Source organism: Podarcis pityusensis (genome assembly GCF_964106645.2).
Source record: "Podarcis pityusensis genome assembly, chromosome: 1".
NCBI classification, from domain to species: domain Eukaryota; kingdom Metazoa; phylum Chordata; class Lepidosauria; order Squamata; family Lacertidae; genus Podarcis; species Podarcis pityusensis.
Window position 1 is genome coordinate 120,002,523 of NC_138028.1, and position 136,780 is coordinate 120,139,302.

General features: G+C 43.2%; 3 protein-coding genes across 3 annotated transcripts; 1 reads left to right on the forward strand and 2 right to left on the reverse strand.

The window, feature by feature from the left end:
* Window positions 1-8,699: 8,699 nt before the first annotated feature.
* On the reverse strand, window positions 8,700-99,209 carry UBR3 (ubiquitin protein ligase E3 component n-recognin 3). Its single transcript, XM_080973305.1, is given in 39 exon segments — window positions 8,700-11,407; window positions 12,538-12,677; window positions 14,601-14,810; window positions 15,430-15,606; window positions 16,316-16,441; window positions 16,650-16,757; window positions 18,756-18,880; window positions 22,166-22,266; window positions 24,164-24,272; window positions 32,592-32,677; window positions 38,852-38,988; window positions 39,867-40,067; window positions 41,638-41,748; window positions 44,345-44,478; window positions 45,292-45,441; window positions 51,488-51,576; window positions 55,867-56,327; window positions 58,599-58,772; window positions 60,456-60,560; window positions 61,227-61,368; window positions 63,710-63,806; window positions 65,870-66,002; window positions 68,613-68,710; window positions 69,437-69,570; window positions 72,419-72,471; window positions 72,573-72,701; window positions 73,612-73,701; window positions 73,807-73,872; window positions 74,215-74,301; window positions 75,088-75,221; window positions 75,800-75,979; window positions 76,630-76,858; window positions 78,716-78,846; window positions 81,958-82,024; window positions 86,942-86,991; window positions 87,571-87,717; window positions 89,058-89,216; window positions 89,962-90,101; window positions 98,671-99,209. Coding segments are annotated over 39 exon segments (5,592 nt in total). The 5' UTR covers window positions 99,135-99,209; the 3' UTR covers window positions 8,700-11,289.
* A 5,484-nt stretch (window positions 99,210-104,693) lies between these two features.
* On the forward strand, window positions 104,694-115,190 carry METTL5 (methyltransferase 5, N6-adenosine). The gene is made up of 7 exons (XM_080972763.1): window positions 104,694-104,814; window positions 105,607-105,721; window positions 109,423-109,604; window positions 110,890-110,972; window positions 111,241-111,292; window positions 112,527-112,576; window positions 114,885-115,190. The coding sequence occupies exons 1-7, from the start codon at window positions 104,706-104,708 to the stop codon at window positions 114,948-114,950; spliced, it is 657 nt and encodes a 218-aa protein (XP_080828889.1). The 5' UTR covers window positions 104,694-104,705; the 3' UTR covers window positions 114,951-115,190.
* On the reverse strand, window positions 114,238-135,615 carry SSB (small RNA binding exonuclease protection factor La). The gene is made up of 12 exons (XM_080972051.1): window positions 135,467-135,615; window positions 129,148-129,222; window positions 127,829-127,932; window positions 126,185-126,359; window positions 124,382-124,489; window positions 124,182-124,282; window positions 122,810-122,881; window positions 122,662-122,704; window positions 120,174-120,314; window positions 116,883-117,069; window positions 115,828-115,956; window positions 114,238-115,104 (listed from the first exon to the last, which is right to left on the reverse strand). Exons 2-12 carry the CDS (start codon window positions 129,211-129,213, stop codon window positions 115,004-115,006), a joined length of 1,227 nt encoding a protein of 408 aa, XP_080828177.1. The 5' UTR covers window positions 129,214-129,222; window positions 135,467-135,615; the 3' UTR covers window positions 114,238-115,003.
* Window positions 135,616-136,780: the final 1,165 nt, after the last annotated feature.

Below are 136,780 nucleotides of genomic sequence, written 5' to 3' on the forward strand. Positions count from 1 at the left end.
ATTACCCGGCATTTTCAGAAGGTAAAATTAACATTCTTTGGTTTTCCAAAAGGAGTTTATGTGCATCCAACGTAGACTTGCCAAGCTAAATGTTGTCCAATCACAAAAATAACAGCAGATTTGAATTCCCCACACCCAAAAACATATTTTAAAGACCCCTCACTGAAGAAATTTGTGTAAATTAAGTTTTAACCCCCTAAAATGGAACACCCTGCTAACCCATATAAGGTGGACATTTTGATCTTTATTGACCTTGGTTCTCAAACACCTTGGTTCTCAAACGCTTTGGTTCTCAAGCTCCTAAAACCCGGAAGTGTTCCAGTTTATGAACATTTTTCGGAAGCCGAACATCTGATGTGGCTGTCGGCTATTGTTTCCGGGGCACCTTCACCAATCAGAAGCTGTGCCTTGGTTTTTGAACATTTCGGAAGTCAAATGGATAAGGATCCTGCAATCGACCACAATCATCCAGGGATCGAACTGTCGATCGCGGCTGGTTGGACACCCCTGCAGTACATTAAGAGAAATGCACACAAACATGTCCATATGATGAATGGACATGTGGATGGGGGGGAGTGTCACAAGGCCTAGCTGCGTGATGCCTGATTATCGTCTTCCAAAGCAACTATTCTCTTCCAAACTTAAAAATGGAAAGCATAATGCTGGTGGTCAACAAAAGAGGTTTAAAGACTCTCTCAAAGTAAATCTAAAAAAAAAATAGTAGTATAAACACAGACAACTGGGAAACACTGGCCTGCGAGCGCTCCAGTAGGACAACAGCCTTTACCAAAGGTTTCATGGGCTTTGAAGATGCTCGAAAGGGAGAAACGTGCTAAGAGGAAGGCATGCTTGGCAAACCTTCACAGTGATCAACTCCTGCCCGGAAACCAATGTCCCCACTGTGGAAGGATGTGTGGATCCAGAATCGGCCTCCACAGTCACTTATGGAGTCACTGTTAAAACCGTGTTCATGGAAGACCATCTTACTTGGCTACGAGTGATTGCCAAAGAAGGAAGGTGTTATGTACTGAAGTTCTCACCCTGGGCCAGCAGGGGGATACTGTAGATAGTTATGCAAATAAGGGATCGAAAGTGACGCTCAGTGATTGGATAGTTTTAGAAAATTGTTACAGTTACATTGTACTGGAGCTCTATATAAGCAGGCTGACTGAACCCTTCAGTTCAGTTCTGTCCTGGCCTGTGAATAAACAAGAGCTGTTTGTAGAATCGCTGTGTCGTCTGATATGTTCACCCACAACTTAACAGAAGGTATTCCCAAAAGCTTCTGCATGCACATAGAGTTCCTCCATGCAAGAAGGGACCCTAACTGGGCAGTGACCTCCCTCTACTCAAGGAGGGGTGGCAGCGTTCACACATACCTCTCCACACGTTGAAATAATGTGCAGACTTGGTTGGCACGCCTGGTGTAGCCACATTCACTCCACCGGCACGCGCAAGATCAACATAGATCCGTAGATGTATGCAGGTAGAGCTTTACCATGTGAGAAAGGATCCTACCAAACTGAGGTCCCTCCTTGCATAGAGGATTTCTACCTTCAAAAACCTGTGCATGCATATAAGCTCTTTCGACATGGAAATTATACATGGAAATGACAGGGAAATGTGTCAGTGTATGGAATCGATGCACAGTCCTGCAACCCACCCCCACCTCTGTTTGCTCAGTCTTTCCATGCACCAGGTGTGCATAACCCCTGTACATGTGCATAACCCCTTCTGAAATCTATTGAATGCACTAGTATTAAGAGAGATCAGCAGTGGGTGAGGCTGGATCAGTGCTGGATTTACGTATAAGCTAAACAAGCTATAGCTTAAGGCCCCACTCTCTTGGGGCCCCCAAAAAAATACAAGGGGGAAAACTGGATGTACAATTCCAAAATATAAGATAAAAAACAAATAAAATAAAACCTACATCCAGCAACAGTGTTTTGTGTTGTGTAGGCTCCTATGATGTAAGTCATGGGCCCCGCCTGCTAGCCTGCTCCCTAAAATATCACTGCTTTGCTCATTTCTATATACAGTGGTACCTCAGGTTAAGTACTTAATTCGTTCCGGAGGTCCATTCTTAAGCTGAAGCTGTTCTTAACCTGAAGCACCACTTTAGCTAATGGGGCCTCCTGCTGCCACTGTGCCTCCGGAGCACGATTTCTGTTCTCATCCTGAAGCAAAGTTCTTAGCCCAAGGTAATATTTCTGGGTTAGTGGAGTCTGTAATCTGAAGCATCTGTAACTCGAAGCGTATGTAACCCGAGGTACCACTGTATAGGGTGCCTACATTCTGCTATTCATAATTATTAGTATTTTGCATCATATATGTACACCTGTTATTATTTCATGTTATAGCAAGTTTCTAGAGACTAGATTATGAGTCTTTGTAAATTGTGTTTCGAAAGGAACTTTTGTTATTGCCAAATACCAATGTGTTTGCATTGTTAAGTTTTCTATGAATAAAAATCATTTGAAGTTAGATCTTAATAATTATTTCACTATTAATATACTTCTTCTTGATTGTATTTCACTATTAATATACTTCTTAATTGTATTTCAGTTCAATTACTTTGATAAAATACATATTTTGTTATGTGCAAATGGTTTAGATACCTCTTAGGTCCATAAATTTCCATATAGCATATATTCAACACAAAAAACAGAGACAATTTGTTGTTGACAAAGGACAACTGGACATATAAAGGGCCCCATTGCCTTCAGTAGCTTAGGGCCTCATCAAACCTAAATCCGGCCCTGGGCTAGACCATGCATTCTGCCAGTGCATGGATAGGTTTGTGTGTGAGAGATACACTCCCTTTGTAGCTGCTTAAACTAAAAACATGCAGTCATGTCAAGCGAGCCTGAGGATGTTGCACTGGCTCAGCAATTGTACTCTTAGCACTCATTAACCTGCATGGCAGTTTACAGGAATAGGTTATCCGATGACAGCACTTAATTGAAAAGGTCTTTCCTTCGATTTATCTATGTGAACGTGAGGCGCCTGTTGCAAGCTAGGGAAGACAGTACTTTGCGAATAATTGAAGACATGGGGCTGTTTCTCCTCTCAGAGCCAGTAGGGTTATTTCCATGAAACTTATCTGCACATTGAAAGCACGTTTTTACCATTTTCAACAGTCACGGCTTCCCCCAAAGTATCATGGGGGGAGGTAGCTTGTTGTGGGTGCTTAGAGAAGTTAGGAGATCCCTTTCCCCCTCATGGAATCAAAGAATTGTAGAGACCCTGAGAGTCATCTAGTCCAACCCTCTGCAATGCAGGAATCTCAGCTAGGACATCCATGACAGATGGCCATCCAACTTCTGCTTAAAAACCTCCAAGGAAGGAGAGTCTGTTCCACTGTTGAACACCTCTTACAGTCAGAAAAGTCTTCATGACGTTGAGTCGCAATCTCCTTTCTTGTAACTTGAAGCCATTGGTTCAAGTCCTACGCTCCGGAGCAGGAGAAAACAGGCTTGCTCTATCTTCCATGTGACAGCCCATAAAATATTTGAAGATGGTGGTCATATCTCCTCTCCTCTTTTCCAGGCTAAATATACCCAGCTCCTTCAACCATTCATCGTAATGTTTCCCCTCACCAGAGCTACAATTCCTAGAGCCCCCTAGAAAGAGGGATTGTTAAACTTCTCTGAAAATTGCAGCTCTGTGAGGGGAATAGGGGTCTTCTAACAACTTTCAGCGCCCTTAGCAAAGGCCAGGATTCTTTGGGAACAGCTATGCCTGTTTAAAGTGGCATACTGCTGCTTTAAAGGCATAGTGGGGACTTTGGTTGAGAATGTTGCGTAAAAAGAAACATCGACGCGTCTCGTGCCCCTTTTCGTTCCAGAATCGCGTCCCTCAGCCGTACGGAAGTTACATGCAGAACTTGGCGTTCTGAAACAGCGCGTGAAATGCGCACTCACCTCAGCCAAATCAGCAAGGATGGCTGTATACTAAAGATAAAGGTAAAGGGACCCGTGACCATTAGGTCCAGTCGTGACCGACTCTGGGGTTGCAGCGCTCATCTCACTTTATTGGCTGAGGGAGCCGGTGTACAGCTTACCGGGTAAACGCTGTTTACCTTCCCGCCGGAGCGGTACATATTTATCTACTTGCACTTTGATGTGCTTTCAAACTGCTAGGTTGGCAGGAGCAGGGACCGAGCAACGGGAGCTCACCCTGTCATGGGATTCGAACTGCCAATCTTCCAATCGGCAAGTCCTAGGCTCTGTGGTTTAACCCACAGCACCACCCGCGTCCTGGCTGTATAGTAAGGGGGTGGGAAAAAATAAGTTTTGGTATGGGATTCATTCCCTCCATTGAGGGGAAGACCAGACAGAGCAATAGCTGTGGACTCTTACCTTTGTAGAGAAGGAGCCCAGCCACACGAGGGTCAGAGGTTTCCGCACAGCTCCATCCTTCCTGGAAAGGAGGATACCATCATAGTTCAAGGACATACCCCATCCAGGCCAAATCACCACAGAGGGCCTGAGCATGGGTCTCCAGAGCCTGATAAAGAGGGCCTGGAGAGCTTCATTTCACCTCTGGGCCTGAGGCTCCCCACATCTGCTGCAAGGTGTGGAAATGGTGGAAAATGCACAGCTGGACCTTGATGAGAGGAAGAGGCAGTGTCAGTGAGCAAAGAAGGCCCAGTTTCTCCTCCTTTCAGGCCTCTTGCTGTATGATAATGACATACACTCCAACGTACCTCTGATGAACATAGGGACCCCCTGCTCAACAACAACAATTTTACTATTTATACCCCAGCCATGTGACTGGATTTCCCCAGCCACTCTGGGCAGCTTCCAACATATGTAAAAACATTAAAATATATATATTAATCACACACACAGCTTCCCTATTATACAGGGCGACCTTCAGATGTCTTCTAAAGGTTACACAGTGGTACCTCAGGTTAAGTACTTAATTCGTTCCGGAGGTCCGTTCTTAACCTGAAACTGTTCTTAACCTGAAGCACCACTTTAGCTAATGGGGCCTCCTGCTGCCGCCGCGCCGCCAGAGCACAATTTCTGTTCTCATCCTGAAGCAAAGTTTTTAACCCGAGGTACTATTTCTGGGTTAGTGGAGTCTGTAACCTGAAGCGTATGTAACCTGAAGCGTATGTAACCCGAGGTACCACTGTAGTTACTTATCTCCTTGGCTTGGGCATTAGAGAACGCCATACCCTCCAACATTTCTCCGATGAAAATAGGGAAGCAAAAGGACACTCCGGGTTCAAATCAGAATCCCAGATGCCTTCTGTAAATCCTGGACTGTCCCTGGAAAATAGGGACACTTAGAGTATCTGTAATGGGAGCATTCCTCAGCTTGCCTTCTCTTCGGCTGAGGCCTAGGAGCTGGCTGGGGTTCCAGTATGGTGGAAGCTATAAACAGGCTTCTTTCCCATCTCTGCAGTGTCTTCCTGAGCCCAGGAGATGATGGAAGGAGGGCCATAGTGATCACACCGATTCCTTTCAATTGATGGGTTGATTTGTCCCCCTCCCCCGGTTTTTTGTTTATTCTGTATCTATGGGAGTATCTCCCATCTCCCTCACCCGTCCCTCAAGTAGCAAGAGTACCCATAGCTATCGACAGAGCAAATGCAGAGATATTTTAAGAGGCAGAATTTAACACCTCCGGAATTTATTAGGAACAAATGAGGTGTGTTGGGAGACACCGGACTGAACCGGCAGGTTCTGTTGTTACAAGGTGACTTATGTATTAGAATTATTCTGAGATATCCAAGAATATTCAGTCGGGGTGGGGCAGTTCATGTTTGTCAATACAACCCGTTCCAATAACTTACTTAGTGTTCAGGTCCATATGTGATGCTCAGAGGACTCAGAAAGGTAAATCACCTAAATTGGGCTAGCTTTCTCCCGTTTATTGTTGCCATGACAACCGCTTTTTGGTATTCAGGGCTGCAGCGTGTCTGTTCCTGTTGCATTTTTGGCACACACACACACAGTAGCAAACTGAACAACTAACTGATATGCAGAATTGGAAGAGTTAAGGGCACAATATCAACAAAAAGGCATTTGTAGAACATAAACAAGAGCTCATACATCTAAATTACCCCTACCACCCATTTTGTCTGCAAATTTGCCTCGTTCAGTATTGATTTTGGTCACAGAATCCTGCATGTATTTCCTAACCTTTGCTTCAGCGCTTTAAGGTATGCAAATTGTTAAAACCACTTCTTCACTCGGTTGACGGGAGAATGTATAGTGCTGATTTCTCACCTTCCACCCGCTTTTGTGTTTGTCTAGGCTACTCTGGCTTGAAGTGTCATGAAGGTCATTACAGCGACGATACGTTATGCCCAGACACAAATATTTGTGTTATTTTAGCATCTGATCCCAGGAAGTTGTGATCTGACTTGTTTCTTGTAGCAAGTGACTTAACACATACTACTTCGAGGCTTGAAAAATGACGAGCGCAGACTTATTAGAAAGACTCACAATTAAGTCATTTCTGCATGTACAGGGCAAATTCTAAGCAAATCTGACAAAGACTGAGGCTTTGGCCAGATTTTAGGGTAAAGTATGCCACAATTAATGGAATCCATGAAGATCCCTTTTCTGTCAATCTTCCAACCTCCATGCCTCTCTAAATCTGGCCATTGGGACTCCCCTCAGGTCACACCATCTGCACAGGCCTGCCTTGCACCTTCCTTGTGTTTTTGCCTGGCTGGAATGTGTGCTTGAACTCAGATAATGCTGCTTGCTAATAATAATAATAATAATAATAATAATAATAATAATTTTTATTTATACCCCGCCCTCCCCAGCCAAGGCCGGGCTCAGGGCCGCTAACAAGCAATAATAAAAATAAGTTGAATGAATACAACTTAAAAACAAAATTAAAATACAACATTAAAATATTGAAACATTAAAATATTAAAATGTAGCCTAATCGCAGGAGGAGAAAGGAAAAGAAAAAAGAAAGAGAGGGAGGGAGGGAATCAAACTGGCTCCAAGCCAAAGGCCAGGCGGAACAACTCTGTCTTACAGGCCCTGCGGAAAGAAATCAGATCCTGCAGGGCCCTGGTCTCATGAGGCAGAGCGTTCCACCAGGCCGGAGCCAGTGTTGAAAAGGCCCTGGCTCTGGTTGAAGCTAATCTAACTTCCTTAGGGCCCGGCACCACTAGGGTGTTGCTATTTATGGACATTGAGGCTCTCCATGGGGCATACCGGGAGAGGTGGTCCCGTAGGTACGAAGGTCCTAGGCCGTGAAGGAGGGCGATAGCATGGATGGCGGATGCAGAGAGGCAGGTGTTAAAACTAGCCTTTCGCTGGGTGAACCACTTTTGCTTCCGGATCCACTCATCACTGGCATGATGTCATGGACTGGTTGGTCACAGAGGAACAGTGAGAGGCACCCGCTGGGGAACCCCCAGGGGACGAAGACTCAGAGACCCAGGGGCTGGTGGTGACACAACGGTGAGTGGTCAGAGGGAGAAGATTGGGAAGAGGTGGTGTCGGAAGCTGAAGAGGTCACAGGGCTTTGTGGGCAGGGAGAGTCTGTGGCAGAGAGAAGTCCAGAATCAGCAGCAGAGGCGGGAACAGGAGAGGAGGGAGGCCAAGAGGCAGAGATGAGCCAGTGTGGTGTAGTGGTAAAGAGCGGTGGACTTGTAATCTGGGGAACTGGGTTCGTGTCTCCGCTCCTCCACATGCAGCTGCTGGGTGACCTTGGGCTAGTCACACTTCTTTGAAGTCTCTCAGCCCCACTGACCTCACAGAGTGTTTGTTGTGGGAGAGGAAGGGAAAGGAGAATGTTAGGCGCTTTGAGACTCCTTTGGATAGTGATAAAGTGGGATATCAACTCCAAACTCTTCTTCTTCCGGTTGGTTAAAGAAGCCAGGGTGTCTCCCCTCCTGCGGCAACCAGCTCCACTCCCCCTTTTCTCCCAGGGCCAGGGAGAGGCATGAAGAGGGAGGAACAAAAGCAAGCATGTGTGGCAGTCTCAGATTGCTTGGGAAATACCTGGGAGAGGAGGAGTTAGGCAGCTGTGAGAAGGCTTTTAGCCTCCACAACTGCCTCATGAGGCAAAGACCTACTGAAGAGTGTTGCTGTGCTTCTTAGACCTGTCACTCCTTTGCCAAGCCCGTTTTTCGAATAAGGAGTCAACTTCACCCATTCGTGTGATTTACTGTGGGCTCGCTTCTGACACGCATGGTCCCCTGGCAGGCTGCCTAGAAAGGAATGCAGCCCTCAAGGCTGAAAAAGTTGTCCTCCTCCTGCCTTAAAGGTAAAGGTAAAGGGACCCCTGACTATTAGGTCCAGTTGTGACCGACTCTGGGGTTGTGGCGCTCATCTCACTTTATTGGCCGAGGGAGCCGGCGTACAGCTTCCGGGTCATGCGGCCAGCATGACTAAGCCACTTCTGGCGAACCAGAGCAGCGCACGGAAACGCCGTTTACCTTCCCGCCGGAGCGGTACCTATTTATCTACTTGCACTTTGATGTGCTTTCGAACTGCTAGGTTGGCAGGAGCAGGGACCAAGCAACAGGAGCCCACCCCGTCGCGGGGATTCAAACCGCCGACCTTCTGATCGACAAGTCCTAGGCTCTTTGGTTTAACCCACAGTGCCACCCGCGTCCCCCTGCCTTAACTGAATGCAAAACACATGTTTGGTGCTTTTTCATGTAAACTTAATATCATAATATAATACAACAAAAGGAGCCCATACACACATAATGACAGTAGACTTTTTATTAACATATTTTACAATGTTGATTACGGTATTTTTAGTTTTGCATTTTGATGTGTCAAAGACTGATTCTGTTTCCACAGTAATGTACTGTACTTAAAATGATCGTTCATACAAGATACCACACCAGTACGTCGGAGGAATAGCAGCAGCAGCAGCAGCAGCACACACACACACACCCATTCTAGTTGGACCTGTTATTTTTCAAAGTAAGCTTAACAAAGCAGGTTTTCAAAAAGTTATAGGAGTAATCAAAGTTCTAGTTCAGCAGCATGCAGGTATATTTCAAGTAGGATTTCCAAACAAGTGCCTTTTCTTTTTCTTAAAAACTGACCAGTGACTAATTCACCAGTATAAAAATGAACGCCATGAAATCCGAAGATTTTAAGGTTAAGGCTAATAATTTTACTTCACACTCATATACACAGTCATAAAACATTCCATTTTAAATAGCACATCTCATTCAGTTTCTGGAGGCTCTTGTTTCCTTTGACATCATCTCTTGTGAGGTTTCAAAACCACACAGAGCAAATCCAAGACTCCTGTAATCGCGTTATGCTGGGAAATTTCAGCAGCTTTTCTGTCTGTCCGGTGTGCTTACAAAATGGCTGGGTACTCATAAATGAGCAATGCAAAAATATTATAGGCAGAATATACAATATTAAAAATGTAGCAATGTTTTGGAAAAGACCATATTTCAGTTGGTGGATGAAATGCAGGCTCCTAGGTAGAACCCAAATATGTTTGCGTGTGCTTATATATAAATATTCACACGGATAAATTTATATAAATAAAACAGCAAACCATTGCGATGTGTTTTTCTTAAGGTTTTGTAAAAACTTGGTGGCCTATAAGGCTCATCTTGTGAACATCCCCACTTCCTTATTATTTCCTATCCGAATTTCAGCAGCTGATTTCCTATCAGACGTTTGAAAAGAGAGCAGCTTTCAACTGAATACATGGTTATATGGCTACAACTCTTTCTTTCTTTTTTTAATGGTAGTTTACATATATAAACTTCACTTTACAGAAAAAAGCTATGTTAAGTCAAAGGATGCAAGTGTCAGAAATGACCAACAGAAGTGTTAGAAAGAGTCCAACAGCTGTTTTGACTATTCTGTGAAAAAGACGAAAAAGGTTTTGGCAGCAAGATACTATCAATCTGTTTTTCCCCCTGCCTGGTTAAGTGTGGTATGTGGTGTGTTCCCCACCCATCTTTCCGCAATGATGCCCATTCTTGTGGATTTCAAAGCCATCTAAATAAATATAAGTGTCCTACGGTCCACTATGAGTGGAAGCACATATAAATATATATATCTCCAGCTTGAAGGACAGCCGCACAGGTGATTCTCCTCTGTGATCCAGTATGATGATCAGCTGTTTCTGAGAGGAGGGCTCGATTCAGGCTGCTCCTTGATTCCCCTCACCCTTCCATGGCAAGCAACTGGATCCTCAGGATTTCCGCTTTTTAAAAAGGGTTCTCTGTGTACAGCCTTGACTGCTCCATGCTGACTGGAGGATAGTTGTAAATATGCCCCAACCCCCATTCAGAGGAGGTGCAATTCTTTTTAACCACTGCCACCTCACAATTTAACTCTCCTACCAAATTCCCATATTAAGGGAAGTCAAGCAGAAAGGGCAGTGCTTGCTCTGTGAATATAATACAAAGATGCTTCTTGAAACTCATTGGAAAGTCCTCAACTTACGCTTCATTTGCAAATAACTCAGCAGGACTTTCGCCTTCCCCTTACTGAAACCTACGGCTAGGTGGGAACGAGACAGCCATGATGTGCTCGGCTGGGATTGTGAGCTACCATTTGGGGGCATCTTACAAAAGTCGTATGTACACAGACCATAAAATGGATGCGTTAGTAGTTACCAGTAAATAAAGCTAACTGAAATGGCAGAGACAGAATACTGTATATGTACTGTATTACATTAAGAGCGGCAAGCTAACTATTTTACAGCTAATTTCACTAATCTCTCTGGAGTATATCTATGAAATTCCTGAGAATGAGTAAGGTTTTCAGTATTGCCTGAAGCTTATTTCCATAGCTTCGCGGCAGTAAGTGAAATATTCTCTAAAAATCCTTTAGACCAATTTCTATACAATTTCACAAATCAGAAGTGTTACAGCTTTTGTATACTTACAAATACATTATCAATCAAAATCTTAAAGCAACACAAAGAAGGGTAAAGGAGGGGAGCAGTATGTTTAGCAGGTGTGTACTACACATAAACAGTGCCTCAGCATACACAACCCCAACCTGGGGCAAAACAAAACGCTCATCCGCCATTTAGTGGCATTTTTAAAGTACAATTTGTGCTTGTTTATTAGTGGATTATACAGCAACAACTATCAAATGAATTTAGATTCCATACTCAGATTAGGAGGACTAATTGCTTTGTGTTTTTAATTACTGCACGTCTTATTACCAAGACCTGGATAACGCAGGGCTTCGTGTAAAGGTGCCGATTCACACCTTCCCCAGGGAAGTGACTGAACTTCCATTCACTTAAAGCTCATGCCGGTAGCGCTGATAATAACGGTGATGTTACAGCGGGGTGGTTAGTGACCTACAAACCATTATAATGCGGCCCCCATCTTTTGTTGATGTGGTCAAAGGTGTGCGAAACCCACTGCTGCTCAAGGACTTTGTATCTTTCTTTACATATATAGAGAGGTTTGCCACGCCTGCAGGAAAGAATAAAATAAAAATTAAGATCAATAATCGGTTGAACAGCGGGAGCCCAATGCAATTTGCTACCTTAAGCACCTGCGTGATGTGATGCAGGAGATGCCCCCAACCAGTCTTTGTGACGCTGCAAGGGACCCTGAGTGCTGCCCCTTTGGACACCCTTAAGTTACCGTATTGGCCCGAATATAAGCCGCACCCGAATATAAGCCAAACACTTAAAATTGGGGGGGGGGGAGAGGGGGGAAAGCCACTCCCTTAAAATTCCACAGGCACTCACACCCGTTCCGTTTTACCATATGTCTGTTTCAGCAGCGATATTGCAAAAGCCAATTTTTGTAAGGACATGAATTTAAACCGCAGTTTAGCTTTTCACTGTCGGAAATTTGGGGGGGGGGGGGAAGAGTGCGGCTTATATTCAGGCCAATACGGTATGCTGCCTCAAGCAGCTACAGTTAGGTTGACACTGAGAATAGCTTAAATCCTCCTTTTTCAGACCGAGGGGCATGCAGCACCATCCACGTGTGAGTTTTCTTCTTAGCAGGTGCCCTCATATTAGCCCCCCAAAGCCTATTTAACCCCCAGTTTTTTAAAAAGCTTGGTGATTTGGCCTGGGAGCTTCTGAAGGGGAGGTGTGATATTATTATGTGAAATTATTTCCCCTGATTTGCCAAACACCTTGGTTACGAGAACAAAACAGTTCAAAAGGGGGGTAAAGGTAAAGGACCATTACGTCCAGTCGTGATTGAGTCTGGGGTTGCAGCGCTCATCTCGCTCTATGGGCCGAGGGAGCCGGCGTTTGTCCGCAGACAGCTTCCAGGTCATGTGGCCAGCATGACTAAGCCGCTTCTGGTCAACCAGAGCAGCGCACGGAAACGCCGTTTACCTTCCCGCCGGAGTGGTACCTATTAATCTACTTGCACTTTGACATGCTTTTGAACTGCTAGGTTGGCAGGAGCTGGGACTGAGCAACAGGAGCTCACCCTGTCACGGGGATTCGAACTGCCAACCTTCTGATCAGCAAGTCCTAGGCTCTGTGGTTTAACCCACAGCGCCACCCGCATCCCTAAAAGGGGGGTAGCCCTATGTTAAAAACAGTGCAAATTATCCCCTATTATAAAAAGCTTACCTGAGATCTCTGTCTTCTTCACCATGTGCATCCAGGTAAACGGAACCCCAAAGGCAAAAGCGATGACCACGAATGATGATGATGACGGATGCGTTGATCAAGAGGAATATGCCTGTTCCAGCACCGCAATTTTGCGAGTGCTGAGGTTTTGTTTTGGGAAAGAGGGAAGAGTTCTTTGTCAGTGGCTTTATAACAAATGTAATGATCGGCATCAAAATAGAGTGGACCCTCCAGATATGAATTGAATTCGTTCCAGGGGTCCGTTCACAACCCGAAAGGTCTGTAGGCAGAGGCGACGCTTCTGCACATGTGTGCAAAGTGCACAGAGCGCTTCTGCGCATGGTAAAACTCAGAAGCATACACTTCCGGGTTTGCCGCGTTTGTAACCCGAAAGTTACATATCCAGAGTGGTACTTAACTAGCAGGTCCACTGTATAACAAAAATGAGCTCAAAAGATTATAAAGGCTCAGGTTCACCTAATGAATCCTTACCTCTCTCACCCTGACCTAGCCACTGTGATCCATGCGACGGTCACCTCCAGACTTGATTATTGTAACTCACTCTAAGTGGGGCTGCCCTTGAAACTGACCCAGAAACTCCAGCAGGTCCTAATGGGGTCCTCGCCATGGGATCACTTTCATCCGGTGCTATACCAGCTGCACTGGCTCCCGGTGGAGTACAGGATCAGGTTTAAGGTGCTGGTTTTAACCTTCAAAGCCCTATACGGCCTAGGACTCTCGTACCTATGGGACCTCTTCTCCTGGTATGTCCCACAGAGGACATTCTTCAAACAAAAACATCTTGGAGGTCTCGGACCACAGGGAGATTAGGCTGGCCAGGGCTTTTTCGGCTGTGGCCCCAACCTGGTGGAATGCTCTGTCACAAGAGACTAGGGCCCTGCGGGACTTGACATCTTTCCGCAGGGCCTGCAAGACAGAGCAGTTCCATCAGGCCTTTGGCCAAGGCACAGTCTGACCCCCTCCTTTGGTAATCCTCATAGAACTCTAGCCCAATGGTTGCCATTAATTTGATTCTAAACTGATTTTAGAATGTATTTCAATTAATTGATTGTGATTTTATGTAAATTGTGCTACTTTTACTGTTGTTAACCGCTCTGAGCCTGGCTTTGGCTGGGGAGGGCGGGATATAAATAAATTATTATTATTATTATTATTATTATTATTATTATTATCAGCAGAAGCTCACACATGGACTTGTGCAATGGGAGTTTCCACCCTTTCTTCCCCTCCGAGTCCCTTAAAATTGGCTCTGGTGGGATTGAGAGAACCCTCAAAACAGGGGGACAAATGGGGGATAATTCCATCTGGCAAGCTGAAATGCTTCTCTTGTTGGAACAACTGACATAGTGCAACATTTCACTCCTCCCATAGCTTTCCCCTGGGTCCACAGTCCTCCCTACTCAAGAGTTTCTGCATGGCCAGGGGTGCTTCATTCATTTCAGTGGGGAGGGCAGTTCTGCACAGAGCCACACTTAGAAAAATCTCTACTCTTATATAAATCTATAGGTAAAAAGGTAAAGGGATCACTGACCATTAGGTCCAGTCGTGGCCGACTCTGGGGTTGCGGTGCTCATTCCATTTATTTGCTGAGGGAGCTAGCATACAGCTTCCGGGTCATGTGGCCAGCATGACTAGGCCACTTCTGGCGAACCAGAGCAGCGCATGGAAACGCCGTTTACCTTCCCGCCAGAGCGGTACCTATTTATCTACTTGCACTTTGACGTGCTTTCGAACTGCTAGGTTGGCAGGAGCAGGGACCGAGCAACGGGAGCTCACCCCATCGCAGGGATTTGAACTGCTGACCTTCTGACTGACAAGTCCTAGGCTCTGTGGTTTAACCCACAGCGCCACCCGCGTCCCATAATCTATAGGACACAACCATTAATGTGAATGGGGAAACCTTGCAAGAGGCATTCTGTGTGCACTCTAGGCCATCTGCAAGAGATCCCAGGATCACAAAAACCAAGTGGAAGCATTATTAGGCGTGCTTCCTTTCCAAATCGCTTTTGGGAAACAGGTAATGTTTATTACTAATTTCTTACCAAGACACATTCACAGTAGCTCTGTTGCTTGCAGCAAAGTCCTTTCAAACACACAAAAGTGCCACAGACTAGACAAACGGCGGGGTCTTTAGGAACTTTGGAACAGACTGAACAACTTTTTCTGTGATAGTATTGGAAAATGGTATTATAATTTTCAGGCAGTTGTAGGAGACGTGGCAAGTCCCATTTAGCTTCTTGTATAAGTAAAATCTGGAAGTGATCATAGGGAAATGTGAAAATGTTTCTCCAGAAGTGCAGAAGTTAAATTTCATAAATCTTAGTTTTCCAAAAAGTTCCCAGATAAGCAAAACCTTAAGAGAAACTGACGGGCAAACACACCAATTCTCAGAATTATAATACATCAGAGAGATTACGATATTATCTCTGCAAACCTTTCAGTTTCTGAAATCACTCTTTCAGTTTCCTGTAGCTCCATCTGTAATAATGCCCTTATAGAATCATAGAATCACAGAGTTGGAAGAGACCACAAGGGCCATCGAGTCCAACCCCCTGCCAAGCAGGAAACACCATCAGAGCACTCCTGAAAATGTTTCTTTTCAGAAAATGTTTATGATAAGTTATTCTTTTTGCTTATGGTGGCCATTTCCAATTCAATTAAAATGATTTATTTAAACCATCTATAAAGTTTATTAGCTTCTAGAGAACAATTTGGCAGTACTGTCCAATCAAAAATTTGCTAAAAAGGAAGCTGCTGTGTTGCTACTTTGCAACAAGTAAGTTTTAAAAATGATTTTTAAGTAGGGTTAAATTTGAAAGCGAAAGCAGAGTACCGTATTAAGCCGCAGCAATTTTTATTTATTTCACCTACCTTTACTTGGCTTGGATGCTTGCCTGCAAATGAAACCAATTCTGAGCACCATTGGGATATTATGTCAAAGGCTGGCACAGGCCAGTCAAGACAAGAGGCACTGGAGAACTCTGACGACTGGAAAGATGGTGGTAATAAACCCAGGCAGTTAGCAAGCACGGTAAATTCTTCGTCTTCCTGTTAAACATAAAAGGAAGAAGAGCCAGATGCGTCAGATCCAGTGGTACCTCGGGTTAAGTACTTAATTCGTTCCGGAGGTCCATTCTTAACCTGAAACTGTTCTTAACCTGAAGCACCACTTTAGCTAATGGGGCCTCCTGCTGCTGCTGCTGCACCGCCGGAGCCCAATTTCTGTTCTTATCCTGAAGCAAAGTTCTTAACCTGAAGCACTATTTCTGGGTTAGCGGAGTATGTAACCTGAAGCGTATGTAACCTGAAGCGTATGTAACCCGAGGTACCACTGTATTTATAAAAAAAAAACGGAAGCCCAAAGAACAATGCTGTCAGCTTGAGCGCATAAATTCAACTTCATCAGTGGTGTCCAAACTTTTTTCAAAGAGGGCCAGATTTGATGAAGTGAAGGGCTGTGAGGGCCAACCAAAGTTGTTGACCTTTTTTGAGGATTGAATGAATAAACCGACCGGTGGACTGCATTAGGCCCGTGAAGAAGACTTTGGACATGCCTGAACTTCATGATACAAATTCATACTGTGCCATTATGATAAATACACACACACACACACACACACACACACACACTTGCATCTTGGAAATATCGTCAGTATTTTCTCTATACAAGCGCATTTCCTAGATAACGCAGGATGCTTTGTTAGAGTGACGTCAAAGATTATTAGAACAGATTAAATGAACCAGTTTTTCATAGTACCTGACAGCTAGGTAGCTCTGCTCCAAAGAGATGGTGCTGAAGAAGGCTGGTAATCCTGAGGAAAGGCAGACAGAACTGCTGCAAATAAGTCTCTATGGAGTGTGGGCACCAAGCGCTTGTGCTGTCCTAAATTAGAGTTTTGAAAAAGAAGAAGAAAATCCAGATTGATTTAACTCCTGAAGAATCAACGGCGCTCTTTGGTAATTCTATTGATAGTTTGTAAACTTAGTAGCGCTGCGAATAGTTTGCAAACTAATGCTGATTTCACCCTCATGTATTTAGTAAGCGTCAAATTGAGCTACGGTTGACAAACCAAAAAATATATAAACCGTACCATGGCTAGGTCTTCAGTTTCCTCTTGCTCATAGATCTTCCCGTTATAGAGTTCACTGATCACGTGACTCAGTAATACTTCCCAAGACTTTTTTGCATTTGACATACTCTGTGATTAAGAAGAAATTTATTAGACAATTAGGAAAATAAGTAAATGCTGTCACCCCGATCCAACAATAGTTCAAATACATGTACGAAATCCCATGTAAATATGGGTTTCCATATTCTGGTATTATTATTATTATTGAAAATGAATATAAAACAGTATGAAAAAGGGAATTATAAAACAGTACAAGGGAATATACTAAAGCAGCTTAGCAAGTGATTTAGAGAACTATACTTCCTTAATATATTGCTGTTATAAACATTTAAAGCCAAACCAGATACTTCTAATTTGCTATAACCCTACCTTTTCAGATAGTACATGTCTTTCAGAAGGGCATGAAATAAATTCCTATCCCTAAAATTCCTAACTGGGTTAGTTAGCATACCCATTTGCAAAAAATTTGTTTAATTGCCTTAGTTACCATACTCCAGGATATTTCCATCATAAAACCAACACTGGCCATTTACCCTGTTATTTCACTTTTTCAAGGCGTCCAATGCCACCCCATTTCCATCTTAACACAGTTTTCCTTTAGGTTACAGTGAAAGTTGTTTTACATATCTTTATTCCATTTTTCTCTAAGGTAAGGCTTTCCTTGAGAATGCTCTTTAACAGATCGAAAACTCAATAAAGATTATTTTTAATAATAATAATAATAATAATAATTCTGCATTTAATAAGATTTTAGAATAATACAATAGATTGGATGTTATCCAAGGTAAATAATAGCAGGCTATTATTTATCAAATTGACTGTGAAAGAACACAGTAGCTGTAGTTGTATCAACGGCAATTTTACTGTATCTAGTATATAACAACAGAGATGTCTATCTCATGTAGAGAAACAAACTGTGGACATGACACAGAAGTGACTTGGGTTTCATGACATTCTGACAGCTTCTGTAATGTAAAACCTGCAGTAATAATAGTACATGATGTAGTAGTCATAGAAGTTGCGGCAGTAGATTAGTGCTGAAGGCTACATATCACAGCCCAATGCCCTAATTCTTGGTGATGCCAGAATCGGGCAAGCATAGAGTTCTGATGATGCAGATGCAAAGAGCTTTTCATGCATCCCGATTGTGCCATTTCTTCTCATTAGGGTGAGAAGGATTGGAACAAAAGGAGAGAAGCACAATCCCTTCGGATCTGTGAAAAGACCAGTTAACTTTAGGAATAAAGGAAAGGGCAATTCTAAACACTGTTTCTTGTTGACCACTGTTGACAGTTCCATGTTGACTCAAAGGGTATCAAATTCTGAGTTCCTATATGGGTGGATGGAATCCTCAACCAGAAATGTTATTTTGAGGGTCAGATCCCCAATCAAAGAAGAAGCTCAAGGATACATATAGTCAGATGTTGAAAAACAGATTTGCCCCACCCTCCAAAGACCATTGTAGAGGCCTCCGGAGAAAGTTCCAAAATGGCGTTAACTTCTGCTCTCTTCAAGTTAAAATGACCCAAATGAGGGCAAATTGTCTAATTCTTAATCCTCAATGTTCTACCTGGATAATCAAGGCTATGTAAAAAACAAACCAACCCAGGAGCAGGAGAAAGGCCAAAGGGCTAAACTTTGTATTGGATATGCCTTGTAAATCATCATAAAGCACCACTGTTGGTTCAATAACTTGCTAAGATTGGTCTCCACAGTGCTCTGCGTGTTTGTCATGGTGGTGAAGTCAGGCAGAGGCAAACCTGTTCTCAAAATACCTGGTTAGCTATCTCAGGCAGAGGAAACCTGACACTTAATATGCTTTGCTGGAAAACATTTCAAAAACTCATCACCATCAAAGCAGGTCTGGGATGGTGAGGAGCTCTTCGTCCTGGTAGACTGACACTGTCTTTCAATCGAGATGTAAAAAATCTGAACACTTGGGAGAAAATGCAGTATAAAGGTTGCACAGATCTGTATTCCAAAGAGACTAACAGGGCTTAAATGTGCTCAGCTGGATATAGAGTTGCATCATTAGCAGTCTACTTAGCTTTTCATAAACCAACACACCTTTTTCAGAGCTCCTGAGTTCATCCACGTCATCCTGTCTTCAGCACTGCATTTAACCGAAAGTGCGACAAGAGCTTGTATATACAACAATGTGAAGAGCACCTTTATGATACAGGTAAAGTGTTCTACAAAAGTATGAAAACAGACAATGTCAGTCAAGCATTCTAAATTAGATCTCAATTTTGTATACAGCAATTCTACACTCTACAAATTTGTATTTTCCCCCCAAAGGAGCCATCCAAAACTTGAAACGCATCAAGTTATATTTTGTAAGGAGCTAAACATACACCAATACATTAAAACCTAAAAGATGCAAGTATTACATTTATCCCTGCTGGTCTGAATCAGTGTTTTATTGCAGCTGTAATGGTTCATTTTATTTATTTTTATGTGTGGTTTTATTGCTTTGTTTTTACTGATGTTAGGTTTCGGACTGTGAGCCACTTTGAGCAAACTGAATAAGATGGGATTTAAATGAATATGTACATTTTCAGAAATGATAGCTTCTGCACTGGACAATTTAACAGGTCTCAAAACAACTATCAAAATCAGGAGGTCATGTTTAAAGAAAGAAAATGAAAACAAGGCCTTCCACAGTAAACCAGTTATCAGCTTTAACTGGAGCACTTAACAATGTGCGCAAACAGAGATTAATGCAACAATATTTAAAATAAATTGAACAAGGGTTTTCTTTTCCTTATCAGGAGTGTTGATAGTACATGCAATAGGAATACAAGTAAAATGCAATAGGAAACAAGAATAATAATTTGGGGCTAGCATTTACTGCACTGGTACAGCTCTACAAACAACCTTGTAGAGAAATGGTCTTTTGCAATATATCCCTCAGGAACTCCACAAACTTTACCAATGCTCTGAAGGCTTTCACTTTCAGCTAAAGCCACTTTTTACAACTCAGCATATCCTGCCTGCCTGCCATTAAATGCCACATTAAATGTCATCTGCAGAAAGGCTACAGCTTCGGGAAAGCAGTTTGTCTAGTAAGCAAAACAGGTAAAAAACCCCGGCTATTTCACAGTTAATCTGGAAATTGACTGCCAATATTCCACTAAAGCTTTATTTGCTCCCCCAAAGAGAAAAAAAAGAATGAAAGCCAGCAACTTCAGAACAACTCAGGAAACCTGTACGTTTCCGTTTCCACAATGGAAAGTAAACACAATGGGCGAACATGGACCAGAACTTCAGGTATTAACCAACTGCTTAATGGTGCCACATCTGCACACAGAACCACATTCAGAGAACAGGTGCTTTTATTTGTAACAGTTGGGTGACTGCATACAATTGTGACTGACTGGCCACTTGATGTTTTTAAGAGTGCTTATTCCTGTACTTTACACTTTAATGTTAGCCATCAATAAATTAGTCTGATCTCCAGGCTGCACACAATTAATGAATCACAACCACCCTCTCTTAAGCTCAGCACACACATCCCCTCTCAAAGATCCCATCTTCTAAAATGTCTCATGCTCCTACGAATCCTTTCGAATGTGTCAAAAATATTTCTTACCCCTGGGATGCACAGCTGAACTCCCAAGTAAAGCCTTACTGGTCTTACTAAATGCTGAACAGAGCCACGTGGCAACTGCTATGTTCTTTAAAATTACTTCCCTGGCGGTGGTACATGCCGAAAAGGCAGTGGCTTTCTCTTCTACACAGATCCAAAGCAGACATCATGCTGACTCCAGGTTAACCATAATTAATTTAGAAGTTAGCCTTGGGAACATGGCAGTTCAATGGGCAACAAATATTATTATCAAGTTTAACCAGCACCACCACCACACAAAAAATCTCTTTTTTACATTTTAAACATGCACCCATTTCCCCCATCTTAATATTCTGAACAAAATTCAGCCAACTAAATATCTTCAACACTGTGCTTAATTCCTTAGGTCACACGAAATGTGTACACAACAAAGAAAACTTATAGCCTCTTACTCTTTGAGCCCTCCATGTATAAAACGATGGAACTATTGACTGCACTGACCTCTAACATGATGTTCTCAAAGGCTTAATTTGTGTTTTCTCTTTAGAGGTGGATTCGGATCAAATTTTCCTTTCAGAACGAACAGCCTGAATGCTGTAATGGCATTTACTTTGCTTTAATCAATGCCGGATTGAAAAAAGATAGCCAAGGCCATTCAACAGTTAATAAGTTAGTTAACAGAATTCCCATGGCCTTGCTTGAAGGACAGGAGATGCTATTAGGACACTGCTTATTAAATGCTAATTTTCTCAGAGAATACCATGTAGGTATTTTTAAACAACAAGGAGCTTTGTACAAATAACCACCTGACAGACTACATTCCAAAAAAAGGGAAGGGTATAAAACCACCCAAGAAATATCAATCAGATGTGCCTTCCAGGACTAGCAACAGACCTATGTTGTACTTGTAATAGTTAAAATTGGCTTTGCTGCCACATATAAAATGTGCTATTAGGCGCACATTAAAGTACGAAAGATTCTTTCTGTCTGTACCTTGCCAATAAATTCTTTAAGCAGCTAAAGACAACCTATGATTCTCTTCCGATTTAAGACACAGTTCTGTTAGAAGGCCCAAACAACTGGTTTCTTGGGAATTTTATTTACAAAGGTGCAGCTATATATGAAAAGGCTGCTTTCATGGCTGATTATACCTTTATATGGAACGTCCCTGATATAAAAAATATCACAGATGAAGCCAATACCATGTCAACAAATTATAAAACTGTTAAAGAGAGGAATTCTATTCTATAATGCCCATAGTAACACTTTTATAAAAATGTACCTGTATCACTACGGGGGGGGGGGGAGAATTGGGTTAGTATTTTCAAATAGTAAAATTAATGGTTTTAAAAACCTGACAAAATAAGCAGTGATAAATCATTTCTGCTTCAAAAGTATCTTGGGATTCCAGTAACTTATGCTTGGATTTATATATGCAGCGACCATTACAGATACTGTATTATAGCAATTATCTTTGTCGGGTGTGACACAATTGCCACAATTTGAGCAGTTAAATTGAAACGAATTATTCTCTTTCACCCTTAGGCATTCGCAGTTCAATGTGAAATATTAAGCAGCCCCACTGCAGTAAAGGAATGAAGGTCAAACGAAAGGACCCAAGCTCTCTCTCTCTCTCTCCCCCCCCCATCTCAAGGAACTTAATAGTCATTCTCAGGCCTCCTGGTTTTACTGTACAGTTGTCTGATAAAGGTGAGAAGACAGGAGTCACAGATAAGCCTGTCAAACCACAACAAAAATTTCTGTTTGATGCCAACTTCTAGAGATAACGCAAAGTCATTATTTGAGCACACACAGCAGACAAGGTTTATTTGCTGTGCTGCTTTAAAAGCCACTGACAAGGGAAACACACCAAGACTTATTATTTATGCATTTTTCCCCCGAAACATACCTTTGCGCAATGGCTGTGGCATTGTTAAAATCTGGATGAGCAAAAGGGACGAGGCATCTCTATAAAGTACTGGGACTTCTGGCTGTTCCTCACTGCAAATCCTGGAAATTATGGAAATAATTATATTTGGCATAATAACCCCATTTCCTTAGGAATTTATGCAAGTTTCTGGAAGCGATACTGTTATAGACTGTAAACATATAAGGACACAGTATATTTGTGGAAAGGGACGCGGGTGGCGCTGTGGTCTAAACCACAGAGCCTAGGGCTTGCCGATCGGAAGGTCGGCAGTTCGAATCCCCGCGATGGGGTAAGCTCCTGTTGCTCTGTCCCAGCTCCTGCCAACTTAGCAGTTCGAAAGCACGTGAAAGTGCAAGTAGATAAATAGGTACCGCTCTGGCGGGAAGGTAAACGGCGTTTCCGTGCGGTGCTCTGGTTCGCCAGAAGTGGCTTAGTCATGCTGGCCACATGACCTGGAAGCTGTACACAGACTCCATTGGCCAATAAAGCGAGATGAGCGCCGCAACCCCAGAGTCGGTCACGACTGGACCTAATAGTCAGGGGTCCCTTTACCTTTATATTTGTGGAAGCAGAAATCTATGCTTTAAAACCAAAAATTGGGTGTTCAGATACCCACTGAAAGTTCACCTCCAAGCTCGTGGAGGGCAGTAGAGCAATGGAGAATGGAACTCACTCTTGGGTTACTTTTACATGCAAGATCACCTGAAGAGAACATGTCTGTCTATCCAATATAGAACTAGAGATGCAATGGTGAATGTGCAGGTCAATTATTATAAAATGTTCTGCCCAATTATTTTAGTGAATTAATAAAACTGCCCCAAGATGCTGTATTTAATTGTTGCAATCTTACTTTGCTTTTGGAAAATTCAGGACCGTTCCTGATGCATTTCAATACATTAACAAACATACAACAAGTATACTGAGTCATTTTTATACAAATAACTTTTAAAACGTATGCTCAATTTTCAAGTGGAATAAAGTGATAGCAATAATTTTGTTTTATAGGATGCAGGTCAAATAATAATGTTTGCACAATCAAACCTTTAAATTTATATGGTTTATAGGATGCTTGGCAACATTACAAAAATAGGGAAGGCTTGCAGGAGCAAGTGAAACATCTGACTAAATATATTCATTTTGCTAGAACGGAAGAAGTGAAATGATATAAAATGCCAAGAGATAAGCTCCTTTAGTTTACGTCAAGCACCAGAGCACATTAAGCTCTTAAAAATTGCTCTGTCATTTATTAAAAGCCTTAGCAACTTGTTCACCGTGACACTGAAAACTGTCTTTTATAAAGTCTGTTTGGAATATGGAAATGAACCACCCTGCTAATCCCTTCAACGCATATGAGGAAGGCAGATAAGTGTGGCTTCCCAAAACACTGCTACAGAAGTAGTTAAGAAAAGCAACCTAATGTAAAGTCTGATAGTGATAAAGCAAAATTATTGAAAAGAGAATCAAACTGCACCATGCTGCAGGCATAAGCAATCTATAACTATAAACTGTATTATATTCCAAGATACTGACAAATTAGTTACCCGATGTGTGTGTTTGCATGTTTCTCTCTCCCCCTCTCTCTCTCTCTCTCTCTCTCTCTCTCTCTCACACACACACACACTCACACTCACACTCTGAACCCCCATTGAGCATAAAGGGACTTTTCTTTTGAGCAAAATGCATAGGATTTTGCTGCACAATGTAGTTTTAAAAGAGAAGAGAAAGTAAACATGAATAAATGCATGGCTTAAAAAATGAATATGGTCTCCAAATCTTTACTAGTTGAAAAAATGGATGGAATAATTGTTTGGGTATAAAAGGTCTTTGGATGGGGTAGGTGAAGTGAGCTCTGTGTTTCTAAGACTGCAGCAAATTCAGTCCCTTAAAACGGTATGTTCAGCAGAGATACACTGCTCCACTTGGTGCCTCACAAGGTTAAAACGCTACAGAGAAATTGGTCTATAGAACTGTACTTACTGCAAACTCTCGTCATTCTGCATCAACTGGGTTAGTTTCTTCCACGGGTTGTAAGCAGAATCAATGCTGTAGAGTCGCATGTGCATAGCCAACACATGAAACAGCTGATCTGAATGGATAAAGGGAAACAACTAATGAGTTAATTATTTGGTTGAATGAAATTAAAATATTTCATAGTCCTTTGCAACTGATTGTTTCATTTTCTAGATTACTGTGGCTCCCTAACTCATTACCAGCTGTTAATATTTGACAACCCAATCCGCTATAGCTGGCTTTAGCATGCACCAAGAGCCAGGTAATAGATAGCGTGGTGGATTTAGAACAGGAAGACCCGAATTCATATCCTACATGAGCTACACAATTTACTGGACGACCTCAGACAAGTCACCATCTCTTAAACTTAATGTCCCTCACAGGATGCTGCAAAGATAAAAATGGGACGAGTGCTACGTAAGCCACCCCGAGCACTTTGGAGAGAGGGTCAGGATACAAATATAATAAATCAAAAGTTTTACATTGCAATTGCTTGAGTCACATCCATGCAAGAAAAGGAAATGAGGCTGAACCACGGTGTTCAGCAGCTTCCCAAAGGTTTCTGCAGGTGAGACACAGTGGCTTAATAAGGGCCTTCTCTAGAGCACTGCCATTACACAGCAAATCACCATTTCTATGTCCATTCAAGAGGCAAATTCTATTATCTGTTTTCAGTGTGGGGTTCTCTTTCGGATGGAGTCTTAAGCACTGTCTCTTTACAGTAACACTGAATAAAGCAATACAGTAATAAAACTGCAACCGATAATAAAGTAGGAGAAATGCAACAGAATGTCACACACCACTTTTCTTGGTGTATATATAGCTAATCTGGTATCTAATACAGAGGTGGCTGTATTTTGGCGCAGAGAACAGTTTATTTCCCCTTGGGGATCATTTGTAACCAAATGAGCCAGTTTAAAGAGAGACATTTCCTAAATTACACGACTGCCCAGTCTTAGATCTTGTCTAGATCTACAGAACCAGACTGATGAGAGGAGAGTACTGCAAAATTAATCCAGATAAGGAAATCTACGACTCATAATTGCTCTCTTCTATTTGAGCCAGGCTGCCACAATGCAGGCATAATTATGGGATCCCCTGCCATGTTTTGAATTTCTTTTTGCATGCTTCTTCACAACTGAATCTATAATGGGAAAATACACATTTTTACACAATTTTTAATTCCTTCAAAGAGCAGTTGGTTTTTGTTGATTATTTCATGATACCATCATTTTAGTTGACAGTCAGCTCATAGTCAATCTACCATTTCCACACCCAAAGAAGTTTTCGTATCTATTTCCTTTGCAAAATATAAATCCTTTATTGCTCACACTTTCTTTTATTTACTATCTCTCATTTCTGTTCTTCTATCCCTGGCTACCAGCTGAACAGACCAGGAGATATCACATTTAAATATAAATCACAAGAGGAATTAATTTATTTTCCACAAATAGACAATTATTCATAGGCACTTGGGAGGCCAAAACAGCCTCATGCTTATGTCAGCTGATTTTAGCAGAGCTTGAGGGTTGTAATTAGTTCCTGGGGTTTGGGAAATAATTGAAGGCACAGATGACATTGGAACTGATTGCCGTCACCTGTTTTCTGAATCAGATGCAGTGAATGAGGGCAAAACAAGTTTCCTGGCAAAAGACTGGCATTTTATTTATTTATACTGACAGCATTATCCTACATATGTCTATTTTGAAGCCTATGAGGGAAAAATACTGAATTATGTTGAAAAAATTGTATTGAAGCTGCAGTAAAAACATTCCCTTCCCTAGTTCTAAATACACACACACACACACACACACACACACACACTTTATACCATTCATGTTGTTGTTATGGAAACAGAAAGCACTAGCTAGCAGAAAGGAGTTCAGCAAAGGTTTACATGTTGTGTACACTAAACCATGGTTTGACAGTACATGCCATGCCCAAAAGGCTTCAGCTTGTGGGTTGTACACTATTTTCTCCCTCTCCTTCCATGCGATGCAATTTCTGCACCTTCATCCAGGGCCTTAGCAAACCACAGCTTGCATTTTCATCCAAATCAAGGAAACAGCGGTTTGCTCAAACATAGGTTGCCTACTTAGAGCTGCAGTGAGACAAGATACTCTTATTTTAAAAGTTGTTCAGGGAGTAAAAGGTTCACTGGACATCTGAGGGCTTATGCTGTTGTCCCAACTTCATGTACCAGGATGCACCCAAACATTTCATTAGGCAGGACATACACCTATTTCAGGTGAAGAAAAGAGGACAGGTGATACGTTAGCTCATCAGGACCTAAGAAAAGAGGAACTTCGTCAGCTTCATAGCATCTCCCCACCCCCCAAAAAAAGAATCGCTATGCCCTCTGGGTAGGGGGTTTGACCTAGCTGTCCCATGTATTTGTGGTGACCACTGAGTGCAATTGACAATTCCTAGTGTATAAAGGAACAGAGGTAAGACCAAGCAGGCATCTTCACAACTACATGTCCTGGGTTGGGTCCCGTAATTGTTTGCTGTTTTGCATTTGTCAGTATGTTTATTAGTCTATTGCCTGCTAACCTTTAGCTCTCTATTTCTATATCAGGGATTATTTGTTATTGAATTTTTATAACGTATTTCTGGCGTCTGGTGACATAAGTGACAATCCAGGAACTCTCTCTACAAGCCCAGCCCTGCTTAAGAGTTGAGGGAGTTTTCTGCAGGCAGCTGTTATAAAATGGACTGGAGTTCTCAACTCTGAAGAGGTGCCTCTAATTAGTCACTAAATTAAATCCCTACACACAAACAACAATAAAAGCATTCCATGTGGAAAAACCAAGGTTTGAACAAACCATAGTTTCCTTGGTATGGATGAAAAGGCAAGCTTTGGTTTCCTGAAAATTCAGGTGCAAAGTAAAAATTGTGTGTAGAAGGTGAGGAAGTAGGTCAGACCTGAGACTTGTGTATGTAACACCAAATCATAGGAACACAGGGAACTGCCTATGTCAGATCACTGTCCCTCTGTCTCAGTACTGTGAAACTGATGGCTCGACTTCCCAGGGTTTCAGATGACATTCCCACTCCTACCTAGAACAAAGTTGTCCAAATAAGCCTTTTCTCAGCTTAGTTAAGTAGAGCTACTTCCACCAAAGATAACTGTCAATTTAAACATGGAGACAGCAGTCCTAGATTCATTTACCTGGGAACAGCTCCCATTGCACTCAATGGGGCTTACATCTGAATATATGTGCATAGAATTGCACTGTTCAGTCAGAGAGATATTAAATCCTGGCACCTCACAATGTGGATGCCAACCAAATAGCGCCATTCCTGTACAGTCTCTATTTATTCCAGTGCTGCTTCTGCAAAATTCCCTTTACTTGTACATTATCCTTGTAAATTGTAGCTTTTCTCTTTTAGATAGTGAAGAATTTGCACAGGTGCATTTTGGTTCCCTGGCAGCATAACAAAAGAAAGAAACATTGCTTCTCTGGGCCTAGCAAATGCAATCTTATTCATGCTAAGATCATTTCAGTATTAAATTAGCTTTATTCAGGTCACCCTCTAAGACTAACAACCATAAAAGCTAGCTAAACTGAAGACACAGTTACCTTGCTTCTAGAGAAAATTTATATATTCTATAATTGTTGCAAAACAAAAATGATTCTCTATATTAGAATTTAGTTCTGCTGTTCTATCACTGGACAGAAACAAAAAGACTAACATTGCCCCCTAATGGGAACACAGCAGCAAAGAAAAAGGATCAGAACTGGACCTTTAACAGTGTTCATAGTTCCCCCAAAAAACCATTTATGTTTTCACAAATCAGAGATGGCTAGCTGTTTGTTTCTACTCTGCAAACTTTTTTTTTTTTTTGCTTACTCTAATGTTAAGGTGCTTAGCATTCACTTATATGAGCATTATATACTGTATACACAATACAGAGCAGAAAGTCACTATACTTTAGCAGTGCAGATGGTAGTCCGATATTGACCAAAGGACAATTAGTACCCCCAAAATACTCTACTGCCACAGTAAACCCTTCCCACCCCCCCAAAAAAACCACAAGATGCATATCAATAACAAGCACCAGCACACTGCTCATTCATATTAAACCACAGTTCATTTTAAACTATGGTTTAATTTGATCTGGGCCGTACCATGGGTAAATGGAAAGCAAGATATATAAACAGAAACGCTTGACAGTACAGTCCAAAGCATGCTTTCTCAAAAGTTCATCTGACTAAGAGCAATTGGGCTTTAGTCTCTAGTAAGAATGCCTAGGACAGGCTTCCTCAACCTTGGCCCTCCAGTTGTTTTTGGCCTATAAATCCCATGATCCCTAGCTAGTAGGTCAGGGATGATGGGAATTGTAGTCTCAAAACATCTGGAGGGCGAGTTTCAGGAAGGCTGGCCTAGGATTACAGCTTGGGTTGCAAATTTTGTATTTGTGGTTGTTGTTTTCACAGCCCAATCCCTTACACACAAAGTTCCAAGTATGTAAAGCCTATATCACATGTAAACTCCTTTTCAAGGATAAATGAACCCCTGACACCAGCCTAATGGCGCATTCACACATGACACAGAGGCGGCATTCATACATAAAGCTAAAGCATAGTTTAGCACTATATAGCTCAGTAGAAAGAAGCCCACACTAAGAACTGGAGGAACAAGCTGAGGCTTCAGAAGCTGAAACAGCCAATAACTTTCTTTGAAACACCAGCATTCCGGCCTCTGAGTACTAGGGGAAACTTAAACCCAGCCAAGGACATCTTGCATCTAAGGGAGAGCTATAGTTCATATTTGTTTTAAAATATAAAGGATCCTAGCTATCCTAGCTAACTAAGTTATACCCAGAGCAAACCAGAATTCATGTCCATTGAATTCAACAAGCTTCAAGTATGACAAATGTTGGATATCACCCAAAACTAATAGAAAATTTATAAACAGCTCTATTGGAAGACAATGAGACTCTTAATTTCAAAGTTGTGGGTTTGTGCCCCACATTGGGCAAAAGATTGTGCTTGAAGACTTGTAAAAGGAAAGTGCTTGAAGACTTGCAAAATTCAAAAAGCAATTGCAAGCTTTCCTATAACAGCTGACAATAATGGAGATTATAGTCACTCTTTCTGGCTTTCCTGAAACCAATAAAGACCAGCAGATTATGTAGTATTAGACTACCAGCTTGCTGTGTACTATGTCTAAAACACACCTGAAGATCTAGGCCTTAAAAAGGAGCCATTTAAATAGCTAGATTTAGTTCAATGTTCTTGTCACCCTGTCTAAGCCAACGGCATGAACAGCTACATTAATCATTCCTAATTTTACTTCTCAGCGTACAGCTGCCCCCTCCGCGCAATCTTCTAAAACAGCACTTGACCTATTTGCTCCCACATCTTCACTGACACTCGCAGCTGTAAGAGCTCACCTGGGACACCATATTCCATATCTAATCAACAAACTTTACAATTGTTACAAGACTCGTGCAGAACACTGTACTCAATCACAAGGGAGATAGAGAAAGAGAGAAAGAGAGAGAGAGACCTCATTACGTAAAATTCAAGAAAATGACTGAAAGATCTATGGGAGTAAAGATCTGCAAGGATTTTCATTGGGCTATACTTGAACAGAAGCATGTTGTCGAGAGTGTAACAAAATGGCCCTATCCTAGTCAATACAAGAAGTGTATCATGGATTTGAATCTAAACAGGGAGAAAGCAAATGGGGGGGGGGGAGAGAGAGAACCCCCCCATTAAAAAAATTCAAAATTAAGCTTCTGATCAATTCTATTACTTAAATATATAGTTGATATAAACAGCTACAATGGAAGTTATCATAACTGGCAGAGCTGCAAAGAGATTGAAAACGTCCATTTCCTTTTTAAAACCATCCCAGAGTTTATTTGCAAATCTTTATCCATATATCAGAACTGGCAAAACTCTAGTTAGTTTAAAGTGTGGCTCATGATCCTGGCTTGTTACAGCAACCACAGTTTGAACTAACCAGAACCGCCACCACCAGTTCAGATGTAACAATGAAGTCCAGGAAGTCGATGCTTCCAATCTCCTTGCAGCTGTACTGGAAGAGGATGGGTGTGCAAGCCTGAAGCTCACTTTTGTTCATACATGCCGTATCAAAGCATGGTTTAGCATTACATCTGACGTGGACCATTATGTGTGGTATCTTCAAAGAAGCCCACCCTGACAACTTTGCTTTGTATTGTAGTTAGTGGTACCAAGTTATATTTCTTTTTCTGCCAGCCTTTCTAGCTTTAACCCAGCTGGAACATCTACCTTTTCAACCCTGCGGCCTGCTTTGCAGCCTGTTTACGGCTCAGCTTTTTGGCTGAAAGGAGTTGATACTTTTAGCTCCTGGTTGGATATTTCTGTTAATAGAGGATACATAACCTTCTCCCTTCCCCATATGGTGGGAATCCTCACAAGCGTGCAGCTAAGCCCCACACATACAATGCATGATGTAAAGTCTTCTGGCCATTCTCAACCCAAGGACATCCCACACTTTTTGTAATCTAATAGCCTCTATAGGTGTACAGTACAAGTACAGTGGTGCCTCGCAAGACGAAAAGAATCCGTTCCGCGAGTCTCTTCGTCTTGCGGGTTTTTTCGTCTTGCGAAGCAAGCCCATTAGCGGTTTAGCGGATTAGCGCTACAGTATTAGCGGCTTAGCGGGCTTAGCGGATCAGCTGATAAGCGGCTTAGCGATCAGCTGTTAAGCGGCTTAAGGATCAGCTGATAAGCGGCTTAACGATCAGCTGATAAGCGGCTTAGCGATCAGCTGTTAAGCGGCTTAGCCGATCAGCTGATAAGCGGTTTAGCGGCTTGGGAAAAAGGGGGGGGGAAGGAAAAAAACCCCGCAGGAACTCGCAAGACATTTTCGTCTTGCGAAGCAAGCACATAGGAAATTCGTTTTGCGAAGCACCTCCAAAACGGAAAACCCTTTCGTCTAGCGGGTTTTCCGTCTTGCGAGGCATTTGTCTTGCGGGGCACCACTGTACAAAGTGTGTAAAGGTGGGGGAGGTGAGCTCTTAATTTGTTATTATATCTGCACTTCAAGTCCGATTTGGCAACTCTCCCCTGGAAAGGCTAATGTTTGATGCAACCGGTCTGGGAAAATTAATGAGCAAATGCCTAGATTTGATTTCATCGGAACTGAGAGAAGATGGCGTCTGCCAGCAGTGAAATGACTTTTGGATTGATTCGGCATAAACACCAGCATGTGAGGAGATACTGCAACAATAGGAGAGTGAAGCATACAAAATTCACACAGAAGCACATCATTGCTTACTTCAACTCGCCTGTGGGAACAACTCACGAGGCCGTGAAAGAAGGAAGGTTAACAACAGGAAGATTTAAAGGAACTATAAGAAACTCAAGGCAGTAGAGATATAAGATGATCAGAGCCCCCCCCCCCCGAACTTGAAGCATGGGAAGTCCCAATAAAGATTTATAATTTGGCAGAATATTCGGACTATATGGTATGTAGTTGTATAATTTGGAATATTTAATATGATTGGATTGGATTGTTAAAATGGAAAAATTAATAAAAATTATTAAAAAACAACAACAAAGTGTGGAAAGGTGTACATCCCACTAGATGGCGGAAAGGGAGGTCCTTGTGTTTACATGTGTTCTTCAAAAGTTATCCACTTCATAAACACGGTCAGTCTATACAGCCCTAGGTTGTACTACCAAACCCAAATACGGTCATACCTTGGAAGTCAAACGGAATCCGTTCTGGAAGTCCGTTTGACTTCCAAAACGTTTGGAAACCAAAGTGTGGCTACTGATTGGCTGCAGGAACCTCGTGCTGCCAATCGGAAGCCGTGGAAGCCCCGCCGGACGTTCGGCTTCCAAAAGTAGTCACTTCTGGGCTTGCAGTGTTTGGGAGCCAAAACATTCGAGAACTAAGCTGTTCGAAAACCAAGGTACGACTGTACCAAATAAACCAAATGAATTAAACAATGAAGCTGTCTAATACGCCGTCCGCCGTAACGTTAGAAACATTGCCACACACATCAGTGTAATTTGAGTTGACATCATGGATCTTTAGGGCATATCGGTTCATATTCCTATATGAACTGAACCGGACCCTGGGAACATAATATTGAATGCGCTCCCCAGAGAAACTCACCTGCCGCCTTCATTACATATATTTAGACACCAGGTGAAAACATTTCTCTCCAACCAGGCATTTAGCTGATTGACACTCTTGTGGCCTTTTAAATGTGTTTGTGGGAGGGGGGTTATCAGTTTGTTTTACTACGTATTTTGTGTTCTCATTTTGTATGTTTATGTTGTGAACTGCCCTGCGATCTTTGGATGAAGGGCGGTATACAAATTTAATAAATAAAAAATAAATATTTAAATCAATCTAAATCAAATTGAGACAACTTTATACATACGTAAACACGATCTCTTCCCAGCTGTGCTTGCACCTCCTAGGCACAGATTGCCTCCCCGGTGAACCAGTTCAAGTTCCAAGTTGGTCCTGAATAAAAAGAATACAGTAGGTTATATGTAAATTATCTAGAGATTGTAAAGAAATGAAACTGCCCCTGTACGTTTCCCTTCACTTTGATCAAGGCTGGTGCATCTATTCTATCCCCCCTCTTTAATGTTTTGCAACCAGAAGATTTGGTAGAAAGAGGGTCTCTCGACCTATACACCCCCAGTGCATAATCCAACAATAACTCTGCAAATATTGTCATTTATGCAACTTTCAAAAGTAGCTTACCACGGAGTATGGGTGTGACTACTGCAAACATATTTCTGTAAATGTATATTTGTGACACCAGCCACCAGCTATTGCATTACTAGGAGAAGTCTCAGCCCCAAATACGCACAGAATCCTCCCCACGAAATATGGGCAGGACAGTATTTGACAAAGTCTCTCCAGAGCCACCTGATTTCAAGCTGCCTAGATTTTCCAGAGCTATTCAGGAAGCTGAGCAGAAACCTGATTTCTCCCAGTGCTTTAAATTTCTAGCCAACAGCTCAATCAATTGTTATTTCCTTCCCACAGTGAGGAGGAGTAAGAGGGAGAAGAGAGGGAAGAGGTTTTGTCACTTTAACAGACCCCCTTAGGTGGGCTCTGTTAGCCACTAAACTGCGGCATTACACTGAGTACAGCTAATCAGAAGAATGCAGGGAAGCTGGAAGTATTTCATTCAAAGCAAAATATTTTGCAAAGATTCCAGCTGCATCAGTCAGAAGATGACTTTCTTTACAGAATGTTTGTTAAAATATATTAGCACATTACTAAAATAGTAACGTTTCAAAATATTAATATCCCTAAGTTTGCAGTGGCTCATGTCACCCATTTTTGAAGGAACGCTTTAATCCTCCCTATTCCAGGAAAAAGCAATTTAACATTGATAATGTTTGGGCTCTGAGCTCCATCTGGCTGCTGCTGATAAGGCCATCCACGTGACAAGGGAATTTTCCACTCTTCGGGCAATTTGCAGCGCTTGCTGAACTTCTAAAAAGCTACCAGCAAAGAAGCTGGGACACGAATTTCGTATTAGTGGACAGAACAGGAAACACAGATCACAGGTTAATTCACTGTGGAATATTAATGAGACAAGTGTTTATTTGCACACCTTTTTCATTTTTCTAATTTACTGCCTCGAGTAAAATCGCCTGCACTTACTGTAGGAAAAATATTTGCTTAACGGTTATTGGAAATCTTTTAAGCAGTCCATTTTGTCAGATGTCAAAGGTTTCTCACCTTTGCTTCTCAGCAAATTATGCATGTCCAGTGTGAAAACAGACACTAATACCCAAGACAACTTCAAGAATTGCTCTAAATGAACAAGACATACTTGATGTGGCAAAAATGCCTTCCACAGCTATGTAGGAGGTGGCCACTGAAATTGCGTGTCTCGTTCTATAGCAGTTGAAAGTCACTCATTTCCAAAGGGTTTAGTCTTCACTGCAGCAAGGACACAAGTCCTCTGCTGTGAGATGTCACTCTCACAGTGAGAGAGAGAGAGAGAGAGAAAAAAAAGCTCAACAACTCTGACAATGGGTAGATCACTGCCAGTTTTTTAATACTGTGAGTAGATCACAGACTCTTGGAAGTTGGATGCCCCTGACTTAGTCTAATGCAAATAAATTCATTTTGGATGTGTTTCCAAACATTCTCCTCCATATGGCTCCAGAGCTTTACTGGACAGTTTTCCCCTGACAGAATATTCAGACCTCACAAAAGCCTGTCTGAATTTTTTATCTCTCTCTGATTTAAGCATGACTTTCATCTGAACCCTCAAATGCCTAAAAGCATGGGTCAGCAACCTTTTTCAGCCGTGGGCTGGTCCACCGTCCTTCAGACCATGTGGTGGGCCAGACTTTTTTTGGGGGGGGGAATGAAAGAATTCCTTTGCCCCACAAATAACCCAGAAATGCATTTTAAATAAAAGGACACATTCTACTCATGTAAAAACTAGCTGATTCCCAGACCGCCCGCGAGCCAGATTGAGAAGCTAATTGGGTCACATCCGCCCCCCGGGCCTTAGGTTGCCTACCCCTGCCTAAAAGTGATCCCACATGAGTGCAGGACAAACATTTCCCTCAAACACATTGTTTCCCCTGCAGTGATCCATTCACATGCAGAGAACACAGCACAAAAGGGTTCTCTTAGTAACCAGCTTTTATTGTACTCTCTGCCAGCAATTACATAACTGGATTCCTGTCAAGCATTCATGTCATGCCCTCCTTGAGAAACACTTGGGGACAAGAGGGAATCAAGCCTCCTTTTTCTTAATGTTACATTTCTTAAAATGCTGCTGAAAAACTTATGGAATGACAATTATATAAATAAACTTAAAATATGTTTTTAATGAGAAACACATGACCAAAGGGTCATAATCAATGTTATGTGAAGACTAATTCTTTTAAAGCTACCCACTCTTAGCAGGCTTTTTTTTTTAATGAAATGATGTTGATTATCTCTATTATGAATCTCACAAAAGTTTCCCAAAAAAGGTGTTTGAGAGTTGGAGGAAAATCTTCTTTGATATGTATCTAAATGACCAGAGTAGATAGAAAACTCTCACAACAGCATATAACAATAACTGTAAGCTTAACTGTTTAGTTCACATGTTCTCTAATATTTATTACTAAAAACTTATAGTTTTGTGAACAAGCCACAGTGAGTCTCGGACTTGTATACTTTATTTTTTCCCCCGTTTGCTGCTACTAGGCAGCAAACAGAAGCAACTGCTTCCACTTTTAAACAGATTTCCCTAATTCTAGGGTCTCAGCAGTGGTTAAGTCAAATACAGAGAACTTGGTTTGTTTAAACTCTGTTTAGTAAGAACCAGTCAGATCCAAACCATAGTTTCAGGAACTGGCTCATTCATGGACTTCTGGCCACTAGACTCCTGCTATAGGAGTAAAAGGGCTGAGGCCCAAAGTTAGCTCTCTTGTCCCAACAAAAACCTGAAGCCGGTCCTACAATGACGGGAGAATCAAAACCTGCATGTGATATGATATGAGAAAAATCGTTCAAGGGAGACATCCCCATTAGTCCCTGGCACAAACTTACGCAGTTTTTTTTTTTAAAAAAATCAATGTACTTTTAATTTAGGGACGCGGGTGGCGCTGTGGTCTAAACCACTGAGCCTAGGGCTTGATGATCGGAAGGATCGCAGTTCGAATCCCTGCAACGGGGTGAGCTCCTGTTGCTCGATCCCTGCTCCTGCCAACCTAGCAATTCAAAAGCATGTCAAGTGCAAGTAGATAAATAGGTACCGCTCCGGCGGGGAGGTAAATGGCGTTTCCGTGTGCTGCTCTGGTTTCGCCAGAAGTGGCTTAGTCATGCTGGCCACATGACCCGGAAAAATTGCCTGTGGACAGACGTCGGTTCCCTTGGCCAGTAAAGCAAGATGAGCGCAGCAACCCCAGAGTCGTTCGCGACTGGATTTAACTGTCAGAGGTCCTTTACCTTTTTTTTTTACTTTTAAGTTACCAACTTAGGAAGCAAATTAAAAATGCTCTTTTCAAAGCTACTTCAGCTAGATCTTACTCTCCACAAACATTGATTACGACTGGTACTGTACAGTGATTTTTTCTTCTCTGCAAAGGGTTTCACCGTATGACCTTTAACGACCTCTAAAGTCCACTGATGAAAGCCAGAGTCCTGAAATTCTCTGCTTAACAAAAATGCCCGCTTATGAGTAAGAGGCAAGAGGTTTGAGGACTGCAGTATGCGTTTTCCAATCACATTCCGTTCCTAATATTTTTTTATAAAGGTCAGGGTATAAAACCATTCATCAATCTTGGGGGCGGGGGGAGGAATCCCTGTTCTTTATAGCTTCACTGGATTTCTGAAGGTTCAAGAAAATGCTGCACAAACTTCTGTTGAAAGACCCACATGCACCAATAATTTTGATGTATTATGCTTAAAAAATGAGATAGGGGGTGGAGGATGCCTTGGGGCACCTCCACTGACTTGTAAAGCAGCTGGTGATGTGTACTGGTGGGGTAGGGGGAGCACTAGGTCAAGAGAAGCTTGCAGACGAATGATTAAATTATCGAAGGTGAATGAGTACATGTGTACAACAGCAACTTAATTCAAAACAGGCAAACTAGAAAGAGCTTATTATGGGGGAGGAAGAGGTAGGCAATAGCCTGGATGGTGGTGGCACTAGAAGAAATCTGGAAGTGACAGTATCTCTGTAACAAAGCAAGGAATTGGAATACTAGTGGTAATCAGTAGGTTGGCTTACAGGGTGAATTAGTTGCTTGCATGGTTTTACAGAAAATAGACTAAGTTATAAATGAAATGAAAATCTGGGGAAACCTTTCCACCATAATCAGCACTCTTATCTGTCAGCTACTCTCCTTCCCACATTTTAAACACTTTGAAGATGGGGGAAGGGAATAAGGAAAACCGCACTCAAGAAGGCTGATCTCATGTTTTCAGCTTTCTGCAATGAAGGCTTCTGAATGTGCTCAAATGTCTTATCAATGGGAATTCTTTCTTTAAAAGTTCTTCCCAATGTGTTAATTAGGAAGTATTATAAATATGTATTTTCTGGAGTCAGCAATTTAAGTTTCAAGTATTCCTGCTGATGAGTGAGGAACAGCTGACAAAACAGCTCTCATCTTAACTCTACAAAAACTGCAGTCTTTTATTCTCTCTGGTCTATATGTTACATAAAGGTAAAGGGACCCCTGACCATTAGGTCCAGTCGTGACCGACTCTGGGGTTGCGGCGCTCATCTCGCTTTATTGGGCGGCGTTTGTCCACAGACAGCTTCCGGATCATGTGGCCAGCATGACTAAATCGCTTTTGGCAAACCAGAGCAGCACACGGAAACGCCGTTTACCTTCCTGTTGGAGCGGTACCTATTTATCTACTTGCACTTTGATGTGCTTTCGAACTGCTAGGTTGGCAGGAGCTGGGACCAAACAACGGGAGCTTACCCCGTCGTGGGGATTCAAACCGCCGACCTTCTGATCGGCAAGTCCTAGGCTCTGTGGTTTAACCCACAGCACCACCTGCGTCCCATATGTTACATAGAGCAATACAAATATACCCATTTGGGCTTGGTCTCAGGGATTTCTCCCACTACCCTCATTTCCAGAACTGCTCTCTGTTCCTACAACAAGGAAGGAGAACCTGAAGATAAATACAGGCCAGCCAGGGGAGTCAATGTGGTCAATGTGCTGTTAGCCGCCCTGAGCCCGGCTTCGGCTGGGGAGGGTGGGATATAAATAAAATTTATTATTATTATTATTATTATTATTATTATTATTTGGCTGTTTTCCCCAAACTATGCCCATGGATGATGTCACAGCTGAAGGGCAGGGTGACAGGGTTTATTCTGCATAGGCTGATAAACAGAGATTCCAGCCCTTTCCCTGCTCCTTTTAAGTTTCAAATTTGTCCTGCAAGGCCATTCCTGATAAGGATCTTGCCCAAGGAAGCAAAAAAGGTTCCAGACTCCTGCCCTAAAATTAAGTATAAAATATCTTGTAAGAAGTGCCTGTATTACCTTAAGCAATAAATTGAAAGTTACAGGTCTAAAGTAGTTAAGCACTCTCCGCTGCCTTACATTAAAAATCCAAACATCCAACTATCCAAATTGCATTATCATGTTTATGTGTGCACATGTTCATGCATGACCCCATAGTCAAAGTTTTTAATGTTAATGCAGAAAAGATAAGAATTAGAAGGAAAAGAGATGAATGAAATAGACTCTGCAAGCAACACTTGTGGCTGTAGGTAATAAAGCAGAACTGAGAGCTGTAAAAACCACTTACTTCAGTGTACATGGACTGGACGCCATGCAGACGTCCAGCACCTTTTTGCAACATAGAAGCTGCAATCAAACCCTGAGCCCCCAAAACACAGGATGGCACCCCACTTTCACTCCAAGGAAAAGTGGAATGTATGTGTATTTGAGCATTGAAGAGAATGGAAAAAATTGCTCAAGTACAAGTGCAAACATTTATCTCAAGGGGAATGGGTGTAACATTCGTTATGAAGAATCTCTGACTCTATGCATGACACTGCCAGAGTCCTCTTCAAAACTCGGTTAGTCAAGGGAGCTTTGCCACGATATAGGAAAAATATCAAGCATGCAGTTTATTTAACCAAAGAGGTAACAAGTAGTTGACAAACAGGAAGGGACTGTAAAACAGATGTCTTACCCACCTAGCTACAGAATACATGAAAAGAAAGTCATTGTCTGGTGATCCAGGAGACTTGCTATAGTCAGTATATTTCTTCTGGGTAGTACTTTTGATATCCTTCATCACAGACTCCATTTCTTTACTTAAATTGGTTTCTGACTGTAAAAAAGAAAGATGGCTGACTTCACTTAGCTACAGTAAGAGGTGATTACAGAATTAAGACACCCTCAGAAAGTTAAGAATTACTTTTACGAATTACGTAACAGTCATACATCAACAGCGGAAATACCGAATTCTACAGAATGAAACTAAATCTAAACAATTATGGAGATGGACGAAGCACTCTTAAAATCCTACAATTATTTCTTGTATACAACCGCCTTTAAGGAGTTTGCCCTCAAAGGCACCATATGCATTTTATATTAAACATATTCAACTAGGCATACATTGGAATAAGTCAATATGAACACAGAATTTTAAAACACTAATACATCTCAAGAAAAAGTACTGTTTTAACGTATCTATAACTAAGACTGGAGCACAGTAAAACTTATAATTTTAACAGCACCTTTTTGAATGTCACTGTGAAACTTCAAAATGCATTAAAGTCCTAGTAAAAGGAATAATCTGCACTCTTGATTGACACACGTCAAATGGTTTCTAGTTACAAGTGATTGATGCTTTGTACCATAAAGAAATTATGAGTTCCATGTAATACAATTCAGTTCTGTATAAGATGAGAAGCTGGAAAGAATGCCTTTTAACGACCAATAAATACATAGACTGAAATGCGGGAGCAAAATGCTCACATAATCATCTCCTGTTTTAAAGGTGATGTAACAGAGCTTAACTGTTAAAACGTTAACGTTATTTAAGCTCTTAAGTGCTTAACAGATAGATGGGAGAGGATATTCAGCTTTAAAATTCTATAAAATGCAAATGAGTTTGGGGAAGAAGAGAGAAACAGAGAATGAAAAGGAATGTTGAAAGATGGAGACAAATTAACAAGGATCTTTCTGCCTTACACTGATGCTTACTGGGAAAGTTCCCAGCTGCTCTTGAAGATCTTCCACTTCCTTTATGAGATCTTGCATAGTCTTGTTACTGTGACATTGCCAAAGGCTCCTCTCCACATTGTTGCCAGGATAACATGGAAGAACGCTGTTAGCAAACTGCCTGCACAGAGGACAAGTAAATTCTCCTTTGTCCACTGAAAAGCCCTGGAGAACCTGGTCGTTCTAAAGGAAATAAAAATACAAATGAATTCGTGAAGCGACACTGTTGAGTTCTAGTGACAGCAAGGCCAGAAATAAAAGAACAATTGCTCAGCTACAAGTTAAAGTGTAGTTATTTTTGCAACCAAGCAATTTAATGAATAAATGCTTAATGTTAAGACTTCTAATTATTCAGACAACCTTTTCATCACTGTAATGCAAACACAGAATGCCAGTGCAAGGTCCATTTGCAGCAGAAAATCAACAAGCAGGAGAAGGATATTAAAGGAACAGCATGTTGGGGGTGGGCTGGGGGGGACTTTCTTTTTTAAAGGGTCCTTAATGATAAGTACTCTCTACTTGTAAATTATAGCAGCAAACATTCAATTCTCTGTAGACATGGCAACAGAGATTCTCTAGGAAAAGAGAACTGAATGATCATTTTCTTATCCTCGGTACCTGTAACAACCTCAACAAAACACTTGAAAGACTATGGACCGGGTTCAACTAATGTTTGCACTGATGGGTGGCACTGTGGGTTAAACCACAGAGCCTAGGACTTGCCAATCAGAAGGTCGGAGGTTCGAATCCCCACGACGGGGTGAGCTCCCGTTGCTCAGTCCCTGCTCCTGCCAACCTAGCATTTCAAAAGCACGTCAAAGTGCAAGTAGATAAATAGGTACCGCTTCGGCGGGAAGGTAAACAGTGTTTCTGTGCGCTGCTCTGGTTCACCAGAGGTGGCTTAGTCATGCTGGACACATGCCCCGGAAGCTGTACGCCGGCTCCCTCGGCCAGTAAAGTGAGATGAGCACCACAACCCGAGAGTCATCCGCGAATTGACCTAACAGTCAGGGGTCCCTTTACCCTTTTAGGGAGGGGGGACTCTGTCACAAGCAATGGAGGGCAACACTGGTGGCTAGAAAAAATTGTTACTTTCACAGATTGTCTGTGACTACACTTCCTTTCACAGAACCAATGAGAGCTCAGGTGAGTGAGGTTTTCATCGTGATAAGCACAAAGCAGTTGTTTGTCAGGGACCCCTCTTTTAATTTCTAAGACCACTGAACATACCTTGTCCAGGTTGTGGATTGTGATCACTTTTTTAAACAGTTAGATCCCACACCCCATTCCCCATTGGCATAGAGTGGTTGCTGCAAGCCATTTTGATTCAAGTATGGAAGTTATCTTATTTGAATCAGTGAGATGAGGCCTGGGAAGCAATAATTTAAGCTCCATTTCTGCATCACCTGTACAGACCATAGTCAGATGTTTCTAACATAGCAGATCAGCAAAGTCAAATGTTGCCAAATACAACAGGGGCCATGTACTGTGAAGCCCATCCAACTTCAATGAAATAGTACAGCATTGAAAACTTCTTTTTCATGACCAATACCATAATGCATTATATATGAGAATATTTAGGGGGGGGCATAAAGCACTGCATTGTATTTCAAAAGATGGATTTTGCACCTTGTTTAAAAAATCCAGATGGTACATAAAGGCATCACTGGGATTCTATCGAGGTCAACAGCAAAGCCTATAGTACTTAATGAGTAAAAAAGCTCAATATCCAGAAATGTCCATTTTAACTTACCCGCAATGATTCCATGTAGGATTTATGGCAATCTATGTGTAACGTGTGGCCACAGGTTTGTACATACACACCTCCTTCCCAGCCAATTGATACCGATTGCAGACAGGAACTCTTTTAAAAAGGTAAAAAAGGGGGGTAAAAAAATTTCATATATATCTCCACCACCAATTAAAATGTAAATTAATCACAATTAAAATAAATTACATGTAATTAATTGTCTAATTTAAACATAGAATGTTATTCATAAAGTGAAGACCAACAAAGAGCCAGGGCCAAGAAAGTCAGTTTTTTTGTTTAATCCCTAATCATCTATGTGTTTATCAAAAAGTCTTCGAATAAGGTTCCTGTTCAACTTCCAATGTATGATGCATATATTTCTGTTACACCTAAGCCTGGTAAAGACCATGACAAATTCTGCAAGTTATAGGCCAATTTCTTTAACTGGAATAGATGTTAGGGTATGAACAGAGATTCTGGCTAATAAGAGTTAAGGCAGTGGTATTAACCGTACTGCATGTGAATCAAGCAAGTTTTATTCAGCATAGACAGGGAGCTAATCACCCAAGATTGGTGACCCAACTGGCTGCTTTAAACAGTCTTAGAACTGATCCAGCTGCACTTATTTCCTTAGATGCTGAAAAGGTCCCGTTAGCACTCACCTGAAAAGTGATTCACAGCAGATGCTAGGATACCACCAAGGCACTTTATGTTTGCTACTTTGGACAAATTTAGATTTTCTAAAGAATTTATAACGTGGGTTAAAATTTTATACCTCTCACCTAAATCGCAAATAAGCCTGGAAGGATTCGATGGTCTGTGGACCATACTGCCTGGCTACATTTGAACATATTTATTACAGATATCAATTTCATGAGGATACCTATTTGGACATATGAGAGCTTATATGAATTTATGTTTATTTTAAAATGAATGAACTGATTGTTAATGTGTAATAGATGTGAACTGCTGCTGTTTTTTCTATTATTATTATTATTGTTGTTATTATCATACACAGTACTATTATTCTAGAAAAAGAGGGGACGTGAACTTCTCCCTTGTTCTCTTAGAATGGCAATGGCGCACACCTGAGAGGTGCTGCAACTGAGCTCCATTGAGATCCAGCTGAATAAAAGTTGTGTGTGTGTGTGTGTGTGTGTGTGTGTGTGTGTCTCTGTGTGTGTGTTTAAAAAACTGGAAAAAAGTAACTTTAGAAAAACAGGATTTGTTCCCCTATTCCTTAGCTGAGGTGAACAAACTATTCAAGGGCCTTAACAGAGGTTTCTGTTTCTGTGCCAAGAGAAATTTAAGGATTAATTCTTTCCTACTGTGACCATTTTAGCACAATAATGATCTGGAAAGCTGAAAGAAAGCAAAAACATTTGATCCAAGTAATATCTGAGTTGGACTATACTTTTTTTTAAAATCAAAGAGTAATCCAGTTTCCTAAGTGGGAGGATTGCCAGTGCACAAGATGCTGTATTTCAGAAAGATCTAGAATTGCTAATAAAGTGCTCTGCTAATAGGTACCAAGGCACTTCAGATCTTTTCACACAATCAAATGCATGTGGCCCCCTTTAACTAAACAGTAAAAATGACTAAAACGTTTGAAATGTATGAAAATGTTCTTTGTGTGCAGTGGGTTATGCATGCACCCCAAACTATTCATTCATCGGTTGGCTAGAAAGGAAGCAATGCTTTTAGATTTTAGATTACAATTTAAGTAAATTCTGGTTTTATGGGAATATTTTAACTTGATGTAGAAACAAGGTCTACCTGCTAGAGTTGTTGAAAAGCCATGTTTCGTGCTTCCCATTTGCTCTAAGGAAAGGGCATAAGGATGTGAAATTATTGTGTTTCCCCTCTACAGAAGGAAATGTTCTTGCATGTAGCTTTGCTCCTTTCAGGAAACAATGTAAATGAGAGGTAGAAGATATGGCAACAAAGTGAAGCAGAAAATGACACCTGATTTCTTAGTGCGACACTCCAAACATTTTAAAAAATTCCTTCAGTTGTATACTCATTTCACAAACAAGGAGTTGTAATCAGGACCCAGCCAAATTCTCCATTCCATTTGTAGGTGACAAATGATGTGGAACAATTTCAGTATTTTTTGTTCTGAACTACAACTACTGGGCCCTGAAACAGTTTGCCAGGACAACAGTGGAGTCCTCTCTCCTTTTTTTGTGCAAACATGCTTGTATAGTTCAAGAGACATTCTTAGGAGGAAATGTGATGAAGGTCAGGGCTCTGTTCCATCACTGCTGATCCCAGTACCAGAGTCAATAGTTTTTAAACGGGGTTTTGTTTTTTGGAAGGAGAAGAAGAGGAAGAATGGAGATGAAATCACTGGCATAAAGAAGTGCTCTCTCTCTTTCAAATTGCACTCCTCTTCTGGGAGACAAAATGCCCTTAAAACTGCTGGTTTGCCACAGTCCTAATTGTGACACTGATAAACAACTATTTTCACTGCCGAACAAGCATTTTAATATACATGTCCTAAACTGAACAGTGTGCACAATCAGAGACACAGGTTCTCCCAGATGCTAATCCCTGTGGAACACTCTCAGAGATCATTTGAAGTAATTCGTAGTTGCTATTAGAATTCAAAGAAGTCATAAGAAGAATTATAGCAGTTAACATAGCTAAATATTTAAACGAAGCGCAAGAAACAGAACACCATCGCAACATGCTGCTGCAGAAAACTTACATCTTTAAAGAAGTGCTGTAAAGTGGCGAGGCGGGCTTCATACACTGCCGCACACGTATCCCAAGGATAAATCTGCTCCTTTTCAGAGGTTGGCAGCTTCTTGGGCTCAGTAGTATTGCGGCACTGCCCCAAAACTGCAGGGAGAAATAATGTCGTCATCAGCAGAGCGGGAAACGAAGCGCAACTGAAGTAGTTCGACTTTTTAGCCACAGGTCACAGCCGCACACCATATTCTCCCAGCAGGACACGCACTCTTGCCTGGCTAGGTCCATGGCTTCCTAACCAGAGATTTTTGCCGGCAGAAACGTGTTTGCAAAGTGTGCGAATGCACCTTGCTTTCCTGGAGAGGGTGTGTGCATGGATAGAAACCTCTGGCTTCTGCATGGTCTAGAACACAGCGTACAGTGCAAAGGTAAGAATCATGTCTGTTGCCCCACCCACCTGTGTCTCTGACTCTGTTCACAAGGGGCATGCGGAGGTTGCCATGATGGGACACACAACCCTTAGGGCGAAAATGGTTCCTCGCTTTGGTTTTATACAACAAAAAGCTCAAGAATACAGTCATACCTCGGGCTGAAGTAGCTTCGGGATAAGTATTTTTGGGTTGCACGCTGCGGCGACCCGGAAGTAACGGAGTGTGTTACTTCCGGGTTTCGCCACTCGCACATGCGCAGAGGGTCAAAAGGACGTCGCGCGCATGTGCAGAAATGTCGAATCACGACTCACGCACGCGCAGATGCGGGTTGCATTTGCTTCTGGATGAGAACGGGGCTCTGGAACAGATCCCGTTCACATCCAGAGGTACCACTGTATGACCATGTGAGATGGCCGTATGTACACTTTTCTTGCAGTTCCTTTGAAGTGCAGCAAAATCTAGCTGCCATTAAAACATTCTCAGATATCTACCTATCTTCTTCCAACTCAGTAAGCTGTTTCTTCAGTCCTACCTGAAGAGGCCTGTAAGAGCACAACTAATCCAGCCGGTCGCTCCTCAGTGGAAGGGCCGCTCTGTCCACAAATAACGCAATCATACACAGCTTCAGGGACATGCTGTTCTGCTGTTGCTATCTCCATTGCAATTTCTGCGTCTGGTGACTCTAAGGATCAGAGGAAGGAAACTGTATTAGTGAAGAACTGACACTCTCGTAAGTAAATGGGTAAAATGCAAGGTAGGCCTGTCAGTTGGATCATTATACCAATTACAAAATGCAGCGTGTTGCTATTTTCCACCTAAGGATGGCACATATATTTAATTTTGTTCACACTGAGCTGTATCTCCATGCTACTATAAATTATGTTTATGTTATATGTGTGTGTGTGTGTGTATATATATATATATATACACACACACACAGAGAGAGAGAGAGAGAGAGAGAGAGAGAGAGAGAAAAGCATGTTCCTTGCAATATTTGGGTGGTAGGACAAGCTTGTCCCCACCTCCACTACAGGTAGAGACTGAGAAGCTCCTGCATCGGCCAGTTTTGCAAGCCATATAGCTGCAGCCAACTTATGTACACAAAAAGAAAAGAAAAATGCACATCAAATAAAACCACCACCACCATCACTGATTTAGTAATTAATGTGGAGGCATTGGAATGTTCCGTGTGTTTCATCTCAATAGCCCCTAATCTATCTAACTCCTGTTTTTTCAAACTTTGAAAAGTTGGGACCTGGCATGAGACAACGGATGACAAAAACCAGAAGAACATTTGGAAAGCATCATGCGGGACGTTTCTCTCACTGAGGGACTAGAACAGGGGTGGCGAACACTTCTGGCCTGGTGGGCCAGATCATTATCTGTCCCCACCCACTTGGACCAACTTTGGCAGGGGAATGAGACAACCCACCGGCCAATAAACTGATGTAATCAGATAAATTATAGGTGGGTTGTTCTGCCCACCTGTCAAAGTCCCTTGCAAGGTGCTTCTGAAGCTAGTTGCCAGGAACCACAGCACAAGGAGCTTTCCAGCTCTATGGTGAGCAAAACCCCAAGCATTGGGCTGGCAAAACTGCTTTCTGCAGAGATTGGCTGCACATTCAAGTCCCTGACGGGGAATTCCATTATCACAGGCAAGGAGAAAAGTGTAACCTTGGTCACAGGGAAGATGCTGTTTTCCTTTAGTTTCTTAAAACTAAAAATCTAGGGGGGAAACCAGGGAGCAGGAAGAAAAAGAAGCATATTGTCTTTTGACACTTAAGATTATTGTTTTTGACACTATATGCACTTTTACCACCACCCAGTGGCAATTGGAAGAACAACAGATGAAATGAATACGGTAGTTTTCATGTTTAAAAACCAATTCATTTCTATATTAATTTCTCTAGTTATGCACTATAGAAGTGATCCCTGAAAGTATAGTCTTTCCATATTAATTTCTCTCAGGGAAGCTAGACATTATGTAAACAGGAAATAGGAAAACAACATTTCTCCTGTATGTTTTCAACCTATAAAGGAATTCAGGTCACCGTTTCCAAAGATAAAAAAGAATCCATTAGGAAAGCTTTCCTAATAAATCACTTTTTAAAAAGCTTTTTAATGGCTTGGAAATATAATGGCAAGTATTTTCAATTGAGTATTGAATATAAAAACATTCAAATGTTAAGGCTTGCTGTGATAAGAGAAGTCAACCACACTATACAAATCAATCGTCAATCTACAGAATCATAGGATATATCTCTGTATAGAAAACAATTCATTATTGTTTTAACCATTACATCTGGTTACCCCTCCAGCCACAGGCTGCACAGCCATGCGGAAGGAACATCCTGCACTGAGTATTCCTGTACTTTGACAGATTATTAAAATGTGTGCTTCAACTTTTCCTGCTAAAATCAATAGGATTTGAATACGCAATGTTTCAATTACTAACTACATAGCAGCAGGACCAAAGCAACAATAAGGAAGTCACCTCTGTTGTTCAGTATAGGAAAGGAGAAAGCATCTTCAATAATATCACTGATTTATTAGGCAATTGCTATAGCTGCATAAAACTGATTAAATCAACCACTTAACTAAAGACAGCATATCTTGTTAAAGTGTCCTTATTGCTGTAGTGCATGAAAACAGCACACGGTGAGCTACTTTAGATTTTGGCACAAAATCCGTGTGCTGTTTAATAACAGTTAAAAAAAAAAAAAAGTTTTCCAAACCAGATTTCAAAGCCACTGCAGTACCGGCCTAAATTAAGAACTTGAATATATTACTTTAAATATAGCAAATGCATAGTTCATAGTTATGCAGTTAGATCATACAGGCTGGAGAACATTACATGTAGGTCTAGCTAAAAGGCTACAGCAGTTCAAAAACAGTATGTGCAAGCGTTATTATTAATTAGAATTTGTGGAATCATGCTCACAGCTTTATTATAAGAGAAGGGAAAATTCTCAATGGTTCAGAAATAGCCATTATTTTCCATTATGACCTTTAAAACGGCCTCGGTCCAGTATACCTGAAGGAGCATCTCTACTGCCAACGTTCAACCTGGACACTGAGGTCCAGCGCCAAGGGCCTTCTGGCAGTTTCCTCACTGTGATAAGTGAGGTTACAGGGAACTAGGCAGAGGGCCTTCTTGGTAGTGGCGCCCGCCCTGTGGAACACCTTCCCATCAGATGTCAAAGAAATAAACAACTATCTGATGTTTAGAAGACATCTGAAGGCAGTCCTGTTTAGGGAAGCTTTTAATGACTGATGTTTTAATGTATTTTTAATCTTTTGTTGGAAGCCGCCCAGAGAGGCTGGGGAAACCCAGCCAGATGGGTGGGGTATAAATAATAAGTTGTTATTATTATTATTATTATTATTAGTAGTAGTAGTAGTAGTAGTAGTAGTAGCAGCAGCAGCAGTAGTAGTAGCAGCAGCAGTAGTGGGTCATATTGAAATTACCTAGGCATTTGTAAGCAACTGGGAAAATAAATGTATACCAGGCTTCCTCAACCTCGGCCCTCCCGATGTTTTTTGGCCTACAACTCCCATGATCCCTAGCTAGCAGGACCAGTGGTCAGGGATGCTGGGAATTGTAGTCTCAAAACATCTGGAGGGCCGAGGTGGAGGAAGCCTGATGTATCCTATTACCACTACACTAGGGCAATTGCAATTGCTACCACTAGCCACAACTGGTTTTTTAACCAGCTAATAGTAGATTACTGTGAATAAAGGAACTGGGGATAAAATGTATGGTTGGTACTCCTAATTGCCCATAGACAGCTTTCAACAATGTCAAATGTATAAATCTTTAAAAACAAAACAGAGCAAAACCCTCAAATCAAATATCAAGTAGCACTAGCTTACTGAAATTATCTTGATCCATGAGAATAATGCAGAACTTGACACTAAATATTGTATGTTTCTGCAACGCCTTAGCTTAAGCACTGGAAACCCCACATGCTAAGTGTGGTTTTTACAATCTGTTAACTGGAAGCAACATTGCACTTGCAAAGCACTGTGTGTCAAGGTGGTCTCCAAGCACGGAAGCAACTCTCAGAATGTTAATATATTTTGCCCTAACACAGCATGTGTATTCCCAGATGACGAGTAGAAGCTAATCTATTGTCCTATAAAATCCAGAAGGAGAGGTGCTGGGAAAACCTGTGTCACCTTGCTATTAAAATGAGTATGTACCTTCCCTACCCGCAACTCCTCAAAAATAATTTGCTCCAGGAATTGAAAGCTGGGCTACAGAATCACGCTGAGTTAATAAGAGACTAGAAAAAGAGTATTACCCACTTGTCAAAAGGATGTTCCATATGAATTCTCTGGATTAACATTAAATCACAACACATTAAGTTCTGTATAATTTTTTTAAAAATCACAAGTGATAAAATTCTAAAATGAGGTGATTCCACTTGCAAGTCAGACAGTTTTGAAAGTCAGCCATCTGCTGCAATATGGACTGAATGTGTCTTTCTCCACTGACAATAGCAGCGTCACAAAATCCAACCGCTTATACCAGGAATGGGGACCAATGGGTTTTCCAACAGGTCCTGCTATCCCTGACTCACACCATTGGTTGGCCACTCATGAGTTCTTATGTATGTATTGCATTTTTATTCTGCCTTTCCCCCAAGGAACTGGGGAAACCCAGCCAGATGGGCAGGGTATAAAAAAATTAAATTATTATCAGTAATATTACTATAAGGAACTCAAGGTGGCATACACAGTTTTCTCAGGTAGCTTCCCAACCATGCAGCAACCAGACTGCTTAGACAAAAGCTATAGAGATGGCAGATGAATCTGCTGCTATTCTAGCCCTTACACAGAATTGTTTCAGGTCAACACAGAAAATGTCCTACTTCTTGGCTTGTCTTCTCACTCCCCAAATCACTTCTGTTTGGCATCAGACACTGCATCTACCAGTTTATCTGCTGAGCCAGAACCTGGGTCTTGGGGAGCACATTTTTTCTTGATTATTTGATGATGATGATGATGATGATGATGATGATGATAATAATAATAATTATAACCTGCCCATCTGGCTGGGTTTCTCCAGTCACTCTGGGTGGCTTCCAGCAAAATATTAAAAGCACAATAAAACATCAAACCTTAAAAGCTTCCCTAAACAGGGCTGCCTTCAGATATCTTCTAAACATCAGATAGTTGTTTATTTCCTTGACATCTGATGGGAGGGCATTCCATAGGGTGGGCACCACTACCGAGAAGACCCTATGCCTGGTTCCCTGTAGCTTTGCTTCTTGCAGCGAGGGAGGCGCCAGAAGGCCCTTGGAACTGGACCTCAGTGTCCGGGTAGAATGATGGGGGTGGAGATGCTCCTTCAGGTATACTGGGCCGAGGCTGTTTAGGGCTTGAAAGGTCAGCACAAACACTTTGAATTGTGCCCGGAAATGTACCATCCACCAATACTGCCCACCAAAGTACTCACATCCTGCCCTTTAAAGATTTCTCGGGGTGGCTTATGAAATGCTCAATCAAGCGATGTGGGAAGTATCTCCAGAATGGACTGGCAAATCCACCCTGGCTGGCAAAGTCTGGCTAGAGGAAGTGGAAATGATACAAAGGTTGACTGGGTAGTGCTTGATCAAAAAGCCACTTCCTGAACTCCCTTGCTTAGCTAGAACCCAATCTCCCCCCTCTCTTTTTTGAGAAGTGGTTTGGGTAGTAGCCCTGAAGCTTCAGACACACTCTATGTGGATAGGGTGCTGATAACTCCTGTGTTTCTAATGGATGCTTAGGAGAGATCAGAGAAAACAGTATCCTATCAGTCCTACAAAATCATCCAGCCATATTTGGTAGTAGTGATGTATGGAAGTGAGAGCTGGGCCACAAAGAAGGCTGATCGCCGCAGAATCGATGCTTTTGAATTGCAGTGCTGGAGGAGAGTCCCATGGACGGCAAGAAGTTCAAACCTATTCATTCTGAAGGAAATTAACCCTGAGTGCTCACTGGAAGGACAGATCCTGAAGCTGAGGCTCCAATACTTTGGCCACCTCATGAGAAGAGAAGACTCCCTGGAAAAGACCCTGATGCTGGGAAAGATGGAGGGCACAAGAAGAAGAGGACGAGATGGTTGGACAGTGTTATAGAAGTGACCAACATGAATTTGACGAAACTCCAGGAGGTAGTGGAAGACAGGAGAGCCTGGTGTGCTCTGGCCCATGGGGTCACAAAGAGTCGGAAACGACTAATCAACTAAACAACAACAACATCTTGAGTGCTAATAATATAACTGAGGTCCCTGCCAGGTATTTGTGGAGCTATCCTTCAGGAGTTCCATTCACTCTTGGTAGGAGCACTGGGAGATGGCATTTGCACATCATCTCCCCGAACCTTCAGTGAGCTTGGGGGGGCTCCTTTTACCCTCCCCTACCATTTCAACCCCATGCAAAAAAGCTGCTGGGCAAGTTTATATGCAGGATTTGAATAGATCTGAGTGAAGGGCCATCACTACAGTTATGTGGCTAAACCAGAAGACTGAGCCACTTCTTTTATGGCAACAGCAAGAACTCTCCTTGATGGTTCTACGATGAACTCCAGTGGGGAAGCTGTTTCTCACTCCCTTCAGTCTAAATATCCTGTTTCTTATCATTAAATGTGCCCTAGGAAACAATACTCCTTTAGCCTCATTTGCAAAGTTCTTGAGACCTGAAGAAAAAAAAACACATTAAGAAAAATGGAGAATAAAACCTTACCAACATCCATGGCTGTTTCCATAAAGCTTTTCTGCCTTGATGCAAATTCAGCCAACAACTTTTGTTGCCTCTCCCTGGCCTTCTGTCGCCTAGGTGAAAGAGAAAGAAGGTGGACAATTGTGAACAAATGCCAAGACAGCTCAATTCATAAGCTCTGTTTTTAGGTTGGTAGAGTACAAGAAGATCTTAAACGTTATATAAAACCTGAAACTATCATTTTTGCCAGATGTTATTGCATGTCAATCTCCCAAGACCCCAAAGCTTTAATGACCAAATATACCAGAAGCCCTTGATGTATGCTTGCCCTCTACCTCTTCCTTCTCTTCTTAGTTGAACTCCAGACATGTCTAAGACAGGAGCAGAACATGCTCCACCCACACTGCAGAGAGGGCTTTATTGACCACACTTTATTAATTGATTAAAATATATCCTCCATCCAAGCATTTCAGAGTGGGACACAGTAGTAATTAAAACAACAACTCCCAACTGCAGATCAGGAATGGATGCACAATGAAACAGTAAAGAATCTTTAAAACAAGCAATGGCCATTACAAATGGCTAAATAACCCGGTTTTAGCCTGACACCCAAAAAAAGAAGAAGATTGGTGCCAGAGTGGAGGACATTCTGCAAGTAGGGCACCACTACAGAGGAGACCCTCTCCCACATAACGGCATGTTGTGTAACACATCAAGACAGTATGCTAAGGAGCTTTGGCCTTCCCTGGAAAATCTCAATGCTTGGTCAAGACAGGGTGGAGAGAAGTGTGATTGCAGGTATTGAGGTCTGAAGTTGTCCAGGGCTTTATAGATCTCTTGTGAAAAGATGGCAGATTATTATTATTATTATTATCAATTAAATTTGTATACCGCCTTCTGTCCATGGATCTCGTGGTTCACAACATAAAAATACAATATTTATTTTTTTAAAAAAAACATTTGCAGCAGGATGAAATGTATGCAGAAAATGAATGTTGATGTTATTAGGAACCTGACTAAGTTAAAACGCTGGGGTTTTGCACAACCAAAAACCATGCTTTTACTGTCTCAGAGAAGGATTTGAGCTTCCCTAAAAACTCTAGAGAAACAGCACAAAAGCCTACAGAAAACGTAATTACACAGCTAGTGGAATTTTTAACTTGACAGCACAAACCTCTTGTCAAGAACAAATCAGAATTCTTCTGCCCTAGATACAATGCTTTTTTGCCATTATCCTGTCACAATAATGGACTAATTAGCTGCCGATATACGCAAAGGACATGGCACCAAATATTTTTCATAGCTTTAACAAGCGAGTAAATCCTCTCATCCAAATTGTGGCTTTCGATGAGAGGAATACACACAAGCAAGTTTTTATTCCCATTTTTAAAAAATTACGTAACTTATGCAGTTAACCTTCTAGATCTTCAAGGATACCAAAGATTTAGCCTATGCAATTTAAAATCACCGTCACATCGTCACCACCACTTATTATATGACAAGTGCAACTGAGTACCCAGTTAAGCACAATTTAGTCCCATTTAAGGAGGGTGTATCAAGAACATGAGGCAGCTTTCATAATACTGAGCCCCATCGCAGCCCCCTGGGAATTCCTCTCAGCGCATGCTATGCCTTTGCTAAACAGACTAACTGTAAATAGAGACCCTTAATAAGGAGGCCATAGCAAACTGACAAATTCAGGACAGCTCAGTGATTTTCTACCATGGCCCAGGGGGCTCCACACTGTGATTGAAAAAATATTGCAACGCAGCACTGCTGAATTCTTCTTCAGCTCCATGCCTTAGTTTCTATGGCAACAACTTATGTGGGTGATGTCAAGTTTGTCTTTGCAGGACGAAGAAACCAGAAAATAGGTCATCATTGACTGCTCACAGCCTGCTCCGTCTTCATTATGGCAAACTGGACTCTGTATTCCTACCGACTTCCTTCCACACACTGAGGTCACACAAAACAGCTTAATTGCCTGTGGAGATTCACCTCCGTTTTGGATTTACACAAAAGCATATGTACGCAGCTCCCCGCTCCCCTCCCCGTCCTCTCCTGTCAAGGCTTTTTGCAAGCATCATTTCCTCTATTTCCAGGAGTGAGCTATTGCCGTATGTAGCTAAAACAGCTGCATGACCTATACAAACGTATGAAAAGGATCTGCAGAACTGAGGGAGCCCCAAGGTTTGTGCAAGTGCTAAAGGGGGGGGGGCAAACCCTAAATATCAACAGCAAAAAATGTTGCAGTGCGAGGAGTGCTCCTTGTTCCGGGTTCCAGCCACTCAGTTCCATATTCCCTCCTCCCCAAAACAGTCCTTCAGAATTCTGTAGCCACCAGGCACACTCAATGCTCATTAGGCCAATTTGGATTCTTAATTAATTGCCCACCCTTCACCTTAAGGTCGCAGGGTGAATTACGACAATGAAAACACAATATGGGGGGGGGGATTAAGCAATTTGAAATCACGGCGATAAGGCGATTCCTAAAAAAATTTACATTTCACGGCAGGTCCCACGCTTTCCCAATATTTAAGAGTCTGCGGAGCGGAATGGCAGCACGAAACGGATCGTCTGGTTAAGAGACGACCGTTCCGGGCTATTTTGGACCTGTAGGGGAAGCGCTAGGGCTACGCGCACCCCTGAAAAAGCCCCACGGAAGAGTGCGGTCTTGAGGAGACCAGCCAAACGGGGAGTAACTCGCCGCAGCTTCCCTGCTACATTGCCGCTGCGTTAGCAGCGAGTGGGGGGGTGGGGGAGAACAAGAAGCGGCTTGAGTCCATTCAAAAGGGAGGGGGGAAACTAGAAAATGAATGCTAAGTGGTGATACTGAATGTTTGTTATGAGAAAAGAGCATCAATAAAAAATATTTTAAAAAATATATATTTAAGAGTCACACAGTATGTTTGCGGCATGGAGTAGCTGTAGCACAACTCTGTACAAATACAATCAATCAATCAAACCACCATGAGCATTGTTTTCAGAAGCCCCATGGCAGACAGGAGTGGGGAGGGGAGGAGAGGAGTTTTCCACATACCAACATTGCCCCAAATGGTCACGGAAAATCAATGCTGGTTTGGGGAGGAACTGCCAGCATAGGTCCTTCCACATGCCCCATGACTTTTGATGTTCTCTCCTCCGCAAAGAGGGACACGGGTGGCGCTGTGGTCTAAACCACTAAGCCTAGGACTTGCTGATCAGAAGGTTGGTGGTTCGAATCCCCGCGATGGGGTGAACTCCCGTTGCTCGGTCCCAGCTCCTGCCAACCTAGCAGTTCGAAAGCACCCCCCAAAAGTGAAAGTAGATAAATAGGTACCGCTCCGGCGGGAAGGGAAACGGCGTTTCCGTGTGCTGCTCTGGTTTCGCCAGAAGCGGCTTAGTCATGCTGGCCACATGACCGGGAAAAACTGCCTGTGGACAAACGTCGGCTCCCTCGGCCAGTAAAGTGAGATGAGTGCCGCAACCCCAGAATCATTCGTGATTGGACTTAACTGTCAGGGGTCCTTTACCTCCGCAACGAAATACTGCAATGGCTCCCAAGCAACTTGGTGATTTGACCATCAGGTGGAGTGAGAAGCCACATGAAAGGTGTGGAGGGAGGGGCCTGGCCCCCATTTCACCACACACTGGGGGTGGGGATTCACAAAAAGAGTTAGGATGACACGCAGTCTTGCCTGCTCAGGTTATTCTATCAGGTAACTGCTAGCGCAGGAATGTTCAAACAAACACAACAGTATAGGTCGCAAAGTGACTCTTGTATTATGAAAGCTCATGTGAGGGTATCACACTGAGCAAATACTGCCAGTAAGGTTTAGAGGGGAAAATGTGTTTTATACAAATACAGTGGTACCTTGGTTTGCAAACAGTCTGGTTTGCATATGTTTTGGATTATAAACACGTCAAACCCGGAAGTGCGTGTCCCAGTTTGCAAACTTTTTTTTGGATTACAAACAAATTTTTTTGGGAGGCCCCATTGCTGAAAGCGCGCCTTGGGTTACAACCTGTTTTGGTTTGCAAACAGACCTCCGGAACAGATTATGGTTGTAAACCAAGGTACCCCGGTAGAATCAATGCATGCACGTGAACGCCCTTAGAAATGCAGCCCTGTTAAAACAGTGGAGGGCAGATTATGATAACATTTTCCCTCTTGAGACATGGGTACAAGGGGAAAGGAAATGCAGCAAGCACCCATTTCCCTAGCTCTTCCTGCCAGTCTGTTTTCTTCCAGCATCAACAATAGTTGGCATTAGTCCAGTAGTCAAGTCTACTGCCAATCAGTGCCCTAAATTCATAAAGGTCTCAAATGAAGAACTAGAAGCCTGTTAACACAGAATACTGTCAAAATTCCTAATTGGTTCAAACACTGAAATAACCCCCCCGCCACCGACGCCACCAATTACCTTTCTTCTTTGTCCAAAATTTTCTTCTCTGCCGGACTAATCTTTTTTGGTGGTACAGGTGGAGTCACTTTTCTACATATTTCTTCAATGATACGTTTGTTCAATCTGCTTTGAAGTGCAGCTTTCAATAAAATCCTTTCCACCGCAGTCATTCCATCCCCGTGTAAGTACTTAGGGTTTTCGCACTGAATTAATGTTTCCATGTCATCCAGCCAGGGTGGGTAATAAGAGTTCTGCTTTCCTGACAGTTTATGGTGAAGCTTCACTAGCAAAGACAATATGCTTTCCTTGATTTCCAAGATAGCTGTTGTCAGCTGGGGAGTTGCACCTGGAGCAGACCACTTCATTGAAGTCTTGGGTCGAACAGCCTGATTGGCTTCAGTAGTATTCCGATTGATGATTTCCTGAAACTTCTTTCTGCGCTCTGCAACCAGACTGAACACTTGTGCTGTTCCTGAATTCTTAAGGGGGAAAAATAAGAAAAGGGCATTAGATATAGTAATCAGTAAGTATGACAACTACAAGCTAAACTAAAATTATGTTTAAAATCATTTCAATTTGTTACTTAGCTGTTTAAAACAAAAACTGCCACACCTTAAAAGTACATTCACATTTAAAATATACTTCACAATCTCCCGAGGCTGGTGCACACATACAACTCCCAAATGCTTAACGAAGTAATGCAATTAAAAGCGGGCCACAGGATCGTCTGCCTCTCCAGTTTCCCTTCTGAAGCAGCCACCCTGCCCCCCACCAATCTTACCCACAATTAACTACAGTCGTACCTTGGTTTTTGAACACCTTAGTTCTCGATCGTTTTGGCTCCCAAACGCTGAAAACCAGAAGTGACTGTTCTGGTTTGTGAACTATTTTTGGAAGCCAAATGTCTGACGGGGCTTCTGATTGGCTGCAGGAGCTTCCTGCAGCCAATCAGAAGCCGCACTTTGGTTTCCAAATGTTTTGGCAGAGGCATGGACTAGGATTAAGCCACGATACTGAGTTTTGATATAACATATCACAGTTAACACAAGCCAACGTAAAACCATAATTTCAGGCAGTAGTTTGTTGACCTCACACAAACCATAATTAGTTGGCTTGGGTGGGTTAAAACTGAACAAGCTATGGTTTAGAGTTGTATCCAAACCCAAATATGATCAGCAGTTAAGTGTAACCAAGGTTCTCTCAGATTTCCAGTCTTGGTTAGCCTTAATCATAACCAAATGTAGTTGCAGATGTTAAGTTCAGTCACGGTTAAGGCCAGCAGAGGAAGGACTGGGGAAATTAGCACTTCCAAAGGCAGGGGAAAAGTAATCCCACAGCCTGTTCCAAACTGCTTAACACTTTTGAACATTCCCAATATGTATGCAGTAAAACAACCCCCCCCCCCAATACACAAAGTTTACAGCTAAAAAGCTTTATGATTAAAAAGGCTCCAGTCCCTTTTCAAAAGTTTGGAATACCACTGTGTACGTTTTACTATGAGAATTGTTATAAATTTGAGATATGTATGTAAAAAAAAGAGCACGTTGAATTATTTAAAGAGGGACTGGGGGTGTTATCGGCTCTGCAGGTGGGTCAAAAAAACCATGTGCGTTTTACAGCTGCAATTTTTGTTAAAATTTGTTCTATACCACAGGGGTGGCCAACTCCCAAGAGACTGCGATCTACTCACAGTTAAAAACTGGCAGTGATCTACCCCCTTTTGGGGGGTTCAGGTCAAAGTTAGGGGAGCCAGAGTTGTTCAGCTTCTTTGGGGGGAGCCAATGATCTACCAGTGATCTACTGCAGACGTCCAGTGATCTACCGGTAGATCACGATCTACCTGTTGGACATACCTGCTATACCAGGACACATGTGATTATTTTACAGAGTTGCTGCTCTGTCCTTAAAAAATAACTGTGACGCTTGCCTTCCATTAAGCATTTTCCTTTTAGCATAGCCTTGCTGCTAATGAAATATGTAGTAGTGTATACTTGATTTACTATAAGAAAATGAGCCATGGCTCTGTTCTTCACCATCCCTCCACCCGAAAAGGTGGCAACCCCATTATGAATTGGCTATAAATCATTCAAACAAGTTAATCATGTGTTCACAAAGATGAATCAACTAACCATTTATCATTTCAAGTAATTTCTAACAAGATTGAGGGCCAGGCTTATTGAAAATGGGAAGCTAAAGAGCAGCAGCATTATTAAATGTTAGCAAGAACCGCAGCAGAAATTCACACACGCTCAAAGCAGCCAGTATTTATTCCAACAGGCTAGCAATTCTCTCCCCCCCCCCTTTTTTAAAAAAAAGGTTATCTCCAGCAGATGGCACAATTAATTTGGAACCAAAAAGGATTGCCATGTTCTAGGCCAATGCACTTTTCTTTTAACACAATCGTTAGAAATATGCATTGGCGGCTATTTCTTAATAACATTCTTGAAAAGACTGTGGAATTGCAGGGAAGTTAGGATCAGCACAGCTAAAGCCATCTTGCCATTAGAACGCAAGATACACAGAATTCTACCTCTCTCTGAAGTCCTTTAGGCCGCCTGGGATTCTGGGAAGTTGGAGGAAAAGGATGACATTAAAACACCCTAAGAAATGTGATTATTACATACCAGGTCTTGAAGTATCAAATATGGACAGCTATAAATTCAGCAAAGCTTAAGTCAACCACATAAAGGCAAAAGGCCTTGAGGTCAGCACTGAACCGTAATAATAAATCTGCAAGATCTCATCCTTACCTGAGAAGCTGCTGAGCCATCGGCACTTGTACTTGCAGGTGGTTCTCTTTTCACCTCTGGGGCCGTCTCTGGGACTCTGACACGCACGTAATTAATGAAGTGGCGCATGTTAGACACCAAGTTATTCCCTGGGAACCAACTATCGTGGCAGCGCTCTTGTCCTCCTATGGAATCCTGGCACATCAAAAACAAAGCAGGCCATCAGCACCAGATGTGGTCAGTGCAACCCATCCAATCCGCACATGGAGGAAAATTATTCCTGAATAACTGGGGCTGCCACCTTAGTATTTACAGAGCACTTTAAGTGCTGGGGAAAATACTCTCAAAATACTAAGGTGGCAGTACTAGGCAATGTTACGCGCCATACACATTCTCCCAATATTACTATTTATTGAATTTCTATACCGCCCTATACCCGGGGGTCTCAGGGCGGTTCACATAATAAAATCAAGATATAAAACCACAAAATACATAATAAAAATAAAAACAACAACCCAATAGTACCCTCCACCACATAAAACCACATTTTAAAAGGGCATAGGATGTAAATCAAATTAACCAATGGCCTGGTTAAAAAGGAATGCTTTTGCCTGGCGCCTAAAGGTGTATAATGAAGGCGCCAGGCGAACTTCCCTGGGGAAAGCATTCCACAGACAGGGAGCAACTGCAGAGAAAGCCCTGTTCTCGTGTTGCCATGATAGCCTTGTGAAGTATTGCTATCCCTGTATGGCACCTGGTGAGCTGAGGCTGTTTAGCTTGCCTAAAGCCACCTGGTGGGCTCATGACTGAGTTGGGATTTTCAGGCTCTGAGCTCACTGCACTAGAGGTCTTTGAGTTATTCCTAGGGGCCAACCTCCACCCACAATGAGCAGCCCACCATTAAAATAAGGCTCTGAAAAGATAGTGGATTGGATCCAAAATGTCCTTCCACCAACAGAGGGACTCATTCTGCCTGTGGAAGGGTCTAAGGCAGTCTTCTCCAACCCCGAGTTCCCAGATGGGAGTGTAGTCCATCTGAGGACCCAAGGCTGGAGAAGGACGGTCTGGGGCCTTCTTTAATGAGCTCACTTTTCATGTAAGGAGTTCAAGGTGGCGAACATGCAACCCTGTGAGGTAGGCTAGGCTGAGAGTGAGTAGCTGCCCCCGGTGAGCTTCATGGCTGAGTGGGGATTTGAACCCTGGTGCGCGGGTGGCGCTGTGGGTTAAACCACAGAGCCTAGAACTTGCCGATCAGAAGGTCGGCGGTTCAAATCCCCACAATGGGGTAAGCTCCCATTGTTTGGTCCCTGCTCCTGCCAACCTAGCAGTTTGAAAGCACGTCAAAGTGCAAGTAGATAAATAGGTACTGCTCCGGCGGGAAGGTAAACGCCATTTCCGTGCGCTGCTCTGGTTCGCCAGAAGCGGCTTAGTCATGCTGGCCACATGACCCGGAAGCTGTACGCTAGCTCCCTCGGCCAATAAAGCGAGATGAGCGCTGCAACCCCAAAGTCGGCCACGACTAGACCTAATGGTCAGGGGTCCCTTTACCTTTACACCCATGGCCAAAGGCAGCACTCTAACCACTACGCCATGCTAACAGAGGCGCCAACTGCAGGAAAGGGGCAATTTTCAGTAATGTCCCCCTCCTCCTACAGTCCACAGTGCCACCTCCCATGCTCTTCTGTAGGGTCCCCTAGCCCACTCAAGTAACTTTCCAGGGGACACAGGAGGGAGGGAGGAAGGAAAATTGCCTTACCCCCACCCCTCCATTCCAGTAAAAGTTTGCTGCGAGCAGAGCAAATATATTGTCTATAAAATAAAAATGTAGTTATAGATACAAACACAACACCAAAAAGGTACAGAAATGTGAGCACTTACTTCTTCATCAGATTCCTGCTCCGATGAGTTCTCTAGTCCCAACTCAATCAAATATAAAACCATGCAAAGGACATGTTCCGACAGATTTTGATGATCCATTAATATCTAAAGCAAAAGTAAATGTTACTTTCCTTTTTCCCTTTCAAAATTTTTCCACTTCAGAATTTGGTGGGAGGGGAAGGGCAACAGAAAGAAATAATATATAGCTACATCAGTTCCACGTGATTCAGTATTCAGTACAGGAAAACCTCTCAGAATGACAGCTGCTAACGATTTACCAAGAGAAAAATGGTGGTCACAATTCACAAACACACAGCACCACCTTCCCAAGCACAACTAGAAAATGTTTGTGTTGTGGAAATATGCAAGCTTTAATTTTAAGGAACAAATTAAAGAAGTACACAGAGAGAGAGGGAGAGGAAGAGGGAGAGGGAGAGATGAGCCCAAGGTGAGGTTTCAAAAATTCTAGTCTGGCCACCTAATTTAGCTTGAGCCTGTATAGCTGAGAAAATGTGCAGAATGTTTCAGGACAGGAGCAAACAAGAGGGTTTGGTGGCACTATTTTCTCTTAACAATAATCTTAAAATGTATTCAGTTATGTTCCATTTCTCCTTGGAAAATCAAGTTTTATTAACTTTTTATTTTATTTTTAAATCACTGTTTCAAAATTGTACCCACAGCAAACATCCTCCAGAAACCAAAATTATGTGAAGTCTGAAGTAGCTTTGTGTCCCTTGGTTCCCCCTCCCTACTCCAACAATTCAGTAGTACCTTGTAGAGCAGAGTGAATAACACAATGTGTAAAGTTTTGCAGTGCAACAGCTTCATGAGTCCTTTGTAGCTTGGGTGTAAATGTGTCCGTTTCTTGTAAGGAGGCCAGGGGTTTCCATGCACTTTCCCACTTTGTTTTAAGCTGTAAGAGAACCAGAAAATAACCTGCTCAAAGTTAATGCTACAGAAGATACAACTGAGAACTGTGATACTCAACGAATGCCCATTTGACTGCATGCCCTTTTCAGCATTTCTGGTAGTAAATGAAAAATTAAAAATGCTTGCACCGAACATTTTGAAAGCCAGGTGCCACTTATAAAATAGGCTCAAATGCATTATGGGTTTTCGCCATAATCCAGGAACAGATTTGAGGGGCTAGGGAGAGATGGGAAGCAGAAATCCTTGCACTAACAGGGTGCCTTCATTGGATACAACCCTGGATAAAGGGCTCTGGCTCTTCTAATACTAAAGCCAACAGCAAATCAGATAGAATGGTGAAAGCTGAGAACTTTCTTTCTTTTCTTTTTTTTAAAGCGTTTATTAATTTTCCAATAAAAACATCTAATTAACATATCAAATCAAATCTAATAAAAAAAATTAAAAAGTCCAATTGTCTTCCAAATTGTAATAATTTTTGTTTTGGCTTCCCACGGTCTGAATTCTGAAGCGCTTTCAACATCATAGTCCTGCCTCTCTCCTGCTGATAACTTTCATTATGATCACAAAAAGAGTGAGGCAAGCACCACCTTCATATCTCAACAGATGTACTAAGTATGTAAAAGGTAAAGGTAAAGGGACCCCTGACCATTAGGTCCAGTCGTGACTGACTCTGCGGTTGTGGCGCTCATCTTGCTTTATTGGCCGAGGGAGCCGGCGTACAGCTTCCGGGTCATGTGGCCAGCATGACTAAGCCGCTTCTGGCGAACCAGAGCAGCGCACGGAAATGCCATTTACCTTCCCGCCGGAGCGGTACCTATTTATCTACTTGCACTTTGACGTGCTTTCAAACTGCTAGGTGGGCAGGAGCTGGGACCAAACAACGGGAGCTCACACCGTCGCGGGGATTCAAACTGCCAACTTTCTGATCAGCAAGTCCTAGGCTCTGTGGTTTAGACCACAGCACCATGTACTCGAAAGTAAATCTTGAGTTTTCTCTCTTTTAAGTGTACATATGATTGTGGTCTTAGATTTTACCAGCACAACTGATACTACCCATTCCTCCTTCCACAGGGACTCTACACTCCTGTCCTTGTCAGTGTTAACCTAAGTACAGCAAGATAAAGTATGCAACAACAGTGCTACCATGGTAAAAACTAATGGAAGGGGAGGAGAAATTCAAAAGGTTTGCAAGCCAGTTTCTAAGCCTAGGTTTACAATTAACATTAATACTGGTGCTGATGTTCTGGTGCACCATGGTTAATACCAACAAAGAAAAGTGGCCTGCTTCCAATCTCTTAACTCTGATTAAGACAGTTAAGCATAACATCTGTACTGAGCTCAAGTCCAGATGTGCGGGAGGAGGGCAAAATCTTTTCAGGTAACAGGCTGTTCCCATTTTTGCCAGAGTGCGATTCAGCTCAAAGAATTTCTCACAGCTGACAAAAGGAAAGCAGAAACAAGGAAGTGAAGAGACTTGAAAACAAAAATGTTTCTTTGTTTTCTGACCAGGTTTCCCAATGACAAATCATCATTTTAATAATATGGGTAGTAAACGTAGTTGTACCACACAGATGGGAATGAAGAACAACTACAAATCTCTAGATGGGTAACATTTCCAGTTAGTATATCTAGAACAGTTCTTCAAGATGCAAATATTGGGTAGGAGGGGAGGAGATGGGAAGGAAAGAGAAATCCAAAAGGTTGACTTCCAATTTGTTTTTACTTGGCTTCAAGGAACATATTATTCAGTTCACTAAAAATTGAAAAGGTTATGTATTTCTTCAAAATGGCAGGTAATACATCATTTTGACATGCCACTTCACAAAACGAAGGTTTTTTTAAAAAAACTTAAAAGGTACATGTTTCACAGAATTGCACCAGTGAAAAGCACAAAATTATACTTGTAAGGACTTCAGCCGTATACCGACCCAAGCCAGCTGAATAATAATTTGTTTCAAGTGAGTGGCAACAATATGTAATTGGAATGATTTTGCCCTTGCTAACTACGGCAGCAGATTGAGTCTCAATCTACTTTTAAGGATGTACTCAGACAAGTCATAGTATGGAACGTTTTTGTATTCACACAAACCACAAGCGGTAAGCAAGAAATAAAGTCAGTAACAAAACTGGGCTTACTTCTGTCTTATTTCTCATGGCTTGTTTGAAGCGAACAAACAATTCACAATTAAGAATCACGATTAAGCCACGATTTAAAACAAACTGGCTTTGCATGACATGCCAACGGGTTCACTGCCTAAGAATAAAAGGCACTGTATATTACTATTACATAATATAGTATTCATTTTAGAATAAATTCAACTTACAATGCTGTATATCTGTCCATCGCAGATTGCACATCTCTACGGTAAACAGTTCGGAGAATTACCATGACTGGGTCAAACTCCTTATCCCAGACTTCAGCTATTGTTAAAGAGATAGAACATGTTTGACATTAAGTTCTGAAATCTATTCAAGATTTTTTTTTTAAAAGATAAATACAAATTACTTCACACACAAAGAATCACTTACAAACATACCATACCTTCACCTGATCATATAAACATCTAAAAACACTAGACAATGAAATCCAATTAACAACCATTAAAACCCTGAGTTTATACTGGTGTGCTTGAAAAATACTGAATGATTAAGAACTAAAGTAGCTGACTGATTATTTTGTTTATTCATGTACAGTGGTACCTCAGGTTAAGTACTTAATTTGTTCTGGAGGTCTGTTCTTAACCTGAAACTGTTCTTAACCTGAAGCACCACTTTAGCTAATGAGGCCTCCTGCTGTCGCTGCACTGCCGCAGCACGATTTCTGTTCTCATCCTGAAGCAAAGTTCTTAACCCGAGGTACTATTTCTGGGTTAGCGGAGTCTGTAACCTGAAGCGTATGTAACCTGAAGCATATGTAACCCAAGGTACCACTGTACTTCAAATAACAACACGAAGAAGAAGGACACATTAATGAGAAGGAACTCATCGTTTTATCCAAAAGGTGTTTCTAAGTGGGCACTACCAAACCACCAAGTGGGACTGTACTTCTCCAGTTCCAAGAGGCAGGAAAACATTGTCACTCTACAAGAAGCTCTCTTTTACCTCTCCCTTGGAGTATAAAATGCCCATTTGCTTTCTAATCAAGCATGAAAATAACCTAAAACTGAGTCAAACCACTCTCATACCACAACTGATAAGAAATACAGTGGTACCTCGGGTTACATATGCTTCAGGTTACATATGCTTCAGGTTACAGACTCCACTAACCCAGAAATAGTACCTCGGGTTAAGAACTTTGCTTCAGGATGAGAACAGAAATCATGCGGTGGCGGCACGGCGGCAGCAGGAGGCCCCATTAGCTAAAGCGGTGCTTCAGGTTAAGAACAGTTTCAGGTTAAGAACGGACCTCCGGAACGAATTAAGTACTTAAGCCGAGGTACGACTGTAATGTAATACACAGAACGTATGCACACACAAGACTACTCAATGGACAGTCCACTCCTCAAATCCAATCTTAAGTATGGCCACACTTAGGTTGGATCTTGGAGGTGTTCTAGGGCTCACTCTGAAACACCTTTCGGATAAGAATAATGGTCCCATATCTGGTAGGCACAAGAGCACCATCAAACGGGATGCTCTAAAGCTGGCCCTGAGGTTTACGCTTTAAAACTTTGCTCTAGACACAACTGTTGGTTTGTCTAAAACAAGACAAACCGTGAGGGATCACACATAATGCTAAGCCAAATTGCAGCTTAGCACTGGGTAGCATGGCAGCAGCAGGACCGGGGAAGGAGTAGCACAGTCACAATTATTTTTCCCCTCAGTGCCCACATGCTTGTCTATGTTTAGATAAGGTTTGGCTTAACCTACGTGCATGCTGAACCACAATGAAGGTTTTCAGCAACTAAGTGTTTCAGTTTTGTGCCAACATCCTCAAACACATATCTTTATTATCATTACTCAACATACACAATTACAATGTATCCTGTTCGCCGATCAACTATTTTGGTTCTTGTACATATCATGATGGTGTTCAAAGTGTGAAAAACAACCACTTGTTTAAACAGAGGAATTAGGGAAGGAAAAGCAAAAAAGTTGAAAGCATGTAACAACACTGAAATTCTGAAAAATTTTATTAATCCACCAAAATTCACATAATACGCAGCTGAAGTCAACTATCTCTAAGCTGTTTACATCTTAGAGATACCCTCCCATCAGATGTCAAGGAAATAAACAACTACCTGACTTTTAGAAGACATCTGAAAGCAGCCCTGTTTAGGGAAGTTTTTAATGTTAGATGTTTTATTGTGTTTTTAATATTCTATTGGAAGCTGCCCAGAGTGGCTGGGGAGACCCGGCCAGATGGGCGGGGTATAAATAAATAACAATAATTAATTTCTAGAGTTGTAATTAATACCAGCTCATTAAGAACCCATACATATATTGCAGATTCCCACTAAAACACCCATAAAAACTGAACATACCTTTAGGTGTATACATTCCTTGCTGCATAGAGCCCCCGGGTTCAAACACAGGAGCCTTAAAATCAGCTACAGCTGACAGCATTGATTCAAAGCTTAGGCTTCCAGGAATAATGCCACTTTTCGGATTTGGGTTTTCTGGAATGTGATCCTCGTGTTAAGGTAAACAACAACTGCCCAATTTTTCAACACAAAGGTGTTCGTTCCCATGAGCGTTGCATATATTAACTTTATTCGGGTTGTATACAATGGTGGCCCCGAACTAGTAAGAAAACACTTCTGCAAGATGGGGCAGCATATTGTTTTTCAACTCTCCCTAGTCACTCTAGCTGTACTTGAGGGTTGGTTGATCCTATGCAACAGTATACTTATATGGGACACTGTGGAGGCCTGCCAGTGCGCATGTGTGGGGTGGTGGGGGTCGGCAGAAATTGCATGCCTTGCCTTGTGTGAGGAGGAGTGCTTTCCGTTACAAAAAGTCACCACTGCATTGTGGGATGTAAAACTGCAGTCAAGTACAGTCATACCTTGGGTTATAGACGCTTCGGATTGCATGATTTCGGGTTGCGCACCGCGCCGAACCCAGAAGTACCGGAATGGGTTACTTCCGGGTTTCGGCGCTTGCGCACGCGCAGAAGCACTAAATAGAGCTTTGCGCATGCGCAGAAGCGCCAAATGGCGACCCGCGCGTGCGCAGACGCGCAGGTTGTGAACGCTGCGAGTTGCGAAAGTGCCTCCCGCACGGATCGCGTTCACAACCCGAGCGTCCCCTGTACAACTTTCCTACAGTGGACATGTTAGGGGATGTTTTGCACCACTCAGGAGAAGACTTCCTGAGCTGGGATAGACTTGAAGAGGGTGTGGTCTGTTGTACTAGCATGGAGGAGAACACGGCCTCCATGTTCTGATCAGTGTGTGTTCTCCATTTTGTATGTTGCTGTGTGTTTGGAGAAGTGACTGCTTAGTTGCAGTCACTTGGGACTAACTTCTTTATGGAATAGTTCTAGTTGTTATGCAACCTAAGCCTGCCTTCAGGGATATGTCTGTGAACCTGAATCAATCTGTGAGTAAACTACTTTTATATTAACGTTAAATCAGATTCTATTGTTTATTCTTTTTAAGAGGGATTAGACGGGATTTTACCAGGAAGGAATCTTTAATAGTAAGACTCAGATGAGTCAGCAACAAACTGATCGCTGTGTAATTTAAAAAGGGGGATGTTTGGAACTCTGCTAGAATATGGAAATTGCTAGCGCAAGTTAGGAAGGATATCATTAAAGAATATATCCTCTCCTGCCTCCCTAATCATCCCCACATGCATACCAAACTTCATCTAGAAATACACAGCCATTTTTTAATAGCTCAGTCGGTAGAGCATGAGACTTTTAATCTCAGGGTTGTGGGTCGATCAAGGTTCCTGCATTGAAGAGGGTTGGATTAGATGACCCTCATAGTCCCTTCCTTCCATGATTCTACAGTGGTACCTTGGTTCTCAAACTTAATCTGTTTGGCTCCCAAAACCGTTCGAAAACCAAGGCGTAGCTTCCAATTGGCTGCAGGAGCTTCCTGTACTCAAGCGGAAGCCGCATCAGACGTTCGGCTTCTGAAAAACGTTTGGAAACCGGAACACATACTTCCAGTTTTTCGGCAATCGGGAGCCAATTTGTTCGAGAACTAAGGTACCACTGTGTAAGCATGTCTTTTGGTGGGCAGAAGCAACAGGGATTTCTGCAGTTGCTTCACTTCACCAGAAGAGGTCTATATTGCACAATTAAATGGTGTTCGATCCATCATCTTAAGTGTTAATGTTGAAAGTTTTCTTGGAGGCGGCACATAGATTTCAAATACATGTTTGTACAATTCAGACTAAGAGAATGGTTAGATACATAACTAAATGCTTATTCCAGAGGTGCTAGGAAGCTGTAACAAAAAAACCAAAGAATGAACATCATTCTGAAAAACGGCCCCATCACAGTTGCAAAATGTTAATTGGTTTAAGGACATAATTGCATGAATATAGTGGTATTACTAATCCATCTTAATCCACATTACACTAGATTAAGGATATGCACATCGGTAAGAAAAAGAAAGCTATGCAACGACACTAAAGCCTTGGCTAGTTGTGGTTTTTTTGAAATCTCACCCTTTGGTTGCTAACAGGGGAGGAAGACAGATTTCCCATGTTTAAATATGGAAGATTATCTCACCAGAAGGAGAACACTATACTGCACCCTTCTGGGTCTTCGTGTACATTACAGTTTTTTAAAAGACTGAAATTTGGATTTCAAACAAACCAGGTAACACTAGTATTTATTTATTTTTGTCCTGGCATATTGCCCAATTACTCCCTGGAGTGCAAGAACCCAATCTGGGGAAGGCAGTTTAATTCAATGGAAAGGCAAACACAGTTGTAAATCCCAAATCTATCCTTTTGAATCAGAAGGTTGGAAGAAAGGTGATGATTTATATTCCTAGACCAGAGTTAGAAAGACTAGAGTGCTTATGGTGTGTGTGTGTGTGTGTGTGTGTGTAATATATATATATATATATGATCTATATCTCCAGCTCAGTACAACATCAAATTTCATTGCAAGCTCAACATGCAACTTTTCATATGAAAATTATATGCTAATATTGTTTCAAGGCATTCAAAATTGCTTCTAATAGTCTTACTTGTTGTACACCAAAGAGAAGAACAATACATGAATCCTGTTAATTAGTCACAGAAAAAATGCATTTAACAACATTCCAAGGATATGAGGTCCAGTAGAGAACTATGAGTCCTGTCATTCATGCAGAGCTGAGCTACCATCTCTGCCCGAAGAATCTCATCATCAGTCATTCCTAGGAGAAATTGAAAAGTAAATTAACATAACCATATAATACATACCATAAGATAGGAAGCGGAGGTGGAGTTATTACTACCTAGAAGTGCATTCAGTTTTACAGTAAAAGAGTTTTTAAAAAGTACTATGACTGATTTAAAAAAAAAATTGGGCTGTTAATCCACAGAGTATCAATAAGAAACAAGGATTTAGAGCAGGCATAGGCAAACTCGGCCCTCCAGATGTTTTGGGACTACAACTCCTATCATCCCTGGCCACTGGTCATGTTAGCTAGGGATGATGGGAGTTGTGGTCCCAAAACATCTGGAGGGCCGAGTTTGCCTATGCCTGATTTAGAGCCTTATTAGGGATGGTTGAGGGAACTGGGCATGTATAGCCTAGTAAAGAGGAGACTGAAAAGAGATAGGATAGCCAGCTTCAAATATCTAAAGGTCTGTCACAAGGAGGATCAAGCAAGCTAGGACCCAAACCAATGGATTCAAGTTATAAGAATGGAGACTGACTAAATAAACACAACTTAGTGGGCAACCACAACTTTTGGCTTTCACCAAGAGGGACTAACAAAGGCGAAGGCTCCGAGAAACAATTCAATAACATTAAGAACTAGCAAGTGCTTTTGGCTGAGGTTTCCATCACCATTCCTACCTAAACACTGGTGCCTGTGACCATTCCTACCCCGACATAGATATTACTAGGAGTAAAGCAGAAAGCCAATTAATCTTACCCAAGTGTAAACGGAGACTTAAAAGAATGACAAGAAATGTTAAGGCGCCTTCTAACATCGATCTCTCATGCTCTGAATCTAGCACTGTATTCTGATGTTGGGAAGCCATTGTTAAGAGGTCAACCACCTTGAACCTACAGGTGAGGAAAATATGAGTTTTAGAAAATCTAGTACGGTTAATAATTTGAGAACATTTCCTGTTGCTCCTCCAGGAAGCTCACAAGGCTCCCAGGCATTTGCCCATCCAGACATGATCAAATGGAGACCCCTTAACTTCACACAGCGCAGCAGCAGCGAATATTGAAGTGCAACTTGCTTACTTGCCCAGATATTTTGATGTTCGCTATCATTTAGCCTGCTTGTTTTTGGTTGCCTCTAACTGTTTTTATGAGGATGACTATTACTCTATTGTGGTTTTGGCACAATATATTTTTACTCATGCCTAGTGTATACCACCATGAGATCTGTGAGGATAAACGACTGTCTATTTTTTTAAAAAAAGAAGTAACAAATTTCTCTCTATGCCATTACACTCTGCAACATCTGGCACACAGTAAAAGATTCAACCTTCCATTGAAATTTGGATTTATTTTTTTTAATGGGTTATCGCACACTTTGTGTTGTTTGCCTACAGATAGCTCTACTTTTCTCCTTCCCTACATGCCTCAGAGCTGCCATGCAGCATCTGCTCCCAATTCAGTCTGTCAGCCTTTTCCCAAACCTTAACACAGAGGGAGCAGGTCGGAGGGTGCTTAGATACATTTGACACCGAGTTTCCAATGAAATGCAGTACAGTGGTATCTCGGGTTAAAAACTTAATTCGTTCCAGAGGTCTGTTCTTAACCTGAAGCACCACTTTAGCTAATGGGGCCTCCCGCTGCCGTCGCACGGCCAGCACACGGTTTTTGTTCTCATCCTGAGGTAAAGTTCTTAACCCAAGGTACTATTTCTGGGTTAGAGGATCCTGTAACCTGAAGCATCTGTATGGTTTACAACCATAATCCGTTCCGGAGGTCTGTAACAGGTTGTAACCCAAGGCGCACTTTGGCCAATGGGGCCTCCCAAAATTTTTTGTTCATAATCCAAAAAAAGAAAAAGAAAAAAGGGTGGGGTGTAATCCAAAATGTATGCAAACCAAGACGTATGCAAACCAAGGTACAGTGGTATCTCACTTCAGATTACAGACTCTGCTAACCCATAAATACTACCTCAGGTAAAGAACTTTGCTTCAGGATGAGAACAGAAATCACGTGGCGGTGGTGCAGGAGGCCCCATTAGCTAAAGTGGTGCTTCAGATTAAGAACAGTTTCAGGTTAAGAACGGACCTCCGGAACGAATAAAGTACGTAACCAGAGGTACCACTGTACTGTGAAATGCCTGCTGCCCGTCTCTATTCCCTAAGCCATAAACAAAGGATGGGGAGGAGGGAGCACACTGTCTCCATAGCGCCGGAATGTATTTCATCAGCCCCTTCTTCAGAAACACAACAGCGCTACAATACCAAGGCCAGAAAAGAGAGGATGCAGACGTGCGAATATGGGCACATTAAGGCAGATGGGCTGTCGTCTGGCCCTCGCATCTTCAGGATAAACATCAGAGCACAAGTGCTGCTGCATTTTAGCCAGGAAACTCAGCATTGCCCTGAGAGAAGCTGGAGTGAAGGCACCATTTTGCAATTAGCTCATCACCCAAGGGCAACCGATATCCAGGCAAACAGAAATGTGCATGTTTACTTTTAAACATTAAAAATGTCTTTCCAATTAGTATTACATGCTTTGTTTGTTTGTTTGTTTGGTAACCCAGTTTGAACTAGAACCATGGCACACAGCGGGTGGGGTTAACCCACTGACGCACCCCATGGATAAAAGCCATCCGCTCAAAGTTGCCACTTTCTCCAATGAGGGGATCCACTGCTGGTGTCCAAAACTACTCCCCTTCAACGGCAACCCAAACTGTTTTACAAATATTCCACTTTCCATTCCATGTCTCCAGACATCAAGATAATCAAAACAATTACCGTATTTTTTGCTCTATAGGACGCACCAGACCATAGGACGCACCGGATCATAGGAGGGGGAGAACAGGAAAAAAAATTCTCCCCCTCTCTGCGCAGCGCCCCTTCAGTGAAGCGGGAGGAGAAACGGAGCCCCTTCCATTTCTCCTCCCGCTTCGCTGAAGGGGCGCTGCGCAGAGAGGGAAAACTTTGCAGCGCCTCTCCAGCGAAGCGAAGCCTGGAGAGCAAGAGGGATTGGTGTGCACCAACCCCTCTCACTCTCCAGGAATCAGGCGGCTATCCGCAAGCCTTCGGAGCGCAGCGGGAACTCCGGGGGCTTCAGGCGGCTATTCCTCTGCATGTGCACAAGCTGTTTCCGGTGCTCCTCCGACCTGGAAGTGGGTCCCCACGCCGCACCGCACTGGTAAGAGTGGGTGGCAGGGGCCTGGATAAACGAGGGTCTCGGGCCTTATCCGGCCCCCGGGCCGGACGTTGGTGAGCCCTGCTTTATTGTGTCTGCTGCTGACGACTACAGATTTATCCCTGCTTGTAGATTTATCTTAATACCACTTCCTTTTAAACACTCTTCCAATTGTTCCCACTCACTTGTTACTATCTTCCCATCATTATTTCTTCTTTTGGCTGCCGTACATACTAGTTCGATGTATTCTATTAGTTTAAGCAGCCATTGGTCCTTTGTTGGAATAGCCTTCTCTTTCCGCATTTTTGCGTACACTATTCTTGCAGCTGCTGTTCCGTATAGAAGTAAGTTTTTAACTTTGTTTCCTGACCTACTATTGCTAACTGGAATGCTTCTGGTTTTTTGGGGGAAAGTGCACTTTTTAAATTTGTCATATACCATTACCCAGATTTTTTTTTTTGCAAATTTGCACTGCCACCACATGTGAATTAAAGAGCCCCCCTATGGTGTATTTAAACCACAAGGCAGACATTGCTTAGACGGTGTGTTCTTTTCAACAGTATCTTACCTTTCAAAAACTGAGGAAATGAAATAATCTGGGTCAAGTCTTGAAGCGCAAACCTGTTTTCGGGGGGGGGGGGGAGAAAATATATATGTTAGTTATTACTGTTTAGCTATCTAATAACATAGAGCAGATGAGGTTACAAAAAGTACTGACCTACCTGTAACAGATAAATGTCAGGATCAATCATGGAATTACAGAAGTGGGACTGCACATAAGTCATGGCTTGTCCTTTAATCTGCAGGCCGTTCCTTACCCACATATTACTATGGATTTCAGAGAGGCTTGCCTATCAGAAAGAGCAAAAAGAAAGCTGTTTCAGCTCAACATGCTACCTGTTGCTTAGGCATACTATTTTGCAGTGTTAAGAACTTGAAAAGCTGAGAATATATTTTTGTAGCTGATCACACAGCTTTTTGCAGAATATTTCAATCCGTGGTGGCACACTAGACTTCGGAGGCACTGCAAAACCAACATAGCAAACATAGCAATCTTTTTCCCCTGTGACTTTCACTAATACATAGGATGCCATCCAGACACAATGTCAGCCACAACCAAGGATGTAATCACATTTTTAACTGCAACCACTGAGCAGTTGTTCCACAGGATCTGAATATTTTCCCTGCTTATTTATACCGTCTAACTTTTTTCTGTGTTGTTCTCAGATACACTCCCGCTTTTGGCCTTCACTTTACCTCTTGCTAATTCAATAGAATCACCCAAAAATTTCTCACTCATTATTGTGATCCATATGTGGAAAACAAAGAGTGCTGTACATACAATGTGGGAATGAACTTGCAGTTATTCAGATATCCATGCCCTTAGCACTCAGTTACATTCAGCCACAAATCAATGGCCTCTAGTGGTGAAAAACTGTCTGAGGCAATGAACCATGAGTGAAATCCAATGTAGATACAATGGGGCATCTCCTTCCTTTTCTCTCCCTTGCATCCCCACCCCCCGCCCCCAATTTGCTTTGGAGGATTCGGAGAGCCACCAAAGCATCTTCTGAGGCCACACAAGAGGCTGGAGGGGGGAGAGGAGAAACCAAAAATTCCCATTGTGCAAGCAAATTTCTGTATTGACTGTGGATGTACGTAATTGGATGTTACCCTCTGTATCTGCTCGCTATTTGCGATTACCGCTTGACACATCACAGAGGTGATACATGCAGAGAGAAAAATACTTGGCCAACTTACCTGAATCTGAAGTGGGTGAACCATGAGCTTCATCAACATCTCCTGGTCTGGAAGGAGGGAATCGAGATCTAGCTCTTGGCATTTAACAGCCTACAAACAAAATATGTACATATTTGATCTGGACGTGTCTACCTAAATAATGCCTCTTCCCCCCCCCCCAAAAAAAACCTATTCTGCAAAAAACCATTCATTTACCTTACTTAGAAACATGGCATAGTAACGATGCAGAGGCAGATGAAAAGTGACCTGATTAGGAGTAGGCTGCAATGGAAACAAAGGTCGCTTACAATTCAAAGGAATAAACAATTCCATTTTGCACACTATTAAATCACTCATTATTTCCTCTCGTCTGGTAAAACCCAAAACTTTGACACACGCACATACACTTCTGCTTTTACTCCAGAAATTGTGACGCTGCACTCTTTTATTGCTACAGACACAAAAGCAACCCTCCACCGGGTAGCTTGGCTCAGGGAAATCTCTTGCAATAAGAGAGGGTGGAATGGAGGTGCGTGCAATATAGGTTTGAAGGGAAGATGCTTCCAAATTTTAAAAGAAGACCCTACTCCGTAATGCAAAGTCAAATACATTAGACACACAAACCTCATCCACAAAGTTGATAGCATCAAACCAATCCTGGAGTGCTTCTAGGCAGTATCTAACAACGTTTCGTGTGTATTCCTGCGTCTCCTGAAGCGGGATACAAAGGTTGCACAAATGGAAAAATGAACTCTCTGAAGTTAAACGACACAGCAAAATTTGCTAGAGGGTGCAAGCAACCCTTCCCTTTCCTCTCCTCTCCCAATGTATAATTTGGAACCTGAGTCCTGTTTCTAGTCTCACCTCATGTACACCCTCAGGGTCGAGAACCAATATTTACTTATGGATATGATCGGCAATCTGATATCTGGGGGAGGGGGATGTTTCAACCTACTGATAACAATTATACAATACTGTGCGATCAAAGTAAAAGAAACAGAAACCAAAACGAAACCATGGTCTCTGACAACAATTCTTCAGGAATGTTAACTCATTCTGTGCTCTTGGCAGTGGGGGCTGAGAGAATAAATGTACTTTCAAACTGGAGTCACTGGACCTGCATTTCTCTGTTTGATAAAAAGGCACATTTCTGAAGGACTTCCATCAAAAACATGAAAGCATTCTATTTATTATTCGCACAACATAACTAATAAAGCACCTGAACACATTTTCAGTAACAGGACAACAGATTAACGAGCATACCCTCAAAAGGAGTTTTACTGCTCACCTTGACGAATATAGTTGATTAAATAAAAATTTAAGGGTGTTAAGCTAAGAGCACAATGCTATCATATTAACTGCAAGGTACACAACAGGCACGGGGGTGTGTGTACCAACTTAACACAAGGAGAGTGTACAACTTTCTAAAACTGCATATTTCACATTTAAAATATTTAATCACTAGAGAACCAAAGGGGGAGGTAGTGCTCAGCTTACCCTGATTTTGCAGTGTGATAGTAGCCCCCACATTGGCTGGGCACAGGCCTCAAGCTCAGCGGCAAAAGCAGCATAGTAGGTCTGAGATTCAAACTCAACATGCTCATTAAGTTCTCTCTTGTTTAAATTCATTCCTTAAAAGATCAAGACAAAGTTGCACAAAGTTACAGCTAACCAGTACACCATCTTTTCCGCACCGTATACAATTCAAACACCCAGAAAATGAAAGTTAGTCATCAAACCCCTATCTAAGGTAAAAAGTAAAGGACCCCTGGATGGTTAAGTCCAGTCAAAGGCTGGGGTTGTGGCACTCATCTCGCTTTTCAGGCCGAGGGAGCCGGCATTTGTCCACAGACAGCTTTCTGGGCCATGTGGTCAGCATGACTAAACCGCTTCTGGTGCAATGGGACACCGTAACAAGTGCCAGAGCGTACGGAAACACCGTTTACTTTCCCGCCACAGCGGTACCTGTTTATCTACTTGGACTGGTGTGTTTTCGAACTGCTAGGTAGACAGGAGCTGGGACAGAGCAACGGGAACTCACCCCATCGCGGGGATTCAAACCACCAACCTTCTGATCGGCAAGCCCAAGAGGCTCAGTGGTTTAGACCACATCGCCACCTGCATCCCCTAAACCCTATCTAGGTATATATAGGTATATATAGTTGGACAGTCAATACTAGGGCACATAATTAGCAAAAGTGACGCATACCTTGGAAAAATGATACAAAATTCATCCATGTTACTAATAGCCTGTGGTCTTCCAAAAATTTCTTAGCCACGCTCTGGTGTGAAAGGATATTTATAAAGTCGCTGACAAGTGGCCAGTAGGTGTTGTTCTTGAGTAGAGCTTCCCCACAGTTCACTACTACATGCAAACTGTTTTCCTCATCTAAAAGGCAAGTAAAGTGGTTTTGAAGACATAAATGTTAAGACTGCCAATGTTAAACATACACACTGATGGAGCGTGCAAAACAAAGCTTCTACCTGTATCAGTACTTCCTCATTCACTTTACAACCACCTTCCTTGTTTCTCCCAAACCTCACAAGGTGTCTGCATGCTAGTTAAGTTCCATGCGGACTTCCCGGATGCAGTGAACTCTGAATCTGGTCTTTATGTCTAAGACTACAGCAGTAATGATCATCTCCAACATTTTCTCTCTTTTACACAAAGCAGTCTCTCTGTCTGCATGTTCTGGTAGAGGAATGGAAGGGGAAGGATGATAGGGCTGTTTTCCTTCTATTTTAGCCATTTTTCACTCTTTCAGCTGGAAAGCTTAAAACAGACCCTCCTCCACTATAGCCCACAGGTGGGTAAACTGTGGCACTTGGGTCTAATTTCATGGGAGTGCAGAGGATGGGGAAACAAGCGGGAAAGAAGGGAACAGGGTAAGAGAGACGAAAGGGTGGCCCACCTTGGACTCTAGCCCTGTCAACTGCTAGCATTGCATCCCCCTTACAGAAAGAAGCCTAAATACAGGCTGAGAATATTCTGTGTGTGCCTCTCTAGTGCTCTTAAAGCAAATTCTGAATTCGACTCACCTTGCAGCTCACTTTTAATAAGGCAACTCTCCATCATGTACAGTAGGACAGTAACCATAATATCAAGCAGCTGGCATTCCTCTGTCACTTGGCGTGCCAGCTCCTCATTGCTGAACAATTGGACACTAATATGTACTATTCTGTTAGACATGGTATCCGATTCATGGCTTTTCTTCAGGGTTTTCATAATAAAAGCGTAGTGCTGCACAAAAGTTTTAGTAAAAGCAATCTGCAGGGTATAAAATAAAGGTTAGCGTTACCATTTGCATTCCCAACCCCCGAACAAGTCTCAATAAGAAGTGTTACTGAAAGTATATTAAACCAGTTGTTGCACAAAACCAAGACTAGGATGCCATGCAATGCAATTACTTTCCAAGTACATGTGGCCCAATCCAATTATTTCAATGTACTTTATGTGTGCCTCACTCTGCATTGTATCAGACTATACTTCTGCTAACATGAATGCTTTTTTAAAATCTGTTAATGAGGACCAAATGTCCAGGTAAGTATCATCTAGAGGACACAATGGGCATGTTGGTACAATTACATCTCAATGTAACCAGGTGGAATATGAACAAACCTTCTGCCCCTGAACACAGTCATTTCACTTCAATTCTGTGTCCAGGGCAGCTATCTACCAGCTCCATCTGGTACGCAGGCTGAGACCCTACCTGCCCGCGGACTGTCTCGCCAGAGTGGTGCATGCTCTAGTTATCTCCTGCTTGGACTACTGCAATGCACTCTACGTGAGGACACCTCTGAAGACGACCCGGAAACTACAACTAATCCAGAATGCGGCAGCTAGACTGGTGACTGGGAGTGGCTGCCGAGACCATATAACACCGGTCCTGAAAGACCTACATTGGCTCCCAGTACGTTTCCGAGCACAATCCAAAGTGTTGGTGCTGACCTTTAAAACCCTAAACAGCCTCAGCCCAGTACACCTGAAGGAGTGTCTCCACCCCCATTGTTCAGCCTGGACACTGAGGTCCAGCTCCAAGGGCCTTCTGGCGGTTCCCTCATTGCGAGAAGTGAAGCTACAGGGAACAAGGCAGACGGCCTTCTCGGTAGTGGCACCCACCTGGTGGAACGTTCTCCCATCAGACGTCAAGGAAATAAACAACTATCTGACTTTTAGAAAAACATCTGAAGGCAACCCTGTATTGGGAAGTTTTTATGTCTAATGTTTTACAATTTTTACTGTGTTTTAAGCTTCCCAGAGTGGCTGAGGAAACCCAGCCAGATTGGTGGGATATAAATAATAAAATTATTATTATTACTTTGCACAAGGAAACAAGCCAGGAAGTCTTCAGCTAAGTATAGTTTCCTGTTACAACCCAACCAGGAAACAATGGTTAATGTATCTGGAACAAGCTAGGAATTGTGAATTGAATTGTGGCTTCATATCCAGTTAGCCATAGTTTGCTGATTCAGATGAAATGGAAAACCTAGAGTTAACAGAAGACTTGCAGGTTTATAAGTCAATCCGGCAAAGAAAGAGAATCTGCTATGTGAAAGGGGAATGAGCCTTGTTCGTAATGCAGCTTATTAAGCAGTCTGAACTGGCACCTGTTATCATATATGGCAAGCCCTTAAGAATAAGTTGGAGCTATCCAAAGCACTCAAGCGCTAAGAAACCATCAAATGTGTACAAATCTTAACCTTTTCTTGTGGGCTCCATTAACGGTTGAAATTTTGCACTGTGTTTCAGAAAACTAAAGGGGCAGCTAGTTTCCACATCCTAGCTCTGCAACTCAAAGAACAGTAACTGCAAGCTATTGCATGCCAACTGTGAGGAAGCACCAGCTACAGAGACAGCACTCCTTCCAATTATGGCTCATAAAAGAAACAGGCATTTTTACAGGTTTTTAAATTTGTTCCTTCTAACTTAGGCTGAGCTATTTATGTTCTTTTGCACTATTTTCAACCAGCAACCTTATGCTACTGTAAAAATAAATAAATGTGGCATTCGAAGATGTTCTGCAATACCTACCCCGTGCCCAATGCAAACTGCAATGGGGAACTGTATGCAAACTGAAGCGGGGAAGTGTTCTGACAGGAAAGGAAAGAGGAAACACACAAATACCTTATAATCCTGATCTGGAAGCATGTTGAGTAAGAAAGTTACCATCTTCTGGGGAAATTCATATTTTATTGTCCAAAATAATAATTCTTCTAGAAAACATTTATGCTTCAAAACATCCATAATGGATTGATCTGTACAAAAACAAGTAATAAAATTGGAAGGAGGTTGTTAAGAAGTATTGTTAACTCTTTAATATTTTTCTACTAACAAAAAAGAAAAAGTCTGGAGTTTATTACTAAGAGAAAAACTAGATTGGGCAAATCAGTACATCTGGCTGGCCCAGGGAACTTTATTTTCAGAGGGTTGTTGTTTTTTTGCAACGAAGACTTCAGTACAAATCTTCCATACAATTCAAATCACACACAGCAACTACAAACCCCATCATATAAACAGGCCGGTGTTTTTCATCTCATCTGCTCAAAGCTTAAAAGCCTGCTTAAGAATTAGGTACCATAGTTGCAGAAAATGGAGGACAGGAAGAAAAGTGTACACAATAGCTTGCTGATCATTCATAGTGAATAATTAAAGGTTACAGATACAGGAGGATACAAGCAATGATCTGCAACCTGCAGGTTGCCCACTGTGCTGGGGCCACTTATCTGGTTAGAATTTGGGCACTGGTTAGAATTTCAGCTTTATTCTGTTCCTATTATTCTACCGAAGTCAAGGCCCTCCAAACCCACAATCTTGTCCTAAAGTAGATCCAGCAAGCATTAAAAATCAAAACACACACTATATACCCTTTTCACACAAAATAGCCTACTGTTTTTAAAAAGTACTGTAAAAAGGTGCATTTCTGAGTACTGTAAAGTAATAGAGAGAAAACCAAGACATATCTAAATTAATTGTTTTTCCTAACTACTGATGGCTGAATGGCTTGTGGAGGGTTGTCTTTAAGGATAACAAAGTGAGCATAATAATACTGAGAACCGGCACAACACATCCATCAACTGCAGTTTGACACAAACCATATCCATGAAAACGATGTGCAAATTATACTAATTGCATGCCATCTGGCAGCTAGGTTACAATCTTTTCTTTCTTTTTTTTAGACAGTCATCTTTCATGTCTTGTCACATCATTCAGTGCAATTCTGAAGGGGTCAGCCGCTCATAACAATTTGCACCGAGGTTTCTCAAACAGCAGGGACCCGTCAATGCACCCCGGGGCAATTTCAGAGGGGCCTCAGTGTGCCCAATGCTAGTCGCTTGCCTGTCCTGCCCCCAAAGGTAAAGAGTAAAGGGGATCCCTGACCATTAGGTCCAGCCGTGACCGACTCTGGGGTTGCGGCGCTCATCTCGCTTTATTGGCCGAGGGAGCCGGCGTACAGCTTCCGGGTCATGTGGCCAGCATGACTAAGCTGCTTCTGGCGAACCAGAGCAGTGCACGGAAACACCGTTTACCTTCCCGCCGGAGTGGTACCTATTTATCTACTTGCACTTTGACGTGCTTTCGAGCTGCTAGGTTGGCAGGAGCAGGGACCAAGCAACGGGAGCTCACCCCGTCATGGGGATTTGAACCGCCAACCTTCTGATCGGCAAGTCCTAGGCTCTGTGGTTTAACCCACAGTGCCACCCGCGTCCCTTGTCCTGCCCCCTAGGTAAGGTAAAGGTACCCCTGCCCGTACGGGCCAGTCTTGCCAGACTCTAGGGTTGTGCGCTCATCTCACTCTATAGGCCGGGAGCCAGCGTTGTCCGCAGACACTTCCGGGTCACGTGGCCAGCGTGACAAGCTGCATCTGGCTAGCCAGCGCAGCACACAGAACGCCGTTTACCTTCCCGCTGGTAAGCGGTCCCTATTTATCTACTTGCACCCGGGGGTGCTTTCGAACTGCTAGGTTGGCAGGCGCTGGGACTGAACGACGGGAGCGCACCCCGCCGCGGGGATTCGAACCGCCGACCATGCGATCGGCAAGTCCTAGGCGCTGAGGTTTTACCCACAGCGCCACCCACGTCCCACTGTCCTGCCCCCTAGCCCATGCCAAAGCTTTCTAGTTGGACCAATGCCTGGAGCTCTATGCTTGCTGAGTGAAAGTGAAAGTGGCCAGGAGAATGGAGGAAGGGAAGGGAGGCCTCCAGGGGTGTTGCTGAAGAGAATTAGAAAGTGAGATATTATAATTATAATTATTAGTGATAAAATAACCTGAGAATAGAAAGGAAGGCACTAGAGAGTAAAGCTGCTAAAGGAGGAAGAAGTGAGGGGGAAAGGAGCAGAGAGGAGGGATGAACAAAAATGATTGGGGGGGGGGTTGAAATAAGGTACAGAAATAAGGTACAAGTTGAGTATGAAAGGAGAATCATGAGAAGAAATTACAAGGTGAAAAAGTTATGGGGAATGGATAAGGAAAAATATAATAGAAAAAGACTTTTCCATGTAGACCCTCTGGTTCAGCAACCTCTGCCTAAAACAGAGGTGGTGAGTCACAAATACCTCCAGATCAAATGTCTGTACAGTGGTATCTCGGGTTACATACGCTTCAGGTTACAGCCTCCACTAACCCAGAAATAGTACCTCGGGTTAAGAACTTTGCTTCAGGATAAGAACAGAAATCATGCAGTGGCGGCGCAGTGGCAGCGGGAGGCCCCATTAGCTAAAGTGGTGCTTCAGGTTAAGAACAGTTTCAGGTTAAGAACAGACCTCCGGAATGAATTAAGTACGTAACCAGAGGTACCACTGTACTTAGCTCGTAGAAAGCTGAGCCATGGAATTCCTTGTCCCAAAGAAAATATTGTGTAATACACACACACACACACACATATACATACACACACAAAATTACATTTTAAGGGTTGTATTAAACACTGCAGCTCTGCTGCTACATCAGGTTTCCATGCATACACCAGAATTTCCTCTTCTGCTCTTGTCCTCTCCAACCCCCAAGGAACCCTCAAAATCAGCTCCAGAGAGTTGGGGGACCTACCAAAGAAGATTATGGGGGGATGTGGCAGTGGGGGTGTGTGGAGAAGAAACAAAAGCCCCGTATGATACAACTCTAAGAACTCTCTTCATTGTTCGATCAAGGGGCATTTTGCAAACTTACTGGCCACTTATAGGAAACATATGCAAACAATACAAGACACTGGTGGCAGCAGTGAATTCTGGTGAAAGTATGTCATGCCGGCATATTTCTCAGTCTTTTCTCATACTGCGTTCTTCAGCCAAGACTGATCAAAAACTGATCAGGCTTGGTGACCTCAAGATACAAAAACACAAAAGTAGCTGACAAACTATATGCCATGTACCTTTGGTGCTGCTGCTTAGTTTTACCCTCTTGCGTTTTCCCACGTCTTGGCCACCATCTTGGTCCTCCTGAGATATGGAAAGAGTTTGAGAGTGGATCAATATAAAATGTCTTACTGTCAAAGACTATATATGCTATGAATATGCTTTTCAAAGAAAAAAGAATGAAACAAAGGAACGGTTTAATTATTGCAGCAACTCATTCCAATAATACTGTAGGAACTCAAACTCTTAATAACATATTCTTCATTGGATTGGTCTTCATAATCTTCCTTAAACATTCCTTCCGCTGCTTCTAATTATGTTTACAAATGCATAATCTGATCTATGGGGATTTGTTATTGTTGTTATTTGATTCTCTATGAATTGACTTCAACTTGTGGCTTTAGAACCAAAACAAAGAATGGCACATCTTCCAATTGATTTAATGGTTTTATTCAAGTTCTGGAGTTAAAGGTATTACATGTCAGTTGCCCCAATCCTAAATATATTTACTTGGATGCAAATACTGTTAGTTTCAATGGCACTTGCTTAGAAACATGCACACTTAGAAACGTGTGCACAGCCTAAGTAGAAAGCAATCATAAAACATTTGAATGCTTAAATAGTATTAGTATTTTCTAATAATTAATTTTATTCAGCAGCACAATGAATAAAATGAACATACTTGGCACCAGTATGTTGAAAGCTTGGATAACAGAAAGCTATTTGGGTGGCATCTGAGTGGTAAGTCTTTCCTAGTAATCTATCCTCCCTAGATGGCAACCATATATACCGTATTTTTCGCTCTATAAGACACACTTTTCCCGTCCTAAAAAGTAAGGGGAAATGTGTGTGCGTCTTATGCAGCGAATGCAGGCGGGAGGCTCTGTCAGCGCTCCCTTTAAAGAGCCACGTGGAGTGTGTGTGCGGCTTTTCCAGAGGAGGGAGTAGGGCTGCCCAGAAAAGCCCCCAAGAGCCGCGCTCCCTTTAAAGAGCGCATGGCTCTTGCGGGAGGAAAGCCAGTAGGCTTGTTTTTGCAGAAAGCCAGGAGGGCAAGAGGGATCTTTTGCGCTCCCTCTTAGCTCAGGATGCTTTGCCTTCCTTTCTTATTTCTTGTTTTCCTCCCCTAAAAACTAAGTGAGTCCAATCGTCCGGTGCGTCTAATAGAGTGAAAAAATACGGTAACTATGCATCCCTTGCTTGTTCTCACAGTCTTGACTATTATCACTAGAGGATGTCTCAAATCCAGCTCCTCCTCGTACAGGGATTGGGGGGACGGGGACAGCTTTTATGTCCCCAGAGCCAACTCAGAATACTGTAGTCACTTAAGACTGCAAGAATTGTGAACTGTGCAAATGGGAGGAATGGGAAAGAAAGACCTCTCACATAGATTTTTTTTGGCCTCTCGTGGGAAGTCTGTCTTCATATGCAGTACCTGCTCACCAATATGTGGCAACACAGAAGTATACGGAGGCAAAAACAGTTGAAATACATCAATGTTTTAAGGAAAGCAGAAGCAACAGAGTACTTTTTACTTGCTCGCAGATAGATGCAACTAGATCCGCTTAGTATTTGCAGAGTTGAAAATGGAGACTCTGATAAAACACATGCAACTGAAGAATTTACTAGTATCTCACCAGATGTCCTTGTTTTAGATTATTTACATGCAGAAGCCTTGAATGAGACATGTAAGTGCTAACTCACAGTTTTCTGGATAAGATTACAAGTGTGTTATTTGAGACCTTGACTTTGCTCTCTCATAGGCAAGTGCTCTTTGGTTTAATTAGCTTGCCCATAATATGCATTTTACATCTACTTCAGAGAGAGATATACACACAGGATTGTATCTAGTTGTGGTTCTGCACTAATGGAAACCATTTCTGATAATGTAAGGAAGGGTACATAACTTTTGCTAATCCTCGCTATCCACTACAGCCCTCTGCCATATCTCATAACGGGAGGGTCTCCTAAGCTCCAGGAGCAGCTCTGTGTAGCAGAAGACTATAGTGAACCGAGGGGGGTGGGGTGTTAACGGGAAATTAGGTGCTCTGTCTTACACAAGCAAGAGTGCTTTTTGCTGGTACAAACCACTTCTTGGTTCAACACGGGCACAGAGAAATGGGTTAATAAGCTGTGATTAACAAAAATTGGGTACTCTTGCCTTGCACAAGCACTTTTTGCTAGTAGACATTATTGGATATGCACACACACAGGTTAATAAACTAGTTACAGATAGGTAGCCGTGTTGGTCTGCCATAGTCAAAATAAAAAAAAATCCTTCCAGTAGCACCTTTAAGACCAACTAAGTTAGTTCTTGGTATGAGCTTTCGTGTGCAAGCACACTTCTTCAGATACACTGAAACAGAAGTTGCCAGATCCAGATCTCAGCTATCTGCCAATCTCCCATTCCCACCACCCTCCTGAGTAATACCCCTCCCCACCTTCTCACTATATAGAAGGATCTGGCAACTTCTGTTTCAGTGTATCTGAAGAAGTGTGCTTGCACACGAAAGCTCATACCAAGAACTAACTTAGTTGGTCTTAAAGGTGCTACTGGAAGGATTTTTTTTTATGTTAATAAACTATTTAGTGATCTGCATCCACTTAAATGCTAGAAAGGCAAAATTAAATAATGCAGCCACCAGCAAATACAGTGGACACTCGGGTTGTGAACGTGATCCGTGCAGGAGGCACGTTCACAACCTACAGCGTTCTCAGCCTGCAGTGCCGTGTCTGCGCATGCGCAAAGCGCGATTTAGCACTTCTGCGCATGCGCCAAAACCAGGAAGTAACCCGTTCCAGTACTTCCGGGTTTGGCGCGGTGTGCAACCCGAAAAGTGCAACCTGAAGAGTCTGTAACCCAAGGTATGACTGTATAAAGCACTTAGATTTGTTTCCTGTACCATTTAATTACTTAAGTTTCTTTATTTGAAAATTCCCATATTTGCATCTTTTATTGAAATGATCCCGCATCTTTCCTTCCCAACACCACAAGCAGTAAGTCAGGGGGTGCTACCCTCCTATTCCCACTTCCCCCTGTTAAGATCATTGTACCAGATTCCTGTCTAAATCCTAACCTTACATATTCCTTCCTTCACAATAAACTGAGCAAATATGAAGTGTCGTAAGTATCATTTTTAGCTGGGCCTCATTAATTCAGGGATTTAAGTTCACCTTCGGTTACACTGCCATTTTTTAAAAATAGCTTTGTTTTTAAAAACTGTGAAAGTACGGCAGCACTTTGAAACACATTAGCTTATAAATAGCACTGCTAAAAGCAATAGCAGACTCTGCTGCACAAACAACAACAAACTTCTAATAAATAGTTCTGGATATAAACCAATTATTTCCCTCCTCCAAATCTGTGTAATTACAGCTCAGCATTAACCAGAAATCATGTGCAAATGTTATAAACATGCAACATGTTCATTTTGCAATTACATCTGAAAATGACTCTGAAGCGGCCATCAATATGTTCATTTTGTTCCTGAAGCTGAAAAAAAATCGAAAATACTGCAAAAAGTTTTGAACTAAGGTTTTCAAACAAAGATACTTTTCTTTTCTTTTTTTGCATTTTATTCTGGCAACTTTTACTGCAGCCTGTTATGCAGAAATTGAGTTCATAAAGCTTTTCCTAGCACTGATATCAGTATCAATGAAAGGTTCACTGGTTATACAGTCATACCTCGGGTTGAAGTTGCTTCAGATTGAGCACTTTTGGGTTGCGCTCCGCAGCGACCCGGAAGTAACGGAACGCGTTACCTCCGGGTTTCGCTGCTCGCGCATGCGGTAAAAATGACACCACGTGCATGCACGGAAGCGGCAAATCGCGACCCGCACAGACACGGGTTGTGTTTACTTCAGGATGCAAACAGGGCTCCAGAACGGATCCCGTTCATATCCAGAGGTACCACTGTATCCTGTTAAGTCAGGCTACTGTTAAGAACCTTTTATTTTGAAGATGGACTATTATTTGCCATGGGAGATTCCCGTCATTTACATGCTAGAAAAATAGGACTTCAGCATCTAAGTGTACGAAAAACTGGAGGATGCACACAGTTGCAGCATATGACTCCTGGTTGTATGCAGATGTGGGAAGAGCTTCAACAAAATCTTTCCTGTCCAGTCGCCAAGAACCCAGTTCTAGATTAGAACCAGAGACGGAACTACTGAAACAGCAGGCCCTTTCCCCAATTTCCCACTTTTCTCACTTTACTCCTCTTCTTTACAAGGTAAAGGGATCTCAGGAAGATGCTTATTCAGCATCTAATCTAGCAACTTTACAGAGTCCTACGTCAGGTTTACAAGAGCTCTCGGGAAACATCTGCAACTCATAGGTACTTTAATTATTTCTGTTTTAAAAATGTGTATATATAAACACACATATGTTGCTAGTTATTCACCTAGCATAGTTAACGTGCAGAACAATACCATGCGCGCCTACTCAGTGTTCCAATAGGACTTACTTCCAGTTAAATCCTAAGCATGCTTTCTAGGAAATAAACCCCACCAACCTCAGCAGGACTTCTGAATAAACATACTTAGGAGTGCCCTGTTAGAAATAAGTATACCTATCCTACCAGTTCTAAGAAAAGGAACCTGGTTAAGAACAAGCCGTTGTTGTCAATACGAGAGCACTAGAAAGATGCAGTTGAAACACAACCTTCGCTGCATTAACACTGGTTAAAACCTGCCCCAGCATGTGAATCTGACATAGTAATGAGTTAGCGTTATTTCCAGAAGTTGCTATATACACTCCGATCCCCAGTGTTGCTAAAATTAGTTCAACGAAAGCAGTATTAACAACAACCCTCCCAGGGGAGAAAGCAGAGAGGGACTGGCCCTACATAAATACAAAGAGCTGTGTTTTCTGCTTAATGGCTTATAGGGCTGACACCACCAGTCTACAGTACGTGTTAGCAAAGGCAAGCATGATAAAAATTAGGGTATTTCAACTTATTTCACATATTATTGTGCTTTATTTTATTTCTGAAGAAATCTCACCTCATCTGAAGAGTCACCTTGCCCTGAAGCTGGCGTAGCACCTGCAAAACCTTGAGAAATTAAACATTAAATTATCTTTTCTAATTCACACACAGCTAGACAAAAGAATAATCAGATAATTTCATAAATACCCCCCCCATCTATCTCTCCATGTATATTTGGATTTATCTTTCGAGCATGGGCTGCATTAGGTCTAGCAATATTGGAATTAAAATACTAGGAGGAAAATGGTAAATACTTCAGGAAGTGCTACGTGTGGTTTGGGACAATGCCTGGAACAGTGCAGAAATGCATGTTGCTGGGGTAGTGCTGCTGCTGATAATGAAATGTGACCTTGTGCCACACAGTTACTAAGCACTCATTCAAACTTACACATTTTCTAATGGATAGGATCAAAGGGACCCAAAGCTTCCATTTGCAGTTTACGTCTGTAAGAATTGAGATACTCCCCCACTGTAGCAATTGAAAAGGGGTTCTGTTTTCCTCTCTGTATCTGCTACTGTGTAGTTTCGACTGCATTCTGTCAATTATTTCAGAAGCAGACCTGTGGCAATGCTGTAAGTCTAAGAAGATTCTTCAAATAACAAATATATTTTTAAATAAATAAATAAATAAATAAACAGAGAGACCTTGAACTACTGAAGAGCTTGCTCCTCCAGCTGCTTGCTCCTGCCCTCCACATGCAGCCTTGTCTTCAGGAAATGTGAGTCCAGAACCTTTCAGAGCTACAAGATACTTCTCGTGGCTTTTCTTGGCACATGCATTTTCTGCACCACCTGGAAGGTATTTCAAAAGGTTTGCGTTCACTCTAGGGACCAGCCTTACCAAGCCTTATTGTAGGGGTAGCCACCGGTCTGCAGATGTGGTGGTGTGCAGCTGGTCAGGGGCTGCATGCCAGTGGGCAGGGCAGGGCAGGGCCTGGCATTCCTCCACCTTGCACACATATTCTCCCCACCTCACAACAACAGTTTACTCTTCCCCTTTGCAGCTGCATCAGGAACTCTGATGCAACTTTGACCATTAAAGTCTGCATGCCACCCCCAGTAATCCTGATGCAGCTAAAAATTCTGCCCTCACACTGCTGTCGGCAGTGCAGGGGTTGCAATTTCAGCTGCACTGAGCGCTCTGGGCAGGCAGATCAAAGCCTGCACTCCACAGCCATCCCAAGGCAGCTAAAACTGCTGCCCCCCCCCCCCGCTTAGCAGCACTGTTACAGCAACCCTTCCACCACCGCCCAACTGACAGCAGATCAGATGCAGAAAGTGAACTGGGCTTCCTGGGGCTTAGAAGGCTGCACTACGAGCAACCAAGGAGAAACACAAAGCCCTTGAGTTGCTCACGTGTGCCTTGTAGCATGAAATGGGTTAGAAATAAAGAAATAAATTTAGCCCACAGAATTAAATACATTTTGGGCTTTGCAACACAATAAATGTCCTATAACACATTTGATGCATGGGATTCACATACTTTGGCTCCCAGTACGTTTCCGAGCACAATTCAAAGTGTTGGTGTTGACCTTTAAAGCCCTAAACTGCCTTGGTCCAGTATACCTGAAGGAGCGTCTCCACCCCCATTGTTCTGCCCGGACACTGAGATCTAGCACCGAGGGCCTTCTGCCTGTTCCCTCACTGCGAGAAGCAAAGCTACAGGGAACCAGGCAGAGGGCTTTCTCCGTAGTGACGCCAGCCCTGTGGAACGCCCTCCCACCAGATGTCAAAGATATAAGCAACTACCTGACATTTAGAAGGCATCTGAAGACAGCCCTGTTCAGGGAAGTTTTTTATGTGTGCCATTTTAATGTATTTTTAATTTTTGTCGGAAGCCGCCCAGAGTGGTTGGGGAACAAATAATAACTTATTATTATTATTATTCCTTCAAGCAGTGTTTTCAATGTGCTTTGTCATAAGGAAAATTTGACTCCTCTGTTGGCAGCACACCTGCAACTACCACAAGACCAGTGTGGAATTGTAGTTGTGTGTCACAGACTGTGACATCACCGGCAATAATAAATGCCACTCCCTTCTCCCATGCCCACACTATTTTGTGACTTTTTAAAGTACAGAATGGATGGTTAATACAAAAAAACTCCTCAAGACGTAATAACACACCAACTCACCAGAGCTAAGATCTTTATAGAACTGCTGATTTGTCAAAACCTGAGTAAGGACTGAACGCATCGCTCCTCCCATTTTTGTCAGATCTTCCAGAAATGAAATGTGGGATTCCAATATCTGAAGGACTTTGTGAAGGTCTTTTTCTGATGGAACATCAAGAACTGTAAAACAAACAAGCAAGAAGTTTGTAGCAGATTGAGCAAACCGTTCTAGCAACTTTGTGGCTCCTTACTTGTTACGACATGACCCCATCCCAACAATTAAAATTTTAGATTATACACCCCTTGCTGATTACAATATTTGTAAGAGACATAAGCTGCTCACATCTCTATGAGCAATAAAGGAAGAAAAAACAGTAATAAACTTTTTTTAACCAAGCAACTGGCTTTTCTTTTCCTTTTATATTCAAGACAGGATGCTGGAAGTTCTTGTTTCCTTTCCACAGAGTGATGCCTTTCATTCCCTCAATTCTAACATTATCAGGTATCTAAATTCTTCCCTTACACTCTATCATTATGGCTCTCAGTTATCTTAACCTCTATCCCAGCGTTCACACCATGGCTTACTCCACTCAAAGTATAATTCTCTCCCACTCCACTCTCTTCTGTGTAACCCAGGACAATCTGCATCAACTTTCTCTAGGATTTCAGCTTTTCTCCCATTTTGCAAAATATAAGGAGTTGCTTACGTGGGTGGCAGGGAGCAGACTAACCTCAGCTTCACTGATCATATTCAACTTCACAATCCTGACAATCACACTTTATTAAAAGCCCACTTGCAATTCACCAACAGTTTGAAATCATCCTTACCTTCAGAACAAAACAGGCCGTCACAAAAATGAAACTAACAACACTGAGAATCTGCCTTGTGAACTTTCCCCCCCCCAAAAATTAATAGCATCCATACCTGGTTCATCATAGCCTTCCCGTAAGTACTGAATAAGACAGAAGATGAATTGTGGAAGAACTAGTTCTGACATTATCAACAGATCTTTTGGAACAGACGGAACTTCTGAGCTTGATTTTATCCGATGCCTTTTGCAAAACCTACAAATAAAGTTATACAAAGTTATACTCAGCCACCTAATTAATAACAAAGAACTGATAGTTGCTAATTTTGAAACCCCCCATGCTATGGCTGCGTATGTAAACATAAGCTAAGTAGGGCTTTTTTCAAGGGGAACTAGTTCAGGCACCTCTCAGGTGGGCACCATTGCCATTCTGAGAGAATAAGGGAGGTTTTCCAGCACTCCTTTTTCTAGAAAAATAGCACTGATAATAATATAAAAAGAGCATAATGGGTCCAGCATCCTGATGTCACAGTGGCTAACCAGATTCTTACAGAAAACCAAAAGGCAGGACATGAGTGCAACATCACTTTCTTTCCTTGCAAGTTCCAATAACTGATATTCAGAAGCACAGCCATTGTTAGTACCGTATTTTTCGCTCTATAAGACGCACCAGACCACAAGACGCACCTAGTTTTTGGAGGAGGAAAACAAGAAAAAAAAATTATTCTGAATCTCAGAAGCCAGAACAGCAAGAGGAATCACTGCGTAGTGAAAGCAGCAATCCCTCTTGCTGTTCTGGCTTCTGGGATAGCTGTGCAGCCTGCATTCGCTCCATAAGACGCACAAACATTTCCCCTTAATTTTTAGGAGGGAAAAAGTGAGTCTTATAGAGCAAAAAATACGGTAGTTGCCACTGATTACCATGTCCTCCATGAAACTGTCCAATATTATTTTAAAGCCTTCCATGTTGGTGACTACCTTGTGGGAGCAAATTGTACAGTTTAACTGAGTGAAAAGGTACTTTCTTTTGTCTGCCCTGACTCTTCCAACATCCAGATTCGTTGGATTTCCCCAAGTTCTGCACTGTAAGAAGTGAAAGACCTTTCTCTATTCACTTTCTTCACACCAAGCATAGTTTTACTCACCTTTTCTCTAAACTTAAAAACGCCAACTGTTGTCACCTTTCCTCACAGGAAAGGGAAGTTGCTCTATCTCCCTGGTCATTTTGGTTGTCCTTTTCTGAATCTTTACCAGCTCTATTGAGCTGAAGAAACGAGAACTCTTTATACCCACCAAGTAATGCAAAACTATCCAAGTGATGGGAAACCTGTGACCTTCCAGATTAGGCATAGGCAAACTCGACCCTCCAGATGTTTTGGGACTACAACTCCCATCATCCCTAGCTAACAGGATCAGTGGTCAGAGATGATGGGAACTGTAGTCTCAAAACATCTGGAGGGCTGAGTTTGCCTATGCCTGTTCCAGATATTACTGGACTCCCAACTCCCACAACTACATATGGTCGGCTACAGATTCCCCATTCCTGCCATAAACTGTAGAGAAACTGGGAAGAAAGTGCAAAGAAAAACTCTAATCATAGCATTTCTCACAGCTCACTGATATAGGACTTGCCATACAACCATCTGTATTACCAGACAAACAACTACTGGATCTTGCAGTACTAGTTGGAATGCTTTCGTTTGCACACATTCAGAAAGCACAGTTTCTCACCCAACTTTAAACGCTACAACAGAAGCAAAGTTACAATTTCAGGAGAAATGAAAGAGAAAGAAGGATTATAGTGTCTATTACATAATGCTTATATCAAATACGAAAATACAGGTCTGGAAGTCAACTGAAGCTCTTTCAACACAAAAGACAAAACACAAATCCAACACAGAGAGAAATCAAACTATTTGCAGATAATTTAGAGCTTATGTAAGATGTGATTTGCCTTGACCACACACAAAAACACTGGACTATCCTTGCAGCAGCAAAAAATACCAATAAAAGAAAAGTTGCAGATACGTTAAATGTTTGAGGAAACAGAGACTCCACGAATTACAAAAAAGTTTTTTGGAGAACAGAATCTATATAATTCCTCCTAAGACATAACTGAAGAATGTTTCACTTAAAGGTCTGGTACAGAACACATTCTCAGCTATGCATGAAGAATTTCACTCAAAGTATGCCCAACACCACTTACTTGAATAAACCACTGAAATAACCTTTGGCTTCTATTTTGTTGCCCTGCCAAGTACACGTTCCTGAAGGCTTGCTGTCAAAGCAAAATCCTCAGTGGATTTTTTATTTATTTCTCATATGACTTTCCCTTCTATAATTTATTCAAAATCTCACTTTACTTGTCATAGCTAAAGTAGTTTCCTTAGATATGAATGATCTTGGAATGATCTTTAGTTAAAGAGCATCCTCTACATAAATACAAACGAAGTTCTTTTATTTGTTTTACAACTATATAAAAACATAACAGCTATTTCAGAAGTGCATATTCAAGACTCACGTACAAAATTAGTGCACAAAAAATGTCACAGAAAAGTGTAGGGGTAAAATAATAATGTCAATAAAAATGTTTCACTAATAAATCATAAGCCTGGGGTTGTTGTTGTTTTAAAGTACAACTGGATAAATTTTAAAACAGAAAACCACTCAGTGATTTAAAAAACTGTTTCATAATTGCCTGGATTTACTAAAAAGCATCTCTTAGCATTTGACTAGATTGGGGTTTTCGGGGGAGGGGGTGGTATTGGACAAAAGCCACATTGCAAATATAAACTACCTGATTCTGAGCTTCTATGCTCTAATTTATAGCCCCAAAATCTCTAAAGTGTCAGGGGGAAGAGGTAGATGAATAATTAAATCCATCTTGATTTCAAAGCCAAAATGTATTCAGGAAAAGCAAATATTAGAAAGTTTAGTTTGACAAGAGATTGTGTATGGGTACACAGCACTGTGAATCATAGCTTTACTGACCACCATTCATTGGCTCAGCAGCCAAGGAGGTTGTTTTAGGAGACGTTACACTGGAAACAATCAACCAGGGATTTCAGAAAAAAAAAAAGTAGTGCCAGGCAGGATATGACTTGAACTTTATTTATTTGCATGGTAGAAATTTTTGCTGTGGCAAAAGTACCAAGAAACCTGATCTTTCACATAGCTGTTAATGTTGACCTGAAAGAGAGGGCAACTGCTTGCTCTGATGAAAACCTTGAAACACAAAACAGATAAAGGATGATCTTGACTAATACAGTCTTGATTGGTCTGCTGGATATTCACACAGACCATGGGAAGGGTAGACAATATTAAGGAGAGGTGAAGAATGAATGAGAACAATGAGAAAGAGAAAAATCTAGAATTGTAGAGGCAAATTCCTATTCCAGAACTTGAAACAGTCCAAAAGATCTCAGCTGTAAACTAAGAAGCAACACACAAAATATAGTAGCTCACTTTCCCTCCAACCTTTTCAGTTACCCAAAAGGGACTGGGGTTTTATCTTTTATACTTGATAGTTCCTTAGCTTAAATAGTGACGTCTATCAATTCAGTGGGAAGAATCAGCAGATTTGCCAAGACATAAAAGCGACCACAAAGTCTCACTGGATATTGGTTACTACAGCAATTAGCATACTCTTAAGTTATAAACACATTCACTGTTTTCACAAGATACATTAATTAATGCAAGACTGCTGGGAATTAAATACTAGTTATTACAAGTATCAGAGGAGGTGGTAAGCCTTTTTATGGAAAGTGGGGTTCGCATGTTTGAATTCTCAATTTAAAAGTTTCCCTGAACATAGAAACTAAACTTCTTTCTGACATGCCAGTTTTCTTGTTACCCCAGGGGTAACAAAACATTGGATAAAACGGGTCAGCAACCTTTTTCAGCCATGGGCCGGTCCACCATCCCTCAGACCATGTGGTGGGCCGGACTATATTTTGTTGGGGGGGGGGGAATGAACGAATTCCTATGCCCCACAAATAACCCAGAGATGCATTTTAAATAAAAGCACACATTCTACTCTTGTAAAAACACACTGATTCCCAGACCGTCCATGGGCCGGATTGAGAAGGTGATCGGGCCCACGGGCTTTAGGTTGCCTACCCCTGGGATAAAACTTTACAATACACTATAATTCTTGATATGACTAGAATGCAGCTTCTTGGCTGCTAGTGCAAATTTATTTTGCAGAACTTGTACTTTGCTCCAACTTCCCAGATTTCTACATTTGTGCTATAATTTTAGCCATAAAGATCTTGAGAACAGCATTAATTCATTGGTTTTCTTTTGTACAGAAAAATCTGCTGAGCTGGCCAATGGACCTGGGCTCTTGATAATTTAATGGCACCCAGTTGTAGCTTCCATGAGAGATTCTCATTGACATGAAGTCCAAAGTATTTGAACAAGTGGTCCAATTCAAGGAGCTAGCCATCGAATGACCACCTGAATTTAGGTTCCCTATGGCCACATGTAACAACCTTACAATTCCATTTGTTATTTCTGGGAACTAGGCCTAACTGAGTTCATTTGCACATCAACTTCAAGTCTATAATCCAGGAAACATCTTTATTGGCTTTTGCTACATCTCCTTCAAATGTGATGATATTGGATTTGTCAAAACACACTGTTACTTGTCATCCGAAAGAGTATTTGGCACATCTGAAAACCTAAGTGCAGACAGCCACTACACACTATCACTAAATTAAAATAACCCCAATCAGATCCCGCATTCCCACTTCATTGTCCCCACATTCACATTGCATCGATGATCAACGATGCAAACTTCAACAAGAAGAATCCAGCAACACACGGCAGATTCTCATAGCAATTTAGCAGTCAAACAGATCAGGAAGCAATCTTTTTAGAAACTATGACAACTGCATTATGTTATTTCCCCCCATTGAATTTATAAGGCACAGCTACATTTTAATTATAGGCTTGCCTGCTGTGATGACACAGCATTAGCACACAAAAATAAAAACAGCCAAGTTCCACAGCTGGCACTGCCAACAATGGACAGTGTCTATCATGGTGATCAGACGACACTTGGGAATTGTTTACATACTGGCATACCTTCAGAGTTCACACTTCAGTCCTTACTAAAATGAGAGTCGGGGATAGGATGACTCCAGCTATCACATGTGTTCAATATGACAGCTAGTGACTCTTCCATAATTTGGCAGCACTTCATCGTCTCGCCCTGCCAATAAAACACTACTGTGCTGCTGAAATTACACCCTCACAGCTTTACATCTGTCCATTACTGCAGCAACAGCAGCTACTCCCACCCTCGAATGCTTCAAAAAACAACAAGAAGTCGCCTAGCACATTATACCCTTTGACTTCTACCAGGAACCACCACACTGCAGGGAATCCCCATAGTGGTACCTTTAGTTACGAACTTAATTCATTCCGGAGGTCCATTCTTAACCTGAAACTGTTCTTAACTAGAGATGTGCTTTCGCTAATGGGGCCTCTTGCTGCCGCTGCGCCACCGGCACACGATTTCCGTTCTCATCCTGGGGCAAAGTTATCAACTTGAGGTAACTCTTCCAGGTTAGCGGAGTTTGTCACCTGAAGCGTTTGTAACCTGAGGCGTTTGTAACTCGGGGTACCACTGTACAATTAAATAACGTAGGATGGGGTGGTTGACTCCTGGCCTAGAGGCCAAATCATGCCCCCCACAAATTTTTCTGTCCCCCCCACCTCACCCCATAAGATTCCACCCATTCTGGATGTGGTGCCAATAAGACAAAACTTTAAGGAGATACACAGCACTATGTCTCTGGCCAGCTCAGCAAAGTAAAAAAAGGTAAAGGGTAAAGGACCCCTGGACGGTTAAGTCCAGTCAAGGCGACTATGGGGTTGCGGTGCTCATCTCACTTTTCAGGCTGAGGGAGCCAGCATTTGTCCACAGACAGTTTTCTGGGTCATATGGCCAGCATGACTAAACCGCTTCTGTCGCAACAGGACACCATAACGGAAACCAGAGCACACAGAAATGCTGTTTACCTTCCCGCCGCAGTGGTACCTATTTATCTACTTGCACTGGCGTGCTTTTGAACTGCTAGGTTGGCAGAAGCTGGGACAGAGCAACAGGAGGTCACCCCGTCGCGCAGATTCGAACTGCCAACCTTCTGATCAGCAGGTCTAAGAGGCTCAGGGGTTTAGACCCCAGCGCCACCCGCTTCCTGTGCCAGCTCAGCACCTTGCTCGGAAGGCAGACTGTTCATTCCTGGCCATCAGACTGATCATATAGATTAGAGGGAAGGGGCTGATAATGGATCAACTGAGGAAGGGGGCTCTGTGTATATGTGGGCTACATGCATGCACAAGCAAGATTGCAGGGAGACCGTAGCAGCATCCACAGCCCCTAGAGGTTTGGCAAAATGTGTAAGTGGCACTCAAGCCAAAACAGGTGTGTTGCAGGAGCAAACTTGGAAGTACCTCCTTTCCATAGTTACCTTGTACCTGTAATGAGGGGAAAGAGGGGGAGCACACACAAATTGTATCCTGGGACAGAGTAACACTTGAACAGGCTGACAGTGTTCTAAGCATCACTCTTCCCCACAAATTATTTCAGCATCCTTACCTGTGTGTCTATCTTCCCCTGCCCCCACAACTGGAGACCCAAATTCTACAATCTTTTCACTCCTTTTAAGTACATTAATGTACACAATATTTCTACTTTATGCCACACAAGAACAGGAGTAAGAAGCACTGGGTTGTGCAACATGAAGACTGTACAACAGCCAAAGGGGGGATCCTAGGTGTAAGACTGTACACCAAACCTTGCAGCATCACTCAGTGCCTACATGGTCTATAAAACCCACCAGGCACATACAGACCAACACAACCAATCAGTAGAAGGTAGAAGAATTGTATTGTACGTATGGTATGGTTTGGAGCAAAATCTGAAGACTGATTTCTGGGTTAGTTATGCCTTATCATGCTTTTGTGCATAAAACCACATGGATGGAATGTGTCTGTAAAAACACAAGATCATAAGTTTGCTGGCATTCTTGATCAGTGTGATGAAATGTGTGATCATGTGTATTCATTCCATAGGCATGCATCCATCTGTCTTCTCCAATACATACATTTCTCTCATTTCACATACCATCAAATACTCAGAAAATCCCTGGTTTGAAACTCACCTCTCTGTTAGATAACTGGATCATGTTACGCATTTAGACCATTTGAAAGTGCTACAGAAATGTTTACTGTTACAATGCTCTACTTTTTACTCTTTAGTACTGGTTTCACTCTCAATGTTTTCACATAAGCATGGACACACCATTAACTTGTAACACGCATCAAGGATGCATTTATAAGACCGTCATCCACAGATTACATACCAGCAAGATTCACCTGTCAAGATTTGCATAATATATGCCTGATGATTGTTATTTTCTCCCCTTGGAATGCATATTTCTGGATGAAGCGAGAATTTCAACCCACATGACAAACCGCACAGAGGTAGCAAACAAATAAAGAGTGCTGTGACATCTTAAAGCCTTTCACATTGCAACACAAGCAGTGGAAGTCGGTGCACATTAAGGACAGAAGGCAGAAAGGTCAACCGTGGGTGGAGCAACAGCAAATGACACACAGAACAAATTAATTCTAGTTTTGCCCCAATCCTACCAAGTTATATAACGGGGAGGCTCCAGAGAAGGAAGCCAATGATCAGTGCCAGCTCCTGGGCTGGATGCAAGGCAGAAGGAGGGCAGGTGGAGACTGCCTAAGGCCAAACTGAGGTTGGTGGTGCACGGCCACCTTTGCCCCAGTGAAAAAACCTCTGCTGGACCAAAGTTTCCATAAAGCCCACTTCACCACATAAACATATTCCGCAAACAGGCTGCAATTTTGCATCCATTATTACTGGGATCGGGAAGTTTTTAATGTCTGACGTATTATTACGTTTTTATATGTGCTAAGCCGCCCCAGATAATGAGCAGGGTATAAATAAAATTATTATTATTATTATTCAATCAATGTGTGCAGCACTTTACAGAGTACACAAGTCCCATTTAGTTCAGTGCGGCTTTGCTTCTGAGCAGACACGCCTAGGATTACACGGCACATATGCCCTGTGGAACGCCCTCCCAGCAGATGTCAAACAGATAAACAGCTATGTGGTTTTTAAAAGACACCTGAAGGCAGCCCTCTTGAGGGAAGTTTTTAGTGTTTGACGTCGTGTCGGGTTTTTACTATTTTTTGTCAGGAGCTGTCCAGAGAGGTTGGGCCAACCCAGTCCGATGAGTGGCATATAGCTAATAATAATAATACTACTAATAATAATTCTGTTGTTGTTGTTGTCCGTCTGTGGAGTCAAAACAGAGCCCATGAGCGCAAAAACATGCTTGCACCGGGTTACTTAATAGGATGGATTAGGTCAGGTTTTTGCACACACTCAACTGGTCCTCCCTGGTACTATTATTTTCACCATTATTGTCCGTGAAAGGGAGGGAGGGAGGGTCTCTCGCTTTTCTCCCAGATGCCAGGGGTGCCAACTTGAATAAAATATGGTGTCTGTGTGTGTTTTTCCAGGTGAAGACCCACCTCACATAACCGATCGCATGACGTGGCGCACACGCACCATTTGAAGGGCAGTGCCCATCCACTTTGGGGGTGCCCCCTCGGGTATTTTATGGAGGGGTGGGGTGGGGGATTGCCACCCCCTCGCAGACACCCCCCCCCCGGGAGGCCTTCCCTTGGCCTTCCCCCCGCCCTCAGCCCTAGACAAGTGTCTCCCCTCACCACCCCCAACCCAGCCAGCCAGCCCCCCCCCCCCACGGCGCACTCACCCGGCCTCCCGCATGACGTTGCCGTCGCCGCAGTCGCAGGCTCCGCCGGCCTGGCTGCGGAACATGTTGTAGTCGTGTCCGGCGTGCTCGCCTTGGTGGAAGCACTCGGCGCAGAGGCTCATGCAGGGCGAGATGCCGCACGTCCGGCACCGGTAGGCCACGAAGTTGGCGGTCCACACCAGGCCGCACAGCGTGGCCGGGTCGTAGGCCCGCACCGCCTGCACGAAGCTGTCCCACGGCTCGCCGCCCGCCAGCAGGCAGCGGCACCACGCCAGCGCCTCCGACACCGACTCGCCGCCTCCTCCGGCGCCGCCGCTCGGCGGGCTCAGCACCGTCTCCAGCAGCGCCCGCAGCTCGCCCGCCGCGGCCTCGCTCTCGTCCGCGCTCAGGCTGAGGGCCGCTTTGAGGCGCGACGCCGTGGCCCGCTTCTCCTGGGCGCTCGAGCCCCCGGCGGCGCCCGCCATGACGGCGGCGGCCTTCTCCCCCCTCAGCAACCGCGACGCAGCTCCGGCCGCCGGGCTCCTTCGCTCGCGGCCCTCTCGGCTCCGCTTTCCCCTCCCTTCGCCGCCTCTCGCGATAGCCGGGAAAGCCGGCGCCCTGCCCGCCCGCCCGCCCGCCCGCCTCAGGCCGCCTCCTCGCCTCGACCCGCCGCCGCCGCCGCCTCCTTCTGCCACGGCTGGCTCCTGGCGGCGCCTCCCCGCCCTGATGTTACTGTACACACACCCGCCCCCTCCGGTGTGCAGCCTCCGAGGAACCTGCGGGTTTATATATGTACGTGTGTACAGGGCGGGTTAGTGCGCCTGCTAACACGCGTGAAACGCAAAGCGCTCGCGGCGTCCACACGACACACGTTTCGGCCAAACGGCCCTTCTTCGCGTGTCCACTCAGAAGCGAGACGCGCGTCACGGAGGCCCGACCCAACTCTTTAGCTAGAGGCATAGGAGCCAACTCCTAGGGGCCGAAGGGAAACCCCACTTTCCATAAAACATTTGAGGCCAAAGTTAATAGGCATTTTGCACCGCATCAGGTGATCGGTCATGTGAGGTGAGGTTTACCTGCCCCACCCCTCAATATTTTATTCATGTTGGCTCCTCTGGGTTGTATTATTATTATTATTATTATTATTATTATTATTATATACCGCCCTATGCCCAGAGGTCTCAGGGCGGTTCACAGAACAAAATCAAGATATGAAGCCATAAAATATATAATCAAAATAAAACAACAACCCCCAAGTACTGTTCCCCAAACTTGGGTTACCACATCGGTTTTTTGGGGGGAGTACAATTCCCATCATTCCTGACCACTGGTCTTGCTAACTAGGGAATATGGGAGTTGTAGTTCAAACACAGCGGGAGACCCAAGCTTGGGAAACGCTGGTTTTAAGGCAAGTGTGTCCAAAGTCCGTTTCGAGGGCCTAATTCGGCCCTGTGGCAGTTTATTTTATTTCAACAACTTCAATTCTAAAGAGAGCTCAACAACTTTGGGGTAAAATCGTAAAAAAAAGCTCCTCAACAACTATGATCGGCCTTCATGCATGTTCGCTTCATAAAATCTGGCCCTCTTTGAAAAAAGTTTGGGCACCCCTGGGGAACAATTGTGTGGGTGGCATGCACATGAAGGGCGTTCGAGCCACGCATAAGGAAGGCTGATGACATTTTTTGACTGATAGCCTTTGACTTCAGGCACCCACTAGGTTTGGAAGCAGTGCTAGATTACCAGAAAGGTAGAATAGGCCATGGGCAGAGAGGGCTGCTGTCCCCTCCCCAAAATTAGTAAAATCAAATCTTAGGTTCTATCCCCTGCTCAACAAAAATCCTGGCTAGGCCTATGGGTTCCATGCCTTTTAGGGGCCCCACAATAACGGATTAAAATAATATTTATTTGTTCTTGAAAGAAAATAACCAAGGAAAGGTATTCCACCGTATGTACTGCTGCCTTGGATGCACCCCACTACTGATAGCACTCTGTTAACCTCTGTCGCCTCAGGCAGTGGTATAGAAGGCCCAGCACTAAAAGCGGTGAAACAAGTGGTTGCAAATATGCAAAAGCCACAAAAAGTTTTGAATCAATGCACCTGGGTGTCCTCAGTGCCTGATTACCAAACAGGCAGAGTAGGCCTAGGGGCCGACCCCACACCTTTTAGGGACCCCGCAACAACGGATCGAAATAATATTGATGTGATCTTGAAATAAAATTACAGTCAAGTATTAGGAGATCATTTGCTGGGGGGGGGGGGCACTGAGATTTCGACTGCCTATGAGCTGCCACAGGGTTTAATTGGACACTGGCTGCCCTTTCACCCCAGATAGCTCCCCAAAAGCTACATCAATTTGGGAGTAAATCCCACTTACCTAACTCAACTGGACTCGCTTCTGAGTAGGCATGGATTGGCTCGTGCTACTGGCGGGCGTTGGGTTTCCGAAAGCAGCTTATTTGGCCTAGAATTGTATGCTGCTTCCCCATAATGTTATGTACAGTGGTGCCTCGCAAGATGAAAAGAATCCGTTCCGCGAGTCTCTTCGTCTTGCGGGTTTTTTCGTCTTGCGAAGCAAGCCCATTAGCGATTTAGCAGATTAGCGCTACAGTATTAGCGGCTTAGCGGGCTTAGTAGATCAGCTGATAAGCGGCTTAAAGATCAGATGTTAAGCGGCTTAAAGATCAGCTGATAAGCGGCTTAACGATCAGCTGATAAGCGGCTTAGCCATCAGCTGTTAAGCGGCTTAGCCATCAGCTGATAAGCGGTTTAGCGGCTTGGGAAAAAGGGGGGGAAAGGAAAAAAACCCTGCAGGAACTCGCAAGACATTTTCGTCTTGCGAAGCAAGCACATAGGAAATTCGTTTTGCGAAGCACCTCCAAAATGGAAAACCCTTTCGTCTAGCGGGTTTTCCGTCTTGCGAGGCATTCGTCTTGCGGGGCACCACTGTACTGAAGTTTTCAGCCTGGGCCAGCAGGGGGAATACTATAGATAGTTTTCACTCAGGTCCACATATGCAAATAAGGGATTGAAAGTGACGTTCAGTGATTGGATAGTTACAGAAAGTTGTTACAGTTGCGTTGTAGTGGAGCTCTATATAAGCAGGCTGGCTGAACCCTTCAGTTCAGTTCTGTTCTGGCCTGTGAATAAACAAGAGCTGTTTGAAGAATCGCTGTGTCGTCTGATATGTTCACCCACAACTTAACACGTAACATCTTACATAAGCGGCTTACATGAAATGCAATAGTTAACAACTGCCATCTGTACTGAAGTTAGCATGTTTGAATCCTGGGCTTTAAGCGGGTTTCCAATTGCTTAAAAATCTGCGCAGAACTGGGTGGATCCACCACTCTGATCCAATGGGGCTTTTAGGCAGAAGGGAAGCCAACTGTGCTGAATCAATCTCGCTCCCCAAACCGCTTCTCCCTGGTGTAGGACCGCCATACGTCCGGATTTTCCCAGACATGAACTGGATTTCAAAGGTGGAATTGACGTCTGGTTTGAATTTTCAAAAGGTGGTGCTTTGTCCTGGATCTTAGGCAAGTTGATCGAAAGCAGATGAAAACATTAGCAGGGTTTTAACTTCGTTTGTAATGTAACAAATATCATGGACAATATGGATAGATACCAAACACAGACTATGAAATGATATGCAGTTGGAAATGCTGACAATAGGAGCCATGCAGGGGGTGGGGGAAAGTTGCGAGATTCAGAGAAATCTCATTTTATGGATATGTATTCGGCATTGTTAGGTTGGCAGGAGCAGGGACTGAGCAACAGGAGCTCACCCCGTCGCAGGGCTTCGAACTGCCGACCTTCTGATTGGCAAGCCCAAGAGGCTCAGTGGTTTAGACCACAGCACCACCCGCTCGATCCCAGCTCCTGCCAACCTAGCAGTTCGAAAGCATGCAGTGCAAGTCGATAAATAGGTACCGCTGTGGTGGGAAGGTTTATGGCGTTTCCGTGCGCTGCTCTGGTTCGCCAGAAGCGGCTTAGTTCTGCTGGCCACATGACCCGGAAGCTGTACGCCGGCTCCCTCGGCCAATAAAGCGAGATGAGCGCCGCAACCCCAGAGTTGGTCACGACTGGACCTATTGGTCAGGGGTCCCTTTACCTTTATTAGGCATTGTAACTAATTTTTCATTTGTAAAATCAAATAAAACTATTTCCAAAAGAAAAATCGCAGAGTGGTTTTTTTTTGGGGGGGGGGTCTTCCTAAAAAATAAAAAAAGCCCCACAACTTTTGCGGTGTCCTGGGTTCTTTACTTTTCGAAATATATATGGCAATCCAACCCTGACTTGTGCGCATAACTGTCAACTGTCAACTTTTTTTGTGGGAAATTCCCTTATTCCAGCGCCGTTTCCCGCTGCTTCCGGCTGCTATCCCGGATTGTTAGATATCCCTGGGACAGGTGAGGCTGCTGATCCCTTATTTTCTAGGCTGCTGATCCCTTATTTTCAAATCTGAAAGTTGACAGCTATGCTCGTGCATCGAAAGTGACAGTTTCCATCCCGTTTCTCGCGCTTCCAGGGCAGGCGCCGGCTTCCTGCTCCGGGTTTTCGCTGCTGCAGCAGCAAGAGGAACTAAAGCGAGGGGGCTGCTGTTTCTTTTGTGTACAGGGGATCCCTTAAGAAACCGCACAAAGCGGAAATGTGATCTTTCGTGGCGTGGAAGCTGCAGCGAGGAAGGTAAAAGGCATCTTCCTGGAAGCCACTTCGGGTGCTTATTCTTGCGAACAACTATTTGACTTTTAGAAGGCATCTGAAGTTTTTTCAGGGAGTTTTTTTTTAAATGGTTGAAGTTTCATTGTGTTTTTAATATTTGGTTGGGAGCAGCCCAGTCAGATGGGCGGCATATGAATGATAAAATTAGTATTATTATTTTATTTTCCAAAAAAGAAACCCCTTTGCTGCTGTTGCTCTTTGCACTATCTTCTCGGGAACACGAATACAACGCTGGAAGAGAAGCTGCTTTTCCCTTTGGGACGGTTGCTATCCTGTTCAGGCTTCTTTCAGGTGCAGCTTTACTTCCGAGTAAGCGTGCAAGGGGGCTCGATTAAAAAAAAAAAATTAAATTAATTTTCAATTGCAATCCAATAATAGCCTCATTATAACAACACCAAATTGTAATACAATTCCTAATGCCAATTGTTCAAATACCAGGGGGCTCGATTTTGAGCTCTCCCCAATTTTGAGAATTTTCCCAGTGATCTCCCATGTCTCACGATTCTTGAAGCACATTTAAAAATATTGGTCCACGGATACTGAAGGCCTGATGGCTTCAGTTTCGTAAGGCCTGGCACCTTTTTCTCTCCTTATTAGCATCCAGCCTGAGAGTTTGTGCTCTTTTTAAATTGGCCTAAATAAAAGTTTTACCCTATTGTAGGGTGGGGTTTTGTTTGGTTTTGGTTTTGGTGGGGTGCCACCATTTCACATTATTTTGCTTCTTTGTTCCAACTGTCATAGCGCTGCAGAATTTCCTTCTCTTGGCAGTTTCCCCCCCAAAAGAGTATTTTGTTTGGTTTTACGGTCGTGTGTTTTCTGTATTTAATTTGTAAGCTTGTTTTATAGCATTGTCGTTGTACCTTGTATGGTGCCTGGAGGACTGTTATATTGCGGCTTATAAACTGAACGGATGAATAAGTGAAAAATTCTAAGTGTTAGAAATTGAAAGAAAAGTTGGAAGGCATCTGAAGGCAACCCTACATAGGGAATCTTTTAAATGCTGGATGTTTTATAATTTTTAATATATGTTGGAAGCCACCCAGAGTGGCCAGGACAACCTAGTCAGATGGGCAGGGTATAACTATTAAAGTTGTTGTTTTATAGTGCTTGGTAACACTTTATCTTTTTTTTACAAATTTAATCTGTTGACTTGCCGCTGTATTATTTATGTTCTTTCCTAAAACTTTAATAAATACAGGTGACAGAGGACAAAAACAAATTAAGAAAAACAGGAATTGTGCTCTTGAACCCAGTGCATGCATGTAACAACCACATCCGTGTTTAATTCCTATGTATATCTGATTATAAATTTCCCTTCAAGCTTAAACTAAACATGAAGAAGTTAAAACTTAAAGAACTAGAGAGCAATCTTCAACAAGTTGATGATTTTGAGAATCCAAAACTTCTGCTTGAGCAATATCCAACAAGACCACATATTGCAGGTAAATCTCAATATTTTTTCTATTTCTTAACAGTATGGCTAACATACTCAGAGGAGACATATTGAAAACAAAAGGGTTAAGCTAATAATGACTAACTTAAATTTCTTGATTTAAATGGATTTACTGTGACTTGGATGCAACCCTATAAATCTATTCTGCGAACGCTAATTCAAGAAAGCAGCCTCATTCTAGAACCTATGGTTGTTGGTGTGGATGATGTATATAGCAATCATGTATATTTAGCATTAAATTTAAGTCATGTGGGCAGCAAAAATTCTCATTAACAAGCTTTAAGTTGTGGATAAAACATGTTTTTCTCCTGGGGCTGTCAAGGAAGTCAAGAGCTTAATTTGTATCCCTGGAGCTTAACTTACTAATTGATGGTGAATATTGAATTATGACTGTTTTGTTATGCTCTTGCACTCCTCTGAAAAGCAAGAGTCCATGTTCGAAACAATTTAGTGGAAGAAAACATGCTGCCAAGATAATTCCCATATTTTGGGGTCATGAACAGAAACATGTTCTTGTTTGACTTGTTCTGTGCTAATCACTGGCTTGAGCCACCTGGATTTTTTACAACCTGTCTTGCAAATATATTTACTTTAGTCTTCTTAGCTTGCCTTGCCCACTATAAAGTTGGCTGATTGGCTGGGAGTGTTTGGACTTAATAGGAAACTGTTCAGCTGGTGAAAAGGGGATAGATTAGAGGCCTGCAATTCATTCCAGCCTTACAGTATGGTTTTGTATTTGCCCGGAACCTGTCACCTGTATTTCTTTGTTTTTGTCATCTAGCATGTATGCTTTATACAATTCACAATACTTTTGGTGATATTGAAAACAAGACTGTTGCAGATCTTGGGTGCGGTTGTGGTGTGTTGAGCGTTGGAAGTGCCATGTTGGGAGCAGGGTAGGTTCCTTACAGCAATGTGTTTCTTTCTTTCTCATAATGGGTGCTGATACTGGATGTACAGTGGTGCCCCGCAAGACGAATGCCTCGCAAGACGAAAAACTCGCTAGACGAAAGAGTTTTCCGTTTTTTGAGTCGTTCCACAAGACGAATTTCCCTATGGGCTTGCTTCGCAAGACGAAACGTCTTGCGAGTTCTTGCGAGTTTGTTTCCTTTTTCTTAAAGCTGCTAAGCCGTTAATAGCCGCTAAGCCGTTAATAGTCGCTAAGCTGCTAAGACGCTAATAGCCGTGCTTCGCAAAACGAAAAAACCGCAAGACGAAGAGACTCGCGGAACGGATTAATTTCGTCTTGCGAGGCACCACTGTATTTCTGAAAAATGATAAAAGTGTGTAACCAGAAAGTCTTGATGAAGCCAACCAACCTATAAAAGTGCAGTTAGTAAATTTTTAGAAAGGGTTTTACGTTAAAGGCTAGCATCCTGATCTAGACCTATACTAAAGGACCTGGACCTATTATGTATGTGCATTAGGAAATCCCTAATACAGTGGTACCTTGGTTTACGAACTTAATCCGTTCCAGAAGTCCGTTCTTAAACCAAAACCATTCTTAAACCAAGGCACACTTTTCCTAATGAGGCCTCCCACTGCTGGTGCCCGTCCACCATTCGGATTCCATTATTAGACCGAGGTAAAGTTCTCAAACCAAGACACTATTTCTGGTTTTGCGGAGTTTGTAAACCGAATTGTTCTTAAACTAGACTGTTCTTAAACTGAGGTACCACTGTACTGAGTGAGACCATTGGTCCTTCTAGCTCAGTATAGAGTGAATTGCAGTGGTTCTCCAGAGTTGCAGACTGGGGACATTTCAGTCCCACCTATTTATGCTGGGGATTGAAACTGGGACCTGCTGAGGAATGGCTTGTATCCATATTGGTTTGAAAACTGCAGGCGTAAATTGGATATACTGCTGAGTGGAGATGCAGTCTAGCCATGCTTTGTTGCTTTGAATATACCGCGGTACCTTGGCTCTCAAATTTAATCCATTCGACTTCCAAAATGGTTCGAAAACCAAGGCGCGGCTTCCGACTGGCTGCAGGAGCTTCCTGCACTCAATTAGAAGCCGCGTCGGACATTCGGCTTCCGAAAACCTGAACACTCACTTCTGGGTGAGCCGATTTGTTCAGGAGTCAAGCCGTTTGACTACCAAGGTACAACTGTAACGTGTGTCCCTAAATACACTGGCTGCCTTCAAACGCCACACTGAGCCACAGAGTATGGTTTGTTTAACTGGACTGTGCACAAAGCTCATGTCTTTTCCCACTTTGCTCTAGTCAAGTGGGGAAACTAAGACCAATCCTTGGCTTAGTGTTACATCCAAACCAGCATGGTTTATTTCTGACACATAACACAATTGGGAAACCTCTAGATTGGAATTTGGAGAGACGCATACTACAAGCACGTGATCAGGAGTAACTAACACAGCTTGTGGTTTATTTAGCCACTTAACTATGGAACGAGCTGCTGTGGCAGAGCATAGTTTATGCACGGTACAGTTAAAGAAATCATGACGTATGCTATGTCTGAATGCTGCCATTATTGCAGAGCTTAAACCAGGCATGGCCAAACTTGACCCTCCAGATGTTTTGGGACTGCAACTCCCATCATCCGTAGCCAGGCTATCAGTTTTTTTTTACTTCCACAATTGACCTGGAGCACTCCGGCAATATACCTGTCGATTGCAGTCCACCAGTTGGACATTGCTGCACTATGGCTTCAAGCTGGGAAGAGTTTACCCAGGCATGGCCAAACTTGACCCTCCAGATGTTTTGGGACTGCAACTCCCATCTTCCGTAGCTAACAGGACCAGTGGTCAGGGATGATGGGAACTCCAGGTCAATTGTGGAAGTAAAAAAACCTGATCGCCTGGTCTCTCCTGAGCACTCGCGATGCGCCTCGCCTCCATGTACCATCGCTGCTGCCACTGCTGCTATGAAAGCTCTTGTTCCCTGCATTGGTGGCAGTGGGAGAAGCAGGGAGGCTGTGAACCACTGGGTGAGCGGTTTTCTGCAATCCTTCCTTAAAAAAGCTCAACAGCTCTGATCTTTCCCCCTAAAATAAGCTCAACAACAACTCAGCTGACACCCCCCCCCCCCAAAAAAAGCTCAACAGCTATGGACAATGACAATGGGTAGATCACTGCCAGTTTTATTATATTGGGAGTAGATAGCAGTCTCTGGAGAGTTGGATTGCCTGCCATAGAGTAACTCTTCTGTATTACAAGCTTTCACATGAAGGAATTCACAAAAGTCATTCCTATGAAGAAAACATTTGACACTCTTAGTTTATTGAGGTTTATAAAATGTGCAACCTTACACCCACTTTTGAGTCGCTCAGGTGACTTGAAGATTAGCATCCTAAAGACACATTAGTTGGGTAAGGGGTAATTACTCGTATGTTTAAATGTCTGAATGAGCAGGGTGCATAGTTTGGCTAGCCTTCCTAGAACAAAGTCACATAGCAACAGGGGAAATTGTCTTTTTATTGTCTGCATCAGTGGTGTGCGGTCATTGGACTGGGGGGATTAGTCTAGTCCCTTAAATGTTCCCCTGGCACCACCTTCCCAATGCCCAGGAAGCTTCTGCCCAGCCTAGGGAGGGAGGTGTGATGCTCTGATGGGTCCAAGAGCCTTCCCGCCTGCCCAGCTTTTGGAAGGAGGCAAGAGGCCTCCAGGGTCCTCTCAGAGCCCTGGCGTCTCCTCAAAGCCCTGGAAGCATCAGCCCGGCTTGGGGGGGGGGGAGGCACGATGCTCATGTACGTGACGTCCCCTCCCCAATTGCTTTCGCAAGCTGGCACTTCTAGCCCTACAAAAAAAAAAGTCACACCACGCTACTGGTCTGCATCTTGGTAATCATTCATTTATGCATCCAGTCTTCAATACAAATCCGTTATTTCCTTCGACAGAAAAGGCTAGTATTGAGCATTCTTTCACAGTACACATATACCAGGAATAGGGACGCAGGTGGCGCTGTGGTCTAAACCACTGAGCCTCTTGGGCTTGCTGATCAGAAAGTCGGCAGTTTGAATCCCTGTCACGGGGTGAGCTTCCAGCTCCTGCCAACCTAGCAGTTTGAAAGCACGCTAGTGCAAGTAGATAAATAGGTACCACTGCAGCGGGAAGGTAAACGGCGTTTCCGTGCGCTCTGGCACTTGTCACGGTCCTCTGTGCGCCAGAAGTGGTTTAGTCATGCTGGCCACATGACCCAGAAAACTGTCTGTGGACAAACACCGGCTCCTTTGGCCTGAAGGCGAGATGAGCACTGCAACCCCATAGTCGCCTTTGACTGGACTTAACTGTCCAGGGGTCCTTTACCTTTACCTTTTATCTATACCAGGAATAACATCAACATATTTGTAACTGAAACAAAATAAAAAAAAATCCGTCCAGTAGCACCTTACAGACCACCTGAGTTTGTTATTGGTATGAGCTTTCATGTGCATGCACACTTCTTCAGATACCACTTCAGATAAGTGTGCATGCACACGAAAGCTCATACCAATAACAAACTTAGTTGGTCTCTAAGGTGCTACTGCAAGGAATTTTTTCATTTTGTTTCGACTACGGCAGACCGGCACGGCTACCTACCTCTAACTAGAAATATTCGTAACTGTAATTGCTGTTTTTCATTTTCCCCTTTTCCAGGTTATGTATAGGATTTGACATAGATGCTGATGCCTTGGAAGTATTTAGCAAGAATGCTGAAGAATTTGAGCTGAGAAATATTGATTTGGTCCAGTGCAATGTGTGTTCTTTGTCTGACAGAATGCCAAAAACCTTTGATACAGTCATTATGAATCCTCCCTTTGGAACGAAGCACAATAAAGGTTGGTAATGATGCAGCCTTATTTCCAGTGATAAAGCAACTAGCTTTACAAACTAAAGGTTTTGTAATTACACTTCTTGGCAATTTCTTTCAGTACTTACTTTTGGGTGTAAGAGTGGCGATTTCTAAAGTCTAGTGCCATTTTTTTAGGCTGCATGTGTGGTGTTAATAAGGATTTGTCCTCATGCATCTTCTATATATTGGAAGACTCATGTCACCAATCCTGTTTTGCTCTCCTCCCAGGTTGTGCAAACCCAATTCCTTCTGTTCTTCAAAAGTGTTCACTTTCTTTCTACATTTAGCACTAGATTTAAGATGGATGCTTGTGATGTTCTGCTTGTTAATATTTCCAAGCATATGCTATTTTATCCAGCATATTGTAGCCATCTAATAGGGGGCATCTAAAAGGGACGCGGGTGGCGCTGTGGGTTAAACCACAGAGCCTAGGACTTGCCGATCAGAAGGTCGGCAGTTTGAATCCCCGGGACGGAGTGAGCTCCCGTTGCTCGGTCCCTGCTCCTGCCCACCTAGCAGTTCGAAAGCACGTCAAAGTGCAAGTAGATAAATAGGTACCACTCCAGCGGGAAGGTAAATGGCGTTTCCGTGTGCTGCTCTGGTTCGCCAGAAGTGGCTTAGTCCTGCTGGCCACATGACCCGGAAGCTGTACGCCGGCTCCCTCGGCCAATAAAGCATGATGAGCACCACAACCCCAGAGTCGGTCACAACTGGACCTAATGGTCAGGGGTCCCTTTACCTTTATTTAATAGGGGGCAAAACCTTCCCTGTTTTTGGGGGGGGGGGTTGGGTGGGCGGAGTAAGTCATCTGAAAATGGTAAAAGTTTTACTGAAGTTTAGGCACATCGCTTCTGTTCCTTCCCACTCGTCAGTAAGGTCTGTCATCTTTTGTGGAAAGAGGCACTAATTTGTTTAAGGTTGTAACTAAAAGCATGATGTTAGACAGGAACAGGTAGCTAAAATATTTACTCTTCTTGGGCAGGGAAACTGAATATTCAAATATACTGTTTAATTAGGCTTTCAATGCTGAAAACACATTGTTTTCAATGCTGAAAACAAGAGACACATTTGGCTTCCAAATTAAACAAAACATTTTTTCCCAAAGTTACCAAGTTTCACTTAATGCTGACGGACAAAGCTTAAAATCAGTTTAATGTTTGTCATCGCACCTTTCAAGATTGCTAGCCTGCTACCCGTTTCAGTAAAACAAGTTTTGCTTTGGCTCATTCAATAGGCGAAGTGAAACGTAACAACCATCTTTAATTTCCTAGGCATGGATATGGCTTTTCTCAAGACAGCATTGCAGTTGGCAAGGACAGCCGTATATTCCTTGCACAAGACTTCGACCCGACAGGTACATCTCAGTCAAGTTTGTCTTCTTTCCACCTATATTACAGGAACTGAGTGGGTCAGAACTTATAGGAGCTCTAGCGATACAAAGATCACACTTTGGAACATAATTTCACGATCAGCTACATTACAAGTCAGTGTTTAGGATTCTTACCCTTTGGTCACGATGGAAGCAGTCCTATCGCAACTGTTGCGTCAGTTCAAAAGATAAGGCATGCTTCTGCCGATTGCCGAGGTGACCACTAAACACCTTGCATTTCTTCCATGCTTAGCATATCCAGAAGAAAGCAGATGAATGGAATGTGAAAATGGAAGTTTTAGCAGGTAAGAGCTGACTGTTTAGATCAGCCTTAAAGGCACATGGTTCCTCTTGCTGAAGGTTTGGGCTAGATGGGAGACTGCTGTGAGGAAGAACAACTTGAATTTAATAAAAAAAATGAAACACAGATTATGCCTAATACAGTCAAACCTCGGTGGTTGAACGTAATCTGTTACAAAAACCCGTTCGGCTTCCGAAATGTTTTGACAACTGAGGCGCGGCTTCCAATTGGCTGCAGGAGCTTCCTGCACTCAAGCGGAAGCCGCGTCAGATGTTCGGCTTCTGAAAAATCTTTGAAAGCCAGATCACTTACTTCTGGGTTTTCGGCATTCGGGAGCCAAAACGTTCCAAAATGGAGGCGTTCGGGAACCAAGGTTTGACCGTATTTGGGTTGTCTTATAGTGCCTAAAAAATGAAACTCAAAAGAGCTGCTTCCAAAAGTCATTTTGTAAGAGCTATAACGATGCTGACTTGATTACATACGATGTAGGAGCCAGTTTTGCTTTTTCCGGTTGAGTTGCCCTGAGAACTTGGCTATTAGGGGAAATAAGTATGGTTAAATGAGAGCAGACAATTTTAAAAAATCTTTTAAATTGCATTTTAGAAGTCGATCAGGTGATTTACTGCTTGTCCGATAATGTGCCCCCCCCATCCAAACCTTAGACAAATAACGTCCCTGACCTCCAATATCCATTTTATTTTAATTTATATCCTGCCTTATCTCCTGCTATTTCTGGACTACAACTCCCATCATCCCTCGCTAGCAAGACCAGTGGTCAGGCATGATGGGAATTGTAGTCCAAAAACAGCTGGCGACCCACCGTCTGGGAAACACTAGGATGGATTCTTCTAAGACAGATTACAAATATCATAATGCTTTTTTTAAAAAAAAAAATGCAGCATGCGTAACAAGCCTGCAACAACCTTCCTCGAGGGCAGCAGATGGTAGATGGTCCTCCTTTGTGGCAAGTGCATTTTTCATCTAGTTCAGGCTTTGTCGCCTTCACCTGCCTTGCCTCCCTCTCCCAGAATCCTTATCATACAGCAACTGATGGCCCTGGAAAAACAGGCTGTGTATCTAAAATGCATTTAGTCCATGGAAACTTGTGTTTTCTTCCTGATTCCAGTTAACCTGCTTTCGCATCATTATTCCCTAATGCTTTTGCTGTTTACATCCAGAGACATAATTGCCTGATACCATCCATTACAGCTTAATGTGTTTACTCATTTTGTTTTCAGAACTGAGATACGACCTACCAGCCTCATTCAAGTTTCACAAGAAGAAATCGGCAAGTATTAAATCACTCTTGAGCCGGAGTGAATATAGGAACTTGGTAGTTTTAACTGAAGCATGGGCTTAGGACCACGTATGAAAACCTTTTAGGCAAGGAGCTCTGTGTATTCTGTGACTGAACTGTTCAGGCACTAAAGGTCGATCCAGGAACAGAAATCAGGATCCCGAGAATCAACTCTGTGGGAGCAGAGACCTTAAGAATGGCTCAGCCCTAGAAGCCACTTAACTCTAACGTATAACATGAAACCTGTTTTGAACATGATTATGTATACAGTGGTACCTTGGTTCTCAAATGCTGAAAACCCGGAAGTAAGTGTTCCGGTTTTTGAACAATTGTTTTTGTTTTTGCTATTTATTTTGCATTTTTGAGGCTTTTTCAGTTAATTTGTTTTTGTGACTGTGTGGAACCCCAGTTCAGCTGCTGATTGATTGTGACACTGCGGAAATGGATAAAAGCCCCCAATCCAAACAATTTTTATCATCTACAATACTGTCTTATTTATTTTATAGTACAGTACATTGATTATTGCTTTCATTTTAATGATCAGTGGTCTCGTTAGATAGTAAAATTCATGTTAAATTGCTGCTTTAGGGGTTGTTTTTAAAAGTCTGAAATGGATTAATCCGTTTTGCATTACCTTCTATGGGAAAGCGTGCCTTGGTTTTGGAACGCTTTGGTTTTGGAACAGACTAAGTTTGAGAACCAAAGTACCACCGTACAGGTACACATCCCCCTAAACAAACTGGTGGTGATACAAGCAGGTGGTACAACCTAAGTGTTGGCCAGCAGAGATCCAGGTAAACATTACACTAAGCCTCTGTTTACTAACAGAGCATGAAGTCATCAGTGTCCTGCTGGTCCACATTATGGATTACACCATAATTGGATTACACCATAATTTTTCACACGCAAGTGCTGTTGCTAGAAAGCACCATATTCAAGTAGAATCAAAAATATACAAGGTGGATACACCCACCTATTTTCTCACAGGCAACCCACCCCCAATCTTTCTCACATATACAGTGGTGCTTCAGGTTACAGACTCCGCTAACCCAGAAATACTACCTTGGGTTAAGAACTTTGCTTCAGGATGAGAACAGAAATCGTGCTCCTGCGGCGCAGCAGCAGCAGGAGGCCCTATTAGCTAAAGTGGTGCTTCAGGTTAAGAACGGACCTCCTGAACGAATTAAGTACTTAACCTGAGGTACCACTGTACAGGGTTATCCCCACTCAGTTTTTTTTTTAAAGGCCCTCTGCAGTACTAAGCAACTCCCTGCTGGCAGGCAAGCAATAACTGAGCAAGCAAGGTGGCCCTTGTTCCTTCTCTCCTCTCCCCCCATTTTGGGAAAAAAAAAGGCCCTCTAAGGGGCTCTATGTGGCTGGTGGGGAGAAAAATGGCACTTTCCTCTTCCTTGACCCTCCCCATCTAAAAAAAAAAAAAAATCCCATGTGGCAAAGCAAGATAAACCAACTTAAATCACAGGTGCCCCTGGTTGCTTGAGGGATGCCAAGAAAGGCTTTTACAGACACCAGGTTGATCACACACAACCCAACTCCCATTGTTGTGGTAAACAGGAAAAGCAAATGAAATTCAAAGGTAGCTATTTAACAGAAGCATTGGCAATGCAGTTCAGAATCGAATCACTCAAGTCGGGTAACTGTACACATTTTGCTTTATTTAAGCCCACCTTTCCCATCAAACTCAAGACGGTGGTACACCTGTTGTTCCACTTCTGAAACCTAATGCAATATAATTCATTGAATTCCAACACTGAAGCACGTTAAGTTTATTTGGTATCTACTAAATACAACTTTTGTACATAGTTTTGAATGAAGGTGGTTCAGTTTTCTTGAGCCTTTCCCCTTTGGCCCAGGGGTTACGGAGGTGGTGCCCATGGGCAGAGCTTTTCCTGCAGAAGCCTTTCCCACGGCTGCCCTGCCTTTCCCCAGTGCTGAAATTAGGCTCGAAAAGAACATTCGGTTGTAGCTAATAGAAAAGGTTGCTGTAATTAGTGTGTGTGGCCTACAAAGAGTTGGCAACTCCTGGTGCGTTGTATAACAAACAATTTACGCTTTTATCCAGGCCACAGTCCCTGCCCCAATCCTCCAGAGCATATTTGGGGGGGCATGCAGGGGGTTGTAAGGGGAGAATAGAGGAAAGGGAAGTCCCATTTATGTTAAGAGGGACAACACAGTTCGATTTCACTCAAATAGCTATTATAAAAGGGTATGTTTTTTAAAAAGAAAAAATCCCAAAGAAATAACGTGAAATGTAACTCTTTCTTCTATCCCCTTTTTGCAGGTGGACATCGAAGTCGATTTTATTAGATTCTCTTGCAGAAAACAGGATGAACGGAGGAATGATTGAAAACAAATCATTTGTTTCTTTAAAGCAAAACCCTCAATGCTTTTTTTGGAGTACTATTCTGTATCTCCAGCTCCATTTTCTGTCTTCAGCTGTTTGCGGGCAGGCTCTTCCTTCTCAGCCTCTTCCAGTGGTCTTTTCTTTGGACTCGCCGCCCCTAAAAACGTCCAAGAGTTAACTCAGTATTTGATCTATAAAACAGCCAGATCCATACCTCTGCCAATAAAGCAAGTATTACTGAAACTTTTTGTGCAACCGTCCTTGGTGCCTCTCTCAGAACAACATCAAATGCTTACGCTACGTATTTGGATGGAAGAATATCGAGGAATGCTTGTGACCCTCAGACAGCCATTCTCCCCTTGGACCTGAAGCTGTTCAAGGTGAAACAGATTCAGCTGTAAAGTGACTATTTTGAAGTAACAGAGGCCTCCGAGCCTATTTTGACTGATCAGCCATTTCCCCCCAGCAGCAAAAGCCTGAACAAGCTGGATGGTAAACACAGCTCAGTGTGCTGGGAATGTATTTTGGCGTTGAGCTATGAGTTGCCAACCAATCTTACTGGCCTTCTGGCTTTTTCGTGGAGATTAACACTGCCTTTTTATTACTTGCCCTGCCAAGGCTCCTTGAAAGATCAGGTTGGCTGGAGCCTCTGTTGCACAGCACTATTTTTGCCTGTTCTGGGTAAACCATTCTGCAAAGACATTCAACCTAAAGTATGTGAGACTTGAGTTGCTGAGGCTTATTCCTTACCTAGCCCTTTTATTCTGCAGTGGGAAGGTGCATTTGATACCAGGAAAAACCCCAGCCAGTATTAAGAGTATGTGATACTAAACCCAATGCATGCATTCAGAATCTTGTTCTAATAAAGGAAAGTGCTCACCTGTCGCACTTTCGTCTTCCCCCTCTTCTTCATCTTCACTCTCAAACTTCGTTTTCTTGCCTTGGAATTTCACTTTCCTGTCCTGCGCACCTTGAGGTCCCTTGCCACCTTTTCCTTTACCTTTGCGGCCTGTTAGGCAAAAATAGGCACGTCTTAGGCCGCTTAAAATTCAGCTTTAGGGGCTTCCTGCAACGCATCTCAAGAGGATAAGAAAACTGCAACCTCAACTATCTAAGCCAAATGTTGACAGGCAGCGGTTTTCCACTTTTGCCCTGCCTTGCCCAGAACTTGAACCCTGGACCCTTCAGCAAAGCATATTCATGTGCAGCGCTCCCCAAGCATTTTGCTGGTATGTGCGGGTGAGCCTTCATAGATCAAACCCCGCCAGCAGAACTCGTGCATCCCCTCCACGCACGGTGCTGAGAGTTAGTCTGCCCATCCAACCACGAGCAATGAGGTGTGCGAATCAGTTGCAGAATTCGGATTACATCCCCAGCGCGCTCTCACTGCCCCAGCATGATCTTATTTCACAGGCTTTCCCCTCTGCTGCACAGTCCAGTTCACCACCAGTTTTGCAGTCCCCTCCAAAGCCCCACCCCCACTGCTGCTCTTCCAGCATTCCTAGAATCAGGACCACAGGAGTCACCTAGACCAACCCATTGCAATGCAGGTATGCTTTGCCCAACATGAAGCTCAAACACACAACCCTGAGATCAAGAGAGTCATGCTCTACCAAGTGAGCTATTCTGGCACTGGCCTAGGCCTCATGTCTGGCTTGCAGGTTTCCCAAAGGCAACTGGTCCACCACTGCATTAAACCATTTCTGGACAAGATAGCTCCCTGGTCTGATCCAGCCAGACTCATCTTTGTGTCCTTACATAGCTTCTGTGAGCTACCGAAGAGTCCAGAAATGTTTGCTCTGCAGATCCCCAGACCAGGACCCTACTTGAGAAGAGCAGCCCACTGCTTTGCTCAACACCGGCTATCCACATAATAAGGCTTCCAAGAAGGTAAACTAAATGAAAGAAGAAGACAAAATCAAGGCAAAACGTCACCTTTTCCTTTCTTTTTGTTCAACAGTTCTTGCTGCCCCTCCATGATTTTCTTGAGCGCTTCTCTCGCCATGTCTCCTTCCAAGACGTCCCACGTCACCTCTCTGCCTCGCAGCTGCAGGCTCCCATCATTTGCCGCCTGGGCTTTATCCAGCGCTTCTTTGGCGCTGCTCTTGAACAGGATGATTCCCTGTGTGCAGAAACACAAGTTTGTTATCTCAATACACAACCGTTCGCTCAGACATTTTCTTTCTATGGCTTCCCTGTGGTCAGAAGAGACGGCCAAAGTGGCGATTCGATACCTAAAATTTGCCACCGAGTCGTAACGGATGCAGCGGTAAGGACCACGCAGACCAAGCACTCCCACGAGGCCCCGGCCTAAACTAGGTTTGTTGGAACAGTTTACAGTAGAACCCCAGGTTGCGGATATAATCCGTGATGGAGGCACGTCTGCAACCCGCAGCGTTCGCATCCTGAAGCGCTGCATCTGCGCAGGTGCGATTTGGCGCTTCTGCACATGCGTGAGCGGTGAAACCCGAAAGTAACCTATTCCGGTACTTCCAGGTTTCTCGTGGTCCACAACCCAAAAACACGTAACCTGAAGTGGCCATAACATGAGGTATGACTGTATTTGACACCAGTTGCCCAGGAACATAACTGATCACTCATCTGAGCCCTCTTAAGGCAGCCCACTGTTAAGTACTCCTATTTCGTTTTTAGCGCTGCAGCAACATAGCTGGCATGTCATGCACTTCTTCAGAAAAGCACCAAATTCACACCATGTGCAGACTCATCTATCACGATAGCTCACAGATATCGGGGCATGTGGTGGCATATAATGTGTGTGTGCACGTAGTAGCTGATGCAAGAATGGTTCTACTGGGGTGTGGCACGAACACAGTGCACAGATACAAGACCATAGCTCTTTTAAAAAGGTCAAAGCCTTGAACAACTATGCAAATAAATCCTGACATCGTATAGGTGTGCACAAACACAAGCGGTATTTGCGGTATTAGGTCTGTATTGGCCACATGCAATACAACTCGGACAGAGGTTAAGTGGTATTAGGTACTTATATAATTACAGTGGTGCCTCAGGTTAAGTACTTAATTTGTTCCGGAGGTCCGTACTTAACCTGAAACTGTTCTTAACCTGAAGCACCACTTTAGCTAATGGGGCCTCCTGCTGCCGCCGGAGCACGATTTCTGTTCTCATCCTGAAGCAAAGTTCTTAACCTGAAGCACTATTTCTGGGTTAGTGGAGTCTGTAACCTGAAGCGTATGTAACCTGAGGTAGCACTGTATTACATTACAGTTTTACTCTGTTTTATATTGTGCTCATCGGTGTCTCCATATCTGAAAGTCATTATGCACCTGGCGTAAAACTGGTGCTTTTATGAAAAAGCATGTGTTTATTATTGTGAAAAATTGAGATAAGCTACTACAGTGGTGCCTCGGGTTACAAACACCTTGGGTTACAAACTCTGCTAACAAGGAAGTAGTACCTCGGGTTAAGAACTTTACCTCAGCATGAGAGCTGAAATTGAATGCTAGTGGTGCAGCAGGCCCCATTAGCTAAAGTACCTCAGGTTAAGAACGGTTTCAGGTTAAGAACGGACCTCTGGAACGAATTAAGTACATAACCAGAGGTACCACAGTCGTACCTTGGTTTTTTAATTTAATCTGTTCCAGGAGTCCGTTTGACTCCCAGAACAGTTCGAAAACCAAGGCGTGGCTTCCGATTGGCTGCAGGAGCTTCCTGCAGCCAATCGGAAGCCGCGCCGGACATTTGGCTTCTGAAAATCGTTCGAAAACTGGAACAATCACTTCTGGTTTTCAATCCTTTGGGAGCCAGAACATTCAAGTTCAAAGGTGCTCGGCTTCCAAGGTACGACTGTACTGGCATTAGTTGCTGTTCTTTTCATTTGAGGCCTAAGCCGGACAGGATAAACTTATGACCCAAAGAACAGTGGCTTGGTGCTGGAGCATCGATTTTGCCCACAGAAGGTCCCAGGTTTAATCCCTGCCATCTCCAGCTAGGGCCGGGAGAAATTTCTGTCTGAAATCCCAGATAACTGCTACCGGTCAATAGAGACAATACTGTTTTCTATCTTCCTAAAGCAGCACATGGGTCACTACCCACAACTCTGCCCTTTAGCTATTCTCTCTTTCCCAGGCGAAGATGCTATAGCAGACTACAGAGGGGAATCAACCAGTTCCAGTAGCTTATGAGCATAAAGCAGTCCTTCCAAAGCTAGCTGTGGCTCCTTCAGCTAGTAGCTGCCAGAGTTTCCTGGGGTGTTTTATACTAGCTCTGGTTCCTGGGACATCGCTCGTGTGGCAAATCATGGGAGGTATTACTCAAGAGTTGAACCATTGAAATTTATGGACCTAACTTGGTCACGCTCATTAATTTCAATGGGTGTACTTTGAGTAAATCTTAGTTGAAATACCACCCAATTTGTTTAAGGGAGGGATGGGAAAAGCAGACACCCTTTAGGTGCTGTTCGGACTACAACCTCCATCACTTGTGACCACCAGCTGGGGCTGGCGGGAGTGCAGAACATTTTAAGGCAGGCCACAGGTCTCCTAGGGTTGAAACCCATTGTTAGTTATTCACCACAATGCAGAGTTTTACCTCTACCTATTAATTTGCCGCTTAGAAGAATACAGCGAAGTAATCACAGCATTCTGTCTAGCAAGCAAGAATGAAATTTATGCTTCCTGTTTTTACGAGTGTGCCTTGGATAGGAGGAATCAAATGTTTCTGCCAAGTTTTCCATTCTGATTTTCAGTAATAGATTGTATATACCAGGGATGTCCAACCGATCAACTGCGATCTACTGGTCGATCCCTGGGAGGTTAAGGTCGACTTGCTGGCTTGTTTTCCTTTGCTAAGGGAAAAAAGCACCTGGCCTCGCCCCCTCTTCCATTTGCGCATGATCGCTAGAACGGAAGACGGAGTTTTTTCTGTGAGGCTGATTGTTTACTGAGCAATCTTTTGGTGAGCGACTTTTTCCTTTCTCCCCTAAAGAAAGCTCAACATTTTTTTACCTCCCCCTCTTAAAAAAAGCTCCACAACTTTGTCTTTCCTCCCTAAGAAAAGCTCCACAACTTTGACCTGAAGGGCTGGATCACTGCCAGATTTTTATTCTGTGAGTAGATCGCAGTCTCTGGGGAGTTGGACGTCCCTGGTGTATACATTTTGAAGAGAACCACCGTCGTATCGGGCAGCGAGCGCGGCAAAACCTGAAAACGTTGCCCCATTTTGTTGCATCAGCGCCCCGGGTCTGACCTCTTTGGCACCTCTGACAAAGTCTATCCATTTAATTTCGCCATGGCCAGAGAAGAGGGCATGGAGGTCTTCTCGGCAAGTCTGATCTTCCAGGTCTCCAAAGAACTTCAGCAAGCAGCCTTGCTTCTCCTCCAGAGATTTCTTTCATTTACAAAAGGGGAGGGAAAAGATTCCATTAGACAGGACAGACATTTATACCCCAGCAGGATTGAACAAGACTTCAAGCAAGAGATGGGTTTTAAAGCTTCCCAGCACTTGGGCAATGAGATGTACACAAACTTGGAACGTTCCAAGGTGGATGGGTGGGGGATCAAGCTTGTAGATAAGACCATTAGCGAGTTCCCAAGTTCCTGGCTGTTAAAATGGCCCCATTCAGAGATTCTCATGCTACCATAATCACAAGGCGGAAGGGTGGGGGGCCACAGCACTGTACCTCCACACTCCTCAGCTGGCTCCATGGCCCTGCACCCCCCCACCGCCACCCACACTTTGGGAGGACCCATTCCCCAACCAACACAGCTCCACCCCCTTCCACCATGTGATTATGATGTCATGAAAGAGAACGCCTGAATTGGGACATTCCTTCAGTGCTGTTGGCTGCATAGGGCTGCTGGTGGCTCCTGATAGCCGTCGCATTTTGAGTTGCATGCTTCAAGCTATGTGCTGCTTTACTCTAAGGTTCAGTTTCCCAAGCATGCTCCAGCGATCTAACCTCGGTTAAGACCAGAGTACCCTGGATCACACCTTCCTGCAGTATATGGTGGTACCATCACAAAACCAATACGCTCAAAGTCTTCCAACCACAACTTCAAGAATGTGAATTTATTTGGCATTGCTCATCTCCCTCCCCCAACCCATGTACACAAAGGTACCCATGGTCACATTAAATCTGGAATGGGGAGGGGGTGCCCTGCTTCTTCCAGGAAAGCTACTTTAGCACAGGACACTGGTATGAGGAGGACTATTACACTCCAGTCTGATTGGAGCGTAATTGAAATTTGTAAGATTCTGGAGCACAGAAACAAAGTAAATCACTAAACCAATTCTAGCACGTAGAGGGCCATCTAAATTGTATAATTTGGCATCTCAATGATTGTTATTATCCATTGTATTATAATTTGGCATTGTTATAATGAGGCTATTATTGGGTTGTAATTGAAAATTAGTAAAAATTATTATCCCCCCAAAGGGGGGGGGGGTATTACAATCCCAGACACACTTTGGCAATTGAGTTTTAAGTCTCCGAAAGACTATTTTGGAAGAAGCTTGAAACCAAACAGTACTGTTGCCTTTAGCCTTATCCACACAACTCTTACAAACCTTTCCATGACAATGCTCTCCCATCTGGGTCAGAACAGCCTTTTCCACTGTATGGCCTAAATGTAGCCTTGGCTGATTAAGTTTGTGACTAGCATGAAAATGCTGACTAGCTTTTTAAATTAAAAAAAAAAAAACCCTTCTACCAAGTGGACTGAAAGAGAAGGCCCTTTCTCCTCCAGCCAGCCCCTTTGTCGGAATGAAATTCCAGGTGATTTTTGTCTACCCCGCAAGGTGTTAAATACAAGGCTGACCTAATGACATAAAAAGGAGCAGAACTGCTTTCTAGGTCTCCTGTATCTCCAGCAGCACTAGGCAAACAGCCCTTATAAATGAGGCACTCCGGATTTAATTTCTAGAAGAATCAGAGAATTGTAGAGTTGGAAGGGACCCTGAGAATCATCTAGTCCAACCCTCTGCAATGAAGGCATATGCAGCTGTCCCATACAGGGAATTATCAGCAGAAGAAATGTTGTCAAGGTTCAGGTTCCTGTGCAAACCCTCCTTACAGCTAGTCCCAGTCCACAGCCAGTTACTCATATCTGGGACAAAAATGCACTCTGTACCTGCTCAGGGGCATTTCCTACTTACTTCATATGCTCTAGGATTGAGCCTTCGCACTGAAAACGGATGTTGGGGCCGACTACTGGCTCAGTCCCAATATATGTAAGAAATCAAGTGCGTACGGGGTGAGCTCCCGTTGCTCGGTCCCTGCTGCTGCCAACCTAGCAGTTCAAAAGCACGTCAAAGTGCAAGTAGATAAATAGGTACCACTCCGGCAGGAAGGTAAACAGCGTTTCCGTGCGCTGCTCTGGTTCTCCAGAAGCGGCTTAGTCATGCTGGCCACATGACCCGGAAGCTGTACGCCGGCTCCCTCGGCCAGTAAAGCGAGATGAGCGCCGCAACCCCAGAGTCGGCCACGACTGGACCTAATGGTCAGGGGTCCCTTTACCTTTAATTACTAAACAGCGTCGTGTGTTTTGGAGAACCCAGGGGGAAATTTCCTGTTTGTTTTATTGTTCTTATCAGGTCCAGGAGAGAAGACTCAAGCTGGTCTTAGCTAATTGCTTTCCAAGTCTTTATTCTTCCACCTTATCCTTCTAAATTACACAGGGGAAGCCGAGGCACTGTGGATTACACAGTTTTGTCAGTGAAATCAAGGGGCATGTACCATTTCCGCATCTTCCGCTTGCTTCTGTTTCTCCTCTTTCTCCCTGCGACGAAAAAAAATAAGAAAAAGGGTTGCGAAGTTAAGCAGAGCGCACTGCTGGCAAACAAAGAGGAGATGATAATTGTGAGGTGAAAAAGTCTCCGCTTACTGCTTGGCCTTTGCTTTCGCTTCCAATCTGTTCCTTTTTTTCTCGTCGTTCTTCTTCGCAAAGTAATCATCCCTGCACGGAATATATAATTCAATTAAGCGAGCCAATTTAGGGGTACTCTATGCAACGGAAAGGAATATGAAAGCCACCCTTAAGATGCCTGGCTGTTCTTTGAAGCAAGCTAATCGCTGCCTTGGTACTGCTATAGACAATGGTGACCAATTAGCGTTGACAGAAAAACTGGCTTTGGTTCAAGAAAAAAATAATCAGCTCTTATTAAAACTGGCCATCTGTTTCCCCCTCAAAGCACGATGAGACTCTTCTCCCCACTGTGCTTTGTTCCTCAGACTGCAAGAAATCGCTACCATTGCCAGTGGAAAGATCTCCATCGGGAGGTTGTGGACTCTCCTTCCTTGGAGGGTTGGATGGCCATCTGTCATAGATGCTTTATAGCTAAGATTCCTCCCAGTTCTACGATTCTATGATGCTAGAGGGCAGGCAGGCAGAAGACCCCCCTAGACCCATTTTCTAGCACTTGGTGTAATGGACTAGAGCGCAGCACACCCAAAAGCGTCTGCCAAGAGACTTACAAGCAAAAGTCCACTCCAGCCTTGATCGTAGGCTCCTTCGCCAAGGCTCTCAAAGCTTGCCTTTACAACTTGGTGTGAGATGTAACATAAGCAGTCAAGTACAACACTTCCTGTTTGCCCAGAGTGGACACAGACAGGGGGGGTGTTACTCCAGCCAGGAGGACTTCCTGTCACACCTGTCTAGAGCATCGTCCCCGAGTGTGACCAGGTAGATGGGCATGACTCTGTGGGTGCCTGTAAAAGGCCAGTCACGCAATCATCTTCCTATCTGACTCTTTTGCTGCTCTCTTCTGATACTAATGTATTTTGCTGTCTGCTGGCTCTCAGTAGTTTGCAGTTTGCAAAAAGAATAAAACCAATAAATTGGTTAAGTACAACCATTTAAAGTTTTTTTAAAAAAATAAAAATAAAATCAGCAATAAACTAAAAACAGATTAAAACTCGCAATACTCTACATACCTGGATAAGCTCGTATAAACAAGAGTGTTTTTAGCGGGCGCCAAAATGGGTACAGGGAAAAGGCCTGCCTGGTGTCAACAGGTAAGGAGTTCTAAAGTTTAGATGCCATTACACTAAGAGATCCAACTTTTGACAAATGTGGATCAGGTATTCTGCGCCAGCTCCGCAAATCAAAGAGGTCAAGTGGGCATATATGGGCAAGGCGATCTTGCAGGTAAACTGGTCCCATGTTGTTAAGGGCTTTGAATACTAATAGTTACACACTGGGTGACTAGTAACAATCTATAAGTCCAAAGCATTACGATATCAAGTACATAACTCACCTGAAAAGTACAATAAGCTCTGTGTCCTTGTATTTTTGGTTTGGAGTGTCAACGAACTGTTTGGCAGATTCGACGCTGTCAAAAACTGCAAATACTGATCCCTGAAGGAGGTAAGAAAGGAGGTGTTTTAATTTAGATCGGTGAAATATTCCCACAGGAAAAAATAATAATTGAAAAGAGCTTTGACGATAAGGAGTTACCTTGAACATTTTCTGAATGGTTTTCCGCATCTGAATGTTTTCAACTTTTCCTTTACAGTCTAGCCATTCCTTGATATCATCAAGGGTTGCATCCTGTGGAAAACCTTTCTGAAAATCGAGGATTCGGTCAGTGACTTCATATTCAGAGACACATTTATGCAAACACCTATATGGGGACGTTTAGGGTATTTACACGGGCGTAGTCTTGTTTGTGAACAATACCCATAAGCAGGATGGGTAGCAGTAAAGAACGATATTTGAGAGCCTCCCTCATGAGGAGCAAAAATTGAATGTCAAGCAGAATTAGCCAACTTAAGCTAAACTGCTCATTACCAGGCAACATAATATGGGGCACAATGGATAAAAATCAATGATTTTTTTTAAAAATAAAAAACTGATTTTTTTATTTAAATCAGAGGTTTTTTTTAATTCAAATCGGATTTTTAAAATAAAATGCTTTTCGGGGGGAAATCTTTCTAAATATCGTTTTCTATTTAAGTTACATTGCAGTCCAAAGACTATTCATCAAGAAATAAGGATTTGTTTTAAGTTTTTCCTGTGTGCTAAAACTCAGTCTAAGGTGTGTGTTTTTTTAATGTTTAACCACATCAGTTAACAAACATGTTATTGTTTTAGTTAAATAAATTGTTTAAATCATTATTAAGGAAATGATTATTTTTCTCCTTCCAATAAAGTACAGCAGGACAGCTGTCCAAATATAAACAGTTAACTTATTAAACCTCACAATAATCTCTGTATTTCTAATAGTATAACCAAATCAGCCATTTTTGATACAACTGCAAAAACTGCTCTGAAAATTTATTATTCCAAAAATGAAAACTTCATTTGGTTGTAAATATTAAGATTATACCAGAAAGAATGAGTCTTTCTGTAAAAAGAAAATAATGATTTAAATTTATGTGATGTAAATCAAATCCACCCTGAAATATATACAACCAAAAAATAATCAATTTGAGTCGTGCGACTCAGCTTGCGTTGACTAGACCCAGCTTTTTTTAAGCATTGTGGGCTAAAGTCGTTTCTGAGGCTCCTCTGGGATTAGGGGCCCTGAAGGCTCAGCTTCATCATTTTCATAGTACAGTGGTACCTTGGTTCTCAAACGCCTTGGTACTCAAACAACTTGGAACCCAAACATTGCAAACCTGGAAGTAAGTGTTCCGGTTTGAGAACTTTTTTCGGAAGCTGAATGTGCTCCGTTTTGAGTGTTACGCTTCTGACTTGAGTGCCACACTTCCATTTTGAGTGTTAAGCTGAGGTCTGTCTGTTTTTGCTATTTATTTTGCATTTTTGCGGCTCTTTTTGTTTTGTTTTTCTGACTGTGTGGAACCCAGTTCAGCTACTGATGGCTTGATTGTGTGACTGCAGTACACTGTTTATTGCTTTCGTTTTATGGATCAGTGGTCTCGTTAAAATAGTAAAATTCATGTTAAATTGCTGTTTCAAGGGTTGTTTTTAGAAATCTCGAACGGATTAATCCATTTTGCATTACTTTCTATGAGAAAGTGCGCCTTGGTTTTGGAACGCTTTGGTTTTTGAATGAACTTCCAGAAGAGATTAAGCTTGACAATCAAGGTACCACTGTAGATCTTCCCTGGGGAAGAGTGCATTTTCAATTCACTGAGCCTAGGGAAGCCCAGGGCCTACAATATGCTTCCCAGAATCCTTTGCAACACTCAGGGTGTCCTCGGTAATGGCAAAGAAATTTTCATACAGGACTGGGGTCTCCCAAACTAGAACGTTTGAAATCCAGTTGCATTAAAACACATTATTGTTCCCACTTACAATATACACAGATCTGCTTTTAACCGCGTTCTTATATTGCTCCGTCACTTCCGGCAAAGGTTTGTTTGGAGATCTTCGGACTTTAGCTTTGTCTTCGCTAATTTCCATCAGCTCAGTCGTTGATTTTTTCAATGCCCCCACTATTACATCAAAGTCTTTTGTGAGGCGATTTAACCTAGGAAGGAAGATAGAAAGGTGGGTAAAAAGAGGTTATTTGTTTTCGTCTTTTTTTTTTAAAAAAAAGATCAATTATATTAAGTCTCCTCTAAATACAACCTGAGCGAAAATGTGGAAGCATAGGTGCCCTTTATGATTGGATTACATCAGGAAAAATGAAGAAATAGAGGGAAAATGAGTATCTCACACAGGAAATGTATTGGACACAAACTCCTTTTGCAGAAACGAAAGTTAATAAATTTGCAACTACAAATGAAAGTCAAGAAACCAGTGGCTGTTAAACAAAAGATTAAGATCGGAACTGCTGTAAATGGATTAATGAAGATTATGAAAGCAGGAAGAAATAAGAACCTCGTATCCTGAAACCCAGTGCACAGAAGTCACCTCAAATTGTTAATTCGGGTTTTGAATAATTGGCTCTGTTTTTAATTGGATTGTGATTGGGTACTGTGATAATGTGGCTTTTATTGGATTTGTACTAAATTCATAAAAAATATAAAATACTGCTTGCATTGCATTCAGATAACATGAAGGCTGCACAAATCCTTAAAACTGAAACCATTACGTTCTACTGAACATACTGGCTTGGATGCCGTAGTAAGGTTATGTAAGAAGCTCATAGAAATAGTTTTACTCCTCAACCTATAGTTTTCTCCTCACCTACAACCCCTTAAAGCAGGCTTCCTCAACCTCGGCCCTCCAGATGAGCAGTTCTCAACCTGTGGGTCCCCAGACGTTGTTGGACTACAACTCCCATCATCCCTGAGCTCTGGCCTTGCTAGCTAGGGGTGATGGGAGTTGTAGTCCAACAACGTCTGGGGACCCACAGGTTGAGAAAGGGTGCTCCAGATGTTTTTGGCCTACAACTCCCATGATCCCTAGCTAGCAGGACCAGTGGTCAGGGATGATGGGAATTGTAGTCTCAAAACATCTGGAGGGCCGAGGTTGAAGAGGTCTGCCTTAAAGCCTTGCTGGACAACATAGGATGCAGCACAGGGGAGAAGATGAGGGAGGCAGGACTCATAAAGGTAAAAGTAAAGGGACCCCTGACCATTAGGTCCAGTCATGACCAACTCTGGGGTTGCATCGCTCATCTCGCTTTATTGGCCGAGGGAGCCGGCGTACAGCTTCCGGGTCATGTGGCCAGCATGACTAAGCCGCTTCTGGCGAACCAGAGCAGCACACAGAAACGCCGTTTACCTTCCCGCCAGAGCGGTACCTATTTATCTAATTGCACTTTGACATGCTTTCAAACTGCTAGGTTGGCAGGAGCAGGGACCGAGCAACGGGAGCTCACCCCATCGCGGGGATTCGAACCGCCAACATTTTGATCGGCAAGTCCTAGGCTCTGTGGTTTAACCCACAGCGCCACCCACGTCCCTGGCAGGACTCCTAGGACTCAACAAAACCCCCGTCACCACTTCCCCTTCCTTTAAGTTAACTTTGAATAAGCACCCATAGATTTACCTGTTGAATTTGATTAACGTTTCCAAAGTCACCCAGCCATCGTCTAGCTTGATCTTCTCCTGGAGGAACTTGTCCCGTGGCAAGTTGTGGTCGCCAAAATAGTACTATGACGCAAGTATGAAGAGCAACACAAATATTAGAAGCCAAACACAACCTACTGCTTCATTTAGCACCAAGAAATCAGTTTCCATGCACGGGAGCTTCCAGAAGGCTTTCTTCAGAGCGTCATCGGAATTTACGGCACACATTTCTGAGCGCCAGGTGAAAAACGTCCAGGTTTCTCTTCAATATTTTAAAATGCCTTAACGTCGTTCCCTCAATGGTTTTATACAGTGGTGCCCCGCAAGACGAATGCCTCGCAAGACGGAAAACCCGCTAGACGAAAGGGTTTTCCGTTTTGGAGGTGCTTCGCAAAACGAATTTCCTATGGGCTTGCTTCGCAAGACGAAAATGTCTTGCGAGTGCCTGCGGGGTTTTTTTCCTTCACCCCCCCCCTTTCCCAAGCCGCTAAACCGCTTATCAGCTAATCCGCTAAGCCGCTAAACAGCTGATTGCTAAGCCGCTTATCAGCTGATCCGCTAAGCCGCTTAACAGCTGATCCGTTAAGCCACTAAGCCGCTTATCAGCTGATCCGCTAAGCCGCTTAACAGCTGATCCGTTAAGCCACTAAGCTGCTTATCAGCTGATCCGCTAAGGCCGCTAATCCGCTAATAGCGCTAATCCGCTAAACCGCTAATGGGCTTGCTTCGCAAGACGAAAAAACCGCAAGACGAAGAGACTCGCGGAACGGATTCTTTTCGTCTTGCGAGGCACCACTGTATTACAAATTGCTTGCCAGAAGCTTGATGTATGAAAAATATCAGCACAGATGAAGCTACATTATTGAGTTAACCCCCCCCCCCCCCCCGCAAAGGCAACTGTGACACTGGTCACAATTTGTGGATGCTTAAAATTGTTCTGACAATTCAATTCTGGACTGCATCTCAGTCTCCTGAACTGCGTCTCGTCTCATGCGTCATCAGAACAAACGGAGAATTTCTGCAGCTGCAGAACCCTTTATAGCTCCTTGCCTGACTTTTCAAGGCTGTTTTTAATCTTTGTTTTTACAAAAGTCTGTTCAGCTTAAGAAGTATTGTACTTTATCAGCGATCGGCCAGCAAAGCTGTGCAGATGACGAGTCCTATTCCAAAACATCAGGCTGATACCAGGAATAAAACAGTTCTAAGCTGTGAGGAATCCTCATTTTAAGTACTCAACCAAGACACAAAGTTTATAACGGGCGTTTTGCATTAATGCTATGCTAGTCTCAATATTCGTACCTCAATCTGTTGGCAGACCTTCCTTTCCAAGTCAGACATGTTTTCGCTGTCTCCATTTTCGGCCATTTTCGTCACCTGTAATCAGAGCATTACAAATCATTTAAGCACTAGGGCTCATTTAAATGGTTTAGACCCCACTTTACCAGCAATTGCCTCTATTATTATAGAATATTCTTCTTTTAAATCTGTGTTAGAAACACAGAGATATAAACTAGGCAGCAAATGGGATTACAGTCACCAGGGTGGATAAAAATCAAAGATTTAAAAAAATAAATAAATTTAAAAATCGGAATTTTTCGATTTAAATTAGATTTTTTTTTTTATTTAAATGCATCTGGACGAAAAAAAATTCTAAAGATAGTTTTCTATTTAAGTTACATTATAGTCCAAAGGCTATTCATCAGGAAATAAGGATTTGTTTTAAGTTTTTCATGTGTCTTAAAACTCTAAGATTTTTTTTAATTGTTTAACCACATCAGTTAACATGGCTACGTATGCTATAATGTTATTGTTTTAGTTAAATAAATTGTTTAAATTATTAAGGAAATGATTATTTTTCTCCTTCCCATAAAGTACAGCAGAAAAGTTGTCCAAATATAAACAATAATTTCATAATTACCTGTCTTTTTATTTCTAATAGTATAACCAAATCAACAATTTTTGATATAACTGTAAAAACTACACTGAAAAATTTTTATTCCAAAAATGAAAGCTTTATCTGGTTGTAAATATTAAGATTATACCAGCAAGAATGAATATTTCTGTAAAAAAAAAAAATGATTTAAATCAAATCCACCCTGACAGTCGCCAAAACAAAATGCCTAGTTGCCTTCTTTTGGCTCGGAAGTAATGTTTTTCAATATGACTTTTTGGTTCCTGAAATTGAACTTGATTGTGCAGATAAAACATCACAGGTTGAATTCTACAGGATGTGTTGCTGGTATGTGAAAACAGGCAAGACCCAAGGGTTCCCAGGCCAGATGGAGGAAACATCAGGTGCCATCCTGACGCCCAGGCATCTTCACTTGGTCGCAAGTGGCCAATGACCGGGTGCAAAATGCACCTGGCAAATTTCGAACGCTGTTGTAAATGTATATTGATTTCCAAGCAAGTCTAAAAAAACATACGCCCCACATTTCAGATTTGAGCCACCTCCTGCCACAGGTTCAGGACACTCAGCATCTCCCCACAGTGCCTAATGAAAATAAGAAATAGCGCTATCCGTTACCCATTGGTAGGGCCGGCCCAATATATTTTGCTATTTGAGGCGAGCTGCAGAATGGAGTCCCCCTCCCAGCCAGGGAAGTAGGGGTGGGTGAAGATCGACATCAGGATCAAGGGGGACAATAAATACCTTATTTCATAGAATCATAGAGTTGGAAGAGACCACAAGGGCCATCGAGTCCAACCCCCTGCCAAGCAGGAAACACCATCAGAGCACTCCTGACATATGGTTGTCAAGCCTCTGCTTAAAGACCTCCAAAGAAGGAGACTCCACCACACTCCTTGGCAGCAAATTCCACTGTCAAACAGCTCTTACTGTCAGGAAGTTCTTCCTAATGTTTAGGTGGAATCTTCTTTCTTGTAGTTTGGATCCATTGCTCCGTGTCCGCTTCTCTGGAGCAGCAGAAAACAACCTTTCTCCCTCCTCTATGTGACATCCTTTTATATATTTGAATATATTTTTATATATTTTTCACTCTATAGGATGCACCCTGTTTCAGAGGGGGAGAACAAGAAAACAAAATTCTTTCCCTCTCTGCGCAGCGCCCCTTCAGCGAAGCGGCAGGAGAAACGGAGCCCCTTCCATTTCTCCTCCCGCTTCGCTGAAGGGGCGCTGCGCAGAGCGAAAGCTGTGCAGCACCTCTCCAGCGAAGCAAAGCCAAGAGAGCAAGAGGGATCAGTGCGCACTGACCCCTCTTGCTCTCCAGGCTTCAGCGATAGCAACGCGAAGTCTCCGGAGCGCGGCGGGAGCGCTCCCACTGCGCTTCGGAGGCTTCGCGTTGCTATCGCTGAAGCCATGGAGCCTGCATTCGCTCCATAAGACGCACACACATTTCCCCTTAATTTTTGCGGGGGGGGGGGGGGGAGTGCGTCTTATAGAGCGAAAAATTACGGTATCTACCTTGGAACCTACCACCTGAGGTGATCGCTTCCACTTGTCTTACGGGTGGGCCGGTCCTGCCCTGCCCTTTGGGCAGCAGAGGACCATGAGCCCCTGTTAGAAACTCCGGTGTATAAGCTAGACACCAAACAGCTCCTTTAACCAAGATTAGTCACCGAAACAGAATGTCTAGTTGCCATTTTGAGGCAAGACAACTCTAAATTATTATTTTCAAAGGATGGACTGGTGGTGACTGATTATCAGTTAAAACACCTGGCAAGTTCTGCTGACAAGCTTGAGCTGGGTTAAGAAATTTGAGAACTTAAAAGAAGAAAAGTCACTTTATCAAGGGACAGTCCACATATATCCTGACTTCTTTTTCTGAATGGTGACACGGATCATTCATAACATGAGAACGTCCTTCACAACTATGAGGAGGGCAGCGGGGTGAGGTACCATACTTTTACGTGTATAAGACTAAGTTTTATTATGTAAAAATCATGCTAAAAAATGGGGTTTGTCTTATACCTGGGTAGTGCATAGGGTGGACGTTTGATTGGTTGCTGCCGCAGCTGTCAGCAGCTATTGTGAGTGTTATTGGTTGATGCCTCAATGGGTGGTGTTGACTGGCTGACGCTGCGCCAATTGGGCGGGCTATTGTCAGCTTCTGCCGGCAAGGGGACAGACAAGAGTCGGGTTTTGCTACGTGTGCAGGTGAGCGATTTTTGGCAACCTCCCCTTAAAAAAGCTGAACAACCCAGCGTAATCCCCCACCCCAATAAAGCTCCACAACTCTGAGCAATCCTTCGCAAAAAAGCTCAACATCTCCCCCCATTTTCTTAAATTTGAGCCACCCAAAATACGGGGTGTCTTATACACGGAAGGAACGCGGGTGGCGCTGTGGGTTAAACCACAGAGCCTAGGACTTGCCAATCAGAAGGTCAGCAGTTCGAATCCCCGCGATGGGGTGAGCTCCCGTTGCTCGGGCCCTGCTCCTGCCAACCTAGCAGTTCAAAAACACATCAAAGTGCAAGTAGATAAATAGGTACCACTCCAGCGGGAAGGTAAACAGCGTTTCCGTGTGCTGCTCTGGTTCGCCAGAAGTGGCTTAGTCATGCTGGCCACATGACCCGGAAGCTATACGCCAGCACCCTCGGCCAATAAAGCGAGATGAGCGCCACAACCCCAGAGTCGTCCGCAACTGGACCTAATGGTCAGGGGTCCTTTTACCTTTATACACGGAAAAGTATGGTAAGTGAAAGCAAGCTGCAACAATTAACTATAGCGTTGTTCAGTTCTTGTTAAGGCTGCGCACTGAAAGCATTTTGGTTCCTGAAATTGTGCAGGTTAAGATATGGCACTAAACACTATTTATAGACTAATACAAATGATCAGAAATTACAGCCAATGTCTCTAAATCTTCTTCACCAGTTGCCACAGAATAATTCAAAAGTTTGATATATACATAATCTGTCACCAAATAGCACCGGAACAGAGTTTCTGGATAACCAATCTGTTTTGTTCAATGCTTCATCAGCCAATCTTGATCAATTCTTCATCAGCCAGACTTGTAAGAATTAATATGAGAAGGATGCAGTTCAATTTCTTAACGAGCCAATCTTACATGTAAGGAAATACAAACGCTGTAGAAAATACGCTCTGGACCAGTGCTCATATGATACTGTAGTCACTGATCAGTAATATTGGCTTGTTAAAAAAACTCTGTTCCTGTTTCTGATAATTTGTATTAGTCTCTATACCCTCCCCATCATTCTCACATGGTACCCAGCCTCCCATTTCAGCATTAGGCAGCCAGCTATATCTTTTCCCCTCCACCCCAGATCCCACCAATCTCTCCATTTTTAATCAAAGGGAGGGAGGGCAAGTAAGCAAAAAGATCGTCTCCTTTAAACAACAAACCCTTCCTTTCTGATATGGAGGAAAGCTATTTAGGGAGAACCAACAACATAAACACCACCAGAAAATGAAAATAAAAACTCTTCCTCCTCTTTTTTTCAGGGGTGAAGGAAGAAATGTTTTCCAGTTCTTTGTTTACTTTGCCTCTTTGTCTAGCTGGGGGGGGGGGTGTCCCTCCTGTATTGTATTGTATTGCTGTGCTCTAAATGGCACACTAAGTAACATGGGTGGTAAGGTAAAGGTAAAGGTACCCCTGCCCGTACGGGCCAGTCGTGACCGACTCTAGGGTTGCGCGCTCATCTCGCTCAAGAGGCCGGGAGCCGGCGCTGTCCGAAGACACTTCCGGGTCACGTGGCCAGCGTGACAAAGCTGCTCTGGCGAGCCAGCACCAGCGCAGCACACTGAAACGCCGTTTACCTTCCCGCTAGAAAGCGGTACCTATTTATCTACTTGCACTTAAGGGTGCTTTCGAACTGCTAGGTGGGCAGGAGCTGGGACCGAAAGACGGGAGCTCACCCCGCCGCGGGGATTCGAACCGCCGACCATACGATCGGCAAGTCCTAGGCACTGAGGTTTTACCCACAGCACCACCCGCATCCCAACGACATGGGTGGTGCTGTGGGTTAAACCACAGAGCCTAGGACTTGCCTCAGGTCGGCGGTTCGAATCCCCGCGACGGGGTGAGCTCCCGTTGCTCGGTCCCTGCTCCTGCCAACCTAGCAGTTCGAAAGCACCTCAAAGTGCAAGTAGATAAATAGGTACCGCTCCGGCGGGAAGGTAAATGGCGTTTCCGTGCGCTGCTCTGGTTCGCCAGAAGTGGCTTAGTCATGCTGGCCACATGACCTGGAAGCTGTACACTGGCTCCCTTGGCCAATAAAGCGAGATGAGCGCCGCAACCCCAGAGTCGGCCACAACTGGACCTAATGGTCAGGGGTCCCTTTACCTTTAAGTGGAAACATTTCTTAGCAGTTAGGAGAGATGAAGGAAATTGCAAACATAGCTGAAGACACCATGCCTGCAAATTATCTGCAAAGTATTCTGTTCAGCAGAGCTACCCCCTGGGAAGCTGTCAAGTGTCCACCTTTTGTTCACAGGTATATTGCCTTGTTCAAACATTCATCACAATGTTATTTCAGTAGCGGTACTCAATGGTATGGCGATTTATTGCCCAGTCCTACTAAACTGCGCTGCTGGACCCTTACCTTAAACTGGGGTCCCCAGTGGTTGTTGGACTACAACTCCCATCATCCCTGACCACTTGGTCCTGCTAGCTAGGGATGATGGGAGTTGTAGTCCAACAACAGCTGGATATCCAAGTTTGAGAAACACTAAAGAGATTAAAGAGCGCCACTAGTTCTAGATACCGGCCACCGATTCCAAGAAGTCACGCCGCATGGCTGATATCAGCCTGGCCTCACTTTTGCCAAATGAGATACTACCAAAAAATAGAGAACTCTTCTCTTGTGTATTACTCATGTGAGAAAGGGAAGCAAAACAAAGACCCGAAGGATCGGAAAGTCGAGCCTTTGCCACACCTCCGTGAGCATTTGCAGTAAAGGACTCCTAGCTGCCAATCAAACCATCCTCCACGTGGTCCAAACCTGCGCGCACAAGAGCGCAGCGTGGTGCTCTTCCTCGCCGGCCACCTCCAATAGGAAAAAGCTCCCTGGGCATTTAAAATGCAAGTTTCTCCCCTGAACACGTCGCCTGCGCGTTCCGAGAAGTTCCCCGCTCCGCCTTCACGCGCACTTCGCGTGCGTTAAAAGCAAAGCCAAGAAAAAACACGGGTGGGAAGCCTTAAAGCGGGGAAAGAGACGGATTACTCCCCCCATCACGTCAAGCGGCGCATCCGTGCTCCCCAAAGAGACCCCACGACCACCGCATTCCGGGGTTTGACCTACACGTGTAGGTCAAGTCTGGAGAGCGTTACAGCGAGCAAGCGCCCCGGGGAAAGAAATCTCAACTCTCCTGGGCTTTGAACCTCCAGCATTTCCTTCTGCTGCGCGCACACGGGCCCTGTTTGTAGCTCGGCTCCTTCCCCGGGCTGGGGGGAAAGAGCAGGCCTCGTCGTGGGAACCCGTCGCCGGCGGAGGCGCGCAAGCAAGCCGACCCTCCTCGCTCCCCACCCACCTGCCCATCCGGTGCGGCGAAGCCCGAAATCCCACCCGGGGAGCCCACCCGCGACGCACGTGGGGACGTCCACCCAAGCCTGGAACGAGCTCCGGGCAGCCGCGCGCAACGCAGGCGCTCCCCAAAAGCCCCGGAGCCAGGATTGCGCGCCCGCGGAAACGAACCAACCTTCGCCCAAGGCAAACCCCGGCCTCTCCTTCTCTAGATCGCGTAGGCCGCCGGCGCCGCTTCTCCGTGCGCCTTTACGCGCTCGCGTCCTCCTCTCGCCGGCCAGCCCAGCAGCCTGTGCGGCGCTGGCCGCACCCCTTTCCCCGGCCCGGCCTACGAGGGCTGGTCTTCCGCGGCGCCCGCCTCCTGAATCCGGATCCTCGGAAGGTGCCCAGCGAGCAGCGGGTTGTCAGGATGGGTTGCAAAGGAGCAGGAAGCGGGCGCGCACCGTGCAGCTCCTAATATGATCGTCTTGCGTGCGATTCTATGGCTAAACATCAGGAAGAAATTTCTGACAGTAAAAAAAAAAAATTCAGGGTAAAGCCAGCCTCGTTTGTTTTTTTAGCATAGCATAGCTAAACTATCGATTTTGTTAAAGCGGGAAGTAAGTGACGACAGCCTCGCAGCCCACATTGGAAGCTAGGTAATCAATAAAAAAATAAATAAAGCACCTCTCTGAGCATTTATGAAGTACACATCTCTGATTATTGATTGATCATAAGCTGCAGCACCCACCTGTTTGGCAATCGGGTACAGATTTGGGCATAACATATCTCATTTGACCTGTGATGATTAAGCACAACCATTGCCCTGCTTTTCAGCTGCGGGTTATTATCCCCTTGCTCAGGTCAGTCAAACGGGATTGAAGTCTTCAAAGCAGTGTGAACTTCCATAGAATTTTCCATAAACAGGAAAAATCAAAACGTTTCCATTAATATCAGATTGGTTATTGGGGATTTGGTGTACTGTATTTTTTATTAAATTAACGTACTTAACTACAGTCGGATAACATTCACTGAGAAATGGGGTATATTTCTAATGCATTGGGACCTGAACGTACAAAAGGCACAATGGTGTACTATTGATGTATTGCGTAAGTATACCCCACCCCATCCCCCCCAGACTGTAACCAATGATATAATTATTTATTTGATCGCTTCTTGAAAGCCTGTTGGCATGGTTGAGAAAAAATGGCTGAGGTTACTTCAAGGAAACGGTATTCTTCCCTCTTGGTCCTAAACACATTTCCAGATGTACTAGAGGCAACTCCCATTTTAGGCACTACCAATACTGTATGTGAGCAATCGTGCACATGCGCACATCACCAAACCCTGAAGTGACCCAGGGTGGACAGGGGTGGAATACAGTGGTACCTCGGGTTACATACGCTTCAGGTTACAGACGCTTCAGGTTACAGACTCCGCTAACCCAGAAATAGAACCTTGGGTTAAGAACTTTGCTTCAGGATGAGAACAGAAATCGTGCAGTGGTGGC

What these genes read in the sequence shown, in the direction of transcription:
- METTL5 (XM_080972763.1), top strand. Translation starts at nt 104,706, where the DNA reads ATGAAGAAGTTAAAACTTAAAGAACTAGAGAGCAATCTTCAACAAGTT. An exon ending in AACAAGACCACATATTGCAG is followed by an intron (nt 104,815 to 105,606) that starts GTAAATCTCAAT and finishes TTTGTCATCTAG; the next exon opens with CATGTATGCTTTATACAATT. An exon ending in AGTTTCACAAGAAGAAATCG is followed by an intron (nt 112,577 to 114,884) that starts GCAAGTATTAAA and finishes CCCTTTTTGCAG; the next exon opens with GTGGACATCGAAGTCGATTT.
- SSB (XM_080972051.1), bottom strand. Translation starts at nt 129,213, where the DNA reads ATGGCCGAAAATGGAGACAGCGAAAACATGTCTGACTTGGAAAGGAAG. An exon ending in AAAGCAGATCTGTGTATATT is followed by an intron (nt 124,490 to 126,184) that starts GTAAGTGGGAAC and finishes CTCGATTTTCAG; the next exon opens with AAAGGTTTTCCACAGGATGC. An exon ending in CCATTCAGAAAATGTTCAAG is followed by an intron (nt 124,283 to 124,381) that starts GTAACTCCTTAT and finishes TACCTCCTTCAG; the next exon opens with GGATCAGTATTTGCAGTTTT.